At 38.1% G+C, this 114,098-nt stretch overlaps 1 protein-coding gene and 1 long non-coding RNA gene across 19 annotated transcripts; one reads left to right on the top strand and one right to left on the bottom strand.

Annotated features, from left to right (window-relative positions):
* Nucleotides 1-19,586: 19,586 nt before the first annotated feature.
* PCMTD1 (protein-L-isoaspartate (D-aspartate) O-methyltransferase domain containing 1) lies at nucleotides 19,587-71,770 on the bottom strand. Of its 14 annotated transcripts, XM_068932729.1 has the most exons (10): nucleotides 71,419-71,721; nucleotides 68,818-69,484; nucleotides 67,906-68,145; nucleotides 50,598-50,661; nucleotides 45,745-46,170; nucleotides 41,606-41,708; nucleotides 28,993-29,164; nucleotides 28,404-28,424; nucleotides 27,285-27,408; nucleotides 19,587-22,268 (listed from the first exon to the last, which is right to left on the bottom strand). In XM_068932729.1, the coding sequence occupies exons 5-10, from the start codon at nucleotides 46,049-46,051 to the stop codon at nucleotides 21,898-21,900; spliced, it is 1,098 nt and encodes a 365-aa protein (XP_068788830.1). In that variant the 5' UTR covers nucleotides 46,052-46,170; nucleotides 50,598-50,661; nucleotides 67,906-68,145; nucleotides 68,818-69,484; nucleotides 71,419-71,721; the 3' UTR covers nucleotides 19,587-21,897. The 14 variants fall into 14 exon arrangements, with proteins under 14 accessions (XP_068788830.1, XP_068788827.1, XP_068788828.1 ...); XM_068932726.1 differs by lacking the exon at nucleotides 50,598-50,661; XM_068932727.1 differs by lacking the exon at nucleotides 50,598-50,661 and having other exon boundaries at nucleotides 69,358-69,484.
* Nucleotides 71,771-71,897: 127 nt separating this feature from the next.
* LOC104143220 (uncharacterized) lies at nucleotides 71,898-86,432 on the top strand. 5 transcript variants are annotated; one of them, XR_011139228.1, is made up of 4 exons: nucleotides 71,898-72,280; nucleotides 72,369-74,034; nucleotides 74,434-74,574; nucleotides 75,508-86,432. It is a non-coding gene; the product is annotated as an uncharacterized lncRNA (long non-coding RNA). The 5 variants fall into 5 exon arrangements; XR_011139226.1 differs by having other exon boundaries at nucleotides 71,898-72,433; nucleotides 73,877-74,034; XR_011139224.1 differs by having other exon boundaries at nucleotides 71,898-74,034.
* Nucleotides 86,433-114,098: the final 27,666 nt, after the last annotated feature.

Here is a 114,098-nt window from a genome sequence, read left to right as displayed (position 1 = left end):
TTCTCTTATTCAGAGTATGCTACCTGAATTTTGCTTGCCCTGTTAGAGGAAAAGAAAGCAATCAATTAATAACACTGGAATTTTTTTGTTTTTGAACACCTCATTTTTTGTTCAGGTATTTTCTTACTTTTGTGTCTGTTTGGTAGCTAAGAGCAAGATACACAGCTGCTTCATCCACAATTTCCGACCTATCCAATGAGAATTGGAACAATGAAACAACAGGCTCCAAATGCTTCTTCCTTTACAGTTATTGCTTTAAAACGTGCACAATTTGATCAGTGATAGAGAATTTCAAAAAGCTCTTAACCACCTTTTATTAGTCCTTACTTGCAAGCTTCTTTTAACAGTAAGATTCAGTTTTAGTTACCCTATTAAGAATGTCAAAAGATACAAGTGAAAGCCATGGTTTCATATCGTCGTGTAGTAAGTTGTACTTACTCTAGGAAGTTGCGCTGATTTCATTTAGCTATCCTTTCTGACTACCTTTACTTTCTATCCTCAACTTTTCATTCATTAAGACAATTTCCTAGTTTTATAAGTGTAAGCATTTTGATTGCTGTAATAAAACACTAGATTTCTCCTGCTAACAGTAGAAGCTAAGCAAAGAAAGAAAAAGAATAAAGCTGAGCGAATGTAAAAAGCACGGCATTAATACGCCTTCTCTATACTTACTAAGTGTTCCACTTAGCACCCTAAAGAACAAAAAGAAAAAGAATTTGAATATTAAATTCTTATCAGTCAGGTATTCTGCATAATATGCATTTTTAGGTCTCTGCAATGTTGTAAAGAACTACCATATGGACTAATGCTCCTAATCCTACTTGAGACCACAAACGTAATGAGACAATTTGAGTAAGCCAGGGAAAAAGCTGTGCTCCTCTGTGTGATGCTGAATTTCATGAATAAAAAGGAGCAAGAGTTACCACTAGCAGCCTGTCTAAAAGTAGCAGGAATACTCCTAAGAAAGAAAAAGCAATTGAAATTGTGCAAAGTGCACGCTATAAAGTACATTAAGGCATGTCTGTGGAGAAGCAAAAATTATATTTAAATAGGACAAATGCAGCCTATCCTGCTCTTAGGTGGTGTAAATTGCAATGCAATTCCAAACTGGTCAGATAATTTAAAATAAAAATGGTGGAGTCTGTTTTCATACCATTACCTACAAGCAAAGCAAAAACTGCTGAAATAATCCAACTATTCTTTCAACTACACAATTTTATGGCATGTTGTCTCCAAGTAATTATCAGAAAGCTCAGTAAAATTTGAATAGACGTAGTTCCATAGGAATTATGCTGGTCTCAGCAAATAAAGTTAGAATACTGTATAGGTGCCAATAAGTGGAATACTTTATTCTGAAATAATCTTATTATTGAAGTAGAGCTTTTGTTTAGCTGTCCTCATGCTCGGGCAGTTCCTCTGACGAATGTTATTTCAGGGATTTAAGATTTTATTGCCTCCAGATACCTGCCAGACAGCTGGCTCTTTAGTGGAGATCACCAGCTACACCTCAGCTACCCCAATTCCTGACCGACATTTTGGGTTAACCGTCAAATAGAGGCTGTGCTGGGCCACCGAGAGATTTCCTCCTTGGTCAGTTCAAGCTGCTATAGCTCGATCAGTCAGGACATATCTATGAGGGACCTGGACCTTTGCCGGCCGAATGCTCTGGAGACATTGTGTTGTTGTGGCACAGATGCACTTTTCTTTTCCAGACCTTACATTTTAGTAGGATGTTACATGCTGCAGCATGACTGCTGCCAGTAGGTAAAATGAAAAGAGAATGATGCAACAGTTCCCCAGAGAGGGCTAATATTTTTTAACATCATTTTTACTAATGGGAATTGAATTTTTAATAGGAAAACAGGTCAAAGTCACCCCAAACTTTTATATAGGATCTAGCATTGCTTCTACTAAAGTCTAGGGCAAAATTTCTATTTGACGTAACAGAACAAGGCTGCATCCTCTAGCTGGCAATTTTTTGTGTCCTGGGCGAAGAGGTGATTTTTAAATACCATCAAGGGACTGTACCTCTTTCATAAGGTTATGCAAATAGCTGATTTACCAGACTAGCTGCTAAGTTAAACACTCCTCCTCTAAGTCAAGTTTAAAGGAAAAACAGTTCTTTCCTCTCCACTACTCCAATGAAAACCTTAAAAAAATTGATATGAAATGGGACAATTTGTTCTTGTCATGTATTATAGAAATTAAATGTTCTGTCACATTTCTGAAACATATCTCTTGTCAAAGGTACAAGAGAGCTATTTGCTGCTACGGGTGGGCTGTTATTTTCTCTCCCTTTCAATAACAAATGTATACGTTTTTTAGGCTTCTAAAGCCTGTACAAGATCTTTAGGTTCCCGATGGCTGTCTCAGTTTGCAGACTCGTCCCATACCTGTACGTGCAAATGGACAGATGTGTCCTTTGGGGTTGCTTGCACATGCAAAACAATCATATCACCTTGCGGATGCAGGTTTTAGGAGTTTGACATCATAACTGCTGTCCAGCACTGCAAAGATCGTCAAAAAGGTCAAAAGGAGTATATAGAAAGAAAGAACCATAGCAAAGGCATGTTGCATTTGACCTTCCTGAAAAACAGTGGAGTTATGGCAGAGTCAGTAAGAAAAGGTTCCCCTCTCCAAATGAAATAAGGCAGTGTATTTCAAGGTCTGAAATACAAGGCAATTTTTCACAGAATAGCACCGATACAGTGGGCCTTGGGGCTTAATCCTCTACAGAAATCAAAGAAATAGTACAAGTGGTGTTCTCTGTGTGTACTTCCTTTGCTTTTTTAGTCCCTTTCAGTCCCACTTTTCACTGTTAGAACTTTATTTAACCAAGAATTTCCTTCTAGACATATTTACCTATAGAGGATAAGACACAAACAAATATAAAATAGTAAGCATTCCCTTCATTAGAAATACCAGCCTATCAGGAGAGGCTGCATACAAAATAGAGTCACATTTTCTAGAAAAAAAAAATTGAATTTTGAGGCAACTACTTCCCACAAACCTCAACAAAATTTGCCTGTGATCTATGCCTACGTTAACTATTTACTTCAGGCTGTAAACTGCACTGTCATTCACAGCTGGAATGAATTGTCAGGAAGCAACGCTGTTACGGTAGTGTACACCCATGATATCTGCACTTACACTAAATCCATTTTGTTCATCTCACGTATCATACTTTAAGTGAAAGATGCGGGCAAATTTATGTATTTTTTTGCCATTATTAATCCAAGAAAACAAAAGGAAAATTCTACCAAAAACATTTTACAAACTATTGGCAAATTAGAAATTCGAAAGCACGCCCTTTTTGTCATTTGAGAGTCTTTTCTTTTTTTACTATTAGCAGTGAACTCTATTAACACTATTCCTTGTTAACTATTTAAAAAACCTCTTTCGGGACTTGCTTTACATTTTAAGGTAAGCCATCTTATCTCAGTTTTTCAGAGGAATAAATGTGCGTATATGGTCATTCACCATGCCTCAGCTGTAGTAGGTGGTGATTACTCAGTCATCAGCCAAGCCTACAAGGTAGCTGACAAATATAACACGGGACTCCTGCAAGATCAGACCTATAGTCCAATTAGTGTAGGATCTGTCTACCACTGGGCCAGTACCAATAAAAGACAAGAAATTTAATAATAGACTGATGAGATAACCTATCTTTCAATATTTAGAAACTCGGCAACAGCCTGACACACAAAGTTTTCTCCCCTTTCTTAGAACAAAAAAAAACCCAACCCCCCTCCTCAAAAAAAGTAGCATGAATTATTTAGAGAAAAATCATATTTATATATTCAGTCAATCTATCTTTAGCTGTGTACAAAGCTTTACTCAGTAAGAGAGCCAGTAGTAAGAAATGCACTAATAAAGGAATTTACCTACTAGTGAATTCATAGCAATGTACCACTGATACCCACGAACTGAGGAGTTTACGTTTTTATAGATCACTACTAGTTAGCATGGTAACTGACAACTGTTGAATAATACTCTAGCATTCTTTAAGTAATCGCCAGTAAAACTACATAAAAATGAACATAAACTGCACTTCTCCCTATTACATACAAAAAACTTTTCTAAATTTAATTTTGCAGAACACAAAGATACATAAAAGAAGAAGAGTGTAAAAAGTTAATATACTATCCCCTAAGTACTATTAAAACTGGAAGTTTTGCTAAAATATTTTCCTTTCCCTCCTGGAAGCATACTCTTGTGGTAGTAAGATTCCTCTGCTATCAGGCTTTCCCCGTCTATTTTGCATAAGACTTATCCGGATGCATACTGCAAAAGGAAATTTGTCATTAAATTCTTTTCAAAGTGATGCTGCTGAGTATGTTAAAAGTATTTTCTGTCATTCATAAACGACGGGCTGCACTTCCCAAGCATAAGCTATTCACAGTTCGTTGGTGCTACAATTGCAGCAAATCAAGCAACTGTTTTGCAAGACTCTTCAAAGACAGCAATAAGCAGTCAGCTTTCACTTCAGGACAATGAAAGTATTAACCTTATAGCTATAAGTTTTGTTTTTTGTTTTTTATTTTGTTAAGAAACTGTCAGCCAAGGAATGGAAGAGTGAAAAACAGATTTCTAAGAAACATGCAAAATTTTACAAGAAATTTTTCCAAACAGGACAGCATGGAAAGTGGGAAATTCTTGGTTGAAAATAGTTCTGGAACGACCCTTTTTATTTTTCCTTAATGTTTTACTCTATGTGTTCTGAGGCTTTTAGGGAAATCAGAAAACAGGGTCAGGAACATCCAATATCTGGGAAGAGTAAACTGAGATACTTTGCTGGGAGGGACTTAAAGTTCCAATAAATATATTCATATGTTTACACTTTAAATTTGACCTATAAATTCAAATTCTGGCAGCTTTTCCATAAACCTGATTACCTGATTATCAAGGTATGTAGTGATGTTCATTGCATTAATAGTAGCACAGTTTCCTCAAATAGCATATATTTGTGCTTTTCTTAAAGAGTAGATTGTTGTGCATGGAAATTTAACCAGTAGATAAAAGTCTTGCATACCTCACAGTATTTTCCAGGTGCGCACAGGGAAGGAAGGGAGTCAGTTAGGTCTTGCTTGTGTAGAACCATTCTGGAGGTTAATTATCCTTATTTTAAAGTATAGATTATTCCTTCCCCCCAAAAAAAAAAAAAAAAAAAAACCTTCTGCAAATACAAAGCATCTAAAAATGTAGAGGAGAATGTTTTATAAAATGCTCTATTAGTTCTCTTGGAAAGAGTTTCTCAAGTTTAAACCTGAATTCATGAGTACTTTCAGAATTCTTTAGAAGTGTGTGAGGGGTTGTGCGGGGCAAACTTCCAATCTGCCAAATTATACAACCTAACGCTATAAAGATGTGTACGGATATATATGTAAGTTTTAAGCATAAATATGACTGGATTCTGCACGCATTTGCGAATACGTCCTGCTTCTCCTGAGAAATATCTGACTGCATCTCCCACTATACAGGACACTCTCAGTATCGAAACAAATTTGTGCCGCAACATGACACCATATACCAAAATATAGGTTTAAAGAACTTTGCCCCTCTTGTTAGTATGCCCCATCTAAAAAATATTTGGAAGCTAAACATCCTTCAGTCACTCCAAAGAACTTCAAATCTGAATATCTAGCACTCATACTATAAACTTCTGCTTTCTTCTTTGCTTCTTCCTTTTGATTTTGCAGAGGTGAGACAACAGAAATGTTCATAGCAGACTACAAACTGCAGAGCAAAAGACTTTAGGCTGGATAGACACAGTCCCTGCTTGCTTTGTCTCTAAAGACAATTCAAATCAGCTTGTGACAAGAGATTGCTCAGATACTGGCGATTAGACATAGTTAATACACTAAAAAAATCATTCTCAAATGGCAATCAGTGAGTGACAGGTTTGACAAGACACCAGGTGGAGCAGGATAGATGAAGAATGAGGACTCTCTATTCTGGAAAACAGCTGCTAAATCTGCTCCATTCTCATGACATTTCTACAATTGAATGTTTTCATAAACACCTTGCAAAAAAAAATTCTATTATATCCACCCTGAAAGGGAGTTTCCAGCTCAAAGTAACAAAAAATACAAAATAAAAGAATAAGCCCACTAGATTAGAGCTTTAGGCATATCATGCAAAGAACAGCCAGACATGAAAAACAAAAGCTGCGTTTGATCACCATTCCCGCTAAGCAGAAATGAACTTCTTTTGATCCAAAAGAATGCACAGGTTAACAGATGGAACGAGAATTGCCAAACCTCAAGCATAAACCTATTTTGTCCTTGACAAAGCAAATAATTTATTCAAGATGGAAAAGTATATTTCAACTAACCTTATTCTTCTAATAATTTGCTTGATTTCTTCACAGAAATAGGTAAGCTATTCATGTCTACACCAAGCAATAAGCTCTCATAAATAGATAAAACAGATTGGTCACATTTCAAGTAAAGAAAGGTATCCTAAAATAAATGAAAGGAATCCTAAAGTAAAAATAAATAAATAAATAAATGAAAACTTTTAAATAGATATTTGCAGTCATCATCTATATTCAAATGGCAACCAAATACTGCACCAATTTATTCAACTTTTTATGCAAGTTTTGTTCATATTTTATGTGGATGCCCATGCAATTTACCAGAGAATTGCACAACCTGTCATCTGCTAATAATATGAAAAGCGTTCAGTTGAAGTAGTTTAGACGATGTTAGACTCTTTATGAACAAGCAGTAGGTTTGCCTCTAAAATATTATGTTCTTTATCAGATTTTTTTTAATCTTCCAATGGTCTGATTTGTTTCAAGAAGTACAAGAAGCTATATTTTTCCATCCTTTAGGCTTATAGAGGAATTCACACTTTTTGAGGGACTTTAACGGCATGCCACATGCATTTATAACCTGGTTAATAATTAAGAGACAGGATAGGATTTCAAGTACATGTAGTTCTGCATTTAGCTTATTTGGCTTATGTTTAAGCAGCACTAGTTTTGTATATTTTGACAGAATAGGGTTATAGATTAAATTAACAAAGAAAAATAAGCAGGACCAATTAAATGCATACAAACCTTTCCCTAGGGTGCTTGCGGGTACATTTGCAATACTGGGCAATTTTTTTCCTCATGGTAAGTAAGCAGCAAACTCTTTTATCAATTTTATCTTTTTTCAAGTTAAATGCTTGAAAAGTGGTATGTTGTGGGAATTCAATGTATTAATTATAATATATTCCAAACTTTTAGAACCATTAAATTAATTGTAATACTTTAAAATAAATCTCTTAATGTCCAGAGGCTTTACTTTAATTTCTATTTATATTCCAACTTCCGTGCAGTACCTTCTCTTTAATTCTCATTTAAGTTCCCATATTAGTGCTGTGTAAAACACTGATTATTTCTAATGCACCCACGACAAAGACGACTAACAAGCTAACACCACACTCCTTCTCATGAAAGCTATCTAACAGTGATGATTGTTAGACACCAAAATCAGCTATGAAGGAACAGTAGATACCACACGTGCAGCAGCCTAGATGGGGTTGATGCCCTTCTAAATGATGGAACTTTTGACATGTAACTGCATTACCCATAACATACAAGACATTGGACTTGAAAACTAATGGTCTTAAATAACATTTTGGCAAGTAACGTTTTCTCCAAACAAACCAAAATTGCAAAACATATCCATTAAGGAAAAGGCACATTTCGGTGATTTTCTCCTCAGACATTTCACTTGCTCTCTTCTATACAGTCTACAATAAGGTCTTTCCTGTGCTCTTCCACCACCTCTACTACATCTTCGCACATTGCTTTCGCCTTTTCACAGCATCTCAGCAGATCCCTGGCTGACTGGGAAAGTTGCTCCATTTGGGGAACAGGGGGCATTTATGTAGCAATTATGTAGAACCTCACCATGTCCTACAGAATGGGCTCCTGTGCTGAGGAGCTGGGAAGGTCTAGCCTTAAAGTAAAGTCTTCAGTGTACTAAATTCTTCAGTGCAAGGGCCTAGACACAAGGGCCCTTCACACGTGATTAGTGCCTCTAACACCACAAACAATAATACTAATGTTTTTGATAATATTGTTGTAATTCATCCTTTAATTTCAGTATAATACACAAGCAATTCAATTGCTTAAATAAAGACCCAGCAATCAGTTGTGGGTAGGTGTTGTAACTGTGAATTGCTCTTTTCTTCTTTAGGTGAAATAAATGAGTGAGCTAGGATGAAATTTTTATTGATCTGAGTTTTGGGAAGGAGATTTTGAAGGAACAACGTACCCTGTTGTAGCTATAAAACTTGCTGCTTAGCAGCTTCAGGTAATATACTGTATTTGAGATTAATTCAATTGTGATCAAATCCAATCCATTTTTTTCACTTCCGTTTAATTTTCAGCCATCCATTGCTGACCCATTTAATAAACCGCCACTTGCTTTCCAGATTCCAAAAAAAAGCTGCAGGCAGGTTGCCATCGAGGCCGTTAAGACATAAACAAGGACTATAAAGTTCGCAATGCTCTAGTAACTCTTCTCTAAAGGTAAACTAGCACGACTCCTCTGTCAGATCATCACATTCACGGACACAAAATTGGACATGTAGATGAAGCGTGTCTACAGCAGCCTTAATCAGTTAAAATCAAAATATTTTTGATTTTAAACAGTTCACCGGGAAGTAGCAGGCTCAAAAACTTGATCACTTACAAATTTACACTCTGAAATGACAACCACTTTGATAATCCCACGCTGCTGCAACTATTATTTAGCGTTACTTGATCGTTTTACACTCCTACAAAACCAATATTGCAGTGCATCCCCCATCTGATATACAGTCAAAAGGAGAAGAAAAATTACGCGTGGGAACCTTAACTAAATGAGGTAATCAAGCTGAAAAGCATCTGCCATTACTCTCTGCACAGTGAAGGTCACTTTAAAAACTATAGCATGGGAGTCTTCACCTCACAACTAGACAAAAAGGTATCCTGGCTCAGGTGCAAGAGGAACCAGCAAAGCCCAAACCTATGAATGCACATCAGTCATCCCCCAAGACAGTCGGGCTGCGTGGCCTCAAACCTGCTGTCCAGCAATACTCTTAAGCTTATGCATGTTTGGAGACGTTTCCTATTATTTGTACTACTACCATATCCAGCAGCTTTTCTATTCATCCAGGACACCTGAGCACCGTGTGATGTACAGACATGGGATAGAATAAGGGAATTTGTCATTTAAGCTGATAATTTTATGTCCTGCTGTCTACTCTTAATTCCACTTGGAGAACCTGCTAGGTCCAGGCTTTTTGGAGCTGCTGCAGGTCTAGCCTCAATACTTCCAGAAACACAAATGTTTCAATGTTATGCTCATACTCTGAGCCAGCTTCTCACCTTCCCACTGCCCCCCCAGCTGTCCTTGCAGCACAAACTCTTCCTACCCACGCAGTCAGCCAGGTCTGACCCTTCTCCAGAGCTCTCCCAAAATCAGGCATACCCTCCAGTCACCCTGGAGCAGTCACCCCACTCAGCCCCTCAGTTTCCCCAGGGACCAGACCTGTTACCACAGCTGCCTGCAGGTTCACCTCCACGCCCCACGCAACACCTCTCTTCTCCATGGCCAGCACAGAAGCTCCCTTCAGCTGCTCTCTGGGCCACTCACCAGACTCCAGCTCCAGCTCCCTTTCCTTCCTCCTCTTCATGAAACATCAAGCAACTCGGTGGCACTGCAATAGGCCACAGCATTTGCCTCCTTGACACCCCAAGGCCTTCCACAACCTCTGTGCATGGTCCCGGGGACATCATTTAAGATCTCTTCCCACCCCTGCCACTTGTATGGACTGTTGGGGAACCTGCCCTGCTCCTTCTCTGTAGAGGTCAGCCACCCACCCACAGTCTGCGGGACTCAGTGCGGCGGGCAGGGACGTGGCAGTACTTACAGAAGGTCCTGCTGGGGAGGGTCCCCAGCAGCTGGGGAGGGACCTCGCAGCTAAGTGAGGGAGAGCATAGTCTAGCCTGACCCCCAAAATGGTCAGTTCATCCCGGCAGAGCAAGGCCAGGTCCATGGCCTGGGATAATTTCCAGGGAAGGTATCGGTGGTGGGCACAGAGACATTTCAGAGGAAAAGAGGAGACAGAAGCAGCAAGAGACCTCCTCCTCTGAAAAGTAGTGAAAGCCAGGGTGTGCAACGCAGGCACACGCATGCGTATGAGGGAACAGGCTAGCATAAATGTTCTTGATGAGAAACTGTCTTGCCTCACGCAAAAGGAGCATTGCCAAATGCCATCCATTTCCAAAGCTTGGTAGAGATAATGTCAGTCTCAGGATGTGACTGGCAAGAAACTAAATAGAGAGCAAAAAAGCCAAATCAAATTCTCCGTATCCTGGGCAGGCAAATTCCCTCTTTTGTTCTTGCTCCCCCTCCTGCCCTTCACTGCCATCTTTCCTAATTCTTTCCCAGTAAGGAGAAACTAGGAGCAAAGCAGCTCTCTGACTTAGTTTGCCCAGCACCAGCATCTGTGGAAAATCATCCCCAGCAGCTGTTTAGGGCTACGTTTTAGTAATGAAGTGCTTCTTACAGTGAAGAAAAAGTATTTGCTGAAGAGTTTCAGTGTCACAAAGCATATTTTACCAATGGCATGAGGTATTAACATGTACAGTTGCTAGCAGACCACTGAGGAACCTTCCAAATTCCCCCCAGGTTTCCTGAGTCCCTGTTACTAAGAAAGGCTGCTTGCTTGGATCCATTGGCAGAACTGGAGATTTGTGGCTAGATCCGCTAAGAGGCTTAGATGTCACAATTTTATCATTGCAGCACTTAACTTTTGGGCATGTTGCCTATAGACTGTAAATGACAGGCAGCAATTGAAAGTTTTGAGATGAAAATTTTGCAAAGGTGCACTTTATTTTCAGCTTTGCATTCTGATGAACGTAAAAGGGAATCTTGAGAGGAAATCCACATGGCTCCCATGGATTACAGTGCAGGAGGTCTATAATATCTGTTCACAGTCTCCCTTTTGGCCCAATATGAAAGAGCCACTCCACAGCAGGCATCTCTCCCTCCTCTAGTCACTCCCTTGTTTAACTGCAAACTTAAAGGTATATGCAGTAGCCTGCATTAAGCACTTATCCTCTCTTTGCTTCTGTGAGGCTCCAAAATGGAGGCTGCGCTCAGGCAGACAGGTTCATGGGAGCAGGGAGGGCTGGGGAATCACCAAAGCCAGGCAGAGCAGACAGCTAAAGGCAATGCTGAAGAATGGGTGAGACAGAAAGGTGAGTCTGAAACTTCACACTTTGGGAACAGGGTGCCTTATTCAGACCTGCCATTTATCTTCATGAGACTGAAAGACCTGACATTGACCCGATAGATGCTTGTGCTGCTCCTTTCTCATGAAGAAAATGTGCCACCATCAGCTCTTTCTTTCTTCAGTAGCTCAGTAATTACAGAAGCAGTTTTCTAATGTTCAGACCCTTCTGCGGAACTGGAAGAAGAAGGAAAGAGAAGGAAACATAGGGTGGGTGTGAGAGACGAGGGTGGCTGTGGCTGACCTGGTCGGGCCGGGGTTGGCCAGGCACCGCAGGAAGCAGGAGAAGGAGGATGGGAAGGAGCCCAAATCAGTATCCTTTGGCTGCCAGTCAGTTCACCCCATTTCCTCCTCAGGGACAGCCAGAGCCCCCTGATCTTCCTGACCTCTGTATGTCTGCTACCTATTTCTGGGGCAAAACCATCTCTTTATCCAGGCTCTATCCTGCCCCTTCCCTGTTGAGTTCCTACCACTTTCCCTTCCAACTTCGTATGCCTTCTTCCATCTGGGAACTAACTTTAGAGATAGCTCAGCTCAGCTCTTGTCTCTCCATTACCCTTCCTCCCCCTTTCGAACAGAAAATTTAGCTGGATTGTTCTGGCTTCAGTTCTTTCCTCTTCCTAAGATGATGAAGGTGCTTAATATAAATTATTTAAAAACTCACCAGACTGGAGGCTGAAATTCAAGTCCCCTCTCTCGCCAGAGAGGGTCCTACACACCAGAAATACGTATTTGTAAGTTGTGTCTACGACCTGATACTTACCGAATTATCCCATGAAAATGAGAATAGTTTCAAGTGAAGAGACTGAGAAAGTCACGTTTTCTTCCCTCTACAACACAGAATAATCTACAGCTCCATAGTTCGCCCATTCAAAAGGCAAAGAGGAGTTTCAAACTTGCTTGGATCAAGGACAGAAATGCAAGTGCATATCACATATATTCTACCACTTACTCTTTTTTCTTTGAGGTCTAATATGCATTTTAGATTGGACCCTGAAAGTAAGAGAGTTGGAGAAAAATCTGCTTTGCAAATCCTAGAGATTTAGATGTGAATGGGATCAACCCACTCTCCACAGCAAGGATTTAGACTCACTAGATCTAAGGACTTTCATCAGTGAAACGTCGTAAGTATCGACGCAAAATTTTTTTTTCACTGCCATCAATTTGACCTATTTGGGTAGATACGGAAGAACAAATTAGAATAATATACTTTCTGGTTAAATTAGGTCAGAAGTCAAGCAAAGAAGCGTAATTGCAGCCAGGCAACAATCTACCAGAACAGAAGGGTCCTGGCCAGGGCTTTGAAAGCTTACAAAATCTCAGGAGCTTCTCATGGCGGGCTACAAAACCAGCAGCTTTCTTGTCCTTGCTAAAACACTAACAATATCAGTTTTCATCTTCTCTTTCATAACTGTTGATTAGTCACGCTCCCTCTCACCCTTTCCTACTACAAGAGCAAGCCAAGTCCACCCTCAATGCTTGTCAGATACAACTCCCACTCATCTTCCAACTTTCTTCCTTGTCACTTTCTGCTTTGTATCCTAACAATCCTTTCATTCTGTTATGAATGCTCCGTGTCACGCATTTCATATTGATCCAGAAAAGGCCTTGCTTAAATTTGAACAAATTCATTTAAGGAGAAAGAAAATGTAAAACCTAATATGACATGTGACTGGTTATATTCTACTTGCATACTGTATTCCTTTCCCACACTCTTCATCTTTTCTTATATTAGAAACTCTTCAGAGATGATAGGAATTTTTTTTTATCAGTGAAATTCTGTATTTATTCGATTGACTTGAATGAAGCCAGGATTACATCCTTCTTGCAGTAGCAAGTACAGTTACTCCTGAGTAGACTGTACTTCTTCATAATACATTAGAGTTGCATTTGCAACTGCTAGTATATTACTTTTATTGGTAAAATCAAAGTCAGAAACTTATATCCAGTTTAGAGAGGTAAAGTTTCTAGAATATTACTGTTAGAGGATAATTCAGCATGAAGCTTATTGTTCAGCTATTTTTCTTAATGATTTTATTTTCTGTTCTTAGCAACATCCCCGAGCACTGATTAGGAAACTGCTTTGACACAGAGCTGAATTCTGCTCAGAGCTTCAAACATTGTCTAAGAAGTATACTTGGTGTCTGTACCATTGTTTGCGACCAAACACTTCTTACAGAGTCATTCCTCCCTCTTATGTATTGATTCTGAAATCTCCAAGCAACTTAGCAGCAAAGCAAGGCTGCATCATTCAAAGCAATTGACTTGCGCAAGCCATTTTTGAAAAAAAAAGACATGTGAATCTAACATAAAGCACGTGCAAGCAATTATACCTTTTGCTCTGTGATGCTAAGACACGTTAAACTTTTTTTCAAAAGAGTTAAATATAGAAAAGAGAGGTGGTGCATTGCCATTTTGTGGAAGCCACACATCTGAGATTGATGCTTCCAATAGGAGCCAAATAAAGTACCTCAGCATGGGATTAATGACAGCCAGCATTATGGTTCTGAGCCAATTCAGTCAACCAGCCAGAAATATTGAAGCCTAAGAGAGGAAAAGGTGGCTGTGATTCACTTTCATAACTTGGCCCAAGGCAGAAATTAGATCTCTTATGTGTTACATGAGAACTTTCATTCGAAACCTTTGTCTCCCTGGTTCTGAGGGAGCATTCGCATCAGTACCTCCTCCCTTCTGGAGTAGTGTCATTCATATCCCCTGAGCTTTCTCTGAGGACCAATCCAGCAGAAGTGCTTTGAGCTTTATGAACAAACCGAACTGGGGACAATCTGCTCCATGATTCTTGCTGAGGCTTAGGTGGCACCTAAGCTGCCCAACTGCATAAAACCCCATGGCAGGCAGGTTGGAATAAGGAGTAGCAGTTGAGAAGCTGTGGACCGATAAACTTTTATCTTAGGTGCCTGAAGTGGCAGCTAGACATTTAAACTCTTTTGTGGACCTTTGCCTATATGATTTACAACTCTCTCAGATACAGGATTGCTGTAATCACCTATATTTTTTAAGGAATTTACACATTACTTAGCATTGCATTGTTTAAACAATGTAGAGAAGTACTGTGATTAAAGTATATAGGATGCTTAAACCTTTTAAAAATACACAGAGGTAAACTTTTAGGGAGACTTTGAAAGTACTACTCCTTGTCTTTTTCTAGTGGTAATCGTCAAGGACAATAGTCTCTCACTTAATTTTAGTTGCTTTTAATAGGATGTGCCTATTGGAAGAGCCTATTCACTGACTTTGAAATTTGGCTTCAACTGACCCAGGAAAGATGGTTTAAAATTATGTGATCATGAAAAGATGCCTGCCTTTAAGAAATTCTGCAAGGATATGCTGAGCTGGATATAATGTTTAATGTTCACAGTTACAATGCATTCTACAGCAAGTTTCACTCGAAGAATGAAAGAATGAAACTTTCAGGCTAACTTTGCAGCTAATTTACAGTATTTCCTAGTGAACATAACAAAGGGAGGACTGAACTCCAGCTAGAACATGATTTATCAAAAATACTTTTACAACCAATCAAGCTTATTGGTTATGACTCTTTTAAAGGAAAAGCCCTTTTTTTGGCATATATCTACTTTTTTGTGATATGCAAGAAACATGATGAAAAGTACTAGGCAAATGGCATTGCTCAGTGTTGTGTGCAATTATTTCATTACTTTATTATATCCTAATGTGGTGCAAACACTCCAGGCAGCGAATTTAAGATTACTTTGGAAGTTTAAACTGACTTTCCTGGCTTTTGTGATAATCTACTCCTTCATGTTCTATTAATATACCTTTTAAGTTCAGTAAAAGAATAACCCAAAAGTTTCCCTATTTTGATTGTCTGAGAACTTCTTTTTGTAATGTACTTCTGTCTAGCGGTCTGTCAAGTTAAATACTTGAGGCTTTAGTACGTAGTCATTTCATAAAACATTAAGAACAGTGAACTGGACAGATATTTGGGGTTCCTATTCACAGGAAAATCTTTTCTACAGAGGCTTAATTATTTTCAGCAGTATTCTCCAATGAAATGTTCACAGGTGGTTTGTCCCACAGTACTAAAGCCCAAGTCCCCACTTTAGTCTACAGTCCTTATACCACACCCTGAATTAGATTTATGCAATTATTTGCTATCTTCTAAGTTATTGGACTGATAGCATGTTTTTCAGAAGCTGTTCACAATAGGTCCACAAATTTTGTCAAGCCTTAGCTATCATTTGCACTTTTTAATCCTGCTCTAAAATATGTATGACATCATTACTTTAATTCAGAACTTCTCAAAATAGATTTTAACAGCCAAATGCTGATGGGGTGCCTTTTTTCTCTACCAGTTTTCAAATAAAATTCAGGAAACATGCCACTACCTATAAGATTTGTCCTATGGAAAGTCTTAAGACCTCTTACCAAATCCTTTCAGCCAGGCCAATCTGTAATTGTTGATGCACAGCCTGAACTACGCTGATGTGGCATTAGCTTTACCTTGATTCTCAAAGCTTAAAAACTCTGCCCCTCCAAAAGGAGAATTTTTTGACATGTAGGTTTTAGATCTTTACTCCTGCCTTAAAATTAATAGGCTGATACAGGTGAAATTCAGTAAAAAAAGAATTTACTAAATGTTTGTGGTAAACTTTCAAGATGAAGACACACTGGAAACATCATTTCAGAATATATTGAAAGAAACATATGTCATGCAAATTTTAATTCAATTTCTGTTCTCACAGATACTGTTGCAAATATTAATTCTATATTTAGCAGCAAATGGAAATAAGAACCTCTCCCAAAGATTAAGACAATCAGGATTTCTGAGAAACTACTTCTTTTTCTGAAAATATATGTATTATATGTAATGTCATTGGCTAATGGGAAATCCTATCCTGCCTTGATAGATAGAAGTTTCTGATTCTTTTTATATTTCAGTATGAGCCAAATACCTATATGCCCTGGGTGCTTCATGAATTTCATGCTCAGAATTTCATTTTCACTGGCTGCTGATATTATCATAAACCAGGAATAGGATGCTTTCCTTATGTTTTTAATAGTCATACCAAGCCCCCTTAGTTAAAAGGAGTAAACAGTAAAGTATGTCTAGCAGTGCAGTAACCTGGTACAAGAGGAAAGGAATAGTGTGTTTCATTGACATAGCGGTGGTGGTATGGGGTTATTTCGTCTATAGTTTAACACTGTGACTGTTCGATAACTATTCTTAAAACCTCTTCTTAAAATTCTCTTAAAACCCCATAAGTGTCCAAGATTTGCAAGGAGGGGCTCAAAGAGGTGCACGTAGCCTCTAGGAAAGAAGCACCAGTATCCACCAACATTCAAAGTTTTATCTGTGATCAGTTCCCACAGCTGATATGCTCCTCCCATCACTTTTTACAATTAGTAGTTTGCAATTAGTGACAACTAGGAGTCCACAGACTAGATATAAGGTAAAGGATAAGTGGTAGATTAAAAAAATAAGCTTATTTGCTTGTCATAGAGCTGAATCTGTCTCACAAAGATCACTACCATCACTGCAGAAAAATAGATGTTGGGGGTCTACAAACAGAAAAAGAGTTCTTAGCTTTTGTTAAATAGTCATATTGGGAACCTATACAAATTGTGCAATAGTTTCAATAGCAATAACAGCAAGAATGATGCTTAGAGTCAAAAAAATTGAAGTAGAATTTCTTATTAGTATCGGGTTAGGATCATTCTATTGTCCATCTCCAAAAACGTTAGTTTCCTCCTCTCCACAAAAAATTAATGAAATATATTTTTGTGCTTGGAAAACAAGATTTCTGAAAGTGAGATAAGATCATGGAGGTGTATGTCATATTTAAAAGATTCAGTAATGGTTAAAGGAAATCCAAAATCCCACGTTCTGGCTATTCTGGAGAAGTCCCTGGATGCAGTCACTTAAGATGATGATCTTACCACAGCTGTCTAGAACGTATTCACACAATCTTTATTTTAGGAAAAGTGCTACGAGTATAAAGGAGGGGCTGTAGTACGAAGCACTAGAGGGTTTCCTAAGGAGATGGTTCTTGTTGCCTCCTTTCGCACCCCTCAGCATGTACAAACTCCGGTCTTCAAAGCTACTTAGTAGTACCGTATGTTACTTGAACTAAAAAGTCCTGCCAAGCTTTGCGCCAATGTCTTAGAGACTTATTGTAAAATCTCATTCTGGTCTTTGAATTTTTAGCATTCATATTTTCAGATTTCCCCCTGCTATCAGAAAAGCTGAGAAAAGTGTTTTGCTTTTGAAGAGAAGTTGAAAATGCATGCAACTAAGATTGTTGCCAATGCTCATTGCAGTGCTGGCATCGTTAGAGAAGCTGAGATCATGCTGTGGCAACAGTATCATAAATCTGTTTGTCTTATGCTTTAAATAAGACACTCACTTCTTTGGCCACTTCCTCATACTTTTCCCTATTTCCAAAAGCAAACCAGTAATTGCCAGAGACAGTAAACTCCCAGGACTGCAAAACTGCCTACTTTGCATAACTGAGTTTTGGAGGGCTAGACCGGATGCTGCTGCAAAGACGGAAGGAAGGACTAGGATCTGCTTGTGGCACAACTAGTGAAAAAGGAGATGGACAAGACTTTTGTTGGAGCCCTTCACAGCAGAAAAGCAAAGGTACTTCCCCTCGAGGTGCCCCTTTCTCTGGAAAAAGTGCCCAAGCTGTGGCTGCGCTTTGGCACCTTGCACATCAGAACGTTTAATGCATATTTGCTCACAGCTACAGGTGGCAGGGAAACACACTTGCCACATACACAGCTCTCCAAAGCGGGAAACGAGCAGCAACGAGATACAACACGCACAGCAGCAGCCTGCAATTGCAGTTATACAGATCTGTGGGCCACACACAAGTATCTAATACACTACTCATGACAGAGAGCTTTCAATATAGCCATGCTTTTTGCACATGCCCAAACGCCCAGTCCTCTCAGGCAGTCTCAAGTAAGCATTAGTATGAAATCCAGAAAATCTTGGTCAATTTAAGAGATCTAATAGGTGAGAAACTAGTTACATAACTAGTCAAGCCTTTACATACCCTTCTACAGTGTGGCACCCTGAACCTGCATGAGTGGAAAGCTGTACCTCTAGAAAGGTCTCAAATTGCATGAAAACATACCTCAAAAGAAAGCAATTATACAGTATCTCCTGAAACAGAAATTTCAGAGAGGTAACTTACTGTTAGTATTTGGAAGTCACAATAGGACTCACTTAGCAAAGTAAGATTATATACCTTTCAGATATATACCTAAGCAAGTGACTCAGCAATGAAATATTTCATCATGTAACCCTCAATGTGGATGCAAGACCTTTTTTTTTTTTTTTTTTTTAATTTTATCACCTCTTCTACAAGCTGTGTCAGCATGCAATCTTTAAATTTCCTTCAAGGCAATACTGCCCTCTCTTGGTGTAATTTATTATGCACAGTGTTTTTGATACAATTCATCTTCAAGGTTAGGAAGTGTTTTTAGGGATGTACAACTTTTGATTTTTAAAGAAAAAACCTCATATGAATTTTGAAATAAGACAACAAACTGAAGCAAACAAAGTATTACAAATATAGATTTAGTTCTGTAGGCTGTTGATCGAAAAAGGTCACTACTATTAACAGATGACTGAAAGCCAGTGTTACAGAACATTAGATTCAGAACAAACAGCACAAAACACTGAATGTAGTGATATGGGCTTAAAAGCCTCCAGGTGTTCTAAAAGACTGCACTGCTCTTGAGTCATCCTCTGGACTGCAAAATAAAATAAAATGTAGATGTTCCAGTTCATCACATCCTTGCTTATATTGAGCACCATTGCAGAACTACAGTCAGCTCAGCCTATCTGCACTATATTTTCCCTCTATCCCTAACTGCTAACAGAGCAGGGCCTCATCAAGAGGGAGCTTCAAGAGGAAAAGTGATTTGTTATTTGCTCACCCTTGCTATCATCAGAATCTTAATCATTTATTTTAACCCAGATAATTTCTCTGTTCATGCTTAAAACAGTCTCAGTATTTAGAAAAAAAATGTGAACATGTTCTCCAACGTAGCTTAAACAAGGACCAGGCTCTGCAGAAGACACTAATACTTCATATCAGTATGTTAAAAGTAATGCTGGGCTCAAAATAGTTTCCCTGTGTCATGAATACTACTTAATCTTTTCAGGCCTTTGCACAAACTCAAGATTTAGCAAGAGGTTATATGACTGTTTGTCTTTATTTCTGATATGCCATAATAGCATTCTATTGACCTAACTATGAACAAACTGAAAACTGAATTTCCAAGTGAGTGAAAATACTAACACGGAAACACAGAAATTAAAGCAAGCAGAAACCACCAAAAATCCATTTTATTGCAACAATGTCCCCATCATCAACTGAGATGGTAAAAATTAAGTTTTAATTCATTCTGCATTTCTACCTTTTTATTTATGTAAATATAAATTCAAGAGAGTGTAAAATAAATCCACATATAAAACACAGAAAAAGCACATTCTTTCAGTGACTCAAAAAAATACATACTGAATAATCATGACAAATCATCCGTTGTCCATTTTTCCAAGTATACAGGAGTGAAAAAAATGCAGAAAATTATTCTCCAAAAGCATCCTGTATAAAGTCCTTAAAGTATATAAGTAATATTTAGTAATCTCATATTCTTGAACTTATCAATGTAGATTCCAAGAAAGGAGCAGAGAGAGAGACAAAACATCTCAAACTTCAGATCATTTAAACTCCATCTAAAATAATCCATTAAAAAAAAAGGTTATGTTCAGTTCTTATAGCTGAAGCGTCACAATTACTTTATTAGTATCATTATTTTGGAAAACTATTTCTTATTAGTTTTTCTTGCTTTTAAAATAAAGTCTGAATACTTATTTCAAATAGTTTTGTTTACTTATACTGTAAATATATTGCGGAAATAACTCCACATGCTGGTACAACAGGCCTTCATGAAGTTCCATTTAAACATTACTATGATGTACCTCAAAAATAAGGACTACAGCATGAAATGCACACCAAAGAGTCAATATCATGGGATTATGTATTATCTTCCTTCTCAGACGTAACAAAAAGCTTAGATTTTAAAGTGAATACCAGACTGTTAGACCACATGAATATTGCCTGGTTATAAATATCTGGACTAGGAAACTTAACTGATGGAGAAAGATATGATTATTTTGCTTTACTATGACACCAGAAAAATGTTATTATCAGAATTATAATGCACTGAGTAGGATATTTCTTCAAAGGTAATACTTGCCACTGGGTCCAACAGGCAGATGTTGCCAATGATCATGGCTTCTAGTGCATATCATGCCAAGTTCTTAATAAACAAGATTTTCCCTCGTAGTCATGTTACAAGAGAGAATGAAGAAATAAGATGGTAAAAGCAAACAAAGCTAAAAAGAGCTGCAAGTAACTTCACCAAATAGAGAGGAAAATGATAAAAATATTTAAATCAGCACTCTTGTGAGTCCCTACAGTTGCACCGCTACTCTTAGGTTTCCAAAAGATGTATATGATTTCATAAATATTTTTCTGTGCTAAGGGCCATGTTCAGAAACAAAATACAGGCTAGCACAAGTCTACCTTCTTGGAGATGCACATTAAGTATAAAATCCACTTACTAAAGTGCATTTGCTGAATTAATTCTAACTTCTACTATTATAGCTATCCCAATAAGCAATACAAACTAAACGTTATCTAAATTCTACCTCTACTTAAAAGCAGTAAATATAGATGATTGAAATCTAAGTTACAATCTTTATTACCAAACACTGTGTCTCAATGCCGTAGCTTTAGAAATAAACAAGATGTACTGTCCTAAACTTTCCGGAAATAAGGAAGTGCCTCTAACTAGAAGTACTGAAAGTGTACAATGGAGTTAAATAAGCAGAACAGAAGTAAGCATTGCTTTGTTTTATATTCAATATGATGTTTCTTTAAGGCTCTGAGAGAAGCTGTTACTTTTCTCGAGATCTTTTGGCAAAAGATAAATGCAGAAGTAGCAGGGACATCTGACACATCAGAACTTGTATTTTCATGTTTCATTAAAGCCAGCTCATTCAGTGTCCGCATACAGTTATTGCACTTTGTGTTGTTGGAATACAACTATACCAACATAGTAAGAATGATTGCAACAAAGCCATAGTAAAATAAACTTTGAAAAGGGTTTGATTCTGACATCTGAGGATATAAGTGTCTGCATGTTTAAAGTGTTCCCCCTAAGAATAAATACAGACAAATTGCTCAAGTCAGATGCACGTGTTTAACAATTATTTCAGCATATATAAAATTTCACTCACCCTCTTATCAATACAAATCTTTTAGGGATCAAAAAAGACTTACCATGCAAAATACTGATTAGTGCTGCATAATGGAATATATATTTCTATCAGAGTTAAAACAGCATTTTCAAAATTTAAAGAAAAATAGATTTTTAAAAAGGAATTCTACTGTTGAATGCACATCTTCCTTGTAGCAAAGGCAAGATAGAGATAAGTTACAATTTATCACTGTACTTCAGTCTCGATGAAAGACTAATTTGTCCATCTATTTCTTAATAAATGCTACATTTTCAAGAATAAAGGAACTATCAGTAGGCATTATTTCTACTTAAAACAAGTTATTTCTCTCTGTAATAGGTCAAGTATGCTTTTAAAGATTCAGGTAACGGTAGACTCATAATTTTCTCTCTCAACAGATTTCGAGGAGGCTCTTCTGGCTTCAAGATCTCACTGTGATCTTTATCCTCTTCCTCTTTGTTATCATCTTCCATCCTTTCGTCTTCTTCGCTATCTAGAGGCTGAGGAATGAGTTGATTACCGACAAATACATAGGTGTTAATCCTGCGTCTACGACATCTCCTGCGTTTTCGTTTTGGAGGAGCCTTCTGAGCAATACCCTTGGCTTTCATCTCCTCGTTTATGAAGTTTCTAAGGGTGCGTCTGATATAGATTCGAGCTAGGTCCTGGAGATTCCTAACAGCACACGGAGCTAAAATGAAAGGGAGAACAAGTTATATTTACCTTCTAAGTGTAATCTCCCCTCTAACGAAAAACTAGTTGCAAGACATTAAGACTAATGTTTAAGAGCAACTGAAGTTTTCACACATGGTACAATACAAAACAATAAAACAAGGGGAGATAAAACAAGGTACAGTAAAGCAAGGGGAGATAGAGAGCTCTTAAGAAATCTTGTAGCATATTCACTACTGAAAGATTTATCTCATTCAACAGACACATTTAAAGGACTCAGATGTGAGCTAAAGATGGCTTCTGGAATATCGTTCATCTTTAACAGGAAACACAGAATCCCAAAAAATTAAGATTTTTTTGATAGATGTGAAATAAAAGTAGAAAGCATGGAAAGACTATTAAAGTATTTAAGAAAACACACACCAAACAACATCACCTTTCAACATCTTGAAAGTCTTAGAACAGTACCAGAAGCAGGTCCCAAGATTCTGCTGCTGGAAAAGAACTTTCCCCCTATGTCACATTGGTCTAGTTTGCACAGGTGCCTTTCTTCTACTGGCCCCAACTGCTAAGGGTGAACCATGCCAGCTTGGCAGCTGTCCAACCAGGTAAAGTCATCCATAACTTTGCAGCAGAAAATGAATCAAAACTGCTGAGCTCCAGAGCAAAAAGAATACCAACAAGCAAAAAGCTATGTATTTTCCAATGACAGAAAGGCAGGTGATGATTCTAAGTGTTGCTGGGGTGGTTCATGACCTGCACTAGAAGGGCAACTGCTGAGCAAATAAAAGATCATTTAAAAAATAATAATAATAAAACACATCACACACAACACAACCCTGAAAGCCTATTCAACTCTCTTGATTCTCATTTTCATTCCTATACAAAGGAACATAAAATTCATGGGGACTACCAAAGGGAAAATTTATTTATAATCAGAATTCAGAAATAATGTGGATGAATACACTTCCAATATTGCATTAAGCTTAAAAAACATTCAACATATTTCTAACTAAACCTTTTGTTCCATACACTGACTTCAGTTGCATGCTAGCCACTCAGACTTAAGACCAAAGATATTTACGACTGACACATCTCAGTTCTAGCAACACTGATTTCTGTTAATGCCAACAGAAAGAAAGAAGAAAAAAAGAAAAAAAGAGTCCATTTGTTTGTAAGAATCACCTAAAATCTAAAAACAAACCTTATCTGACGACCATTTTCAACACACTTTGAAGAAATCATGCTAAATAAGCCATGATCACAGATTCTATGCCGGTCATAATAAATGCAAGCACAAACTATAACATGTTTAGAAGTTAAAGGAAATGAACTGGCAGACATTCATTTCATATAGAGAACTAAGAAGGACTTTGAAGGCAGAAGAAAAACAAATTTCTTTTCCAAAGGATGAAAAACAACTTTGAAACAATGCATCTTGTTCAAGCTCATCTTTCTTATCCTATAAGACAATACAAAACACCTATAATGCTAAACATGTATGAGATTAGACATTTTATTTTCAGTGCAAGTTATGACTGATTATATCCTACTTGATTTCAACATTTAAAAGGTTTCAAGACAAACAAGTGTCCTCAAAATCAGAGGAGTTAGAAATAATCAATGACTAGTTCTTCAGATATGAACGCAATTAGGGAAAGTTGACCCAGCAGTAAGATTATAATCACAACCTGGATCATAAGCTAAAATTAGGAACTGCCAAACAATTGATATTACATGATTTAGGACCTAAAGCTCCTGTATTTGTGTTCAGGATCTCAGGCACACAAACAGGTAGCAGAGGGAAAACTAGCTTTTCAAAGTCTTCAGACTTGCTCTCTCTCTCTCTCTGTCTATATATATAAAAAAATATTTTATATATATGCTCTATATATTTAATTTTTTATATATATATATAATATATATTTTAAAGAAAGCCTTGATAGTTATTTACTAATATTACTTGGCTATTTGTATAATAAATGGTTAGTATTACAGATAGGGCAGCTGAAGGCTATCTCTTCTCACCAGAAAGGATAGAAACTGGAGTTCTGGACATTTGTCCTAATCAACAGGAAAGCATATTCAAGACCAGTGATTATTTTATAACTAACAGCTGCAAAGTAATTCAATGCCAGAACTCACTGCTCCTCCTCCCCTACTCCACTGAGTATATGAACATTATCCTAAATTGGAAGGAGGACTATTTTAGCAGGAAGACGACCACATGAAGAGAGTTAGAGGTACCACCACAGAGAACTACAAAAAAAACCAAAAGTATAAAGTTCTTCGAAAGCTACCTCAATACACCGTCAGCACTTGCTCATGCTGTTGTCACTCATTAGTCAGTAAACTGGACAGAATCAACTACATTGCCATTAAGCCCTAATTTCAATAAATCATCATTGGTATGATAATAACTGAGCAAGAAACATGACTCACTTCCTTTTTTGATCAGTGACCTTCTCAAAATTACTTGATGTTTGAGAATTATTATCCAGCTACCTTTGAGGCTAGACAAACTTCAATCTAATACAAGATGCAACTTTCTAGATTCTGTTTTGTCCTTGGTTAAATTACTATAAAATAAAAATTAGACTATTAGAATCTATCATTGTGACTTATCAGTGACTCAGGATTTACTGAGGTAACGATCAGACAGAATGTTTAGTATACACAGTACATTATGGGTTAACGCAAATTTACTTCCCATGCTTTAAGCTGTCCTGTTAGCACGCTGCTAAACCTAAGCCCTGCTGCAATGCAGAATATTTACTTTATCAGTGCTAGTGCTGCCTGACCTTTAACGCATGGCTTTCAGTACGCCTACAGAGCTTGCCCTTGCTTGCAATATGCCACACAGGTGTAACCAATTTGGTGTTGAATACTCCCTATTAAACTATTTACATAATATGAAAATTGGAATGAATTTTACCATCAATCTGCCCTAGTTCCGTCAAGTACTCTATACGCGCATGATTCAAGCTACTATTTTCCTACAAGAAAAAAAATAGCAGAACACCATTATGCAATTTTTGGATGTTTAATATGCATTTCTTTCCAACTGTCTAGCAGCAGTGAATTGTGTCTTGACCAATAATTAAGCTTGTAAAATGATCCTTTAGCAATACCTCTATAGCCTTCCATGCGAAAAAGATTCTACTTTGATAACGACTGGCTCTCAGATATTTTACTAAGCCCTATGTACATGTAACACTTACAACTATTGCAAGTATACTGCACTACGTGTGTGTCAAAGCACTCAATCAGTCCTTAATATTGTCCATGGAAAAGCACAGACTCCATGTTTACTTCAGCAACGACATCTGCAATTTCTGGCTTAAAGTTTACAGGAGGATAATGTTTACTAGACTACTGTGGACGTTTGAGATACTTTACAGAGGTGTTGATTTGAAAAAAAAATAGACACTGCTGTATTATAAAAGAGAAATTGGCGAGGACTTACTTCTTGAGCTTCCAGGTCACATTTTATTTATTTATTTATTTATAAATCATGTAAAAGCTAAGCCAATCTGAGCAGTGAAAAGCAGCACGTCTTACTGACTTCATTTTACAGTGCAACTTCAATTCTCTGAAGATTTTTTTTTTAAATAGCAACTTTGCAGTGTTGTTGAGTGCTACATACCTTTTCCCCTTCTCACTAAGAGTGAGTTAGTTACTTTTAAATTATTTTGCTAGGTTACATACAGGAAACAGCTTTATTACACTAGAATTCAGTTCTGAATGTTACTGGTCTGCACCGTTTCATCCGTATTACAAAAATTCAAGACTGGTAACAGAACACTTGAAAACCCTCTTGTGTCTTTTAGGGAATTAGAATGTAGGGAATCATAGTAAAAGTGACATTCAGTTTCACAAGCCACCTCTATTTCACTGTTAGTCATGATACACCCTATCTATTATGGAATAAGTCTACAACAAAGAACAGAGGAAAAGAGTTTCTGTATTAAAAAGTCAGTTTGAAGAAAGTAACTTCTGAGGTCTTAAGAAAGCAAATGTTAAAGCTAAAAAAAATGAATTATTTCCACAGGTAACTGATTACATAAGGGAAGCGACCATCTATACTTCAAACAACAAAAGCAAATGGAACTACAATAAAGCAACTATCCTTCACGAGCTTACACATACCCTCAAAATTAAAAGCCAGATCACCAACATGCCATGCAACCTGATATGACTTTCTGGATTCTTGAAGTGTTTATACCCATCTGGCATTTTCAAAGTGCACATGGAGGGAAGAAGAATACAAAGAGGACAGAGATTTATTCCCATCAAACTGCATGCTAAAGTAGAACAGAAGAAAAAAAGCTGGCACTTTATCTAGTTTCTTTCTTGAGTTTATCAAGTTCTCAGATGTTTACAAAGCCCCATAAGTTACTCTACTCCTAGCTCTAGCTGTCCAGGCAGATCATCTCATCTCTACTCCTTCCTTTGATTTTTCCTTATCACGCTGTCTTATCATCTTGGCACCAGATGCATTTTCAGAGACATTCTATCCTTTACTAAACTAAGTCAGACTACTGCAACTAGAAAGCAAACGCCAAAACAGCTAGCGTCACCGTTATCAGTTGCAAACAGAGACAAGCACAAGCACGCTCAGCTGCTGACATGCTACAATACCACAGGTGCAGTTTAGATCCGCTCCTTCCATTCCAGAGGGTAAGGAGGAAATATTTTGCTCTAGGAGACAGACAGAACGTGAGCACTCCTGACATACCTAGTATTAGCTCAATGAATTTCCTGTGCCTCATTAGAAAGTAAGCTGAATCTCAAGGAAAACAAGTCTGGAAAGAGAAGCTGGAAAGAAGGCATTATTTTAATTCAAGATACTAATTGCACAGCAGTATAGAACATGAGACAGAAGCACATGGACAACAGTGAGCTACTGTTGTTCTAAACTGCACCCTCCTGTTTCATCATGTTACATGCCTGTACAGCATAGCCTCTCCGATTCCAGAAAATCACCAGCAGGCACTATAAAAACCTGTCACAAAGAGACACAAGTGACACTTACGCAGTCCCACAGTGTCATGTTTGCCGTTGTCATTTCTGTTTGGTTGCACTAGTGGAGCAAATGAAACAGCAAGGATGTTTTTACTTTCCCATGTGTTCTGTCCCGTTCTCAAGATCTGTGTTAGCTGCAAATAAAAAAAGCAGTTAAAGTTTTGTTATACTCAGTACTATTCAGATTGGTGTTTAGATACACTGCTATTTCAGTATGCTTCAAAATTAATTTAGAAAGGTTGATTTACAGACAAAAAGGAATTGTATATTCCTTGAAATATTATTTATCACTATAGTAATGAACAGGACTTTCTTTGACAACAGGCAAAGGTACAACTAGGAAATGAAGTGCCAAGGTAACTTTTTCTAAATTTTCCACAGGGTTATAGAATACTTTAGGTTGGATCCAGCCTCTGTAGTTCAATCTCCTGCTCAAACACAGTTAACTCCAAAGTTAAAGCAGGTAATTCAAAAGCTTTGTTTAATTAAGTTTTGAAAATTTCCAAGGATGGAGATTCCATAACTTCTCTCGGCAACCTGCTCTAACATTCAAACTGTTTCCTTATAACCAGGCAGGATGTTCTTTGCTGCCATTTGTAACCTTCTTTGCCTTCTGCTGTGCATCTGCAAGGAGAATTTGACTCCTGTCTACTCAGTAATCCACCCACCCCTTTAAGATAGTAAAGTTAGTAATTAGATCTTCCCTTAGCCTGTTTCCTTCCCAGCTAAACAAACCCAGCTCTTTCAGTCTCTCCTTATCTCACATGGTTCAGCCCCCGCATTTGCGTGCCTATATGGCAGAAATACTCTTAGTGTTAATTTTGCTTTCAAATCCTGGCTACTTTTAAGTTGAATTCCAGCAATTTCAAATGACGATAGAGTTCAATAAATACTGAAAATAAAAATATTTAAGTAATTGAATATAATTGTTCAATGCAGGTCATGTTTAAAATAACTTTGATATTTTGAGAAATTAGATATACATGGCAATTATTTCTGTACAATAAAATAATTAACATTTTTATCGTGAAATATTTTACTAAATATTTAGATTTAAAAGGACACCAACTTAAACACAGCCTTTCTATTTCAATTTCCCTATTAGTAAAACAGGGAGAATAATACTTACCTTTGTAAAGCCTTTTGAGATCTATGGATGAAAAGTGATAGAAGTGCGAAGTATTATTAGAATAATACTCCCGTCTGAGAAATGTTTAACCTAATACGCAAAAGTAACACTGAAAGCTGTTGAAAATAAGTCATTTTCTTCCTCCATTTTTTCCTCCCCATACTATTTCCCACTAAGCACGGTGATTTCAGATTTCTCCAGAAATCAATTCTTTGCTTAGAGTATTTTTGTTTTGAAGTACTGACAGTAAAAACGTATGTGTGGGGGGTGGGGGAAGGATTTCAAGGCAGTTTTGAGATTGGTATGAAATATTTAAAATACTGTGAAGTTCTAGCTTCACTGAAGACAAGCACAGTTTTGCCCCAGACTGATGGAATAAGGATATTCATGGTTTTCAACAAGTTTAAGGGAAAAAAGTACATAACTGCATTAAAAAAAAAAAAAAAACTAATATTTACACAGCTGCAGCAATACACTGAACCAAGATGTCATTAGTCAAACATTAACTTAGTCAAATATACATTGAAAAGCATTCCTACATTACATAATTATACTGAAAGACAGCAAGGGGAAATTGTCACTAAGTCACCTGATCTTCTATAGGCATTACTAAAATGCCTCCAACTTTCAATAAAATTTTCATGTAGTTTTCATGGTCTTTCTGGACTCCAGCTCCACAGTAAATCCGGTCATATTGATGACTGTCTGAGGCTATTTCCAAACAATTGCCAACCACAAAGGCAGGTTCACAGAACTCAAATCTAAGGGGAAGAAAAAAAAAAAAAAAAAAAAGAGGGGACATTTCAAAACAAGATTTTTAAGGAAAACCAGCCCAGATAAAGACAGAACAGTAATCTTCAGTTTTAGGTAATGAAAGAAGTATTAGCATACATACTTTAAAAAAACCCCACTACATTACATGGCAATATTATTTAGAAAATAATCTGTTTCTGCCACATTAAGGACCACCACAGAAAAATTTCTCAGCAGTTCTAATTATGTATTAAACAAAAAAGGACTCAAAATGTCATCAGACTTTCAAAATGTAAGCAAATAGGCTTATCTAAACAACCTTAAGCCATAAGAGTATATTTAAAACAGTACACTTATCAAGGTTTATTCAACAACCTGGGTATCGCTCAAATGCTGAAACAATTCAATTCCTAATAACCAACTGATCAGGCTCTTAAGATTCACTTTCCTCCATCTCCTCATTTTCCACCTTAAGCTCAATTTTTCCCCAAAAAAGAACTAATTGGAACAGGTTTTCATGTTTTGGTCAAACACAGAACAAGAAAAAAAAAAAAACACACACAACAGGTAAGGTATTCCAGAAGCATCCATCTGTTCTATCCGATTTTCATTCGCAACAAAAGTTGCATAACTGCTTGTAAGTACACCCAAGTTTATAATAGAAATTGTAAGGATTATAAGGACCCTTGACCACTGTGTGACATACCAAAGAAAACACATGCACAGGATAGAACTTCATTGCCACAGCTGCATATATTCCCAATTACACTGATATTTTCTGACAATTTTCAAATCTCTGCAGCATCTTACTGCTCAAGTTGCTAATGCCATTACAGTACAATTTACATATTATAAACCTTTTTCTTTTACATTTTCCCCCACCCACTTTATTAAGAAGAGAGACTACGAGGTTTACCATAGTTGCTTATAGAAAGGAATATAGTTTTCAAAAAACAAACAAAAAAAACCACACACTTGTAGGTCCAGAAAACAGTTAATATAAGTTCATCTGGTAGTATTAAATCCAACGCATCACAAATTTCACCTAGAAGCGATGAATTTTTCCCCCAATACTTTACACAAATACATGTACCCATTTCATGACCTTTACAGCTGACTGTCATCGGAGAGGAAATTATTTTGACCTGGCTAGCGGTATCAGATCCCAATAAAGCACCTGACAACATTTAAATCAATGCTGCTTTAGCTATAGTGAAGCTTGGTAGCTTTTGTTAATTCCTGATACTGCACATAAAACTTAATTACAGCACTGCCAGTAATAAATGAGAATTTTATTACAAATTAGGCAAATCAGAATTCTATTAAGAATTCCAGAATTCTTAATTAGAATATTCAAATTAGAATTCCAGTCAATATTAAGTTTTGCCTGCAGTATTCAGTGTATTTTACTTCTAAGGGATGCTTGAACTTGAAAATAATACAATGCTCCCTTCTTTGGAGAGTCATGGACAGACCCCAGAATCCTCTACCAACTACTGCAACTTTCTCATGTGCTGCACATGACCAACCATGTATATCGTTCCTTATCTAAAGCCAGTGCAAGCTACAAACAGTGTTGGTAGATCAGGAATAAAAAAAAAAAAGAAAGAAAAAAAGGAGAGTGAGAGTAAGGAACGAGTCCCTTGTTGCACACAACTGGGCAATAAGTCTGAACTGTAGCTGAATGAATTTCAGATGAACAGAGAGAGAGAGATAAACAGAGATGAACAAAGATCTAGAAACACATAAGGCAAGGTTAAATGTTGGAAAGAAAATGAAACCCAAGGCATTCATCACTTTGTTGAAGAAGCTATCTCATTTCATAGGCTCATGGAAAAGCATTATGTACGATGGAGACCATTCAGGCAGTTCATGCTATAGTTTTCATTTCAGTTTGCCTACAATTTAAGTCAAGCATCACCACATTGATTCCACTTGAAAGTTTGAGTAAAGTCCCTTTGTGGGCTCAAAAATGCAAGAAAAATGGGGCTGAAAAGAGAAACACAGTACTTTCCTAAAATACAGTTTTAAATCTTGAAATAGATGTCTGTTGCAGTTTGTTCCTAGAAAAGCGAAGACAGCCTGCCCGCCTAACTTTGCAATTTTCACAACTTTTTTTGTGTTTTCTCAAAATGCTCCTCTAAAAGCTGGCAAGCTTACTATTAGAAACTTCCAAACAGCTTCCTTTACTGGAAACCACTGACCGTATCTTCTTAAAACAAACAAACCAACCCCAAATTCTCCAAGGAAACAAAAAAACAAGGCAAAACAAGTCTACAAAACACGCTATATGCAAACAGTGGATGCAAAAAGAAGCTCTGCAGAGCTAGTAAAAGCTGAAGAGTATTTCTCATTTGACTCCACAGTGCACAGCGAGAAGGGTATTAACCGCAAACAAAGACACACAAGCAGCTTCCTATTATGCCTGTAAAAAGCAAACGGGCCAAACGCAACAGAATGACTCCACTTACAAGCACCATAAAGCCTAGCTGGACCACAATCCACATTATTAGTACAGTTTTTGGAGACATGAGGCTTACGACCAAGCCAACTAGGCATTTGTTAGTCCATTTGCTCAAAAAACATCTCCCCCCAAGTAGCTTTAGCTGGTTTCAACCCATTTTGTCAGACGTAAGAGTTTCCCAAAAGACGAATTTCTCACAACAGATCTATAGAGTGTGGACTGTGGGTACCTGCGAGTCTTGAAAACAACTCTTTGGTCTAAGTCAGCTGAGAAATCAGGGGGTCTATTCAGCTCACCTAGCAGTCCAACAGTAATATCTAGCTGGTCTACCCAGGTACACTGACTGCCCATTTGGAACGTACACAGTTTGTGTATTGCCATAGACATATATGGCTTGTGAGGTACATACCCAGAAAGTCAAATAAAGATAGGTAGAAGAAATGGGAAGAAAACGTTGTAACGGTGTCTAGTCATGTCAACATGTGAGGTCAAAAGCCAAACCTCTTCATTCGTACTGCTCACTGCCCGCACAATTAACTGCTTTGTGTGTTATGGCATGAACAATGACAAAATACCAGAAATAAGGGTATACACAGGGCATATTTAATAGAACGTTACGGACTTGTCAAACCTGGTTTAGTTGTACAACAGTGAACCGTACTTCCCCTCCACGCTCATGTAATAACGTAAAGCTAGTCACTGCAGCAACTGAACTTTCCCCTCATCCCCTGAATTTTCAGCTGATTCTGTTTTCACAGAAAGATGCACACCCTTGAAAATTAAAATGCCACGTGTGTTTATCAGTTGTTTTTGTCTTATTTACGCAGTCTGGTATTTTGTGGCAACCTCTCATCAGAGACTAAAAGGTAATTCTGAGAATCTATGTCACTGTAACCTGCCCATACAGTTTTCAAAACAAGTTACACTAAGCTCGACTGTAAATAAAGCAGAACTTGGAAAAGGAGATTCTCTACCATTTGATCAGGGAATGACATAAAACTTTCAAATACAAAAATTCTGCAAGTACAAAGGATTAAGTCATTTTAATAACTTCCAACAGCATTACAAGCTTTAGTCTGACACTATGAAAGTAGTATCAACTACTTTGTTTTACTATGGAACTTAACCCAGCCAAACCCAAATTCTTCTAGTCCTAACTGCCGCTGCACCCAGCATACTAGTTTATTTTATTCCCAGTGCCTTTGGGATATCAGAACAGATTGAACATTCAATTTCCTTCTGTGTAACATTAAGCTATCTTTAATTAGACTAACGACTCTGCTGAAAAAGACTGGTTTATTGCAGGAATGTGCAATACAGACAGACACATAAGCTACCTATCAAGATGGCAGATACCTATCACTATCTCACTTAGTTACCGATTTGAAATGGAACCAAGAAAAAGATCTGATTTAAGAAACGTCAAGCATTATTTACCTTTCGCTGACCTTTATGAAATTGCCAAGATGGCCTTACAGACAGTTAGCTAGCTAAATGAGAAAATTTCTTATGTTATTTCATATATTAGATGCAAAAAAGTGCTGGACTAATGTGGAGAAATTGGAATCATATTAGGTTCTTCAGTCGAATCTGGTATTTTTATTACAGGAGTGGTACAACAGAATAGAAATTAAGAGTCTCCATTATAAATAATATAGTAACAAAAAGGGTTCTTTGTGTTTATGTGAAAGACTGTCATAGGCTAAGTACACACAGATCATGTTTAGCAATGGCCCAGGACAGCCAAGCAGTTTCAGGTATACTAAACTTGTTTGATCTTATCCTGCCCTTTTATCTTTTGCCTTTCAGTGAACTGTCCCTCAAGGGTGTGCTTTTTAATTCTCTCAGCAATACAGTTGCAGAGGCTCAACATAGCCACAACGTTCCTCTTCCAGATAAGCACCAAAAAGCATCTGTGGAATTTAAAGTCTGTTTTTGTCCTCAATGCAGCAACTTAAAGAAAAAAAATAGCAAAGAACTGGATTGCTACTACTCGTTCTTCTCAGCAAGATTCTCCATAGCTATCATCATACTGAAACATTAGTACTGCAATAAAATATCCATTCAAACAAATATTTATAGCAAAGAATTAAGCTGAAGTTTCTTGCTCTTGTATCCATATCCACCAATCTATTTGTGTGATAACATATTACTACTAAAAATAGGACAGTATAGTACAATAACCTACTCTATCAGCAGTTTCTTTCAAGTGAATTGATTGCTTAGTCCTGCCATAGCATTCACTGCATGCCATTGAATCTATCCATTACTTCCAGCTCTGAAGGTCTACAGCATGCCTTTTGGTCTAAGGTCTTCTAGCTATACATTCTTTCTTCAATGTAGGACATTATTAATCCTGATGTCTCTTGATGAGAGCAGATGGAAGTGATCATGAATTGTCAATTCCCCCCCCCCTCCATTTTCCTTTTTTTCCCCCTCCCAGTGGTATATGTACCTAATTCTAAAAAAAAGAAGCAAGTTCAACAAAACTGGGATGGGGGGGGGGAATCAAGTAAATTTGGAGGAAAAAGACTTTCAATATTCACAGGTTTATGCTTAATGGAATCAGTAAAACATGTTACAAGATGCTTAAAAAGCAATCCTAAAGAGGAACTAGTTAAACTACTTATATCTGTCTTCTAACAGAAAAATTAGTTAGTTCTCAGAACCACTATCATTCCAGTTACGTTTTACACCTTTCCATACCTGATGCTATCTTAGAATGAATGTATCTAACACTACACTTCTGCATATCACTGTATTTACAAACCACACCCATATCTGATCTTGCTGTTCACACCCCCTTAAAGAAAACTTTTAGTATGAATTTAGGACTGGTTTCCCACCATCCACACCCATTTCCTTCAGTCACAGCCCCTCCAGGCCAGAATTTCCGCCAGCGCTGTCAAGCTGCTCCAAGTAATTCTCCTCTACCATTCCACAAACTGCAGTCAACAGATCAAATAAAGATAAAATACACACTAACCCTCAGCAGCTCCAGAAAAGCAACATTAAAATAAATGACAATGTATCTTCTGGGGGAGGAGGGGGTGGAAGGAGGATAAAGTAAGGAATTTTTGTTTAAATTTAAGGCACAAAAAGATTACTGTACAACTTTAACAAACTACCTGAAAAGGTTTTCAGGCTGTCAACACCTGCCATTTGGACTACGCTGATGCCAGACTCTAAGGAGGATTTTGGATATCATACTTCATGTTGGGGAGAAGTAGGTTTAATACACGTTTCAAAACAGAATAGTGAATCCAGCAATAGAACCCTGGAATTAGCTGTGTATCAGCCTCCCCTTAAACAATCCATTAATACGCACACATTGAAATGAATCTGCAGCACGTGTAAACTGTTATACTTTGAAAATGTATGCTAAAATTTTAACCTTTTTTGCTTCTTTGCTACAATAAGAAAAGAATACTTACTTTTGCCTTATCCTAATACACTGCTCATCCTTTTTTCACCAAGAGAATCCCTCCAAATAGTGGAAGGAATGGGTACTTAGCAGTTTGGGCAGGTTGGTCTAGAAGATTATTACCCTCTTCACCAATAAAATAACTGGACTATCATTTTAAAACATAGCAATAGCAGCTAATATAATAAATAAATAAACAGTATTTCCTGTGCTTATTTTCAAATCCAGACTGAAAAGCTACGAATAAAAGAACAATTTAGGAAATTCTAGCTCCAAGAAAAGAAACAAACACTCTCAAGAGCTTCTTCTATGTCAAACAAAATAATTTCATAAATCAACTTACTCCAAGTATCCCTAAAACCTCTGTTTAAGCACGGAGTTTACTGAAAGAAATCTTCAAGAACCTCCCAAATAATCTGATCTTTTTTTCAGTTTTTAAGCTGGCATAAAACTTATATTTAAAAACCACCAACAAAAGTTAATACTCACATGGTTTTCTATGACATAACACAAAGTGTGAAACAAATTAATGAAATATTTTTCTACTTCCATGCCTCATTACCCTTTAACATTTTACTCAGACGTGGAAAAAGTGTGTTCTGAATGATTATCAACCAGATTTAAAGGCGCTTTTCATACATTGCATAACGTAGGGAAAAGCTTTTCCCATTTGTTTCTCAGTAAGTATTTCCTATGGTATATCCTGTAAGAGATGCCCATTTAAGATAAAATAACTAGCTCAGAAATTTAAAAACTGTGTCTGCTAATATGTGACAACTATTTGCGAGACTACATGATAAATCTTTTCCAAATAAGTGGAACAACAGAGGGGCAAAATGGCAAGTTCTTTCAATACTTTTCGTTGTATTTTTCTGCATGGTTCATTCTCTGCCTTGTTTAAACACTTTATTCAAACTCACTGAGACGGTGTTTGTTCACATATAGTAAATGCATTTTTGCTGAATATTTGCTGCTTTCATTGAAATGTTATACATATCTTAATATTGTTATTTGTGAGACCTTCTGCATGTATGCTATGAACATTAAACAGAAAGAAAAAAATATTAAGTCTTTGAACACAAAACAGCTATTAATCTACAATAACAACTTGTAAGTCACTTGCATCCAATTAAAATAATAGTAATTTTATCAGCATTAGAAATATAGCCAACAGTGATGAAGGTAAAAATTCTATTCAATAATTCTGTCTGGAACATTTTTTCAGCTTGCAGCCAACACAGTAGGACAGTAAATGAAAACTCTGCATTTCAGCTTCATTTGTATTTGTTTTTCTCAGTTGGAATAAAATTAATTTGTCTTGGTCCTTCTATCAAGTGACTTCAGCTTTCTTGTTTACAATTCATCTCATCAGTTTCCTTGAGATGGATCAAAAAAACTGCTAATATCTGAAGAAATCTGAACATTGGTTCTTAAAAAATTCTTATGACTAACTTCACTCGCCCTTCAAAGCTGGCTTTAAAACTTAGAACTTCATTCTGTACTGTATCTAAGTTTTGACGATAAAACAAAGAATTAAATTGAACGAATTTATATCAATTCTGCAGTGAAATCTAGAAAAGGTGAAAAGCAACAGGGAAGTGAAAAGAATTTTCTGATACCTCTGTGATTATCAAGGGCCTAATAAATCCATACATAGAAGTTTCACAAACAGCTTATTCTATAGACAGAAGACTACTTGCCATCTTCTCACACCTCCTCCCCTTTTTTTTTTTTTTTTATTAACAGAAAAAAGGGGTTGTATAGGTTAAAATCTTAAAATCTTCATGTTACATAGTGCAGATTTTTGTGGAGCAACAGATTTGATGGGAACAATGAGATGAACACTTTCATCTGTAGTTTTGATGTAACAAACATTCCAAGTACTATTAAAACTTGCAGCAACTAGAGAGTTCAAAAAAAAGGAAGTGTCCACCATGGGGTTTATGAATTTATTTTTAGAACATATTTTATTTGTGGTTAAGAGAGAGCAAGAGTAGAGATTTCTTCAATTATCAAGTACTTTAAAAAATGGAGTTTAAGTTTCTGCTTAAGCAAGGGTAGATTCAACTGCTATAAAACAAAAATGACAACAAATGTTTGAATAGAAGTATTACTTCTCTTCAATATCCCTAAATGAAAGTGCCTTTTTTCAAAAACCGTTTTCCCCTTTTGCTTTTACGTAACTCCTGGCATCAAAGAATGATTCTAGAAATAAGTTCTTCTGGTGAGACTAAAACTCAGTGAGAGTTTATTCACCACCTAAAAATAAGCAAGCATTTTCACTACTTGAATCCAAGACTAAGTCATCAGTAAGGTTTAAAAGGAGAAAGTTGCCAGTGAGTTTGGGAGGCTGCCTGCTTTTTCTGCTTAGATTTTTATTGCAGTCATCATCCAGCTGCACAGTAAGAAAGAAGCTTTGTTTTCTTTGTGTATATGTAAGGATCTTTCAGTTTCAAATCTGCTTTTATGAAAGTAAAATTTAGCCTTTAGGGTCCTATAAAGAGCCCTGAATTTTGATGAATATTCTGTTGGGAGAGTAAACTTACTCTTTTTCAATGCCAACACAAGCTACTAAAGGACTTCAGGAAGAAGTTTCACCCGTAACAGTTATCCCAGAAGTAGTACTAGGGTTCTTGTCACTTACCATTGAAGTGGTTTCTTTTGATCCTGAGAAGGGTTGGTGATTTTCTTTCACAGCAGGTACTTCACCAGCTTACCCAGGTTTGGTTTTGATAGGGTGCTAGAAGATGGGCAACCTAGCCTTGCCCTGTGGCTCTCTCTCCGAGCTGGATATTCTAGGTCTAGAAGTTGACTGGGAGCAGAAAAGACAACACATTCCCCTTCAATAAACAGGTGAAGCGGGGCCTGATACTTGTACATGTGTTTTAGAAAGAGCCTTCTTAAGAAGTGATTTCTTTTCCCTTAATTGGCATGCATTCTCTCAAGGTTTTAAGCATGAAAGAAAGCCTTAAGTGTATTTCAGACTCAAAGAGCATCCTTTAGTTTATACCTAAAATCTTTCGCACCTCAACCACGACGACATTTTGGAAAAAGCTTTCAGAGGGCACTTCTTTGCTTCTACTGGCAAAAATATCTTGTCAAATAATATTAAAGCAATATTTTACCTCTCCAAATGATCAACTCCACCTGCATTTCGAGGAAAACTATTTTTATAGATTGGTGGGATATGGATACAGATACAAGCAATCACCAGAATTATTTGTCCTTCTCAAACAGGTACCTGAAAAGCTTTCCCCCAGATGAGCAGTTCAAGAGGCAACAACAGATGGAAGCCCAGCTACCATACAGAGATAATTCTCCTTTAAGTAGAAAGATTGCCTTAAATCCTTTAGGACATGTTATTCTCACATTGCTACCGGTCTTTAATCAAGCACCTACTGCCATCATAGAAAAATGCTTTCAATTAAGTTTCAACATTCTTACCAGGAATTAAGAAAAAAGTGATGTTATACCACACAACACAAGATCTGACATCCAATACATCATTCTTCCATTAAAAAAAGGCTTCAAAGCACTATTCCAACTTGTTTTAGCACAAACATTTCTAAACCATCATGACCTGGCTCCACGTAAAAACTGTAAGTAAAGGCACAGCCTATTACTTCAAGTGACAGAACAATACAAATAACGTTACAATGTATTTATTTAGCATCTAGTTTGAAGCTCTTCAAGTAGCCAAAGATAAGGTTAAGCTCCCTTTATATTTGTTTCAAAAGGAGAATGCTGTAAAATATTCAGACTAGTCTGAAGAATTTTATTATCCATTACAAAGTGATGGAACGCAGGGAAGTGACAATGTAAATTTCTGGATAATTCCCCATCCACATAACTCAATTACTGCCAGGAAAATTGAATGCAGTCTGTGCTCTTTCCATCTACTACGTACCTCTTTGGAGATTGCTGACAACACAACAAATTTTTCCCTCCCCCCATCATAAACACGCATCCACTGAGACAATTAGCTTCATTTACACCAGTCTGTCAAATAAAACTTATTTCCAAACAGTAAGGATGCCTGTTAGATATACACCAGTGATCAAGAGTAGACAGACACTGCACACCTTATCAATCCTTTTTCTCTGGTGGTCTTTCATCCAAATACTAAGCAGACCAAATCAGCAGCGAAGTTTAGAAATCACGGTCCAGACAATTGTTGGCTAAATATCTTTCATTTATAAACCAAGATGCAACAAAGACTTACTGAAACAAGAATTAAAATCAGAATTACTGATCCACAGCACATTATTCTGAATATGACATAAGCTGAAGACATACTGTATACACTTGTCTATATTAAAAAACATGAAGGATATAGAAGAACCCAGTCAATCACAGAAGAAAAACACATCACCTTCATTAACTACAGTGAATTATAATGTATTTACAAAGAAAGCAGTCAGGCACAATTAGACAAAAAAGTTACAACTGCCTCTCCCCCCCCCCCCCCCCAAATAAAATAGAAAATCCCAACAGTCAGTCAGCATTATTTCAGCTACAGCACAGTTACTACTGAATATTCACAGCAGTACGATGTTTGTTAGGTTAGTTGGGGTGGGGGAAGGCTTATAGCCATTGCTTAGCATTTTATAAGTATGAGGAAAAGTTAGATTGTTAAATCGCACATTCCAAGATGTCAATTAGTGATAAAGTTAGGATGACTTTCAAACTGCCGACTTTTTTCCCATTGGAATAATACTGTACAACTAAAGACCAATTTAATCAGTATCAGAAATAGCACATAACATTTAGATCATTGCACCTAGAGTCAACTTCTCCAAATTATGGGAAAATACATTTCTTTTAAGGATCATTTCCTTTAAGGATATTTAGATCTTTTAGTACATACAACCACTTTTTTCTTTCAAAAAAAGATGTACATACAAATATTCACTTATGACAAATTTATCAACTTTTTTCTCTAGTTTTTACATGTTTTGAACTTAAAATCCACTGTTCTGGTACTCATTTATAGAAGTATTCTAATAGGATTAATTTTAGTTAAAGAATAATCACTTTTTTCCTTGCTACCCCTTCATTCAATTACTTTTCATTTCTGTACATAAACATCACCAGAACACAAAGATATTTCAGCCAAAACCAGAGCTTTTTGTGCATCTAAGTAATTGCACTGGCAACGGCATCTAGCTGAACAGAGCCACTAACACAGTATTAGTAATGATCATGACTGCCTGCCTTTCACATTTTTTTTTTTTTTTTTTTTTTTTTTTTTTTAGGAGAGAACATATGAAGTTCTCCATAAAGTTCTGGACTGAATCCATTTTTATTTATTCTGCCTTCTGTGTGTACATACCCTGAGCTAACAGACAAGACTGAGTTAAAATTAAAACTGTAGTAATGAAACATACTCATATTTTCTTTCACATAATTGTATTTGACTCAAAGAGGGTGGGGGGAAAAAAAGTCCTTAAACCATCTTGCCAATATCAGAAGCACAGAAGTGAAAACAGATACAGGTAAAATCAGAATGCTATTTTAAATTCAACTTCCCGCTGTACTTAAGAGCCTTCCTTTTCTCAGGAGTAGGACGAGGAAGGTCTGTGGTCAGAGAAGAGCTCCAGAAGTTTGGGGCAGAGAGGAAAGCAGACAGAGCTCCAGCCAAGATGACCAAGAGCAGAGCATTTCTTAAAGCACATTACAACAAATGCAAGGGGATAGGAAGAATTTTCTCTGCTCTCTACTGGCCAACAAAAGATGACTAGGACATGCAACTCTTACGCCACCCCTTCAATTTAGAATTTTTACTGGATTTCCACAAGCCACGTTTTAACAACTGCTGGAGAATTTTTTGCCTAGTAGGAAGAAAGTCTTTACAGAGAATAACCCTAACATCTTGTCCCTGTTATCCCTTTCATGGGAGAGAGAGGACTGAGATTCAGATTATGGGCACTCTTCAAGGTAACAATAAAAAAGACCACGTTAAATTGTTAGGTATGTGGATCCAATAAGATTCCTGTAACTCTGAAGTGAACAAGTAAAAATGAGTGGAATGTGAGCACAGATGAACAGTCCTAACCACCTCTCTTCAAGTAATAAAGTCAGGTAAATTCACTCAGCTTTTTCATATCTAGATCAGCAATAGCAGATTAGAAGAAACAAATTGATTCTTTACAGGAAGAGAACGTTCAATTGTATAATCCAAACTGATTTAATGGATACAAATTACTTTACACATGCAGAGAAAGACACCTGCACATCACAGATCATTCTTTAGGTATGTGTATGTATGTGTATACATACACACATATATACACACACATAAGCCCTCAAAAATGCACAGAGATCAGTTTTGCCAAACATTATACAGCAGCAATATTTTCAATTTTCAAAGCTTCTTAAAACTTAACTTACCTCAACAATTAGTGTCACAAACTTGAGGTTGTATGTTTTGTTACAAAATGCTGTTCACCATGTGTCATGCTGTTCTCCTCCTTCCCTCCCTAAGCTCAGGCGCAATGATACACCCCAGTTTTAAAAACAAAAAAGAAGCTCCAGAGTGAACTAGATAAATTAAATACTTACTTATCAAAGCTATCACTATATTTTATGAAGCTCTCCAATTTTTCCTTGGCATATTCTACCACATCTGAATGAAGCTCTATTCCATGATTTATCCCAAAAGGTCCTGTAAATAAAAACAGCATTTTTTTTCTTTAAGCATAGCCCAACCACATGGAACAGTATTATACCTTTCATCTGTGAAACCACTAACATCACATAACATACTTAAGTAAGTCTCCCAATGCACCTGAACAAAGATATTTCTGTATCTGCATTACAGATGTTTAAGAAGAAATATATGACAAGGTAAAAGGCCATCAGAGGCTCAAAGAAAGAACTGGGATAGTACTGTGGCAAAAAATAATTTTATATCATTAATATTCTTCATAAAGACGTAGAAAAATGAAGCTGACTACATTGAAGTTATTGAGCTACTCCTTTGGCTTCAATACAGAATTTTGTTAGAAAGCAACCTTTTCAAGTTATAATTTAGTTTGTATTTTGATATTTAAAATTTGAAAAGTTTTTTTGTGGCATATTTTTCAGCTTTGGACAATTTGAAGATTTCTTTTTATTATATCCTTTAACAACATGTGTTCTTCTCTTATGCAGGTTCCCAAATCAGAAATTGGGAGCAGTGATTTACTTTCACAGTAATCAATTCCCATTCAGCACATTGAAGTTGACCACACTTACAGATTCATTCATCACAATGCCATTATAGTTGCAACACTGCTTTACTTTTTACAATCAATATTTGGCATCCAAGTTTTCAAGAGAATTTATGTACCAGAAGTTAAAGTTGTTTTTTTAGGAACAGGAGCAAGTCATGAGACATTATTGGTAGGATTAGTGCACATTAGGAAGGAATCTGAATCAGAGTCACATTTGCTGGAGGGATTCTATATTTAACACGTACTCATAGCCCAGAGACCTCAGTCACTGGAGCACAATATCGGGGTAAGGAGAGGGAAGGGGAAGAACAGAAAGCAAATGTCAATAAGATGACACAAAAATTAAATTTATTTAATCTATAGCATTCTAAATCTTTTGTAAACACTTAGCCCAAAAACGTTGACAAATTGAATTATGTTTCATTGGTTATTTGTTGGACACTGATTCACGAAAACAGACAAAGGGTTACTGAGAAAGGTTTCATTTAGTTTCCTTTCACTGCATAAAAACATTAGTACATGCCACTATGCTGATCAATAATTGCAACTCTTAACATAATTTAGAACATTTTCTGTGTGAAATACAAATGGATCCAAAAGATAAATTACTATATACACTGTCTGAAAGGTCTCTGATGGCAGCCAAGAGGTAGGCAGATCATGCGAGGCAGATGTTTCGTTTCTCTGAACTTGTGAAAACATACTTCTCCTACTGACACTCACTCATCTATTGTACATTTATCATCTATCATCTAAGAAAAGCATTCAGCACAGTCAGTCTCTTCCTAGCTTTCTCATTAAATTTTCCCTTGCACATTAATAAGCTATGATGCTCCTAAACAGAGTAGTTGCAACTATACTGTTCTGTGGCATGCAGCAACTTCCAAGGTATGCTTTCTTTAACTAATATTAATTGTCGTTCCCTTAACAAGGCATTTAATTTGCTAATTTAAAGTAAATTAAAAATGTATCAATATTCTCTGTCCTAAAATTCTCATATATTCCTTTCAATGCTCAATTTTGAAAAAAAAAAGAATAAAAAAAATTGCAAATGCAAATTTAAAACTTTTGAAATCAAATTTGTGAATGCAAGACACTACCGCATCATGACACACCATATTATTTGTGAGTTGAACAGAAACTGGAGACATATACTCTATTTTCTCATCAGGAAAAGTCACTGTTGCATACTGCAGCTAAAGAGTCAGCAATTCTCAAAAAGCAACATCAGCTTCTCTGTTACTCTCCAAGGTCAACCGGTCTCTTTCAACGCACTGAGTTACTAATACTATCACATAGTCTGAACTATGTTTAGAATTTAACTGTGTCAATAATAGTTAACTTAGTCTCTATGAAGTGTGGGTTTTTTAAGATGTCATTGTACTTACAAGCGTTCCCCAATTTCAAATACCTTGCAAATTTAATCTATGTCATTTTGATACAAACAACACGACAAAAATATTACTCATTGCATTGACGACTCATCAGATATCAACTACTGTCAAAGAGCACATGGTTCTGTTACTAATTACAGTGCACGCTAAAATTGGTTTTAAGAAGAAGTAGGCTTTTAAAAGTGTATATACCGTTTGTCAGAACTATACTTCCATTTCTTCTCTTTTGTTAAAGCAGCTGTTCCCTGATTTAAAACAAACACCAAAATAAAGAATGTTTATACGTAACTAGTAATTTCACCAAAGGGAGGCAGAAGAGGAAGGCACACATGCCACATTCATACCTTCCACCCCTCAGCCTCGCACTCCAACCACAGTACAGCAGTATGCAAACTTAGGACACTGGGTACAGCACCACAGAAACATGGAAAGTCTGCTTTTGTATCTGAACCCGCTGGTACGTAGTTCAGGAGCCACTGTTCCAGGCTCCTTAGCAGCATTAAGAGAAGTATCAGCACCTAAGCTTCCTCTGTGGGAACATGTGCAATATAATTATCATGCTCCCAGGGGGCTGCCAGCCAATCTCATCCTCTGCATGAGGCAAATCATCTCCCTTTTAATTTCTACTACACAAAGTATTCTGAAGGAGAGGAATTCTGCTTGATAAGGAAAGGTCAAACCCAGGAGCATTCAACAGCCATCCAAGAGCCACTCAGAATAGGTTAGATAAATACAGAGATACAAGTGCAGCATACATTATCTGTTATTTTTTTCTTTGTTTTAAAATAGCATAAGACAGATTAATGAAATAATAAAGCTTTCCACAGTGCAGAGAAATCAACAAATACCCTTACTCACTACTCCAAGTATACATTTTTAAAGGAAAAAAAATGCAGCACTATTTTCTAATTTTTAAATACATCTTTAACTATAATATCTTAAGTTCAGAGTTATAATCTAATTAAAAACATCTATTCCCTTAAAAAGAAATCCTTCAAAAGGGCAAAGCAACACCATTAGAATAGGTACTTTCCTTTTTAATTTTAACCTGTGAATGAACACTAATTCCCATTTCCACAAGAGGGAGCAGCAAATCAGCTATTGGATTTATTTATATTAACTGGAACAAAAGATACTGCTCATGGGGAAGGGGGCAGGGGCAATAACTGACGTTTGCTGTTTACCCGTTAGGGATAATTTATGCTCTTTAACCACTTTTTGTCATCCATTACTACCATTTTAAAAATTAGCAAACTATCCCTTCAAACTTCAGAGTTGCATATATATATCCAAAATTTGTGTATTACCTGTCAGCAATTTTTCCCGCAAAGGAAGTAAGAAAAATGTATAATATAGTCATTAAGATTATATCTGTGAAAATTACTCGCCAAAATAAATGAAGTTATTTTGTGTAACGAAATTGGTCAGATACATATGTATCTGCTATATTGCTAGAACACATCCTCTGTACTCTAAGTATCAAATTAGGGGGAGAGGAAGACATTTTCTCTTTAAGGTTGGTTTCACAATTTAAATTTAGTCAGTAATATCTCATTTCATCCTTTCTCCATGCAGGAGATGTACCTGAAAACAGGAAAAAAAAGGAAAAGCACTAATCTCTTAAAAGAATTGTTTACAGAAAAAAAATACGTATTTTTAGCATGTAAGTTTTTCCAAGCATTATTAGCCTTCAAAAGTTAGATTTTTATTTTTATAAACTAAGAATCAAACCAGTAACCTAGTATAAGAGCATAAATACAGGGTAAAAATAGACTTAAGATTTTACTCCTCATTAAAATTGTTCCTCTATGCCTTTTCTGTTTAAGCAAAGATTGCTTTCTTTCAAATGCAAGTTTTAGACAACAGAAAGGCAAACATGAACAACTGCCTCTCTTCCGAAACACTTCATGAAATGTCAGCAAGCAACTTGTAGGTTACACACAATACTGTAAAAAAAAAATGTATCTCAGACTCAGTCTTAAGTATAGCACTACTACTTCTAAAGAAATATATGTAAAGTTTTACAAGGCTTGTATAATCTTCTAAAAATATACGCAGAGATAGTATATTAAAATAAAAATGTTCAAGTTACCTAATATTAATCCCACCATTGTACTCAAATATCCGGTTCCACTACCCAGATTTAGAAAAGATAATCCGGGCTGAAGCTTCAGTGCTTCCATGACTTCAGAATAAATGCAAGGTGCTGACAAGTGTATATTTCCATGTTTCCAGGCCAAGTCTTTATAAGCATTGTCCCTGTATCCTTCCAGATAATAATCACCACGATCAATTGCTCTGAAGGCTTGCTCCACACTCTCAGTGCGAATATACTGAGCTTCTTTCAAGTTATCAATTAAGTCATCGTTGTCTTCTCCAGCACTCACAGCCCCTCCCATGATGAATTTCTGTTTAATTCAGTTAGTTTGTAAAACACATTAGGAGGAGAGTTTTTCAAAAAGCGTCAGTATGTAATGGATTCTCTCTTCTTCTTTCAAAAGCACATCACAAATGACTCCTGGAAGAGAGATATGTTTACAGAGTTTGAGTTTCAAAAGAGAAAAACAAATCAACAAGTAGTAGAGGGTGACAAAATATTAGAAGTATAGAATATTAAGAGTCAGGACAGCTAGCATTTCATCAAAAACATGCCTTCCAGATTCATGCCACTCAATCCACTTTTTTTCTGGCTTCGCTCTAATACGCCAACATGTGCTGTCCACATTAGCAAGTGATGCAACGTAAGAGGAGTTTATACAGAGAATGAAAACGTTTAGTGCTGAGAATCTAACATTCATATTATATACATTTGCAGAGAGGGAAAGTGTCTTTGGACTAGCTCTGCTACCATCCTGAGAACGAAATGTCCAGCATCACTTGGAGTACATTCCAGTTTAGCTGCATTTGAAAGGAACTGACTTCACATGCTCTGAAATCACTCTGCAGTGGGAGACAGAGCCAGGTTGAGGGGTGATGGTCAAAAAGTGCACTCCACATGTTCACTCCTGAGCTGAACCTAATGCTTGCCATATGCATTAAATGAGTATGGTTTCCTTAAGTATATAAAAACTTTCAACAGCTTGCCAGCTCTTAAATGACTAGAAAGCCCTAAGTTCTTTGTAGTATATTAACTTCAGAAAATAATTCATTTAAGTCAGTATTTTCTTCCGCAGTTACTACTTGATTAATGATTATACTCATCAATTCCAGAGTTAGCATTTTGAATGCCACAAGATGTACCAATGAAATAGCAAAAGAATACTGGAAAAAGGGAACATGAGTTTAAACCTTGTTTCCAAGAAGACAGCCTACCAGGGTCTGTTTTAAAACCCGAGTTCTGTTTGCAGTTCTACCATATATATCGTTATGAATTCTCTCCACTAGTTCATTGATGAATAGAGTATCCATTGCACTCTGTTAGTTATCAGCATTAATTGTAAAGTCTTGCTTAGTAAGGATCATTCACTGTCCATAAGTTGGGAACATCCTAGTTGGCCCACATCCCAGCTAACCTTCCTTCCCTTTTCTATGTCAAAAAAAAAATTCCTTTAACATGCATCCAACGTTATATAATTCAAGTCCAGACAAGCGTGGACTGTTTTCAAAACCCAACATGTTTGAGAGACTTCTCTCAAGCAGCAGAAGAAAAAGATTGGCTTACAAACCTAAAAAGAAAAAAGGCAGACAATTTTTTTTTTTCCCCAAAGGTACCACTGTAACAGCACAGTGACCAGAGGTATGTATACAAGACAAGACATGAGACCAAGAACATGAGCAGCCACCATGGTGAATGCTTTTCTTTTATGAGCAGACAAAAAGATTAGGCAGAACGACTTCCAGCTATACATGGGACTGCTACTCACAAAAGACCTACCGCTGATATTTCGTTGTACTGTTGAATACCAATATTATTTTAAAAAATTCCAGCTGTCTCTTCAAACCCCTATATTTTATTGAGCATTATTTTTAAAAATGGGGATGTAACCTTTTACCTGAGCAGTTCTGGAAATTCCTGTTTTATATATGCCTATTTATCTAAATGGGTAAGTCAAGAATTTGCAAACACAATCCAGATGCCCGAGGTCATCTAAGTTATCAGAATGAAGCTGGTTCCTAACTTTAGATAGTCAGGGTCAACTGCAACATAATTTGCAACAGTAAAATACTTTAAACACAAACAACTTAAACATATGGAAATGGAATCATGAGTGTTTTCAGAAGTTTAAGGGGTCTCTACTGAAATAATTCGACTAAGCCATTCGACAAGCAGAATTGACTGGCTGGGTAGATGAGGGGAGAGCAGTGGATGTTGCCTTCCTGGACTTCAGCAAGGCTTTTGACACTGTCTCCCATCACATCCTCCTAGGTAAGCTCAGGAAGTGTGGGTTGGATGAGTGGAGAGTGAGGTGGATTGAGAACTGGCTGGGTGGCCGAGCTCAGAGGGCTGTGGTGAATGGCGCAGAGTCAAGTTGGAGGCCTGTGGCTAGTGGTGTCCCCCAGGGGTCAGTCCTGGGCCCAGTCTTGTTCAATGTATTCATCAATGACCTGGAGGAAGGCACAGAGTGCACCCTCAGCAAGTTTGCTGATGATACTAAACTGGGGGGAGAGGCTAACACACCAGAAGACTGTGCTGCCATTCCGAGGGACCTGGACAGGCTGGAGAGCTGGGCGGAGAGGAACCTCATGAAGTTCAACAAAGGCAAGTGCAGGGTCCTGCACCTAGGCAGGAATAATCCCATGCACCAGTACAGGCTGGGGGTTGACCTGTTGGAAAGTAGCTCTGCCGAGAAGGACCTGGGAGTGCTGGCGGACAACAAGTGAAGCATGAGCCAGCAGTGTGCCCTTGTGGCCAAGAAGGCCAATGGTCTCCTGGGGTGCATTAGGCAGAGTGTTGTCAGCAGGTGGAGGGAGGTGATCCTGCCCCTCTCCTCAGCCCTGGGGAGGCCTCACCTGGAGTCCTGTGTCCAGTGCTGGGCTCCCCAGTACAAGAGAGACATGGCACTCCTGGAGAGAGTCCAGCGGAGGGCTACCAAGATGATGAGGGGACTGGAGCACCTCTCCTGTGAAGAAAGATTGCAAGAGCTGGGCCTGTTCAGCCTGGAGAAGAGAAGATTGAGAGGGGATCTCATCAACGTGTACAAGTATCTGAAGGGGGAGTGTCAAGAGGATGAGGCCAGCCTCTTCTCCGTGGTGCCCAGCAACAGGACAAGAGGCAATGGGCAGAAACTGAACCACAGGAAGTTCCATCTGAACCTGAGAAAAAACTTCTTCACTGTGAGGGTGACAGAGCATTGGAACAGGTTGCCCAGAGAGGTGGTGGAGTCTCCTTCGCTGGAGATATTCAAAACCCGTCTGGATGTGATCCTGGGCAATATGCTCTAGGTGACCCTGCTTGAACAGGGAGGTTGGACTAGATGATCTCCAGAGGTCCCTTCCAACCTAAACAATTCTGTGATTCTGTAAGCCTTTCCATAAAACCAAATGGGAACTTCCATAAACTATCAGCAACTTCAAATTTGCCCTGTTCCCCCACCCACTGCGTCACTCAGAGATTTTTGCAGTCTCAGTTGCTTTTTTGAAGGATTAAACTGCAAACCACAAAGATTCTGAAGCAGAATATTAAAACATCTCTGAGAATGCGCAAACTGTTACCTAAAACACACTCACGTGCTGCACTACAGTCCAATGAGTGAGTTCACTTTTCTCAAGACCAAGCTGAGGCAGGGGGGAGAAGACACTAAAACTGTTAAAGATTATTCTGAGCAGGAAGGGCACAGACAGACAGAAGCGGCTGGAAGTTAGGTCGAAGAGAATATTGCATGTTATCTCCTCTCCAACTAGGAGTGAAGACCTCAGCTCTTCAGAAGGTACTTTAACCTTCCAAGGGAACAAAGCATTAGCATGACTCAGATATGCATGATTTTTCTGCAGTTTTCTCTCAGTTTGCACAGATATGATGAATGAAGTTTGCAAATAGGTTACAGATAAGAGTATTCGGAAGAGACTTAAAGATATTTCAACTACTGTTTGGCTGCAACTGTATAAGTAAGTGAACTAAATAAACAAATCTTCAAACTGTTAAGTTAACCTATTCCAAACTACATATTTTAAAAGCCTCATATTCCAGAAGATTCTTGTAAAAATGCAGCTTATGCAGCAGAAAATAGTTGCCCATTTCAGTACGGATGACAATAGCGTTCACTAGCAGTCCAGTCTCAACCCCTAACTTTTTTCCAGCCTGACAGAGAGCGTGATAGATAGGTATAGCCTGATAGGTACAGTCCGTAGCTGAAACAGCCTGTTCTCAGCGGAATGGCAACATATTCCGCTGCATTTCTGCTAGGTAATAACCACAAGCTATCAGCAATTCAGCAGGGCTTTCTGTATGTTTTTTCAAAGCAAACAGCTGTAACGCATCTTGTTATAACAAAGAAACTGTATGTTTCATAATCAAGATGTATGTTCCAAGAACAGTGCATAATTTTAAACACACACAGGATGTAAGGAGAAGACTTAAGCAATACAGGCGTTCGAATATTCTGAAGGTGTTTAGATTTGGTGGTTTTCAGGGCAGAGGAGAAATAAAAAGGAAAAAAAGGCTGCTGCTGTCGCAGTCACAAAAGCTCAATTCAAACCAAAGATAACCATTTTGAATATTCACAATACCAGAGAATCATGTACCACCTTCTCTCACTGCGCCACAATCCATACACATCTGTCTTCACAGAATTTTGACTGTTTTTACTTCAGCAGGAAAGGAAAACACACAAAGAGCTACAACTACACACACAGCACAGGCAAAAAGGCATTTACTGCTTGTGAAAGTTATATATAAAGATAAGTCAAAGTTCTAATGAGCAGCTGCTTGTTTTTCCATCCAGTTTGTTATTTACTTTGCTACTAAAAGCAGACAGATGTTAAAATTTGCTTACAATTCTTCCTTACCTCATACCAGTACAGGCTGCAACAAAGCATATCCTTCTCCATGCAGTCCAGTTACTTGTGCCAGCTAAAAAAAATAATCATATGGCACAAACATGTATGGAAATATTCAGAAGTAACTCAGTGTGAGCAGGCATGTCACTTTCTAGGTATGCAGAGTTAATTGCTCCAAGAGACTCACAGTTACTAAGACTGTGAGTGATGGAAATCAAAACTGCTCACATCTGCTATCTCTCTACTACTGCATGAATACACATTTTGTGGCTGCATAAAAAGTTGATCCCCCAAAGATGTTACTAAGTCATTGCTGTTCAAACAGGAAACCCATGCGAGTGTGTCCTCAGGCTCAAGGAAAGACACAATCTGACGGTTTCTGTTAAGAGCGTGCAACCATATGTTGAACTGGTTACTTGGCCTTTCCCTTACTTCCTTGAGCTAACATTTTTACCACCTTTGCTTTTGAAAGGATTAAATCCTCTACCTCTATCTTGGAAGCCTTGATTTTGTGCTGTTTTCATCTCCTTTTAATAGTACCACATCCAAGAAGGACAACTAATCTTTTCAAAATAACTTCAGACAGGATTCTCAGTTACCATAAGAGCAAGTGATGAAAATGGGTTTCTTAATATTAAAGTTATCCAAATATAAAACATCCTAAGAATAAGACAGTTTACATTTTTAGTGGAATTGCATACAATTAAACTGTATAAGAAGGGCTTAGCCTACACTGGAATTACCTTGGTCCACTAGTAAAACAGTGGTTTACCTAGGATGTTTACTGCTCCACAGTGCAAAGCACTGAACTGACTAATCTGCACAACCACACCAGTAACTGTGGATGATAACTACGCTAAACTCAAACTGCAGATCTCAGATGAGATGTTTAAACATTTCAGCTTTTCTTTTGAATTTCAGCAGATTAAATGCAACTATTAGCACTTCATATTGTGCTCAGCAAGACAGGACACTGAGTCAACAAATCACCTGCTATACTTGTTAAACATAAATTTTAAAGAGTGTATTTAAAGTAAGTTTAATATGCAACAGGGAATATCAATTTTTCAAAGAAAGTTAAAAATATTCTGCACTGATGTTTAGTAATTTTGAAGAGATTTCAAACGATAAACAGAAACATGCTCATTTGCTAGCAAGTAGTTAAGAAATCCAGGGCTAGAGGTCCAGGACAAGTCTGAGAAATTCAAGATTCTTTCTGCAAAACAGGGAGCTAGAAGTACTGGAGTCCCAATTCTCCTCAGGATTTCTGTTCTGGTTTCTAGCTCCATTGCAAAAAGTGTGAAAGCCCTGGTGTGAGCTTTAAAACATATCTATTTTAACTTTTGTAACAATTTAATCCAAACCTAAGAGACTATACAGTTCATGCAAGATACAAAGGTCCATTTCCTCAAACTGCAAGTTCTTTAAGATATATAAAAGCTTTCTTAAAGACTGGCGGGGCAGGTGTACACAGGTAGCTAATGCTAAATAAGAAGAAACTAAAAAAAGACTTTGAAACTTGGTTTTGCTTTGGGGAGGGGGGAGGAGAAGAATTGTTCCTATGGTATCAAACACATTGGCAAGATCTGTACAATTCTTTTCCTTCCCCTGTCCAGACGGTCATCACAAAACAGTCTTCCAACAAAAGAAGCTTCATTTCTATTTCACTTTGGATTGACAGAAATGTTTCCTTATTGCCCCCTGCATTAATTTGCATAAAACACTAACTCACTAAAAGATGAATAACTACACAGTACCAGTGCTAAGATGACTAAGAGCTAGCTTAAAAGTTTCACACATGCAAACTCCAATTTACCAGTCCATAGCATACAGTCACAACTTTTCTTTCTAACTACATTTAAAAAAAAAAAAAGGGAGGAAGAAGAAGAGGGAGGGGAAGGCTCATGGCTATGATAGCCCTGGTAAAGTCATGGGGAAACTGATGAGTATCCATCATTCAGGTAATATGTTGTCATCTAAATCAGAAGCAACTCTTATTAACGTTCTGCAGTGGGATGAGGTAAAAAGCCAAAGCAAAACAAAAAGTCACCAGGCACAACGATCAACCAGCATAAAGCCTTTGGTCAAAGCAGAACAGTGCACTTCTCAGGACGTATGTATATGTATGCATGTGCTGGGACGTACGTATGTGTAATCTCCCAGGCATGCCCCTTTTTATCTGTAAAAGAAGGAAGGGACAATTTCATTTGTAAAAATATCCCAGGTCTGCTCAAATGACCACAGTTGCAACACACTTGAAAGATAATAAATTTATCTTCACAGTACGCTTTAATGAACTGTTGAATCAAATGATAGCTAATGAGTTTTAAATAATCTATAGTGACTAAGAAATAATAGTTCTCATCATCCCTTCACCCTAAAAAAAATTCATAACTCTCTTCAGAGATACTGTTTAATTAAGTGTTTTTAAACACAAGTGTAATACTGAGTTTCTTGAATATTAATATGGCTGCCATGTTTGAGGAACAGAAATACCACTTAGCCCTACTTGCAGAATGCATTCACTATGTCCAACCACGAGATGGAGAACTTCACCAGCTCTCTAAGCTCAACTGGGGAGCTAGCAATACACAAACTGTTAGGAAAAAGGTTATTCTTTCAGCTTGCAACCAAACTTTAGTCTCTATCAGAGAAATGCCTTAACTGGCTTCACAAAAAATATTTTCCCATAAAATAACACTTGCTAATTTCAAGATAACTCACTGCACTAAAACAAAATTGATTTATTCAAGTATTTTTGTAATTTTATATTCTCAGGGCTGGTATCTCAGGTTACTGGAGTATCAGAGATTCTCTACTAAAGGCAGTGACCAAGCCTTTCATCTTCACTAATGGTTATCAACCAGAATCCCAAAGGCAAAAACGGGAAAGGTTTGATACACACCATGACACTGAAGGGGGCAGGGAAGATAAAAGAGCCTGCACCCTTACAATCTGTGGTGCTTTGGACTACGGTATGTGCAACAAAACTGAGTGGCTAGTGGGAAGTGTGGTCGATGGCTTGTCCTAATCGTGGATACACACATAATCTCATCTTTTTCAGCCGTAGGTTAAGTAAGGACAGGGACATTCTTTGCTTGCTTTTGGTGTGATTCAGTTATTCAGCTATGGTGCCCTACTCCAGTCTCTGCAGCTACAATTAGCAAACAACCTGCTCAAGAGAAATATTTTTGTAAACAACAATACCTAGGAAGTTAAACAAATCAAAGCAGATCTTTCAATGGAAGGTGACCTCTTGTGCTGTAGAGTAGTATTTTTTTTTAGAAGGACATTTCCCTCCAATGTGTTCCTGCTCGCCCTCTGAAAGTAAAATTACTTGCTTTTGACACAGGCTAGAGATATGCAAAGTCAGACATGCTTGCTATTATTTTAAATATAGAAAAGAAGCCACCCCACAAGCTCTTTTAGTAGAGTTGGGGAAAAAGCAGCTAGTTCGTCCAAGTTTCCTTGTGATAGTTGATCCAGGATCGAGATAGACATAACAGAACACACTAAGATACAAAAATTCTATACAGCTGCACTTGATAAAGCTTACAGAAAGCATCCTGTGAATTGCACTGATGTGTTTCTACATTGAAACACATGCAGTTCACAAACAACATGAGTAGCATTCTGATGACTGTGACACCAAGAAGTATGGAAATTTTGGAAGAAAAGAGGGAGGATACACAGAATTAACATAAAATGCAGCAATTGTCTTTAGCCTTAGCAATCTTTGGAATCCAGTAACCAACAGAAGTTGTACTTTCAATATAGTCTTTAAAAAAGTTCATTCACTGATTAAAACCAGCGACAATAAAAATAATTCTATGTTCCTTATTCTACACTATTCACGAATTTGGATTTTAAACACTGGAGTAGTTTATCTTGAGAAGTTTCTTCTCATATCCACAACAAAAATGAAATGTCAGTATAATTTTCAATTGATCTATAAAGCTATACAAAAGTGTATCACACCTCTGATTTGTGCCCGACTTAATTTGTAACCAGTTTAACTGGACTTCTGTATCAAAAATATCATCTAATTTTATTTCTGTTGTCATATTAAACAAACAGGTGCTTGGGGGCTCCGTGAATCTACAAAAGAGCTGACAAATTCAGTGCATTTAAAATCTTCATAATTTTATAAGCCAGATAAATAAACTCTTTTCTGTGAAGATAAGATGCAAAATTTGCAAGTTCTTCTGTTTACCAGCTGCCAATCGAACGGAAATGAGCCTTTCACATTTCAGAATTTTTACAAGTAATACTTCCGCACTTTGTAAATAAATGCCTTGGGTCACTAAGGACTGTAAGCTTTTCTTAAACACAAGCTAAATACCATACTGTTAAGGTATTGAGTTAATTTGACAGACAAAGCCTTGCCTTTTGTAAATCTATACAATCTCAACTATGTCACAAACTTCAAGTCTTGTAATACTGCCTTATCCAGACCCCACATTTTGAGAATCTTCCATAGACTTATTTGATCCTACTATCTTGACTTCTATTTTGTTTCAAAAGAAAAACAAAATGAAAAATAATATAAATGTGATCACGCACATTTCAAGTCTGCTCCTCGGAACTAAGGTCTTCCGAGAACATACTATTTTCATTAGAGAGTCAGCTCTAAGAGTTCAAATACCACAGGGAGTTCAGTCTGAGATTGCATTTCTTGCACTGAGGCACACACAAAGTCTCTTGGTAAAGCATTCCCTTTCCCCTGCCCAGGGAGGGGGGAAAAACACACCTATTTTAAGTAGGTGACAATAAACTATAAAACTATTAATTAAAATAGCTACAGGAGTCAGCTGTTAAGTTTCCAGAATAAGAAGTATTTTATGATTGGGAATAGGAGGGAATTAACCCCACATGCGCACTTCAGTCCCTTTTTTTTTTTTTTTTTTTTTTTTTTAACAACTGCAGTTTACTCTTGACAGAAATCAGGAACACCAGTTCTTAGCAGCAGAAAATCAATGTTTCCTGGGCTACCAACCATTAAACCTCCCACTGTTAGCCAGTTTATGCAATTTGCGCAGCTGCAATGAACTCAAGATCACATGTTTTGCCTGTTCTTGTCCTGTCTTTGGTAACTTCTACCAAAAGAGGATTCCATTTTTAGTTTAGCTTTCCTTTTCATACTAAGTATGATAACAGTGCAGTAATAGGAAATTGAACTCCACAGAGCAGAGGCTTCAGCAGAACCTTCTGAATAAACAGAGTAATTGATTACTATCTGAGAGGAAAAAAGAAATTATTTCATTATCTTCACACCAGGCAAAGGCTGGAGAAAGCCCAAATGTGAACGGTCTGTGCTGGAGGTGATGAACTGTAATAGGCGATTTCAACAGAATAAACTGTGGGACACAGCTATTCCAGAATGTAGGATTTAAAAAACATTTTCAAAACTCTTACACCTATACCTGGTTGCTAAGCTGCAACTAAAGGCAATAAAAAGTCAACACGTTCTGGAAGAATAACTGCTACTTAAACTGCCCTCTCTTCCACAGCTATTTCTGTCACTCACTCCAAACAGTTTAGAAAGGAGGAAAACAGTCATTTTCAGAGTAGCTATAGTAACTGAACTACCTGCTGAATTAAGGAAAATTCAGTATTGGAAATGCCATTAGCCTTTCAAGTCTGTGTTCTAGAAAGACTTGTCTTACCCAAGCGAAAACATTCACTCCTAACCTACTGTTCAGCGCATCATTTCAAGAAGCTTTTTAGGTTAAGCAGAAATAAGCTATACAAAAACAAGTATGGCGAGTCCTCCAGCTTAATTTCTCCACAAAGCATACTTCAAGGTTCTTTGCAACACAGCAATGGAGCAAGGAACAGACTACAGGATTAAAGTTAAGCCAAATGAATTTAACTACTAATTTACCTGAATTGTATTGACTTACTCGGGCACAAAACGTTAAAGTCACATCTGATAAAACCTTTAAGCCCTGATCCTCCTGTTTAAGAGCTTCCAGAAGATGCTGATACAAGTTTCCAGGTGTGTGCGCGCTCTCATTCCCGCTTCCCCAACGCAGTCTCCTATACATACTGAACAGCACACTGTTAAGACATTTGTCTCGGAAGATCCGCCGAGGCCTCTGGCACTCCACCAACGAACGAGCAGTGACAAGCACATCTGTGCAGATTTCATTACAAAAATGAGCTCAACTTTGATGATTACACAAGGGTGTAATTTTTGGATCAAACTTGCTGAATGTCTAGTGGAGCGTCTAGTGGAGTGTCTTCCTTTCACAGGAACTGAAAGTTTAAAAAGTTGAATTTTGTTGGTTGACCACCCAGGAAAAAAAAAAGCTTTTTTTTTTTTCCTTCTTTAGACTAGGATACATTCCTTTTTCAGTATATGTTTTCTTCTACAGTTTTCTTCTACATTACATTTGTTTTTCTCATTCGAAATTCTATCCACCTTCTTTACTTGATGGCAAATATTGAATACTGAAAGGAGGATTTTCTATATGTCAGGCACCTGGCTGTTTTCAGTTATGCTGATGAAGACTTTACAAATTCATTACCTCCTATTACATAGCAAAGCAAAGAATCTTAAGCGTTTCCTGCATTAAACTTTTAATATGCAGCTTAGCACCACATCTTGACTCAGTACTTTTTACGGCATAAAGTCTGGATGACCAAAAATGTCTTTGCAAAGCCCAACCTCCCGAGCTTCAGGAAGAGTTTCTTCTTCTTCAAACAGTCTTTCCTCTGTAGCACCATGTAAATGTGATCCGAATTCCGTGGTCTACTTCAGAACGAAGAAACAGGAGTTCAGTGTTTTCATGCGAGATGGCTAAGAGTGCTATTTGCTATACAGGGATGAAACCCAGAGAGTGCAGGACAACTTCTGAAATTTAAGAGCACAGAATTATATCTAACAAGGATTAAGTAGCTCTACACCCTTGGAGAGCAAGTCCTCAGTCATACTCTGTGCATCTATTTTGGGATACCAAATAGCACCACTCATGACTGTCCAATAGTTGTCACTAGAGTCACCACAGACCCAGCTTCAGTGTTCTTCATATCCTAGAATGCCCTCTGGGCCACCAACTGACCTTTCTTAATTATATCCTGTAAGAACTCCCTGCTGAGATACAGGAAAGCTGTCTCACTGCCCTAGTTTAGTGACTCTAATTGCCAGCAAAGATTATCTGTCAGTCATTCGCATCCCCGAGTATATGGGATCTTTGAGGTTTGCATATCCACAAACATTTTGGATCTAGCCATTCATATTACAAGAAAAGTTTTAAATTGAGAGCAAGCACAGGAAAACCCATTCTCGTAACAGGATCTGCTCATATCTTAACATCATAAGTGTTAATTCAGACAGAATCTGCCATAAAACTTCTTTCAAGAAATGCTCTTATTTATTAAACGAAAAAGCCTCTTGGATGAGACGCTGATAAGATGACAAGCAGCTCTGGAATATTCTGACTAGCCACTGTCTTTGTAAAGGTCTCATGGGATTTTAAGTACCTGACATTACTACCTGTGCAGAAGATATCAGTCTGTCAGACATGAAAGAGTTTCCATTACCGATGGATAACACTACTAACCAGTAGCTGCTTAGTTCCCAGAACTAGCTCAGCTTCACATTCCCAAGTAGATGATGAACAGAAGCAGTGAAGTTTGTTATGCATCTGTCAGTCCAGTGATACTGTTCACAAGATTAAAAGAAATAATTCTAATGTATTTCTAAAGTATCAGAGAAGAGTTTTCTCTAACAAGAAAAAAAAAAAAAACACATTTCTGATAGCGACAGGAACGGATGCCTATGAGAGGGTATGAGGCAGCTTTAGTGGTAGAACTACACAGGTGCTGTTAATACTTTGGTGCTAGTGATCGGTCAAAGCAGCATGAGATGCTTTTTTCACAGTGCACACTGATAGTAAGTGTCAAATAGTAAGTGTCAACAAAACAGCAATAGGTGCCATAGGTGCCAGTCTGCTTCTTATTATTAGTAGTAAGACATATGAAGATTAGTGACACCACCACCTCAAGAGGTTATATGCCTTCATGAGTGAATGCTAGGCCATGCTCTGAATCTGTGGGTTCAGAGCTATCCCCTCAGCTGTGTATTTCAAACCAAATGTATTGCTTCTCTCCCGATACCAGCCCAAGTAGTTTGGCGATGCTTTGTTTCTAAGACACTATGCATAAACTGCTCTTGTCTCTGGGGAGCCTAGGATGGCCCAGTGACCTGTCATAGTTCCACTAAGAGATCTCATAAGCAAAGAAAGAAGATATCAGCTTAACCTAACATAGGAAAAATATATATATATCTCCTTTCTCAGACAGCAGTGTCCTTGAAACAATCTGGTAACAGTCTCCTTGTTGTATACTCTCTTAAAAGGAGTCAGTTCCTGAGAGGTATGCTCATAGCACTGCCTATTCCCAGGCTAGGGCTACTTAAGTCTGCCTAGTATAAATGAGACCTCAAAGTACTGCTTTATTACGGATCAGCCAGGAGGAAGAGGAAAGAAGAGAAGCTGCTCTGAAGGACCTAATAGACCCACGGAAACAGGATGTGCCAGATAATATCGGCTAGTTCACTGGCTAGTCTTTAAAACATCAGGACTTCATAAGACAGATACGAATCAACGATGTTCAATATATACAGATGTCTGAAATTCACCTCGTCTGTATCATGCACCTGTTTTTCCAAAAGAAACTGCTGTTTGTGCACATATTTCCACAGGAATTAGCGAGCTACAAAATGACCAGGCTGCAAAATTCATTGTCACAATAAACAGCTTTGTACAAGAGTATTTAACAGAGAATACTCATTTCAAATGGGTTTACGTTAACCATAGCAGCTAATGGTTAAGAGCAGCTGCACAGAGAAATGCAAAAAACTTAAGATCTAACCCTGTTTAGTCAGTCAGGCACAGAAGCGACAAACATTTCTGCAAAGGTTTAACATTGTTCTGAACATACGCTAATTAAGCGGACACCACGACATAAAGGACAAACTAAATCCTAAACGTTTTAAAACCAAAGTCCGTTTCTCTTTATGAAAGAAACTGCTTAATAATTAAGTTTGTGGTGATGGGAAGACAGTCAAAACAATTTAAGATAAACTTAGCTGACCTTACTAAAAAATTCAAGAAAACCTGCTTGATTTCTGCATCAAGAAAGCCTAATATTTTGAAAACAGAGGTGTAAGCAATGTCTTGATATAACTTTAACAACAGCATAATATAAAGCAAAGTTATCCACAAGTAGTCAGTGTTATATGGGCCTTTAAAAGATTAAAGTATTAATTTTAATTAAAGCCTCATGTTATGACGGACGCAAAACAAAAAGTTTCATATCAAGTTATCAGGATATCTGCAATTGCAACTCTGTTCCAGAAAACAGAATCATAGTTTATACATACAGAGAATCGTCTCTGTCCCAGAATCATAGTTTATATATAACTGATTATCTGTGGAACATTAGTTAATAATATGCAGCAAACCAGACAGTAACATGATGCTCCTTTCCCTTTAGTATCACCTTCATAAAACAACTGATAATATCTTGAGGAAGAAGAACAAAGAAAAAATATTTTAGAACAAAATACAAAACAGGTTTAGTACAAAAACTGAAACATACTCTCATAACCTTTTACTACAAATGCAGCCTCTGCAGCTAGTCTTAAACAGATCAAGTCACACTTCGTATAATTTTGAGTAGGCTAAACGTGGCCCATGACAATATATTCACTAGTTCAGCCACCGATAGAGTTTGAAAGCTTATTGCACATAAACATTTCAAGCTATTTAAATAACTCACTTCTCGCAGCAACAGAACAACATACGCCTGTTGCCTTTAGCAAAAGAAAATAGAAATGAGGTCAAGTGTAAAAATAGAAGATGGTTACATTCCTGTCATGTGAAACCTCATCTTAGAGCTATGTATTTACTGCAGTCTCTGCAAAAAAAAAAAAAAGTCCAACCTCAAAAATCATCTTCATCAAGCCCCAACTGTACCAAAACCTTTGGGGCTTTGAGTTTTAAACACAACACCTCCAAAAGCATTCCCACAGCATGCAGTAAGATTAGAGCCTGAAAAATTCTTAATATTTTATTATGAAAACGGTTACTTCTCAGTCTAAGAATCTCAAATTTTATTTATGTGCCTCTTATGAGAAGCTAATCAAAAAAACTTGGTGTCCACTGTACCAAACCCTAACCATCAGTCCAGCAATAGTGAGACTGCTAGTAGATTTCTGCTAGGTGGAATCTGACGCCTCATATATAGAGCAAGCAAGCACAAGTGAGAGATCTTTATATCTATAACCACAGAGCTTTAGTAATGTAAAAATAAAGTCCTTTAAAAAGAAAAAAAAATTCAACGTTTATCACAAAGTTCCTGTTTACTAGATTCTTAATATGGTCCAGTGTAATGCAAGAGTATGTTTTGAGAAGTTACTTTATTTATTACTCGGGCCTTTAATCTTTAAGGAGGATGAATGAGTAAGGCCTGGTCTTTTGTTTCCTATTTATCTTCTCTGTTCCTCTGAACTGTGATGCAAAATTCTAGAGCCAGTTCCTAAAATCTTTCACTCATGCAATCTCCAAGAGAGTCACACTGAATTCACCAATTTTACCCTGGTTTAGGGAAACAAAGAAATACCTAACCCTGTAAATGACTACTTTTAATTTATCTTGTCCAAAAAAATAAATTTGCAAAAAAGGGTATCTAGTTGTACATAACGTTCTTCCCTTTCATCTTCAAAGCCTGTGAGGAGCCTTAGAGATGCACACTTTAAAGGCCCTTTTCATAATCTGCTTCACTCTCCAGGCACACCATATACATCTGTAAGCCAACAGCATCTCCTAAAATGGCTCAGCCTTGTCCAAAAATCCATTTACTTAAGCTGTTCAATGCTTACTTTGTATAAAATAGACATTATCCATCCTTCATGGTTCTTAACCAAGAAGAGCATCATTTAACAAAACTTGCAAGACCTACAAGTCAAATACGAACTAAATGTACTTTAAAGGTATATCAAAAAGAATCTCTATGCAAATGCAAACATCATTCAAAAAAATATATTCAACTCATTAGTTTACAAATGAAAGTTTAGACCATTAATACTGTTACCAAAGCCTGTTCCTTACTCCTGCTGCCATTTGAAAAACCTAAAGGTAACATTTCAGAATACCTTTTGCTTTTGTAACAGTATCGCCTTAATTCACACTTCCAGGGCCAGTCAGTTTCTTCTACCACAGATTTTCAACTATGCTCACAAGTGATTAGACAGTTTATTTGCCAGCACATATCAAAAATAAAATTGAAGGTTATGCGATAAAAAGTTCATCTCCACACTCACAGAAAAGCACAGAGGCAGACTGACAGGCGAGGGAACCCAAACAAATACCATGACCCAGCTCCTCCTAGGGCTATCACAGGGAAGCCATCAGCGCCCAGTCAACAGGAGGGGTTCAGCTCTCCATAGCACCTTTCAGACTCAGGAGCATTACATCGGGCTTAGGAGGCTATGAGATTTATTATGGGATGCAGATTAAGAGTATTTGGGGATCATACAAGACTTATTTGGGGAGGCTTAGGGGAGGAAGCAAAGGCAGGGAAAGGCAGGAATCAAGGTGGTTTGGGGAAGGAACAAGGGTAGGAAAATAGAAGGAAAAGGGGGTAAAAGGGGCCGGCCACATGTGAACAGGATGCAGGTCAGTACACTTGTCTGGCCATGCCCTACGTCTAATCACCAATTGTCCTTCTTCTCATCATGCTCTACTTCTAACTGTTTTTCTGGGTGAGGGGGCTCACAATTCTGTATGCGTATGTATGCTGGGAGGTCTAAGTGCCAGCAACGGGAGTAGGATCACGGGCCTCTGGGTCTGTGGTGTGAACAACTGGTCCAGCCAGAGAGCATGGGAAGTGCCTTAGGAGCCAGAGGTGGCTGGGTGGGTATGGGTGTCTGAGAAACAACTGGAGGAGCTGGCTACCGGAGGGAGCAAGGGGTCCAGGCCAACTGCCAGAGGCCGTGGGGTCTGAGGGATGCCTAAGAGACCCATGCACACACATGCATTTGGGTGCATGCACGAGGCAAGGGAAGATGAAAGGCTCCAAGGGCCAGTTACTGAAAGGATCCCTACTGTACTTATTTCCCACCAAAGGACCTTAATCCCGATCAGTCAGAGAGGGGTATGGGATGAAGCTATTGGTGCTGTCTGTGTTTGCGTGAGTGGTGTGTTTTCTGTCTGTGCTGATCTGTGTGGGTTGCTGTGTGTGTATGTAAAAAGTGTTGTATATACATGTTTATGTGTGCAGCACCAGGAACGCATGCACAGTCTCACTGCTGGTTGAGCCTGGAGGCATGAAGCTACAGCAGCCCCACCTCTATCGAGAGTTGCTGACTCTGGTAGCCCAAACAAACACTTTCATGTATAAAGAGCCACATACAAAGCGATGCATGCTTAAATGAAGACTCAGATGATAGACCTGCATTTAGTCAGATATAATTCTGAAGCAGTTATTGCAAAAGATATTTGAAAGCCCCTTGTTAGAAATTGGCAATTCAAATACTAACCTCATATTCAAATTAATTCTGTATAAGTCTACTCACTCAGATTTCCTCAAAATGCTTCAGATGTCACCAGCACTTATACCAAGCCCAGTTACCAGGGGTTTTGATGATGACAGATGCATTGCCTTCCTATGGACCCAATACTGGAAGCTATTTAACACAGCTAAACACACATATATAAGCAGAGTCTAATTTTATTTTACAGCACTAAGGAATCAGTAATACTTTCAAATATAAAGAACTATATCAGGATCAAAGCCCAACCACAAAAACTGACCTTTCCTTTGTGACTAAGCAGACTGTTTCAAAAGGAAGAACTAATCCAAGAGAAGGTTCTATGGATTTACTTTAAGAATAGGAAATCATGCCCAGTAAGAAGTTGTTTAACTACTTTATGGCAAAAGGTGGAGTTATGCTTATTCACCTGAGTTCTAAGGGATTTCTGTTAAAAACTTATACAAATCTAGGAGAAACTGACTTCTGGTTGTCTTCTCAATCATATTCTAAAAAGTACGCATCAACAAAGCTCCATGTTCAGTTATGTTTAATTACAAATCTCTTCCTTTAAGAGATCTACAAGAATGCTTCTTCCTTTTTCACTTAGTTTAAAATTTTCCACATTTGTCCTCTCTCTGAGAAAATATAAGCACTTTTACACTGTTACTGACATTGCTTTATAGCAGTCTTGTCTTAGCGTATCCTTTTGCAAGTGACTGACAGGGTAGAAGAGGGAAAGCGGGCAAGGGGAATCACTTTATTATTTATAAAAAGAATGGCTTCGAATACCCTCTTAAACTAAGCTTCCAATCTGCCTAGTCTAAGAAACTGACAAGCTTCTCTAGCTAAGATTACAGCTCTCAAAAATGGTAAGTATCACAAGCAACCCAATTTCATATAGCTAATGTCTAAAATTGTGACTAGATCTTGTTAAATACTCATTATTTTAGAAGCTTACTCAAATGGTTACTTGCTCTTCACAGATGTTCCAACCTGCCTCTGGACTCTAAACCACCTCAGGGAGCCTGAAATCATACCAGTGGTGGTTTTTGTTTGTTTGTTTTTAACCTTTTTTTTTTTTGCCAAAAATTAAAAATGCAAACAAAAACTCTCACAGGCCTTCTATAAAAGGCAAAACCAAAATACATATGCACATTTTTAACCTGAAAAGCCTTCTACACTGTTTTTGTTTCCAGGTAAGAATCGAGTACTAGTGAAAATATGGTTCCGAAGTTATGATCTACTTATACTACTAGCAACTGCAGATGTTCACACCTAAAAATTAGTAACCAAGGACTATATACTGTGTCTGGGTTTAGAGCATTTAGAAATGCTTGGGTAACCATTTCAAGATATTTCACCATAAAATGGAAGCTGAGAACCTTTCATCACTGCTTGATGTAGCAGCTGTGAACTTCAACAGCATAAGTGAAATCTTCATCCCTTTAACCCTATCCCATAACTTTTTTTCAGTCACAAAAAGCACGTGGGTTTCACCTGACAGAAGTGTAGTTTACAGACCATAACACAAGAGGCTGCTGCAGTCATGTAACATGCCTTAGTCACACCAAAGCATCCTAGAATAGATAAGTCAAATCGTACAGTGACTTTTCTTTGAAAACTGAGTTATTCCAGAAGACACCACAATCTCTGGAAAGTAGGCAGTAATGAGTCTTAGTCATAATGAATGTATAATTAACTGAAGTAAATAAGCAGTGATTACAGCCTGTGGGATTCATATGCTGTAACTGTCAGCTCAATAGAAGCTGCAAAGAAACTCAGTAACTCAACTTTTAAGTGCTCTGCCCGTTTCATTGACCTACTGACTGCAGTAATGATAAATTTAGAGTTCGTTGAAAGAACAACACAATAAAGATTAAGTGATTACACTGCAGGTGGCCACACTGAATGGAAATAAAAAAAATCTGCAACACGTTTAATTTTCAAAAGGGTAAAGAGGAGAGTTCTGCAAACAAACAGCAGGGTCACATGCCTCAGCAGAGGAGCCAACAGACCTCACCTGACAGAATTCAACATTAACAAGAGCAAATAAGTACATTCTCAGTCTCAGGGAAAAATTTTCAGTCAGCAACCAATTCCTTTAAGGGCATTTCCTACCGATATATCACAGGTCTTAAGAACAGTAACCTACCCTTCTCATCTACTTCTCACATGGTCCTAACTCCTCTTTCAGTGTTAAAACAATCATTTATAGGAATGGAGCCTTTCATTTGGGACAGGAACACTACAAACATGTCACTTTCCGGATGTGATTCACCAGCTGACTATTACCATACACCATTCCAATAACTTTAACACCTCACATATGAAAGCCAAAAACTGATGTAGATATCGCTCTTTAGAGAGGCGGCTTCCTTTTGTTTTCGGACAAAAAAATGCAGAGAATCAAGTAAGACAGGTCATCTACGAGATGTTCTCTTTGAGGTTAAGTTCCCTTTCACTCCTGAAGATAACTGGAACTGGCAGCAAACGTTACTTGTTTTGCTTCAAAGTCAGTACCAATACAGATATTTTCGGTAATTACATTCGGTAGCACGTGCATTTTGCATATACCATATTAAACACTTCCTCTCAGTTTGTCTTAAACTGCTATTATAGGAGGATATCAATTTGATTTTACCTCTTACCTCTAAATCTATAAAAGTAGTTGTGGTTGTATATGCCACTTGTGTGTACATATGTATATAAAATACACACAAGCTCTTGTAAAGCTCGCCTTTCAGCAACCAAGACAAAGGCTGTCTTTTCTCTAACTGCTCACCTATTTCTACTCAGGCTCCTGCCTGGCATTTAACTTCTACTTCAGAAGAAGGTAGGTCTTCAGCAGATCCTGTGTCATACCTAACAGCTCCATGCTGACAACCAGATTCCCAATAGCACCTAAAAATACTACTAGATATCTATGTTAAATTATCCTTCCATATCTGCAACGTGAAACTAATTTCCTTATAAGCCTTCATAAAGGATTCCAACATCCCAAGTTGCTATCAAACCACTTATCTCCAAACTTAAGCCTCATTTATAAGTTTTTGTTATCATATGCTGAACTGTTTCACAAATAAACTTTTAAGCATTAAGTCCATCTCTCTTCTGTTACATCACAGAAAAATCTGGATTTGCAAATCCAAGGTTAGCATTATTTCTGTAGTAGTATGCTGAACAAATACTGTTTTAAGAAAATTGAGTAATATTTAATAATTCAGAGAAGAATCCTAAGCCTCAATATTAAATTACCTTAACAACATTTTTCATCTTAAAAGTTAATTTCTTATAATTCTTAGAAATTAATGTTCTGCATTTTTAATAAATTAGATCTTAACACCCCTTCTTCACTAAACGCTATATAAAGCAAAGTCAGATCTTCAAAATTAGCCTTCACTAAAAGCATCTTCTCAGCAGTGCACTCCAAGCCATTTTCTGCCACAAAACAACCTTCCAACCAGAGAAATAGTTTATTCTTGCTGCATATTCGCTTCCCCACTCTACAACTCCTCCATCCAAGAACACACCAGAATATGTAGCCGAAGAGTTACCATGGTGACTCCTGATGTCACTTCTGCACTATTTTAGGACTGTGGGGTTTTTTCTCTTTTGTTTAACTGCTCTATGATGACTTCTAAAACACTGTTTTCTCCTCACAGGGAGGCACAACCTATTTTTCAAAGAATTATATCCATCCCTGAAATTGATGCCCAAAAAACATAAGTCAAGTATCTCTTGTAATCATAGCATACAAACAATAGACACTACAGCTGTTTTCTAGAAACAGCTTCCACTATCTCTTGCGTTCAGGAACAAGTTTATGGGGATTAACTGCAACTCTGAAAGACGTTTTAGCCCTTGTAAATTTTAAGAGCATGAATACTTGGTTACTTTCAAAGTTTCCAATAAGCTTCTAATCAGAGATGGTATACATCTTGCAAATCAGATTTCTGTACAGGTTTTTTAAGAAAGGATCAACATGCACACAATCATTAGGATTTCAAGCTCCTTAATTACTTAACTTCACTGCCAACTTTGCAGCAGAGATAGACTCTCAAACACAAATTTGGTATGATGTACCAGGAGGACAAAAAGGACAGAATATTAACACTGCTCTTCTGAACGGCAGTCAGGTAATCATTTACTGCTGAATTTAAAAAAAAAAAAAAAAATTGATGTTCAACATCCTAAGCTGCTACAAATTCTATCTTTTCTTCAAGGCTCAAAAGTCCAGCCCAGTTTTCTTAAAACAGTATAGCATGAGCAACTGCTTTAAGAACTTTTGTTCAGCAGGCCTGAAGGCTCTCATTAACATCCAGTGCACATAAATAAGCCCCAAAGGAAATGGAGCATAGCAGCTGTTTCCTTATGTTTTAATGCAATTATACCCATATTTAATATAGACTACTTCACTCCCTAAAACTCTGAAAGAGAAAAAGGAAGAAGTAGGAATCATGGTTCTGTGAAGCAGATACATTAAAATGCTCTCTTTCAAAAACACCCTCACTCATTCTATTTCATCAGTGCTTCTCTACATGTTTATCAAAAGTGGACTGAAAGGAAAACGATATAACAACAAAAAATTCCCACAGTACTGTTTTAAGGGCAGTTGATAAAACCAAAGAGCATGGAGAAGCATAAAAATACTTCCTCATGTTGCTTTTTGAGTCACTACTTCCTCTCTAACCAAAAGTGCACATTGTGATGAAGTGCACAGATCAACTTCTAAGCCTGCCGGAAGATGCCTAAAGTACCTTTAGCCAAGTTACATACCCGATTATTCATTTACAGAAGAAGATGACACACTCATTCTTCCAGCCTTTGCACTGAGAATTTTACATTCTAAGTAGGTAAAATAAATCAGACAATATTCAGTGATGCTTGCAGGAAAGACTGTGCCAAGTCTGTAGACTCCAAGAGACTTTTCTTACACCGCAAGCTTATTAATGATTGGCTTCAGAGAATCACTTTCAGTTCAGGAGGATGAAACAGTAGATCTCTGTGATACTAGTACTGAAAGTGGGAACAAAGTAGGAAACAAAAAGAACAGGTCATTCATTAAACACTACAGGTCATTAAACACTACAGACCAATGACTGCATTTTTCAGTTGTTTTTCACCATGCATTGACAACTGCGACACACATTCCCATAGCGGATATCTATTTCAAAATTATTTTTAATGTATTGTTCTGAGGACATCTTAAACTATCAGAATAAAATTTTCTGGAAAATTGCTTGGAAAAATTATTTTCCCTGTATTAAATTTTGGGAGTATCTCTGAAGGGGGGAGGGGGAACCCACTATATATATATAACTACGCATCAGAGTAGGGATTTGAAATTTGGCAGCGTTAAGGTCTTTGCGTTATTGGTCTTTCTTTCACGTTTGCCTAAGAAAAGTCACAGGAGATATGCTCTCTGAGACTTCCACCAATATCATGCCTGAACCTATTTGTAGCTTCAAAACATACATCTATAACCTCAGACTAGCTGCACTTCTAGTTTACCAAAACATAGCCAAATGACTACTCTGCTGTGGTCCAGCACAGGAACAGAAAACTATCGTACAAGTCTGTCAGTTATGATCTATTCTTAGTCTCCTACTAGGCAGGAGCATTTTCTGAAGGAGCTGCTGGGGCTTGGTGCAGTCACTGAAAAATTGAAGACAAAACAATACAACTCACCAATCTGCTAAGATGAATACTATAAAAAAAAAGGTAAGACTTCATTAATTAATAGATTAAGTAGTGCAAAATTAGAAGTGGTTGGTCAAATATCTAAAGCAAGGAACAACAAAAGAGAAGATTGAGATTGGATGAAGAAATCCACAGAAGGCCAGTTAGCAGGGCTGAAACATTTTTACAGGGATTGCGGAGCAAAGACATGAGATAACGTAGGCAAGGAACGTAACCCCATTGAGATCCAGAGATAATATTCAGCTGTCCAGGGTATACATTCAGTATTACATAACCTTCTCTGTTTCAGCAATTTCATGACATCTTCCTCACTGCAGACCTCCAAACAACATCCAATTGTTTTCCCTTGCATTTCTGAGGGGCACTGACCATTGTCAAGAACATCTGTCTAAGCGTCCATCTCCAAAGCCCTCATTGTGATCCTCTGACCTCACTCATGCATTTCTTACGTTACTATCATCATATTTTCCTTATTCTTCTAAAGTCAGTTACGATACTGTTCTGGACCTTTCACATTTGTCCACCTACACATGCAAAACGTTTTTCAAACTTTTCCAACAAATCAGGCAGGAGTCCTAAAGAGAATAGCTCCATTTATCCAAGCCTGATTCACTCCAGAGATGGTCTGTCCAGTACCCAGAGTAAAGTAAGGGTCCTGTGGAAAAAAAACGTATCACATATTATGATTCATTTACAACGAATAATGAATTGCACTTACAAAGGCACTCTCAGTTTCAGTATTTACTAACTCTAAGCACTAGATTTTTGTTTCTTAAAAGCATTCTCTTTAATATGGAGGGAACAGGGTCAAGAGGGATTGGGTATCTTCACTAATTCATTACAGTACTGACTATCCTGACTATCTGTGACTTTTCTGTGTGTCTCACGGTTTACTGCTCATTATCAGAAGAAACCTTACCTCCCTTCTAAAGTTTGCAATTCAGCTGGCCTTGACCGAGTAAAAACTTGAAGGGATACAGACTACCCGCTCTGGGAGAACAGTAGTTAGATGGGCATCACAAGTACACACGCATTCTCCAGAGGGTGCAGCAACTCCATCTCTTTTCTCACTTACACTGTAAATATGTTTCCCTTTGTCTTCCACCACCAAGGAAAAAAAAAAAAAAAAGACTCTTCCCTTCCCATCCTAGTTTTTCCTTCTCCTCTCCTTCTCCTTTTTGCTGTCAAAGACAACGGAGCTGCACAAGCCAGGCCCAGGCCGCCGACTGCGCCTCACAGCAATGCCAAGGCTCCTTCCCCTTCCTCCAACTTCACGGCGAGCCTCGACACGGGCCGAGGCAAGAGGACGGCGATGACGGGGGCGAGGAGGAAACGTGCACAGGCTGAGAAGGGACCTCGCTAACCGCAGTCGGCGGCGAAGCGGCAGGCAGAGGTGACCCCAGGACGCCACCCCCGAGCACACAACAACAAAGAAAACAGAGGCGAGAGGAGGTGGCTGCCCTGGAGCTAGTTCCTGCTCCTCCCCCTGCGCGGCTCTCCGCCAAGACAGACAGCGCAATGTAAACAGAGACAAAATGTGCGTTTATGGCAAAGCAGGGGGTAGAGACATACTCTACATTTTCTGGCGGCTGCTGCCAGCAACGCACACCGTCTGTCTGCTCTGGTTTAAGGGGCGAAAACCAGAGTTATCCTGCGTTTTGTACACTGTAGGTGGGTAAACAAAGTATTTCTCTTCCTTCTCCGCTGCCACAGGGCCTCTTCTGAGGGGAAGAGATAACCTTCCCCGGCCGATAGGTTTGTCTTGAAACAAAACAAAACGTTGTTTCACAGTCCCTTTTGCTCCCTCCATAACGCTCCGACCTGGAAGACGCAATCTCCTACGAGACCCGACGTTACTAGGGCTTGAGAGGGAAAATATGTGAGCTCCCGTCCTCGCTCCATTTCCCCCAAGTCAGAAACACCAAGGGGAGGAGGCAGAGCCCCGAATCGCTGCTGGGGACAAGCGCTCCCCCTCACCTGGCTTCTCCCCCTGCGTCCGGATTTCGAGGCTGCAGCCTTTCCTCCTCCCCCAATTAAATTAATGCCCCCTCACACCTGCTCGGACCCACGGCAGCTACACAAACACCCTCTCCTCACCTCCCTTTTTGGGCCGGAGATTATTTATTACGCAGGTAGCGAAAAGACGCGCCGGGAAGGGGGGGGGGGGTTGAGAGAAGGAGGAATCGGCTGCCCAGGGCGTACGCGCTCCCCCCGTCCCGTACTTCCCCAGCCCCGCAGGCCCAAGGGAAGCGGCAGGCAACCGGCCCTCGCCCCGTCCGGGCCGCACGGAAACCGCCTCCCCCCACGCGCCTCACCCGCCTGCGTGTGCGCGCGCGTGGGGGGGAAGGGGGGGCCCCAACGGACAACGGGAACCGGAGCGTCCGGAGGGGACGGGGGGAAGGGGGTGGGGGGGGCGCGGGCGCGAGGCCCCGCTCCGGCCGCGCCGCAGACGTTATTGTTGTCCGTTGGCCGCGCTCCCTCCTCCCCGCCCGCCACAGCTCACCGTCCGTCCCGGCTCCCGGACGGCCACCTCCGCGCCCCCCCACCCCTTCCTGCGCAAACGGCACGGCCCACGCGCGGGGCACTCACCCGTTCTGCAGCGGGCCCCGCGACCCCGCGCCGGGAGGGAGGGAGCAGGGAGACACCCCCCCCCTCCTCGGGGGGAGAGAAACGCGGGCGGAAGGGCGCTGCGGTCGCCTACGCGGAGCGCAGCGGCGGCGATCGCACGCGGACGCGGAGCCGGCGAGAGCGGAGGGCGACAAGCCCCCGGCGCAGCCCCCTGTCAGCCTGCTGCCCCCCGCACGCCCCGGATGGCCCCGCGGGTCGCCGCCGCTGCTTGTGTTGATGTGAGACACCGCAAGGGGAGGAGGGGCCCCCAACAGCTGAGAGGATGTAAACAGAAGGCCACGTGACCCCGCCTTCGCAGGCCGCCGAGCCCCCCTCCGCGCTAAAGGGCCGGCTTAAAAATCGGGGGGGAGGCGGGGAGAAACACAAACAGCTTCGCTTCGCCCCGTGATTGGCCGCGCTAGGCCAAGCCCGAGAGCCAATGGCAGTGCGGCGTTCACGGCGTTCGTCACCAGTCGCCTAGGGACGTTGGGATCCTTTTCCTAGGGTTAATCCCCAGGCAGCGTCCCCTCCCCCAGCCGCTGGAAAGCCGTTGCTCTGAGAGGGCCCGGCGGGCGGCGGGGAGCTGCGCGCTGCCCCGCGGAGCGGGCCAGCCCCTGACCGGCAGCGCGCCTGTCTGCCCTGCGCGGCAGCGGAAGGAAAACAGCAGCAGGTTGACGGAGTAGAGGGGCAGGCGGGGGCGAGAGAGACCCCAACGCGGAGGGGTCGGTGGCGAGGGCCCGGCTTGCTGGGCGGGGCGGTGGAGACCGGCCCGGGGCAGAGCGGGGGCAGCGCCGGTAGGAGGCCGGAGGAGCACACACAGCGTGTCAGGCCCGTTTTTTTAAAAGTACGAATGATTTCTGATGCGCATCCGAAATTGCTTTGCTTTCACCGGAGTTCCTAATTTCAGGTCGTTTTCTTCTTTCTCTGGCCAGAAGAAGCAAGAGGCAGGACGGCATCTCCTTGGGTCGTGCTTCTGTAGGACCTCTCACAGAGGAAGGCAAGAAGCAGCACTCCTTCCCCCGGTGTTGTTGCACAGTGAAGCCACCTTGGGCTTTGATGTTGCTAATGCTCTGAAAAATGAGCTAATTTGAAAAACTACAGGGAAGCCAGGGAAAGCTTCAAGGAATCTGGGGAGAACAGTGGAAGGGGCTATGACAGGAGCAAGTGGAGATTGAGACAGGGAGGGGCTCCACGTGCTGGGAAAGCCCGAGGTCATCAGAAGTTACTGGCTCGTCTTGGTAGTGGGAGACAGATAGTTCGGGTTTCTCAGTCATCGCCTCACGTTTTGCTTCAAAGGCTGGCTGGAGAAATGACGAGATATGGGGAATTCTGATTCTGAGGAAAGTAGGCTGTTTATGTTGTTTTGAAGAACTGATGCAAAGGTGTACAGGTGGCAGGACTTGTGCTGTTTTTGCTGATGAATTTTCCTTTGAGGAAAGGAGTGAGGAAGGCTGGAGATGAGAGTCAGAAAATTGATGGCGTTCACACTTGTGGAATCAGTAAAGTTCAATTGATCAGGCAAAAGGCATAGTGTTTAGGGATTTCAGCCAACTGGATATGGAAACCTGAAGATTTGTAATTGATGTTACAGTGATGGAAACAGCAACTTAAATAACTCGGTGGCATTCACAATGATAATTTAAACTGGAGTGCTTTTAGTGTTGAGAGATTGGTAAAATGGGGCTGAGAAGCATAAGGTTTTGAATTTTAGCCAAAGTTTGAATATTGGTAGAACAGAAATTCTAAATAAAAGCCGTGAGAAATGTAATACATAAATGTGTAGCTGGTAAGCGGCCAGCAGTGAGCCTTGCCTTGTTGGGGAGGGGGGAGAGAGAAAAAGTAAGGAAAGAGTAGTTCACAGTGACTGTAGATAGCAACAATTGAAGTTGAAATAATTGGCAGCATAAAGGGGAAGTGTTTCTGCTGGGCTAAGACTAGAAATAATTTTGTCTTTTGTTAACTGGACTGAGAGATTTGAGTCACATAAGTGTACATCCTGTTAACTGCTGTAACTGATACACTCTAACATGAGAAGTAGAGAGGAGAAGAAGCAAATAAATTCTTTTTTCGTCTTGAAATAAGCCTTGGCCTCAGGTAATAAACTTAATAAATCATCTCTACTGGCCCTGATTATTGAGCGTTTTTTCATTAAGAATTTTTGGATTGATGTAGTAAGTGCCTGTAATTCCCCACTTGTTGTGTATATATAAATTTCTTACTTTCTGTTCCCTCTCTGCATCACACCTTAGATGCTCTCTCACATGACCAACACACACTCATTACCTGTCAGACAACATGGACTTAATTATACCAGTGTTCACTCCAGACAGAAGCTATGCCACATTATGCTCTGAGGAAATTTTCTAGTAGTGCTCTCCTTTCCTCCCCACCAAATTACCATGTTATGCTTGAACTGACTCCATTTTCTTTTCATTTGCAGTGGACAGGGACATTAGATTGGGAAGGTCATTCTGTCGTCTTCTCTCAAAGATGAAAAGTAGAAGCTTCAATGTTCAGGTTTAGCAGGAAATTCTACTCTCAAACATGCGTGGTTCTGCAAATCTAATTTAACTCCTGTCATCCATCATCAGACCACAAGTAAGGTGCATGTTTTCCTTTGCAGTATATAACTTTTGCATCTTGATGTCAAATATACTTATTTTCAGGTCATTTTAAATTTGAGATGTGCATAAATTGGACAACCTTTCTTTTCATTTAAGTGTCAGTTAACATTCTCAGAAAATATATGTCAGCTCAAGTATTACTTGACAGGCCTGTCAAAGCTCTATATAAATTAGCTGAGTTCAAAATCTCTGTAGATCGCTTCTTAAGAACAGCACAGTGAACATCCTTTCACCCCCCAAAAAGAATGGGTTGTTTAAGTTAGCGTACCCCTGAAACTTCATTATTCTTTGGGATTTTCCTACTTTCTATGCAGATTTAAGCAGTGTTTACTCTTTCAGCGCTTTGACCTGATTCTCTGTTACTTTTTTTCAGGATCATGCACACAAACTAAGTATGTCTTCATTCTGTGCTGCTGATCGAGATTATAACATTCAGATGCCTGGAAGAAAAGCACATACTTAAGATTTCTAATTTACAGATAAAAATAGAGATTTGCTACTAGTGATCATTGAAGTTAAGTACTGAGTCTGTTACCATATTGAAATGAAAATCAGCAGATAGACACAGCAATTTATAATGAAAATTTTATTCCGGATGAAGATGATGTCATATCATGAGTAGTTAGGTATTTAATTTTTTACCTACGTAGAAAAAGTTGCTCTCTGCACTAAAGCAGCATTTTGACCTTCTTAAAAATGCCAGTAGCTTCAAAGTAGAATGGTGCAAACAGCATGCCTTAAGTGAAAGCCGGATAACATAAAACTAGCAAATAACATTTTATTTATACTGCTTATATGTTTTGCACATCTCAGCTCAAGACATGAAAACCAGTTATATCATCATTGCCATTATTTAAGATGGCTTCCTTCAAGTCAGTTTCAACTTTATCTGGGATACCGAAAAATCACTTTCAAATACTTTCCAATGCTACAGCAAATATATACAAAACATATTTCTCTTGAAATGTGTTTTTCAGACATATGGGACATCTCAGTAATTTAATAAAGCTTGACCTTGTAACATTTTTGCCTAAGCTTTAGCTATTTAAATAGTTTCAATGTTCTGCAGTACAGTCTAACAAAGTTGCAACAGTATAATGTTCTATTGGATTTATGAGGGTTTGAGGTTTTTTAAAAAATATTATCTATATCAAATAGGAATCTCTGTACTCCCTTGCTTAGCTCTGGAACAGCTAATTCAAGGAAAAGGGTATAAAAGACAGATTTCTAAGTCCTGTTTCTACTCAAGTTATTTTCATGTTGTGGTTTGTGCATTTGAATGTTGACTTAGCTTTTCAGAAAGTAGTGAAAGCTTACAAATTATCATTTTGAAATAATCAACCTTTTCATTTTCACTGATTTTGCTCTTTACTGTAGTTAATGAAACCAGATTTTACTAGTAACTTTTCGTTTTAACTTTCCCAATTTGCATTGACTTTTGTTTTAGGTTTGGGAAAAAGGCACCAATACAAAGACAGAGAAGCAAATTCTAAAGTAGCTATTTTAATCTACGGACCCTTATTGTTATGCGGGTTACCTGCCATTTGCTTTCCCTATTGACAGACTTCTGAAGAAGTGTTCCGAGTGTCAGCACTTCACAAATGTTGGTAAAGAAGTTATAACCAGCGCATAGGTATGTAGAGGTTCAATCAACTCAGGAAAAAGTAGTTAAGCAGCAACTGATGATCACCCTGAAATCAAAACAATTAGAATTTCTTGTTTATGGAAAGTTACTTCTGGCTGTGTTTTCAACTGATGATTTATGGAGGGCATACAATTAAACAGAAGAAACAAAGCTAGGAAGATGTAGCATTGGGTCTGCAAGTAGTCCAGAAAACCCACATAAAAATACCCCAATAGGGTAGTAAAATAGAGATGAACTAATGTAGATTAAAAGATACAACCAAAATACTATGGAAATTTAACTCGATGTCCTGATGCAAAAGCTAAAGCTAAGCTTATGTTCAGAGTATAGGCCCCACGCACCTTCTGTCTGTATTTAGATGAACTGGCTTGATTTGAAACAGTATGGAGATGTGGGTAAGTAATACTTGTTCTTGCATCAGAGCTAGACAAAAGCTAAGCCAAACAAAAATTGAAAGTCATTTTTAAAATAAACCTAAGAAATGTTAAGATTATAAATTTATAATCCAAAAAATAATTCCCATTGTTAGTGGTCCAGCTGAATAAAACAATTCTGAAAGGTATGTAAAATCAGTGTTCTCAGCCTTGCAAATTTATTTTTTTTCTCACATTTTTTTCCTCACTGAAAGTATTTGTCATCTTCCATTATGCTAGTAAAGGTGTTCTAAAGAAGATGGTAGGACTAGTGTTTTCAGAGTTAACGATAGTTGCTGTCTCTGTTTCTTACATTACTCTCATCCTAGCGACAATATATGGCCAATGTAGCACAGTCAATAGAAGCTAAAAAAGTTGAACTGAAGAATTCTAGACAAATGGTTTGTCTACCATGAGCAGCCATAAGTAGGATGAGAAGAATCTATTGGTTTCTGAACTCAGCTCAGTCCAATATTTAGACTGATTTGGAGATCGGAAGCTTCTTCTTTCCTTCTACTTCAAAAAAAAAAAAAAATAAAAGTTTCTTCACACCAGAAACTAAACTGAGCACTGAGATAATTTATATTTAATCTTCTTAACTTTGGATAAGTCTTTGATGCATAACATCCTGTTTCTCATTTTCTTTACAGTTGTTACTCATCTTTTCCTCAGGGCTCTACAGTCTCATTAGACTTCCTTCCCCCAGTCTAATCTCATTTTACTTTTTTGTTTCATCTTCAATTATCAGGTATTTTCATATTGGAGTTGATTCCCCATGTCTGTTTTTTGTGCCTCCTCTCCTTGCCTTATTACAGTTTTTTCATTACTATAGCATTGAGGATTTTTTTCATCTTTTTAATTTTTCTTTTCATTGCCCTTTTTCTTCTCTTTTATTTTTTGATGGATTTTCTTTTTTCTTGACTGGCTTTGACTGGTCAGCTTGTAGGTGTAGAGCGCAAACAGCATGTTCCACATAAGTAGCAATTAAAATTTCAGATACTGTCTTCTGCTCCCTGTAGTAGGTGTCACTTCCAGCAAGAAGATACAGTGAGTACATATTCCACAGAGTATCATGCATTGTCATTGGTGCAGCCTGTTTCAGGAAGAGAGCTCTGAAATGGAGAAACACTGCACTGACTTTCTCTTAACTTTCAGAATTAGTCCTTCCACGTTAACATCTTGTCTCAGAGCAAAAAGTACTGTACTGTTGAAGAAGCTGCAAGTAATACATAGTGAAAGGTAATGAAGTAAGTAACTGCTGGAAAAAAAGTTTCTTTTATCCTTGATGTTTGGCCCACCTATCATACTTTAAAAACATTTCAACTTACTTTTGCATTCCTTGCTCCCAGATATTGGAGTGTACCTTCTGTGGCTGTCATCTCTCTAAGCAGTCATCACGCCATCTCTAAAGATCAGTAATATCTGGGATCTCCAGGCCCCAGGAAGGCTGATTGGCTCCCACACAGTGCCAAACTCAAGCTGTGTCCATTCAGTTGCGCCTGCAGCACCAGCCCTCTCACAGATAAGTTCTAACGGACTAGTCTAATGGACTGCACAGTCACTTATCACATTGTGACCCCCATTACTAATAACATAGCGAGACATCAAGCTGGCTCTGTTCATTATTCGTTTGGTCCCCTATCACAGCAGTGTGGCTACATTGCTTTCAGATATGGCCTGGCTCTGGAAGCAGTTTAGTTAAATTTGTATGGTGCTGCTTTGACAGGTGAGATCTGCAAGATCTTACCTGTAAGACTGGTGAGATCTGCATACACTGGCTTTTGTGCATCTGTGGCCTCATTAATTGCGATTTCAGTAAACAAACCCCAAATAACTGTCTTAGACAGAAGTGGTCATGTGCTTAACGTGAGGATAACCTCTCCCAAAGGCTGTAGAACTAGTTAATTCAAAAAGGAGTAAATCATCATTTACTCCAAACCATGTCTTTATGTTACACATTACTTCATAGAGTATGCCTACTGATCTTTAAGACTTATCTTTTAGTATTGCACACTCTCTCTCTCCTACCTCCTCCTTTCAGGTAAATTTGTACTATAGCCTTTCAAAGACATTTGTAATTTTAGAAATTGAGATTTACGTTGCTGTAGATATTGAGAAACACTCTCTTCAGACATAAATGCCATTAAGCATTTGAATACTGTTACACACCCTGTGGATCACGATGGTACTCCTCAAAGCACACATAATCAGTTCCAATTAAAATGTTTTGAGGCTTGAGGCATTTATATTTATTTGTGATCCCCATAATCTGTCCATGTGTCCCAGCTCTTACGCTCCATTTAAGTGATCACAACTCCTACCTGCTTTATCTGAGAGAATGTGATAGAACTGCTTCTTTTGCTGCCCTGAATAAGCAGGAATAGCAGCAGTATTTACCAAAAATTATGTACCCTCATATGTCTAGTTAGGACAGTGCAGGATTTTTTTCACTTGCCACAAAATCCTCTGCTAGGGCAGTATTAGCATTCTTGGGTTTCCTAGAGAATCATTGGGAGCATTCTTGGATGTGTGCAAAGGATGGCACATAGCCAGAAGTATCATTTTAGCTGTCAGAACATAAATTGTACTCAGTTTGTGTTCTAAAACACTGAAAGCACATGTTAAAAATACATTTTTTAAGTGAAAGATGAGAATGTCTGAAATTAAATTAAATTCAGTTAAATGGGAGCTGCGGCCACAAACATTGGTCTGAAGGATGCGTCTCTTAGGATCTGCTATCTGACCTTCTTGGGCTTACTTTTCCCATTTACTGCTCATGATTTTGTCTTATTTTTTTCTGTTAGGATCAGCATGAGATCATAGGAGTGGAAGGGTTCCAGTAACCTAGAGTCACTGAAAATTATATAACCAAATCTTTTTCATAAACATAAGCTAATCATATTATACAAAAAAATTTAGAAAGCACAGAATAATGGTTTACATGCAATAAATTTAAATTTAGTCACACAATAAAATGTAAAAAATATATAAATTTAATATCAACCCAGGTGTTTGTTGTATACATATTGCATAAAATAATATTTGCAAAGAACAATACCAGAGTAATATGGAGCTATAGGGGCCTGAGCTCAAAGATATATCAAAAGAAATTGCTAGGTGATACTTACTTCCTCTATGCACATTTCTTTAAGAGATTTGGCACTGATATTGGAAAAAAATGTTACTAGTATTTCATTACAGTTTTTTAGTTTTCTTAGTGAAGAAACTAGAAGCACATTGTATAGCTGTTACACTAATAGAGAACTAACTTAGATAATGATGGCAATTATATTAAGGATAAAGTTCACCTACTGTAATGGCGTTTTACAAATAATAGGGTATTTTAGGCCATTCTGTCTTTCAAGCCATTCTTTCTTTCAAAACATTAGGAATACTTGATTTCATTCCTTTTTTTCCCATGACCTGTGATGGGAAAAGAAATATTTTCCTTTTATTTTTATATTTTCAATTTGTAACTTATCTCAGAGTTTTATTATTATACAGAATGAGTATGTCAGCAGAAAGTGTCATGTGTTATTACCTCTGTCCTATTCATTGATTGTAAACTGCAAGCACAACACATTCTGCATTTAAAAAAAAGATAATTTTTTTTTTCCTAGCTGTAATGGACAGTGAGGCAAACAAGACGCTTTTTGTGTAATTCTTTGTGTAAATCAATAGGATATTATGCTAAGTTTTTGGTGCTTTTTTCTTTGGAAGCAACACAACCCTTACGACTGAGGAAAAATTATGTGCCACCATTGTTAATAGTTTGAAGTCAATCTGTGAGCTTCACTTAAATTAGTCATTGTTGAAAGGAAGTTACTTTATTTTGCATCTTAAATAATACCTAAAATGTATTCTGAAATTAATGAGTGTTGGGAGCTGGTCTGTATTTTTACCAGAGTGTTTAATGAAGTATGGAGCAATATATAATTTCATTGATATGAATTAACAATCAACTTGCAAAGCCTCTGTTCTGCATGTGGGCTGAAAATATATTATGATTAGTACTTCTCTGGATAGTCAACTTGCCTGTGTGCAATTTAAGAGACTTATAAGGCCAACCATCCACTTGCAGAGTGACAGTCAATCTATATCTTACATGCTGCTTTTATCTTCAAGTAGGAAAGCTATCTACATGTTGTAAATATGTCAAAAATCCAAATGGTTTTCTAGTTTGATTTCTAATGCATTTAGTATTTTGGCAAAGAAAGAAGGTTAACTATATGTGATTTTTCCTGAACTAGGAAAGTTAGATATTAATTAGTTGGTGGATATCAATTTATTCTTCTTTTGGACTGTATAAAAGCAGCCTTTACCAAGAGTTTACCAAAAAGATAAGGAAACGTTCATTTTTGTACAGCAGTCATTAAAGTTAACATGATAGTCTCTTAAGTCCATAATATATAGTATTCTCCATTTAAATGTTTTATGAGAAACTAAGGAAGAAAAAAATTAGATGCAGCAGACTTACCAAAAGATTTGTGCTTAATATTCAGCCTGCAGACTGCTTTGTAAAGTCCTTAACAGAGCATAATCTTTTCTTTCAGCATGCTCCCAACTCTTGGTGCTTTCCAAAAAATACAATTGATATTTTTCTTCAAATTTGGCAGATATTTTGCACCTATTTTTTGCTTCTTTTTGGTTTCTGGATGATGCAATTGGCCATAGTTAAGTCCTGGGAATATATGCAGATGGCTGAGAAAATGCAAGTGAAACTTGATAAATATGTCTGAGTCAACGCATTATATAGTAAACTGTATGAAACTGGATTGTTAGGACAGATGTAAAGGCTATGTGGAACAGATCTTTATTTAACCGGTTAATTAGAGTGCTTTGCTAGAATGTACGCTATTCTATCAGATGTATAGTAGAAGAAATGAAATGCCTTAAGTATTCTCCCCTATTTGGAAATGTGTGTTTTACCTCCAGCTCTTGGAGTAATTATAAGAAAGGTAAAAATAATGAGAGATTAGGTAGGTAAGATACAGGCACTGAAAGGAGTCGTATGGATATGGGGATACTAGTCATGTTTTACAATGAAGGTAGTTGGGTATGCTTCCAAAAGTATTTTTTTATTCTATAGGAATTCTCTAAGTATACAGAAACATTAGTCTCTGTAGAACTGAATGTTTATAAGTGTGTGACACTGTTACTGATTGTTATAAGACAATGTCATTGATAATGCTGTAATATTTACTCTCTTGGTGCCTAAACACAAACGTTTTCTACAACACTTGGCACAGTCAGGATCCAGAGAAGCAAGCAGTTTTTCATCTGATAAGCTTACTATTTAAACAAATAGGTATATATAAATAAATAAATAGGTAAGCCAGGTGCAGACTGAAAACAGAGGTACAGCGGACAAGCAGAATAATAGTAAGCATTAGTCTAGTTGCACAACTTTATGGGATGTAAAAGTGATTAGAAGAAGGTAAAGTAAAGTGAAACAGTTAGGAAAGAAGATGAGTGAAGCGGCAAGACAGGAAACAGAAGATGAGAGAGCTAGAAGAAAAAGGTATGACACACAACTGGGATCTGGGAAGTTACACAAGGTTGCAGAAAATAGCTAATAAAAATAGAGCAAAACAAAGCTCAAAATTTTAACTTTTTTCTTCTCTGAGTATACAAACCTCTGACCATTTCTGTGGCTGCTTCTGCTAGCACTGATTAGTTCTAAATATTTTCTCTCTTCAGCTTTTCTTGTACAGAGCCACATAGTTTGAAGTACAGCTAGATCATAGTGCCTACTTAATGGAGGAAATGTCACTGGCACACTTTGGAAAGGTTCTGAGGAGAAAGAGTGGATAAAGAAGGAAAAGAAAGGAAAAAAAGATGCTGAAAGTAATATCTTGTAACTGAAATAGGCTGCAAGTGAGGGTGGTAGACTTGGAGTCCTCCACACATATAACAAAAAAAAAGTATTTATGTGATATGCTGAGTGCTTTGAGATGCCTGACTCCTAAGAGAGATTCACTTTTGGCAAGAATGGTAGCCACTGATATCAAGGAGCAGCAAAAGCAGAGCTGTTCCTTAAGAGAAGGTAAGTCAGGAGCTGAGAGTGGCCACAACACAGCCCAGGTGGTGTCCTCACCAGCAGGGCACAGTCCCACTGCAGGCAGATGAGCAGAGTAGGGTGATGACAGCAGCAGGCCTTACCAACAGTCTAGCAATCATCAGGCAAAAGCAAGGCAACAAGCCAGGTCCAAGGTCAATGTAGGAAATCCAAAAAACAGTCCAGGAGCAGGACTGAGAGTGTAGGTGCACCTACAGCATAGATCAGACAAAAGCTGAAGACGCAGGCCTGAGGTTAAATAGAGCTCCAAGGCCCATGGGCAGGAGGTGTGAGTAGAGGCAACAGGTAAGGCTAGTCAGGGCGCCCAAGGCCTAATAGTGCACCTGGCATTGAGCTGTTCAAAGGATCAAGCCAAAACAGAGCTCTTGCAAGACATAACTTGGCAAGACAAGCTTTGCAGTGAATGCATTAGTGCTGGGTATAATCACCAAACTAGATTGTACTGATTAGTCATATTTAAGGTACACCAAATTAAAAATTTTCTCATCATTTCAGATGACCTTAAACAGGCATTAGCCTCTTGTAGAAATGACATTGCTGACTGTTGTGATAAGAAAGGGGTTTGTGATCTTTTTCATCTGTTTTATTTGGCATAATGCATACATCTTAATGTGCAAGACAAGGACAAGTAAGCAGAGCAGTGTTTTTGTTAAGCCTTGACTAAATGCCAAAGGCCAGCATTTTTATTTTATTGCACATTGCTAATAGGGGAAGATCTTGTTAAAATGTGCTCATTCTAACATGCAGCCACAGGACTGAGCATTTTATACTCCCGAAGGTCTGAATAAATGTCTAAGTCTCCACCCTTTCAATCACATGGAAAATTGTAGTATTCTGATTCCTGACAGTTCTCATTTTCTACTAACCCAAAGAGATAAAAAAACTAAATAATCAAACAGTGGATAATAAATAACTGTAAATCTTGATAGGGATTGGATGCCTATAACTGTTTTACTCTACCACTTTCTATTTTTTCATAAAATTACATAAAACTCATGTATGAAAGAGCAAAGTTTTGATTAGTTTTTTGAATAGTGTGAAAGTTAGTGCGCTAAAATCTGTAACTTTTAATCATGTAAAACAAGCCTGAAATCAATGGGACTACATGCCTACAGGGTGTTTCTTTTTGTATGTATGTTGAGCCTTTGGGTGACAGGAAAAGTCTCAATGGACTTCGAGACAGAGCAGTACAAATGTATTCTGTCTACGTGATACTATATAATAGCAGTGGCAGAATTCGATCCTGGAACAAGTAGTATCTCGATACATTAAAGAAAAATCATTATTTACTTTATATGGTAAGTTTGCTTTTGTATGACATTTCTCTGCTGCTGGACAAGGCAGAAATGCAAGAGTAGTTCAAACCTTTTTTTCCTTTCCCAAACAACAACCTATTTTATAACTAAATTGCTGTACTTTTTTACTATTTTGAGGATATAACTAATTAGAATCTGTGCACTTCTGTTCAAAAAGGTTCACAGTGCATAGGCGACAATGTGTTAATGTTAAAGACTGCCCACTAAATATAGATATTGATTTTCCCTCTATAAAAGTCAGTATCTAGCTAATTTTTAGGTGTTTCGATCCTTCACATAACACTTTTCCTAATGAAAAAAATGGATCTCAAAGCACACTCTAGATCACAGGTTAATCTGTCTGTGGCAGGCACATGTGCAGCCTGTATTAGCATCAACTTAAGATGCTGATACAGGCTGTATTTAGACTGTATTAGCATCAACTTAGCTATAATCAATGAAAGAAGTTTCCACTTAAATCTCACCTTGGCTGCTAAGTAATTGGTAATTGCAGAGCCCTGCTGATTTAACACTTGTATTCTCTAGAAGACTTATGCTATAGAATAGTAAATGAGGCTCAGGAACTTTCCTTTGCAGAAGAAAGTAACTGATACTTTTTCTCCATGTGTTTGAATTAACCTGAATTAAGCTACTTTGTTTCTGGCATATATCAGCAAAACTGAACCTGTAGTGAAAACAAAGGTAGAGATTAAGACATAAAAATAGAATAGCATCCAAATGATTTCAAGTCTCTAGAAGCCACTAGAAACTAGACAGTGTGTAAATAAGCATGTAGCTCACACTTGTATGGCAAAGGAAATTATTTGTGATCCAGCTGGGTTCATTTGTTTTCTTCATATAGATCTGTATTAAAAGTAAAATTATACAGATAGGTAAAAAATAGATATGCAGAACAAAAAAACTCATATATCTAAACTATTTAATCACATTCTGCTTTGTCCTTGACCATCTTTTAACATATAAAATACTATATGAAAGCTACTGCATAGCTGTTCATAAGTTTTTTGATAGCCTTTCACCTTCCAAAGAATTGCCAGACTTCAGAGGATTATTTAGGCATATAAAAACAAAAAGGAATTGCAATCATCTCCTGAATCTCGGAGAGAGTAGGAGCATTGTATTTTCTGGAATAACTGACTAGAAACAGATTTTGGAAAGCCACAATGAAAGATGCATCCTAGACATTTAAGAGCTGTTCTGAATAATTTCATGAATGGCACAATATATTGAATTCTGGTTTAAGATTTTTTATTTTTTGTTATGGGGCTTTAGACATTGCTCAATCCACTTATCTCAGATCCCTACGAATCAGAGAATTACAGGATTGTTGGAAGAGTTGGAAGAGACCTCTGGAGATCAACAGGTCCAACGCCTCTGCTCAGGCAGGGTCAGCTAGAGCAGGTTGCCCAGGACCATGTCCAGTTGCGTTTTGAATAGCTCCAAGGATGGAAACTCCTCTGCCTCTCTGGCCAACCTGTTCCCATGTTCAACCACCCTCACAGTTAATAAGAATTTTCTTGTGCCCAAATGGAATTTCCTGTGTTTCACTTTGTGCACATTCCCTCCCGTCTGTCACTGGATGCCGTTGAGAAGAGCCTGGCCCCATCCTCTTTACACCTTCTCATCAGATTTTATATACATTGACAAGATCTGTCCCTGAGTCATCTCCTCTCCAGGCTGAACAGTCCCCGGTCTCAGACTCTCCTCATATGGGAGATACTCTAGACCCTTCATCGTCTTTATGGCCCTTCACTGGGCTCGCTCCAGTAGCTTCATGTCTGTCTTGTACTGGGAGCCCAGCACTGAACCCAGCAGTCTAGATGAGGCATCAGCTGTGCTGAGCAGAGAGGATCACCTCCCTCATTCTGCTGGCAACAATCTTCCTAATGCAGCCAGGATACCGTTGGCCTTCTTTGACACAAGGGTGCATTGCTGGCCCGTGTTCAGCTTAGCGGCTGCCAGGTCCCCTAAGTCCTCTGCAGAGCTGCTTTCCAGCAGGTTGACTGCCAGCATGTGCTTGTGCATGGGATTATTCCTTCCAATGTGCAAGACTCTGCACTTCCTTATGTTGAACTTCATGAGGTTCCTCTCTGCCCGTTTCTCTAGCCTGTTGAACTACCTTTGAATAGCAGAGCAACCTTCAGGTGTATCAGCCACGCCTCCCAGTTTTGTGTCATTTGCAAATTTCTGTGAAGTTTCTTGCTTAGAACTTTTGGACCCTTTAGACCTTATCTGTCAGGGTAGCTTCAATACCTTGCTTAATAGGGCTGTGCTCCTGTTGCACAGTGACCCTGAGGCTTTTTTCTTGGCTTTTATATTTGCCGCAGTCTTTACTATCACTGACAGTAATGAAGTCAATGTATTACTCTTCTTTACTCTCACATTGTCCCCTGTAGCTAGGCAGGATCATTTCAGATGATAACAGTAGTTCTTTCTTGTGGTGATTAAATATAAGAACAGTCTTACAGAACCTTTATTTAATTCATACACTGATCCCTACTGAACACTGGTATTAATTTATCATAGGCTAGTCTGCTTATTGAATGACAGCATAAATAAACTGTATGGGTATGGTTCTAGTGGGTTTTTAAAACTGATTTAGCTACTGCAGTACAACTTTACCATTCCTCACAAACAAAGCTTGGGAACCAGAACGCAATCAGATACTGAGAATCCATGCTGTAATAAGTACTTGATTTGTGACTCAGAGCTGCAGTGGACTGTAATGTCTGAAGACACTTAAAAGAATGAAACGTGCCCTTCATTTTCACACAGAAAGGTAAAGACCCAGCAAATAAGTAAGGCCGATTACCTTCTTGTTGAGTCACAATGTAAATCTTCCTAGCGTCCTAGGAGGAAAATTTGACCTGCTGTAACCACTTCCCAAAATTTCAAATAAACTTACTCAATACTTACATACTATGTGGAGCCGTATAAACTTATTTTATATACCTATATACATATGCATATACAAATATGCATATGTGAACTCAGGTAAACTTCCTTGATGGTTCTTATTTAAGTACCCTCTGTATATTGTTAGAGTAATTCTTATGTCTCCTTCCCACCCCCCTCCTCTCCTCTCCTCTCCTCTCCTCTCCTCTCCTCTCCTCTCCTCTCCTCTCCTCTCCTCTCCACAGTTAGAAGGAGCTAATACATCCAAGATCTTCATTAATTCCTCTACCTAATACTAGACTGTAAATTCTTTGGGGGCAAGGGATGTCATTATGTGTTCCCATTATTACATCTACCTGTATATATCACGCTCTATTTTAGTAGATCAAATAGCCTCTGACTTTCTGATGTTGATGTGCTAATCTTTTTGCTGCCAAGATTCTTCTGATTTTACAAGAGTTACTTCAGGAAACACGGTCACTGGTTAGAACAAAGGAAGGAGAGAGTTAAGACGCACTAGTCTTAATTGTTCCTAACCTGTGTTAAAATAGGAGTCATATTTACCATTAGAAATTGTTTTGAAAAGCATTATTTATGTTATCACTGAACTGAAGAAAATTTATTGGAAAGCTGTAGAGAGATTTGTATTCAGTGAACATCCTGCTATTGTTATATTTCCAACTGGGACATTCACATCAGAGAGATTGGTCTTCTAGCTTATTTTTAAATAATTATTGTTTGTAGCATAATTACTAGAACAGCATTATAATGCTAGCAAAGCTAAGAAGCTCTAAAACCTGAAATATAATAAGGTGGCCACGAAGAACCTGAACTAAATAGGAGATAAAAATTTGGTAGGGGTTTTTCCTCCTACAAAGAGAAGATAGGCTCTATTCCTCTAAAAGTATCCGGAACTGCCGATCAAGTCACATATGCAAACACTTTCACCCATGCAGAAAGTGAAAGACTATGGCATTGATTACTTCTACACAGTCTTGTAATATTTAATACCAACGACTTTAATATTAGTTGAAAGATAATTTTTATGCAATTAAATAACAGTGAAGTAATGATACTTTTCATTCCCATAGCCTTCAACATAAAGATAATTATCTTCCCAGATCTCTGTAGAATAGGTATGTATCATTATCCTTGTTTTATAGAGAGCACAATGAGGCATAGCAAGGTTAAACAAATTTCTCAGAATGAGAAAAAAAAAACTGTGAAATACCAAGAATAGTACTCTAATTTCTTGTCATCTTGTTCTATTCTGTTTTCACAAGATCATCCTTTATTAAGTTGTCATCTGAAGCACCTTTTAACTGGTTAAGACTGTGAAGAATTTAAATGAGAAGCTTCCAAAAGTTCATTGAAGAGGTGAACCATCAAGATAGAGGATATAAAAAGCATTGCACTGAAGATGAGTTTTGTCAGGTATATCCAGTTTAAATGTCCCTGTCACACTACCTTATGGGATGGAAATTGCTTACTGGAGTTAGCTCTAAAACCTAGTTTAAACAGTGCAAATCATCACTAAACAGTGCAACCTCACCAAAATACCGGTGATGTCGTCTGGTTGCTTTTCTACCAAGAGCCTTAACTTTTTTACGAGACAAAGGAGTGATCTGTGGTTCATGATTTGCAGGGACAGAGTCCTTAGCTGTTCTTTGCACCCTCTACACCCTCTATCTTTTACAAGATTGTTTCTGATCATTGGGAGTTGGACACAGCAGGGATCCCTGTCATTTTTTTTTCTTTCTTCAATAAATCTTACCAGATTTTGGAATCTTCCACTTGCAGTCACTGGAAGAAAATCAATCTCCTAGCAATTTTGAAAGAATAGATGATAGAAATCCAATTCAGGCAGCTTTAAAAATAAAAATTGGAATCCACACTTATTTTTTTTTTCCTTGGGGAAAAATGAATACTTTAATATTAAACTGTGGGTGCTATATACCAAATGGAGTTCCTGCCGTAAGTAAAAATTACAGTCCTTACATTTCCTATTTAGATTGGTCTTTATGGTGATGATATTTGAATGAATTCAGAAATTATTTCATGAGTTTTTGCAAATCTCATCTATAGCAAAATTTATCTACTTTCACTAAGCAGCACTGACTGTTGCCAGAAAAGTGTCAAAATTATTCTCAGTAAATCTATTTCCATAAATTTGTCTCAGGTAGAAAAAACATTTTTGCAAAGAAAATGAGTCTTCTGATTATAGCCAAAAAAAGAATACAACTACAGATTTGGAAAAAAAGTAAAAAAAACCCATCTCACTGAAGACTGTATTTAATTGTATCTAGTCGTAAATTTTTAAGAATATTCCATATATCCTTGTAGCACGTTCTACGGTTTCCCAATCTCATCCTTGGTGAGAAAAGATGCTTTACAACCTCCAGAATATTTTTATGATAGGTGAGGATGAAAAGTTTACCACATTCTACAAAAGATCAATTTTTCTGTAATTAAATGTCTCTCTTTAATATTTTCATTGTCTGTTTTACATCTTATAGGGTAGCAAACTCTGCAATCCTTGCTTAAATAAGTCTGAGTATAGTTGCCTTTCACATTAAGACAAGATTGTGCACAATTAGTTATTCTTTCAAGACCTGAATACCCTTAGTGAGTAATATTACTGATAGATGGAGCCTAGCCTACTGAGCTCTAACGTAGCTGAGCTACCTGCACATAGAGTCCACGGGTGCACATGCTCCCAGATGTGGGAACTCTAACGAATATTCTACAAAGATACTGGAATAATTCTGGCAGGACTGCCGCTCTAGCAGTTTTTCCTGAGAAGGCTCTTTTATGGTACTTCAATTTTAGGGCTGTAAACAAGAAGTGCTTTGCTGACAGTGATTCCAGGTATATTACAGTTTAGTTATCAGACTGTATACCTTTCCCAGATGTGTTAACCCTCTCCTGTTAGAATGCCTGGTACCGTAAGGGGAAGAATACCAAGTACTTTCTCAGTAAACATGCAGACAGACCGTGCTTGAAGGGGATCCAAGACCCAGCCTTAGGTTCAGAGCAAATATTGCATTCTAAAATCATGAAGGAATTGTGATGCTGGGTTTGACCCTCCCTCTTTTGTTGAATAAAACATTCTTGGATGGATTTTCATTTTGGGAAAGAGTTTTTTTGAAGAGATTTAAGAGAAAGCTTGGTACAAAAGAACAGAATTACAGGCCCAGTCGTTGCTCGGAAAGTATGTTTTGTAAGAACACAATTTGATCACAGAAATTTGATGCTTTTTTACTGGGGTTTGCCTTTATCTAAATCTGATGGAACGTATCTGAGTCCAGATTCTGTTGGAAAACCTACATTGCTAGATGGGTTTCTGTCAGAACCTGGGTGAGTTTTTTCCTGCAAAGTCAAAATCATTTTCTTGTGTGTGACCATTTGCAATGAGTGTGGAAGCCCTAACTCAAAACTTGCAGTTCTAGGGCTAGTGAAGCTTCTAAGTTCCACAGCTCTGAGAACTTACCCCAGGGCTTTCAGGATCTGTGGCTATAAAGCCCATAGGAATGACTTTTATCACAGATAGGGAAAAGAAATACCTAGCCATTTCTGTTTATCTAGAAAGATTGTGTCTGCAAGCGTGATGTCATTAGTTTTTCTTTCTCAGAAGTTTTCTAAGTAGTGAAATGTCAGGCAAAAACCTAAGGGAATCACCCCAGTATCATTTCTTTTCTGTTTAAAGATAGAGTTCAAGAGATGCAATCCACTTGCTAAAAGGGTAGGTGTTTTAATCTGAAGTGAAAAATTCTGCAAAGACTTGAAAACAAATTCATCACTTCACACATTAGGCTATCTAGAGATGAGACTTTGGCACAGCTTTTGAGGATAAATAGCATGTCTATTTGATCAAAGAAGTTTTTGTAGATTAGCTAAATATTGAAGATGTAAAGCTGCTCTCCTCTGTAAGGTATATAATTGGCAAAAATGATCAAAGTAACCTTTCAAATTTCTGGATAGATACTAAGTAGGCATTTTCCAGGGTTAAAGATTGTACTTAAACAAAATAACAAACAAACAAATGCTAAAGCATCCTCATCTGCTCTTTGGGGGGGGGGGGGCAGGAAAGTGGGAAGGAGGGAAGAGCACAGATAAAGACTTCTTTTGAAAGGCTGAGAGAGGAACATTTGTTGTGATACATTAGTCCTTTGAAAACAGGAGACAGTTGATAGTGGCAAAGCCGGCTCCATCACTCAAGAGTCTGACATCCCTGGGAAGCGGCTGGCCAGACTACGTGAGTCTGGTTTTTGCATTGCTCACAACCCTGTGCTAGCAGCTGTTATCATACTGTTAGCCTTCTGAAGTCCTCATGTAACCTCTTGAAACTTATATGGGCTCCATGCTCTGAAATGACCTGCCAAATATTTTAAAACAGAATCGTCGTTATATCTCACTTTCTTTTCATTTTCCACCTGGGAAAGAAATAACTTGATTAGCTTGGGTGATGATAGGAAACTGGAGGAAATCCAATCATGATTTTTCAGTCTGAAGGATTTATTTCCTTTCATTTCACTCATTTCCATTCAGCTGAAGATAATGAGGTTATGTAGGTCCAATTTCAAAGGGCACAATTTGAAATAATGGGCTTTGCCCAGTTACATTAGTTTTAAGTTGATGATTTTGATGATGTTGCACAAACTGGAGTATAGTCCAGTTTGTTTTCCTGGAGATATGGTAGCTCAGCAGTGAAGATATGAAGTGATTTTTGTTTCCCTCTCCCCTCTAAAGCACATGAGAACAGATCTGCTGAGTAGGAAGTGCTATTTTTACATAATCACTTTTCAAACTAGAACTTCGCCATAGACATTTCGAAGACACCAAACTAAGCAACTTGGAAGTCACTACTCTGGCTGCAAACTGCATGTGAGAAGCTGTTGTGTGGATCATTCAATAACTTGATCATTTCCTCTTTACCCGTTTTTCTGTCAGCTCTCTGAAGTGTTTCCTAATAAGTATGCTTCATATTTCTGAGGCTAACCACCCATAAATTATTTGCTTGCGTACAAACACCTTATGATTGCTAACAAGAGATTTTTGAATTGTAGTTATCCAAAAAACAATGGAATTCCAATTATTTTGTTTTTAAAATTCTTTTTAAATTTACTTGAATACATTACTGTAGCGTCTGAGCAACTAATCTATTCCCACAATCAGCCCTTTGAGGTAGAGAAGTGTTATTATTCTTATCCTCGTTATTCATGTGATAAATGTTTTGCTCAGAGCCATCCAGCACCTGCATAACGGAAAGGGGAGCTAAAACCATCTTTCAAGTCTTAAGCCATCATCTTAAGAATTGTTCAAGTGCTAAAAAAGTAGCAACTGGAGGACTTGTTTACACGTGATGCAGAGACATCTCTGTCGGTTATACTAGTGACTCATTTTTTCTCATCTCTGTTTTAGATTGCCTACAGCTGCTGCCATTGATATGCAGTTCCTCTTCTTAATATCTGTACTAGCTGCAGTGTATTTTTCCCCATGCAGGAAAAATAAGCTAAGTACATCTTTTGTCCAGGCCTTGCTAGTCTGGGATGATGTACGTGCTCAGTGATTCCCTTCTATCTATTCTGTATCAGAAAAGAAACAATACTGTTAAAAATGAGTCCCTTTCCCCCACTAGAAAAACATATTCATAAATCATAGATCTGCAAATAACCTAGGAATCCTGACTATTCAAAACTTTTATTGAAAGCTAACTCCTTGGCTAGAAAGTATAGCTTTTCATTAAAATTATTACTGGTTAGGATGGAAATTTATCACATATATACTTATTTTTTATTTACGATTTCTGCAGAAGTTTTTACTTAGAGGCATTGGCTAAAGTCAGGAAAATGAATTTCTTTGCACACCAACTAGGATACACAGTGTTTGTGATATGCAATTTGCTATTATAATCAAAACAGCAAACATTTTCACTTTATGTGGACAAACGCCTCTCTTTTTTTTAGAAATGTCAAAGAAGCCACAAGAAATGTAAGGTATTTGTAAGGCCTCCTGCCTCCTCTTCCTTCCAAACTAGGCATAAACTTTTTTTTTTTATCCTGAGAGCAGTCTCGCTGACTTTGATAGCTCAGCTTTCAGAGTTCAGTTTAAGCACTTATGTAAGCATTCACCACAATCGTAGCATGGGCCTTTCCATTTGAGTTTGTTTTACAGCTCAGATACTGGCTGTATTCACCTTAGAGTTTGAATTAATATCACCCCGCAGTTTCCTAATGCTGCTTGTCAGGACAGCTGCTTTCAAGACCAGTTAGCTTTTGCTTCCTAGAACAGTCCTGACTGTAGAGCAGCCTCTCTCTTACTGCTAGAAGTTGAGATTGCTTTAGGCTTGGCAGGCAAGGACTCTTCTAAGACCAACAAAAGTTTTTAACTGAATTCTGAAGTAAGTGGAAGGAAACTATAGTCAAAAGTGTGAATATGCCTCTTCTATACCTGTCTTTGTGCATTTATCTTTTTATTGGAAAGACATTCTTCCTCTGGTCCAATGAAGCAGAACAAAGTAATATTTTAATTTTAGGACTGCACTTAAATACAAACATTTTACCTTCAAGTGTTAATAATATTTCTAATAAACACATTATAAGCTATTACTTTGCTACACCATTATTAAAATAAGGAAACCAAACCACACCAAATAAAAAGGCAAGTGAAGGTATTGTGCTCAGTAATGATATTCTGTAAGTCACCTTGAAAAACGCCCAATGGAGCTGCAGTATCCAAGCAGTAGATTAAAATCAGTGCACATCCTTGTCTTCTAAACAAACAGCGATTATGTTATGTTTGCTCTGTAAGATCTAAAGTTTAGTAGTCATCTACAAACTTGAGGATCTGAAAGGCTTTCTACAGTTACGAAAAAAAAGGTGTTTATCATCTTTACATCCTTCTGTTAAAAATATAGTCCACTGAAGAAACTATTTTTCCCTCTTACTATTTGATAACTCATCTACATTTTAGATTTTTACTCTTTGTACATAACAGTTTTGTCACTAATTTCAAAAATAATTGAATATTTTTCTAGGAAAAAATGGTATTATTTTATGTAGCTTTTTCAATAAGATTTATTTTTAATGTGTTTTAGAAGAACAGATATTCTTATGTATTTTCAAATTTTCGCTGCTAGGTTGAACTAAAAGAGATTCTGCTCTATAGTTTAATAAAAGAAACTTTTTTAGAGGAACTAATAGTAAGTTACTATTAAGAATTGTATGTTAGATTATTTGATGACACATCACTGATGCTAGATGCATTTGTGAATGAACTCTGCTACTGTACAGTTTTCCCTGAGGACACTACTTTTACCTGAAGCATTTGCAAAACAGAAATATAACAATATTAGCAAGTAGGAAAATATCACTTGTTAGAAAAACCTTCATTAGAGAATTCCTTTTTAAATTGGAAGATGGAAAGGTAATTTGAGACAATTTGTTTTTTCATGATCAAGTTGTTTTAATCTGTGGAATCAAGGGATCATTAGAAGAGTTACTGAAAACTTAGACCCTGTCAAAAAACTCTCAAGGTTTTAAATTCAGAGGTTAAATTAATTGCAACGAGAAGCCAAACAGAAACTATTAAAAAAATGCAGTTTTCCACAATCATTGTGTTTTACGTCCAATGTCGACATGCATTTTGCTTGATTTATAGAAAATTACAATTTATAAGTAGAAATTTAAAGTCTCCCTACACGTTGAACTTTTTGAAAGGAAAAAAAAACACCTCAGGATCCTTGTATGAGATTGCAGAAATGTTAACTGAAAGCAATAAACATTTATTTTTCTAATATAAATTTTTAAACTTTCAAGTGCATAAGTTACATTGCAAATGCACCCCTAGCTCTACCCTATTTCTGTAGTTAATTATATTCAAAGGCTGGTTCCTTACCTGATGGAATTCAATATTACTTGGCACTAAAAAAGCAAACTTCATGTAAATAAACTGAGAACATGGCTCACGAAGTAGAAGAAGCCTGCTAAGCGTAAGGAGAAAAGATAAGAAAAATTATGCAATGAATAGCTTGCAAATGAACATGCTTTTCTTAGTTCTAATTCATCTGTTTAGAAGGAAAAAAGTTGTCAGTTCTAACAGTTCAGTTTCACCCTTTGTTTACAAGTGAGAAACTCTCATTTGCTGTTTGTTCCGGTAAAGCAGCTACTGAAGTGAATGAGCGCTTGAGAAACATCTGGTAGGCCACGGGCTTGGGAAATTTCAAGTTGTATTGAGCTTTTGCTTAGTTACATTAAATATGCAATACCCTAAAAAGGTTAGAAAAATAATTTCCCCTTTCTTTCACATTTATCAATCTTTATTTTATTGAGGCATGTGATGCCCTCTACTGGTACACATGTTTTATATCAAGTTAAAGTATGGGAGAAACTAGGAAGTTAGATATGCAACAAATAGTTGAGATTGCATCTTTTCTCCCTCTCCATGCTCTGCCCTGCCCAGGGCTGGCTCAGTGACAGACTATTCTAGCTATGTACAGTTGCTGATACTCCTTTGGTAATTAGCTGAGAGTGGCAATAAGGTTTCATTCAGCACTTCCTCAAGGAGAAGCAAAGCTCTTCTAGTCCCGTCATGAACTAACTATACTGCCTCCGGAGCACATAAAACTCCTGTCGGTATTGAAGAACAATTAAAGCCAGATTGTGGTCTGAATTGTACTATCATAAGGCTAGAAAGAAGTCACATGTCTTATTCTGGATTTAGGCCTGCGTATCATTGTTTTTTATCTGGTCTCTGCTTCTGAAATAAAGTATTTATCCTGGTAGTATGCATCTATTGCCTGTCTCAAGCTTTTTAATCAAGGCTCATCTTATCCTGGATCCTGGCAGCTGAACAGTTCTGTTACTGCCAGATATATCTTTTTTTTAATTTTACTCATGCTTAGTACACCAAATACATTTACTTAAATAGAACTGCTGTGAATCTGTATCCATCTTTATTTAGCATAAGAACCAAATAGTGGAAACATTTTACCTCAACAGATATGCATATGGAGAGAAGAGTTTGCCTGACCAGTGTTTTGTGAGAGTCTTTGCTTTTGCAGAAAAGGAGATGAAAAGATGATGAAAGGTAGGAGAACGGACATAGGCAACTCCCCTTTGTCCCTCCCATGGTATTTCCCATCTCCCTCATATTCTCTTTCTTAGAAAAGAAGTAAGTAGTTGTGGTCATGGAAAAGTAAAGAAAAAGATTAAGTGGTAACTGGAACTGGACCTCAAGCTGCAAGATGCTGTCTCTGGCCATTTATTCCTGTGATGTTCCAACAGACAAGAGTTTGTACCTTCTATTCATATCAAAGAACAACAGAGAAACACCTGACAGAGTCATTGATCAATTCTCTTTGCCCAAGTTTTTAAACACGGTACCATATTACTCGGAGTCAGGAATCAGGATTCCAGCAGGAGAGAAACTGATAGAGGAGGCTTTTTTCTAATTCAGATATTCTATTTTGTTTTACTTCAGCTGTCCTAAAACACTACTGTTGCTGACAGTTGTGGAGGTTATCCAACATAAACCAATCTTGACACTAAAGAAATTCTTGCCTTTGGTCAGATTGTTAGTGGCAGTGTTGTGGGTTGCAAAGTGCTGATTGTGAAATCAGGCGAACACCGATAATTCAGAAAGTTAATTTGAACATGGCAGAAGTGCCTGGAGGCTCGTTGTACATACCAGCTCCATAGAAAGAAAGGCAGAAGGGAAACGGACTTTAATATCCCCAGCTGGTTTTGTTTGCTGGGGATGACAGACATATACACGTTCACACACACGGTAAAAATAAAAAACTGAATAAATAACTCTTACTAGTAAAAGGGCAGAGGGGTTTTGTCCAGTTTTTAAAAACAGTTAAAAAATTAGTGTTACAATTACCTCAGCTTCTATATCCCTTAGACTGAAAGCCACTATATGTGTTCCAAAACCAACCTTTTCCTAAGTCATGGCTGGTCTATTACTACAGTGAGCGTCTTGCTAGGCTCTTTAAGATCTCTCAAATTCCTGTGAAAGCTCTGTTTTAATAGTTAACCTCAGATGTGCTAATTGGCTGGTCTGTTTTTAAGTGCTTACCTGTACTTCAATTTTTAAAAGTCTTAGGGCGGCTCTCTGCCCATATAGTCAGTCTAGATATACCCCATATAACACGTTTAGGTATGACTACAAGTTTGTTTGTTTTTTTGGGGGACACAAGTTTGTTTTGACTGTGCTTTGAGCTGAGTAAAAAACATATAGCCATATTAGCACAAAGACAAGCCTGAGATAAGACACCACTTCAGATCTCATGCAAGTAAGTTCTCAGTACCCTCAAGCTGCCACATTTTCTACATCTGAGAACTGAATACTTACTTCTCTTTTTCAAGGCCAGCACAGTAACACTGGACTACCCTTCCTTCCTGCTAGGAGCATTTGATGTTTGTATTAACACATACTTAAACATCAAGTAAAAAAAACATGTAACAAATGATCTGTCTGACATGATCTGAAACTTTTAGCGCTTGCTATGTTATAGGGATGAAGAGAGGACGATCTAGATCAACATACCTGGAAACACTGGCAGAAGCTGCCAAGATGGATTTAAATGCATTCAGTATTATCAGCTGCAAGCCTGAGGCCCCAGAAATTGAAGGCATGTCCTCTAAAATTATGAGGATGTATTTGACATGGGAGTCTAAACAGGATCTGAAAAAAATAAAAGGCTCCTCTTTTTTTTTTTTGGTGTGGAATAGCAGAACAGTGACAGATTGATAGCTAAGTCCCATAGCTGAGGCCTAATAAACACTGAAGAGTTCAACTGAAAAAAGGCTAGAGAAAACAGATGAAATTCATACTGCACACTACAATTCTAAATGAATAATTCCCATCTAGATGCTACTTTGTACTTTGTGGCTTTCCAACTTCTATAGGGGTTTGGAAAGGTCATTAGTTTTTTGAAGAAGCTTCTTGTATTTAGTGGGCACTCTGTCCCTGAACAACTTTACTGACAATGAGTATGTGGTTAAAACCGCTGTTTCTCAGATAGTATTGCACTGATTACCTTTCACCTTTCATTGTTATGCTCCTTAAAGACCAAATCACCTAGGTACATTAAGGACTAAGCTGACTTTCAGTTGCATACCTTTTTTTATGCTAGCTACTTTCAATTAGTGGCATGTCAGTTTGTGGACTTTGTATATAGTTTCCACTATTACTGTATTTCAGTACTATCTAAAAAATAGGGAAGCTGTAGTCTTGAAAAAAGTAGTAAATGTTATAGATAACTTCACTCTACAGAGAACTTAACTGAGGTAAAAAAAAGTGAGAAAGTTAATAAAGAGTGAGGTCAGACACTAGCAAAACAGTATTTATTTAAAGGAGAAGTGTACAAATTCTGTGTGTGAAACAGAGAAACAGAGTGCAAATTAAAAATAATCAACCCTGAACAGAAACAAGGTACAATGTGAAGCAAATTAAGAAAATTGTACTTGAAACACAAAACAAAAAAGAGAAAAAGAAAAAAAAAATCAGACTGTGTAGTAAAGTAGATTGAAGTCCATCAGGAACAGAGTGATCTGAAAGGAAAAAATAGAACAACTATACCATATATGGTGAATATCACTTTAGTTACAAAAGCTGAAGTGTAGGAGGACAATATTCCTTTCACTGATTTAATATATTTTTTTTAAATGCTATCAAGTTCTATCTCTTGCCCCACCCATTTTTTTAATCTTCCTCAGCTAGTTTTCCTGACCTTTGTGACTTCCTGTTATGTGGGAAGCGATGGCCCTCACCTGTGGATCTTTCAGTTCATTATAAGAGGATTTGAAAAGTGTTGATATCTTAATCAAGGACCTGGTGATCTGCAAGAAAACATGCTTTGGCCAGGATTAAGTTTTAGGATTATGTAGGATCCTGAAGCCAATTCCATATTCATGGGATCCCTTAAATAATGTCCAGGACCTCCAGGAACAGTTGCAATATGGGTTCTCCCTCATCTCCCAGGGCTGACGATTCTTCCTCAAACAGTAACTACACCGAATACCAGTAGCCGAAAGAATGGAGGAGAGGGTGAACCATTTGGATTCTGTTATTATGGAATTCACTGATTTGTTTCTGAAGCAACTGTGATGGGTTTTCCCAAAGATGTAATCTGCAGCCCATGCTCCAAGACTGTTTCCCAACACAGGGCCTCTACTGCCTCCACCTCCTGTGAACATCTTTTTCAAGGTCCCAGTACATCCCAAGCTGATTATTTGTAGGATGATTCAGGATACGTTAATCCCCAAAGACTTTGCTTATGCAGCTCATCATTCTGAAAGTCATTTTTAGTCTCTTTTAGCAGCTTCTGGGCAGACCTGCATGACTAATCACAAAAAAAGTACTGCAAAACTTTTACTGCTCAACTTGCGCTCTTTTGTTGTTTCCCATCTGTTTGGCTCTATGTAAACAGCACATGCTGGTGAACATATGGCTCAGGCAGGGTGAGACTGGAAGGTAGGAGAATAGCCCAGCAGAACAAATTGCTTCTTAAACTGGAGCCATTTGAACCTTGGGAAGACAAAAACTCCATTTTTTTTAAACTTACTGACCAACACTCAGAAAATCCCTTTTTCTTCTATTTTCTTCTTGTTTGATTTTTTGTTAAAAATAAAAACAATAAACATGTAACAGAGGCAATAGGCTGGGACTGTTATCTCTAGGCACAGGCTGGCTGACTGGCCTAGAAATTCCCTTGCAGTACATTGTCCTGAGCAAGCTTCCCCTAGGGTCCCAGGAGTTCCAGCAGTCCCATCTTGAGATGCTGAGCTCAGAAATTATCATCAGCCATCTCTCGACGAGGCTCATGGCAAGGGCAGAGGATCAGCGAACACCAACACTGAGATCCTGACAAAATACAAAAACTATACCCTTATTTTTCCATCCAGCTCAGTATAGCAGACACACAACTTCATTACAAGACCACTAGGTGGCAATTTAGCAGCCCTATATCAGCGTTTAATATATTCAGTTTCTTCATTGCATTAGACACCAACTTGATGAATGCCCGACTGAATAAAGTTTGCAAAATTATGTGGTTGTGGCGGCTGTTAGTGCTAAATTTATCAAAATCTTTGTGCTTACTGCATCATTCCCAAGTGCTCGTTAAATTCAGTGTGTCTCTTTGGCCAGGAAGCAGGACACAGAAGTCCTGGTTATTACAGAAAAACTAAGAGTCATTCTAACTCTTAATGCATACTTTGTGTTTCAGTCTATCTATAAACTGCATCTACATATATATCTTGTGAGAAGGCTGACTCCATTCACAGCTATAGCTCTATATAATCATGAAGTACCTATCTGCATACACAGAGGCCAAAGATGGTAGGGCAGTTACCGTGGCTTTAGTCCAAACCTACTAAATGAGTCTGCAGTGACTCCACCCCCACCCTTTCTGCTAATGAACGATGAGAAAAGCTAATATGAACTATTTTTTTAGAAATTAGAAGCTACATGCCATACTAACAAATAACTATTCTATGGTTATCTGAGAGGATTGCATTGCTGCAGGAAGTCTTTCACAGTTGGAAGGCTTATGGCTAGCATCTAAAGAGAGAAAGAGAGAGAGAGGGGAAGTGAGCAATGCAAATGTGTGTGTATCTGAATGCACAGTTATTTTCATTACAAATACTATATAATCTATATAAAAATACCATTTGTATAACAAAACACATAGAAAAATTGTGTTCTGGTTGCATACCCTTTCCTTCACCTTTGAGATAATACTTTTCTTTAGTCTCAGTCCTGCAGGGAATTTTTTTAAGGATTTTGTTTTTCAGTGAAGTAAGTCTCAAATGACTGATCTCAGAGCTTTTGTGAAAAATATTCTTAGTAGCGCCTACGGTTTATGATTCAATAAGGAGATAATACAAAAAAAAAAATGCAGTGATCTCACATGACACACACTAAAAGCAGCGAGCTTTTGAAATACTGACATTCATTCCCTTAAAAAAAATTGAAGAGCAACAGCATATTGTAAAATTTCAGCCTTCAGATGCTAAAAATAAGAGGAAATGGAGGAAAAGAATTGCTTGAAGTCAGAAATCAACAAGACAATATGCAGTGCTTCTGCAGCTTCAAAGCAGGCTGACTCAGAAGCTAATGTTTTGGTACAAAAACGTCAAGAAGAAAATGGTTTATGATTCTCAGTGATCTTTATATTAAGTGACTCTTAGGTCTCCAAGCTGCTACTTGATGCAAGAAATTCAACCAGTCTGTTACTAGCAGAAAATTCCACAAGTGAGCACAGCCTAAAATTGGGTTGAGGGACGAAAAGAAGAAATGAAATGGATGAAAAATGATAAAAGGTTTTGTGCAGGCTGCATCAATCCAAAAGAAAAACAAAGCAAAGGACATTGCAGGACAGCACATGTCATACGGAGACTGATACCACCATAGCATTTCTTTCTTCTGGATCCTCTTTCAATTGTGTCTTTCATCCTTAAAGGAGATGAGCAGGATGTCTCACTTCCACTAAGAACAGCTTAAAATTGAAGATAGTTAGACGAAGCGGGGGCAGGGCACGAAAAACAAGGAAAGATTGCTGTTTCCAAACCAGTGAGGAGGAGGAAGGGAAATCTTTCTTCTTTCATCTGTAGATTGGTAACTGCACTCCTTATATCGTTAATGAATATGAAGGAATCAGTAGGAACAAATAGGAATTATCAGGATGAGAGGGTTGATATAGAGGAGTGCAGAAGTTTTGAAGTACTATAGGAGACCGTTGGTATTTAGGCAGTCTACAGATCTGAAACTCTGAATGAGACCTTAAGTTTCCAAGGTACTATTTTTGGCTAGTTCAGACTTTGAAAGGAGAAAGAGTTGTGCAGTTGCTTTTTAGGCCATGACAGATAAACAGCCACTCTTTTCACCATTGCTTACAGCTGTTACACACTCTTACCTTATATAAATCTCAATACCATAACTATATAAGTTTACTAAAATACATTAAAGCACTAAAAGATATTAAATAGTAGTTGTTTTAATATGGACACTGACAAACGTTTTACAAAGATTCTTCTCTTATTCTTCCGTAACTAGGAGTCTCCACCAGTAACGTGACCAGTTTGAGTCACCCTGTTTCTGCTCTGGAGGCAGTAGCGCTCCCTCTGCTGGCTACATGTGGCCATTACAAATGCACTCAGCCACAGATTGACAAAATGCTTGAGGTTGGAAGAGACCTCCGGAGATCATCTAGTCCAACCCCTCTGCTCAAGCACGGTCACCTAGAAAACAGTACCCAAAATCATATCCAGATAGTTTTTGAATATCTCCAAGGATGGAAACTCCACAACCTCTCTGGGCAACCTCTGCCAGTGCTCGCTCACCCTCACAGGAAATAAGTTTTTCCTCATGTTCAGATGGAACTTCCTGTGCTTCAGTTTGTGCCCGTTGCCTCTTGTCCTGTCGCTGGGCACCACGGAGAAGAGTCTGGCCCCATCCTCTTGACAACCCCCCCTTCAGACACTTGTACACACTGATGAGATCGCCTCTCAGTCTTCTCTCCTCCAGGCTGAACAGGCCCAGCTCTCTCAGCCTTTCCTCATAGGAGAGATGCTCTTAGAAAAGAAAATCTCTTAGAAAATCAATTACAAACCTAAAAAAGTATTTTCACTTGTTAGTTTCCCATGTGCAAACTGCGAAGCTTCATGTTCAGTTAACAGTCAGTAATATTAGGAATATGTTTTCTATTTTAAATATCTTAAAAAACCTTTTATCCCAAAGAGTGTTCTACAAATAAACATTTTCCTGCTCTGAGGAAAGCCTTTTTCTTTTTTCAGTCAAACCAAATAGGAGCTTTTTTACCTTTAACAAAAATTTAAATAGTTTCATAACATTTTCATTTGGACAACGTAATAATTTTCTAAGCACTCTTTTTTCCCTTTGAGCCAACAGTAGTTAGTATACGGGTACCTCAACACTTCTGGCTATAAAACATGCATTTAAAACTCATTTTTGAAGGAGTCATATAGTATTTGTTACTTATATAATTTATTCTCTTTAAGTCAAATAGAACTAACCAACTAATAACCTCTTCTGTTCTATTTCTAAAATTAGCAAAAAACCTTCAAATGCTCTGTTATCTAAATAACATATTTAGAAGCTGAACTATGAAAAGAAATTAAAGTCCATAGAGTATTTGATATTTTTATCATTATCGTTTTCTCTGTTTTTGTGAATTGTACCAGTTACGTCCCTACTTTATAGCTGTCTTTTATCTTCCAGCAGTGACACACATCATCTGACTTATGATCTCTCTACAGGAAGTCATTGTGTGACACAATACAGTTAATGAATTGGTCTTTCACCTCCAAAAACCTGATCTAAATGCTAGCCTGAGATAATGAGCATGATGGAGTTCAGTAATGTCAGCAGAGTATTAACTTCTGTTTAAAGGAAGAATGAGCACTGGCAGGAAAATGGATTTTAAGAGATATTTGGAGCAATTGCACCTGCAAGAATTATGGCAGCTCTAGCCTTCCTTCATTAGAATCATATTCACAATTTCTCTTAGCCATTTGAATAGAAATTGGCAGAGGTTTATCTGCAAAACGTATCACTTATCCCTAACATTGTTAGGGATCTTTCTAGATATTTAGGTTCCCAAACACCTTAATATCTAAGCACCACACTTAACAATACCTGGCAGCTCAATGTCAGTATATATTTGTGCGGAGAATCCAAGAGGACCATTTAACCAATCAACAGAAATATTTATTCTCACATACGTGTATAACAGTAGTGTATTTCAGAAAAAAATACTCGCTATAATCTGATAACTATTGGGTTGACTGCAGAAGCTTACAGGACTGACAGAGTGATCTGCTCCTTAATGCGGAAAGCCCAAACAGTTTGTTTCACTGAGGGCCTCTCTCTCTGCTTCCCTGGATTGTTGAGATGCACTGAAGGCCTTCAGCATGTCTAGCTGTAAACCCCTTTGTGCCTTTTTGGAGGGACTAGTAACAGATCAGTAAACCTTTTGCTAGCGCTTCATTCCCCTTAGTCAGGATTGGCACAAAGGCTCAAATTTCTTCACTGACATGTTCCACAGATCCCAACTGTATAGAGTTTTGTACAGCTCCCTCAGCCAAGTGGAATAAGTCTTCCTCTGTGTCAAGTTAAAAATATTTTCTGAAGTTCTCTGCTCAGTTCAAGCAGAAAACATCTCCCATTCTTTTCCCAAATTTTTCACAGCATGGTAGCTATGCTGGTCTTGTGAAATACTTGTCTTAAGGCTACTTCAAAAAGCACAGTGCATGATATGAATGGGTATAAAATATCCATATGCCCATACCCAGTGCCCCAGCATACTTTCAAACTTCCATAGACTTGCCAAAACAATGAGGATTGCCTAGTTGTTTCCTCACTTAAGGGAGTATTTCCTCTGAAAAGCAGTAGCACAATAATAGGTTGTAATGTCAATCAGTTTCTCTCAGCCTTCACTTTTGATTTCATTTCTAGGAACATCACTGCAAAGAGCAGCTATCTTTCAATGGGCAAAAGGGAACGCTGCCTCTTCCTACCTGGAGCTACATTATGTTTTGAAAAGAGAAAAAAAAAACAAGCAATAAACCCCAGCACTGATCAGCACCAACAAAAACAAGTCCAAAGGTAATAAAACCCCAAGACAAGGACAACAGAAATTCCATCTCCACTTTAAGCCAAAGTGGTCTGAGTTTCTGTCCCTGTAAAGTTCATGTATCTTGGGAGAGAGCCAGTAATATTCGTAGGTGCTCCCAAAAGCCACACCTTTAGGACAGACTATCAGACTATCAGAGTTAATAGGCTAGCTGTACTGTTATCCTTTCTAATTTCTTTCCCTTACATGACAAAATTCAAACTTTCACCTCTGTTAGTGTGGAATCACAACATTACTTCTATGCTTTAACTAGGACATGGGTACAAACTGTGGAACTATGGTCATCAGTTCTGCTTTTTTTTTTTTTTTTTTTGAAGGTAAGTTAAAAAAAATTATATATATATAAATTAACCACTGAAACTTTTCAAAGCAATGAAACTCTGATTAGCCTAAGGAAATAAGAATTTTAGAATACTAAAATAGTTTGTACACCTGTTTCTATGTGTACACCTGTTAGCCAAATAGACTTTGTTTTTTTTCAGACTGGCTACAGTATAGTGAGTAAACTCATTTACTGAACAGTCACTGACATGTAACACTCTCCTACATATTAATGCTTTTTTATAGGCACGCTGCTTCTGCATTTCTCTAAATTTAGTCCTAGCAAAGTATGTCTATTGATTAGAGCAACCAGGCGGTAAGCAATTAACAGGTTGGTCTTCTGTTGCCTTACTTCGTACCATCTTCTTATTTCCATTTTGTTTTTTCTTAATAACTCTTGATTGACCCCTAACTGCAGTCTGTGAATAAACAGCCTTAATATAGCTTTGTCCTCCCCTTGTCATCTCCTGCCATCTTCTCCCCAGCTGCAAGCAATTCCCCTGAAAGACTGGTTCCCCTTCCTGTTCTCATATCCAAACCTAAGTTTATGTGAACCCAGTCTATGCCTTGGATCTTTGATCCAAGGTTAACTTTAATCTTATACAGATGCTTGTCTATAATGTTTTCATGCTTAGTATATTTAAAGTATAAATGTTCTCTCTCTTGGCCTTTATTTTAGATTAAACAAAAAAAAAAAGCCAAATTCTCTTCAGGTATGACTGACAGGGAAAAGGAAATGGTGTTTTTTCTTGGTCTGTGCTCTGGGTAAGCTGAACCCACGGCAAATCTGGGCTTGAAGCTAGGCAGATCTCTCTATGTGTATACCTATTCAGTCCTTAAGCCTTGCTTAAGATATTTATGTAGTCCTGCCTCTCAGGACCTGGTAACACTGGCAAGGAGCAATCTAGGCTCACTTCTGTACTGATGCAGGTATATGACTTTCAGTCCCAGGCTACCTTGTTTAGGTCAAAATACAGGTGAAGAGAACATACCTGAATGCATAAAGCAGAACCTTAATCTCCTTAATCTTTAGTCCCATAATTTACCAAGATTTTCCCACAGCTGTCCTAGTTTAAGTTAACCTGTTTGAGAATAGTTTTTAAACAGATGATCTCTTTTGTTGTAGAAGACTATTTAGTTCTTAAGACCATGACCTTGCACTTGGTACTGCCGAATCGATGATCAGTTTGGAAGTTTTATTCATTTGTTTGTCCTAGACCGGAGTTAAGAGCTGATTAGGTGACTTGCCCCTGTGGTATAATCCAGGATTTGCTTGTAGACTTCATGAGCTGAGCTCTCAAAGTAGGAAACTGATGAGTCAGAATGCTGAAGGGTCACCACCAAAATGCTGAACATGGGACATAACTCAATACCTCCTGCTCCAGGGTTTTGACACCTTGCTTAGGTCCTTTTGGGAGCCATCGGTATACGAGACCAGAGCTTAAACACCTACAGGGCCTAACATGAGGACAACCCAGAAAACACAACTTTAGAATGCGTATGTGTGGAGAAAAAGGGGTGAGATAGTGAAGCTTGGAAAGGAGTTTTCTTTTGCTTTTACTATCTGCCTTACAGTACTACTAACTCTGTGTTCTGTGCTCCAGCCAAGAAGAAAAACCTCAAATGTACCAATGTGTATAGTAATGATACATATGCTCAGCTACATCAGGCTTTAGTGTATTTCTACACCTCAGACTGCAGTCTTTATTTTGTTGTAACTCTTTTTTTAATTAAAGAAAGACTTATCATGATAAGGATTTTTAGATTTTTAGGGCATATGGAGATTGTTCAACTCCTCTGTTACATTCCTTCAAAAGTGTGAGAGAAGACAGCGCACAGGAACTCTCTTGGCCTAGCTGCAGCACCTCCTTGACAGGCACCACACAGGCAAGCATGGGACTCCAGACGGTGCAGTCCATAGAAGAGGGATTTGCTCTAGGGCACTCCCCAGGAAGTAAGAAACCCCAGTGCACCATGGCTGGAGCCACCACATTGTGGCCTGCTGGGGGCACACCCTCTAACAACCTCATGATTGACAAGTCCAGACAAAGGAGAAGTGACACCACAGACCCACACCATAAACACGTAGGTGCTGTGGAGCCATTCCCCGCAGAGCGACCCCTTAACGGGCGCATTGTTACCAATGAAGCAGTGTTGTGGGCTGAGCACAAGGTTACCTGTTGATGTGCGCAATGTTATTGACTAGAGCCGTACAGCTTTGGTGTAACTGTGGGCTGGCGTTGTTCTAACTGACTGTAAAAGAGAGTAAGCCACATGTTATTTGTGGACTTGGACCCACCATCAGCTGGCCTGCAGACCCGAGGACCCACCCGTCAGCAGCGAAGCCCCTGATGTCAACAGCGTGGTGAGAAGAAACTGGGGAAAATTAGCCAGAAGGGCGGCCCATACAGTATGAGAGCAGTTACTATACTGTGCACCCGTTGTTTGAGAATCTGGGGAAAACTATACTGGAAGGGTGGCCCTCAAGTAAAAGGCAAGAGTGTTTTTTTTACTGTGATTTAACTGTAGAGCTCTGATACGTATATATATTTTCAGTTGTGTTCTCTTTCTAGCTTGCTATACTTTTAGCTTTGCTATAACCTCTTGTCTCTAATAAATTCTCACATTTAACAAATAATGGTCTCTTGAGTTCAGTACAACTAACCCCGGAATCCAAAAGCATGCCGGATGCCAGTCTAATGGCACATCACACTTGTCTGGAAACTCTCGGACATGTACAGAGGAGAGAAGATTCCCAGGTGTGGGACAGGGCAGACAGGAGAGAAAACTGAAGAGCCAGAACCAGCAGGGAACTGGCAGAACAAACATAACTGGACATCTCCTGAAGGGTGAGAAATGGGGGGTTAGAAATACAGCCAAAACAAGAGGAGAGGTAAAAAAATCTTTCCAAGGGATTCAGAGAGGTCAATGTGGCTTACTCGTCTTTATGTCGTAGCAGAGCAGGCCTCCCTGTTCAATCTTGAGTTCAGACTAGTCACCAAGTTATTAGTCTGAAACCAAGACTGGACGGGGAGGCCTGCTCTGCTATGACACAGAGATGGGAGATTTGTTTACAAATTCTCAAATTCTGTTCTGTCTTCCCTTGCCATTTTGAGTTTTCTCTGATTTAAAAGTGTATTCTTCTAGTTTCTGTTCTGATAAAGGCTAGCACATAAGTCTAAAGAAGCTCTTTAGTCTTTTGGGGGTGATTGCTTTAGAGAAAGAGATTTATGCAGATCTACTCAACAGTGTGGCTTATTCAGAGAGTACATCTAAACAAGTCCAAATAGTTCTTTGGTCCTGCTTGGTGCTGCTTACTGCAGCATCTGATTGTGCTCCAGGAGAGCACAGATTCAGGCCATAGGGCTTCATTCTGCTCCTCGTTTGCTGAAGTCAGTTAACTGTGTAAACAAAGCAGACAACAGCTTGAATTGTGGTTTACTTGTTCATGCCTTCCTCTCAGCTGAGTATTTTGTATTCACAATTGTATTACAAAATGTAGTTATCTAGTGTGTCTTATATCTGGATATGCTCAGAGCAGAATAGGGAACGGCAGAGCCACATTTTACATGGTACTGTGGTCAGGTTAATAAGCCTTGCAAGCTTTCCAGATAGTATGATGTTGTGCTGGAACAGGGCTTGCCACCTCAAACGTGTTGTCATCTTAAATATTGTTAGGTAGCTTCTGTATCTTTGATGACTTGTGTCCAGTTAGCTGAAAACATGGAGTGACCAGGCTCATTTTTGTGTACAAAATACTATGTAACATACCCTACAATCACCTCTAGGACAATCTGAATTTGTCCTAGAAGTATGTACACAAAAATGGTAATTTCCAAGTTTTATGTTTTGTTTTAAGCACATTTTTTAAAAAAAACCTTTAGTTTAGTCAGCAACCAGGCCTATAAAAGAGGCCTATACACCACATATATGTTAAAATAGTCTTCTGTGAATGCACAGTACACTTCCAGTGATAATACTAATAACATGTCTTGTGTACATAATCTTATTTACACAAAAGACTAGCAGGGTTGTGTTATTTATAACCATATATATTGTGGAAAATTGTCTGAATTAATGTTTACTTGGCAAGCTGAGGTCTCAGTTACATTAATAGGTGTAACACTACCTGTGTATTTATCTGACAGTGAAATCACTCTGAAACAATAACAGGAATAGAGTATAAGCTATATTTTTAGGATATTCAAGACAGGAGTAAGGGAAAGACACGTAGCATTTATAAAGCATTATTAGAATGTTTCCTGTACCCAGAGGAACCCATAAAAGCCAGGAAGGAGCCTTCTCCTCAGCCCAATCATAGAATGCAGGGTATAGCTAATAGTACCAGTATGATTTTTAAGCAAACTGTCTATCTCAAAATAGGCCCTTCCATTCTTTCAGGATCTGTGAAACAGGTTGCACTCAGGACTGGGTAAGAAGCTGTAAAGAACCAGAACATCCATGTTGACCTCCAGAAAAACAATTAGAGAAGAACTTCTCGAAACTGCTGGCGGGTACAAACAAAAACCTCTGCCCCTTCACTTTACTGTATGTGGAACATGGATATAGTTCATTATTATTACCTAATAATGATATTGCCATACTGTCTAGTACATTACTCATGCACTGTGAGTGAGGCTTCATTATTTTAAAAAGACATTCAGTATCCAGCCTTCAAATAGTCTTAGGCTTCTATTTAATATACAATTTTAAATAAAGGGGAAAAAAAAAAACAGTAGCCTGGTCTATCAATATTAACTCTCTTTCTATTGGAAATGGAAATTCTCTATTGGAAATTTCTGTACAGAAATGGAAAGTCAGAGAAATTACATTTTATACAGTATGGTTCTTTTTCCTGAGTGGAAATCCATTTCAGATGATAAAGATGATAAAGATCCTGAGAAAGTGCAAAAATATTTAATACGTTAAGCTTTCCAGATTCTACTGGCTGTGGTAATTACAATGGAAAAGAAAGTTTTCAATTCTCTCCAAATGTGGGAAGACAATAAGTCTGAAGGAAACATTGTAAGCAATTCTGCGGTCGAGCTTTTGACCTTTACAATAGTACAATTTACTATTTTTAATTTACATTCAGGGCATTTAGATTCCATTTCAAGCACAGAGGACACACAGATCAGAAATACACAGTTTGGTTTTAAGAACTTTTTTGAAGTAAAGTTTGACTCATGCAGCTACTGCTACAGTTTTTGTTGCTTAGAACTAAGTCCGAAGAGGTTCCTAACTAGATTTATTGCAAATAATTTCTTTAAGCCAAATCCTTCTTACATCATTTTTAAAAACAAACCAAAGGAAGTATATGTTAAGAGGGAAAAATAAAGCTAAAGAATCTGATTACACTTCCTAGTTTCCAGGAAAAGCAAGATAGAATATTATGAAAATTTATCTTAGCAATGACCTTTTCAGTTATTTAGAATGCAGAGATCATCATAATCCAAGAAAAACTCCTGTTTCTATACCAGGATTTATAGCTAATGATAAGAGGAAAAAATGGAGGTTTAACAATTAAAAAAAAAAAGAAAAAGAAAGTCTACTCTAGAAAATAAACCAAAGCTACTGGCTTGTATATAGTACAGCAAAAACATGCTAGGTACAGGTTTAGTGACAGAGAACAACATAACATGATCCTTATACAGCATATTGATATTGATCCCTTGTCTGAATGTTCAGGGCCCAGAGGTACCTCAGCCCAGAAAGGGACAATGCCGTTCATTGCTAAAGAAATGGCATTGGTAAAATTTCATTTAATGTCACTGCTACAGTCTGTCTCTGCTGTATAAAAGGGAAACTTACTTATGGCTTTTAATATGAGCAATAAACTTTAACCTCACTTCTTTCACGTGGGAAAACGTATTTCCCCATTGTCCCATGCATCAATGAAGTCACTCTATTTTTTTAATTGCTGGAAAAAGGAAACCGAAGTCTCGGTCTAAATTTAAAACTTCGTCACCTCCACTGTACGCATGTATCTTTACCAACAATATATACAAAATTCCGGAAAGGTATCTTGAAGCTGAACTTAGAAACTATGTACTGAGGTTTCCCTGCTTTACCCCAGCTGTTGAAAGTAAAGGCTAAGCTTGAAGAGTTTAAATGGCTTCCGCAAACTACAAAGACAGCTTGCTTCTCCACATTACACAGGAAGCAAAAAACACCCAAAAAATTTACATGGTGAGAGGATGAAAATAGACAGGAAATTGCAGACACAACCAGCCAAACAGAAATAGGGACCTGAGAAAGCCGAAGAGGTTTCAGGGAGCCCTCTATCCCACATGGGGAAAGAGAGCTCAAAAGAGTTGGCACAGCTTGCCTATGCCTGCTCTCTGAAGATCGTGTTTCAGAGCCCCAGCAGGTGACAAGCGGCTCCAGCACAAAGCCAGTGTCAAGGTATTGACACTGCAGAGCATCTATACTGTGGCTGTGAGTTGACATTTTTCCACTAGACACTGCTGAGGCACCGCAGTGCTTGTCTGCGGCTTTCACATCACGTCCTGTCAGCTGGAGGAAGAAGACACATCCCTTCTTGGCAAACTATGAGGAGCTCTAGTCACTCGGAAAAGACCCATCTGGAGCTTTGGACTGTTAGAATTAAGAACACTTTTTGAAATTAAGAACTGAGATTTTCAGACATTAAGGATACTTTTTGGGTAGAGGTGAAGCACCCATTAATTTCTCTGCATGTCCCCCACAATCGAACTGTCACAAAGTCCTTGCCAACCAACTGGCTGTGTGGAGGAATGAAATGAGACTGCAGAGTGCATGTCAAATGTCTCAATGCCTCAAATGTCTGTCACACAGAGAGGCGACAGAGAGAAAATAAATCAAGAGCAAGCTCTGGAAAAGTGGTCTGTCCCTTTACCGTTTTGTAGGTGTGGCAAAATGCTGGATTGTATAATTGTCCAGAGTGCAGAAAGGGGAAATACCCCAGCTGTAAGGTAGTGTCTCCTCACAGACTGAAATACAACTAGCAGAACTGTCATGATAAAATACCGAGGGAAATCCCTAAAAATGGAGTAGATAGCTGTATAGATCCATACACACATTCCATTTACCCTACATTTTTTTTCGGTGCGTGCCATATGGAGGTTTCAGTGCTTCCTACTAACAGTATATATGGGCTATCTGTGATCATTACCCTGGAACAGGAAAATTGGAACTTAGAAAGGATTTTGTTAATAAGCCTTTTCTAAATGACACTTTTACAGTCCACCTCTCAAAGGAGTACAGTGCCAACTTTGTTGTGAGGCAGATGGTAGTGAAAAAGGTGGATGTGACTCTGATCATTTAGCAGGGAAATTAATTTATGTGATACTAACCAGCCTCCAAATTGGGTTTATTGGCTCATTACAGTTTCTCCAAAATGCCAAAGCTTTATGTTTTAAAGAAGCTGAAGGTTATTTTCAGGGTATTTTTTAAAGAGAGCGAGAGAGAGAGAGGAGAAAACTGAATGAATGACTGAGGATCTGTATCAAAGGTAAGATGACAACTTTTATGCAACTTTGGATGAAGGACTTTGCAGCTCCACCAAGGAATGCTGAAGAAATTCTCCAGTCATGATAAAATGTGCCTTTTTCCACTCTTGCTTCATCTAATATAAATGTTCTTAGTTTATTAGTATGATAGCTTTGAAGAGAAAGCATCTTTAATAGATTAAAATAAAAATTAATTACACTAGGCCTAGTGTAACAGCATATAGATATTTCACAATTTATTTTTAAAACAAATAAACCTTGAACCTATAGAGAAGTAGCTCTGCATCTATTTACCTTACTAAAGACAGGAAATCCAGGATGAAAGTTGTACAGAAAAAATGAAAATCAGTGTTTGCATTTCAATGTTTTATGTTAGATGATGAACCCTATATGCAGCTTAAAAAATTCATTCCTGACTGTGGAGAACATTACAGCTTGAAACAAAGGAGCCAGCTAATGGACATTTTTAGCTTTAATTTCATTGATTCCTGTTTGTGAGTAATACATCAATGTCTATCATCGTTTCATCATATTTCTCCTTCCCTATTGGTCTGGTTTTTTTAATTGTGTTTTTTTCCAAGTACTACATTATAGCTCATCAGCACAAGGCTGCATATTTCATTACTTCTTGTTGCAGTCTATGGTACATTGTTATCCTAATGGTGCCTCTAGAACCACCCTGCCAGAGGAAATACCTACTTGTATTCCTTAATATGATGCTTTAAGCTTCATTGCTTCACTTCCTTCAAAGCAGTTACTTGTATTTATAAGTGTGTTTATAAGCTGAACATGATTTTATATGATGTATTACAATATGTAATCTCATAGAATTTTTAAAGTTTCCTTAAAATTTAGTCTTAAAACTTTGTTATGCTGCTATAGCCAACTGTTACCTTTAATATTTTTTGACATTTCATGAAATATGCACACTAAAACTACAAGATTAATAAAATATTACGTTGTGTTTTATTTTTAGGTCTTAATGTATTTTATTTTAGTGGTAAAAAATTCATTTCTAATAGATTCAAGAACAAGTGGTATTTTAGGTTTTCTTTTTTTATGCAAACATTCGTATTTTTAATTTCCTGGAGAGAAAACTCTAAAAATGTTGATAGTTTGGATCCAGACAGACCTGCACAAAAGCACCAATTATTATGTGAGTAATACTTCCAGACTAAGCTAACTCCTTCATGTCTATTAGATGTCTTTTTTATAGATTCTGAACATTAACTGTTGGTGCTGCAACCTGAAATTTGCAGGTTGCACTCTAACCACTTGAAAGAGACGCACGCTAATGATTGCCTTGTTTTCCTTCCAGTGTTTGGATATTTACTAACAGAAAAAGAACTAGAGAAAATTCTCAAAAAGGACAAGATGGCTGAGCACTAGGAGCTAATTGTTTGCAAATTTTGAAGGTTTGGGGAAGGGCTACTTGAATTATTGGATGATTTCAGGTGCCTTAAAATAATGAGTAAAAGTTTCTGATGGCTTTGGAAGTGGGAGTGTTTCACAGATGCTCAGATGTATCTTCTATTACATGTCAGTCCTGTACTAATACTCATTTTCTCCAGATCAGATTGTCTGTAATTAGTTGAAATGAATACCTGCTATGGAGTTTAAGGAAATCCTCCAGAAGGACTTGGCTAGAATTGAGGGTCCCCAAATCCCAAACTGAGACCTAAAGTCCTTCCTAATCCTGGAGATATTTAAGTTTAATAGCTACAACCCTCTTTGACTTGGAAGTTCTCAAGGCAGCTAGAGCTCTGTTTTTATACGTGCCCAGAAATGCTTTTATTCGTGCAGTTCAGTGCCTGTCTCCTGCCTAAGCTGTTGTTACGATCCAAGAATAATGTTTGACTCTACTTTGCCCAGAGTCTGCTAATTCCGTTGTTGGGGTTTTTTTTTCACCCTAGAAAATGTCTTGCATGCAGGATTTCCCCACAAAAATATAGTTACGATCACTTTATGTAGAGAATGGGAAGAGGTAGGAAAAGCAGTGCTAAAGCTTAGTAGTTAGAGCATCTCCTTAGGTGACTGTACACATCTCTTATAGAGAAATCCCCTCACCCACACCTGGCGTGACGTGTTCAGGATAAAGAGCTTTTCTCCGTTCCTGCTGCAGCTGGCAGATAAAAAGCAAAGAGGCTGAGATACACTGGACTGATAAAACAAGTTTTTCCTTCCTTTTGGTTAAGTTTTCATTCAAATTACAGTCAA

This window comes from Struthio camelus, chromosome 2 (assembly GCF_040807025.1).
Source record: "Struthio camelus isolate bStrCam1 chromosome 2, bStrCam1.hap1, whole genome shotgun sequence".
Lineage (NCBI taxonomy): Eukaryota > Metazoa > Chordata > Aves > Struthioniformes > Struthionidae > Struthio > Struthio camelus.
This window is presented reverse-complemented; position numbering and strand designations above follow the sequence as displayed.

What these genes read in the sequence shown, in the direction of transcription:
- PCMTD1 (XM_068932728.1), bottom strand. Translation starts at nt 46,051, where the DNA reads ATGGGAGGGGCTGTGAGTGCTGGAGAAGACAACGATGACTTAATTGAT. An exon ending in TAATGCCTATAGAAGATCAG is followed by an intron (nt 28,425 to 28,992) that starts GTGACTTAGTGA and finishes TTTCATCCATAG; the next exon opens with ATCTCAAAAGGCTTTACAAA. An exon ending in TCTCAAAAGGCTTTACAAAG is followed by an intron (nt 27,409 to 28,403) that starts GTAAGTATTATT and finishes TTTTATTTGCAG; the next exon opens with CTAACACAGATCTTGAGAAC.